This window comes from Sphaerodactylus townsendi, linkage group LG15 (assembly GCF_021028975.2).
Source record: "Sphaerodactylus townsendi isolate TG3544 linkage group LG15, MPM_Stown_v2.3, whole genome shotgun sequence".
In the NCBI taxonomy this organism is placed as follows: Eukaryota; Metazoa; Chordata; class Lepidosauria; order Squamata; family Sphaerodactylidae; genus Sphaerodactylus; species Sphaerodactylus townsendi.
The window spans coordinates 21693670-21828422 of record NC_059439.1 but is presented as its reverse complement, the minus strand read 5'-3'; the positions used below and the strand labels follow the sequence as shown (position 1 = coordinate 21828422).

The window sequence follows — 134753 nt, the reverse complement described above, 5'->3', positions numbered from 1 at the left end:
ATTTTTGTGAAAGAAACGACACCAAATGTTATTATAAGGGTATATTATATGCTGGATGCATTTCTAAGTATGAATGTGGCACCAGAGAATTTTATGAATATATTTTCTATGCTCTTTTAAAGGGATAGTTCTTATTTATATATGATTAAAGTACGGTAAGTTTGTTAGGATATACATGGAGTACTAGTTCATTTTAATCATATGATAGTGTTACAGTTTTTTGATGCTTATAGTTTCTATCATGTACTGTAATCTCATATTGTGCAAAGTAAATGCAGGAAGTGCTTTAAAAAAAAGGCATGTCTCTTCTAAGTGTTTTCAAACATTAGCGGCTCATTGAAAAGACAATGAGCTTTGGATTTTGCTTCCTCCTTTCATGTATCTGGTGATGGACACTGGGGAGGACAGAAAGTGTAAATGGTTCACCCACCAGGACATTCACTTTCCACCACCTTCCTCAAGTTCCATTTTGAAAATTAGATCAGTTACCCAAAGGAAGTGCAACTCATACTTCCTTTTTTTCCCCAAGGTAACTGTGTGAAAGCCTTCTCCTGTGGTTCTGTGGCATGCCTTTGGATTATTTTTGCGTTGCTGTGTGTGCAGGGATGCCAGACTTTTGCTTTAGGAAGAGCACTTCCTGGAGTGGGGGCAGAGCACAGTGACAGGAACAGTTAATCTGCCTTGGGAATGGGAATATGCCGAGATGCTGACACTCCTGTTTATGTAACTCTCAAGGGGGCTGAGGTGCCATGCATAGATTTCACCCACGCTTCCATGCTTGGGCCTGGATGAGAGCGGCCAGGTGAACACATACCAGCAGACCTGTAAATCACAGTTGGCTTTAGCATCCACCTGGGAATGTTCTGCTCTTGGAGGTGAGAAAGTGATGCCACCAGCCAAAGTTCGACGAGCCACGTAACATATTCTTCTGCTCCCTACCCAGTTCCCCAGTATCTGTTTTCAGTTTCTTGGAAATATGATTGTGGTCATGTGTAGCACACATGTCCTTCATCACTGAAGAACCACAAACAGTCAAGATCTGCCCAAGTAAACAGCATCATGGTCCAAACCTGCTGCACTTATAGGCCCATTAGGCATGGAATGTTTACCTCAGGGTTCTTAGCTGTGCAGTGGGGCATCAATTCAACACAGAACTTTTTTAAAAGGGAGGGATCACACGTAATGGCGGCCAGGAATCATTTTGAGGGAATGAGTGCAGACATACATCATTGTATGTGGGGTGGGAGATTGAAAATGTTTTAGAAATGTTTTAGGGGATTTTGCAGTAAGGGCCAATGATGAACAGTACGCTTCCAAAATTCCTCCATCAACAGGATCTGCATCATCTTTTGGATCGGGTCATTCCGAGGCACGATGTCCAGTTGATGGTTCCCAATACTAACATCCAACTCCTGTTCACATCTGGGCTTCTCAGCAGTGGAAATTTTCCTGGGTCTATTTCTAGAGGCTGTGTGATCTGTCACAGGCTTTTTGGCAGCACACAAAGTTTGTGTCCTGCCAGGAGAGTATTATTGTATTGAACAGAGTGGTTTAATGTTCAAACAGAAGGCACCTAGTTGCTATGGCCAAGCCCTCCCTAATTATAGATATTGGGAGCTTTAAGGAGGGCCCCCTAGGGTGTGAAGGAGGGTGATACAGTGAGTGGGCAGGAATCTGGAAGATTTATGGTATGTAGTGGCAATCCTTGGATCTTGCAGAGGTATGTAGAAGAGGGGATTTTGTCACAAAAAGATGAGACAAATTGCTGTTGTGGCTGTTTCTTCTCTTGTGGCTGTTTCTTCTTCTCCTCTGCAACTGTTGGACAAACAGCCCAGTCTTCATCTGGAAAAGCAGGAAAGAATGAGTTGGATCTCCAGGAATTTCTCAATCCAGAACTGCCCACCCTAATCCCAAGGCACAAGGAGGAGGAAGTGCCACACACAAAATGGAGCACAAAATGGCCAACATAAGAGATGGCTGCAGGTTAAAATTTCCCTCCCCTCCAAGAAAGTTTGTGTAATAAGCCAAGATCAGTTCCAGGGCTATGGCTGGTTGGGAGAAATGCTGTTTCCAGAGGGATTTGGGGGGGGGGGGTTAATTGGTAGGGAGGCTCCATTATCTTCCTGTGAGTTAGGGCTGTCACAGATGTTTTGAACAAGCACTAGAGCTTCCTAGCACAGTGTCAACACTTCCAGATCACACCAGAAATGATGTCATTGCTCAGTAGCAAAGATCATCATTCCCACCTCCCCAAGGGTTGCCAGACCCCTGCTGAGGGCAGGGGATCCCCCACTTTGTGCTTCCTACCCCGGTACCCTCCAGCTGGTTGGCAGAGGTCTTGTTAGTGGTCAGATTCATCTCATGATCCTAAGGGGCCGTTATGAGAATGTTAGCATCCCTTTATGGCCGATTCCGCACGGGCCAAAAATAGCGGTGTGAAAATGGTGTAAATCCCTTTACACCATTTTAAACCATTTTATACCAATGTTTTGGCCCATGTGGAATCCGCTATGTGTTTGTACAGTGAAGGTTTCTTTCAACATGGCTCCAGGAGGGATAAAATGAGTCCAGGCAGAAGACAACTGGCATCTAAGGAGGGCTGACTCAAACACTAACCTCAACATTCCTCCCCACACCTTTAATGTAATGCAAGCTGTAGAACAATGGGTCTCCTGCCATCAGAGGCATATCGATTCAGAAGTCTCTGGGACCATGCAGCAAACTCTGTTAACCTCACTGACGCAATGTTCTCATGAGGCACACTCCTCATCATTACCTCAGGATACATTTCACCCGATAAGTTAGGAAGTAAACTGCTCCCACGTGTAGGTTGGTCTTATCCATGCAGTCAATGTTGTCCTTTTCTCCAAGTCAGTATGCACTGGCTGTGCATTGCTCTCTGCCTCTTGGTCTTCTGGACAGGTAATGTATCACCCTGAACCAATTCCTTCCCTGTAACTCTCACTTAATTCTTTATTTCCATAGGCTCTGTATGTTCGCAGTGCTCTTGTCTGTTTGTAATATCTCTTTGTTTTCAGTAAAACCTCTTTTCTTTAGTTATAGTTTTCCTCAGTATTTTGGGTCTAATCTTTTAAAGGAGGAGCCTGGAATACACTAGTAGAGAATTGCCCATCTCTTGCTAAGCCACCTTCTATACTCGAATTTTTGCCAAATTGGCTATTAGAAGGCAGACCACCTATTTGAGTAACAGTCTTACAAGGTGTAAAATGAGGCCTAGGCCTCGATGTTGTCAAGACTTTTACTAGACAGACTATGTTTACGGGGTGGTTTGCCACTGCCTTCAATTGTCTATATAACCCTCAGTAAGTTGGGTACTCATTTTACCAACCTTGGAAGGAGCTTTGAGCCTGCTACCTGGAAAATGTGAGGGAAGATGTTAAAATACCCCATCACGATCATTTTGTTCATAGTTCAGCATGAAAAAGAGAGGCAAGGAGAGGGGAAAGTCCTATTTATCTCTTCTAGGTCTCCAGCACTTGTTGGATGTGCAGTTCCAAAGTTGGAATCTCCACTTGGCTTTGTTTTAACCCTGTAATGAAGAAAATACAGTAACATGGACTTTCCTTATCAGCACCAGGCCTTTCCAGCAAGTCACTCATGATACTCTGGTCTTGTTGGTTTTATTTAGATTGATGACTGTCTGCTTTCATATTTTATTGCTCCAGATAGTATTGCTCTATGTTTAATCTGTTTTAAATAAACATATTGCATAGCTGGCCTACCCCCCGTTGATGTGCAAATCTTAGATTATTTTATAGAAAAACGGTTGGGAAAATTACAGATAAAGTTTGGCAAAAGATCTGGAGAACTGCGTGATCAAGAGTACTTCATACAATATGTACCCTGGCCAGAGTTTATGTGCGCTGAACTATAAAGCCTTGTGATTTGTACAGTAAACAAGGGCTATTGAGTAGTAAACAAGGGCTGTTGAGGAGGAGGCATAGTTGTACGAAATTCTGTAGGCTTAGATTCCTGTAGTGTTCCAAGAGGCCAGACAATCCACCTGCCTCGTTTGTACTGGACATTTCTGCAATAGCTAGATCCCTCTCGAAGAATCCATAACTGTTCATTTTAACTCATTAGCTTGACTTGAAACCCCAGCAAGTGCCCTCCTCCAGCAAAACAGCACTTCACTGTTTTTCAAGCTGAGCAAAGTGTTAAAGCATAGAGGCCGATTACCCATGGGACAGCTGCAGTGCAATGGGAGCAAAAGTACAACGGAGCAAAAAATCTTGTCCCGATGTACTTCGTCCCTGCAGCTCGCTGAGAGACGAAGCATGTCCCAACATGATTCCTTTCACCCCACCTGTGCTTCTTGCTTTCCCCATGGAAAGCAAGAACACTTCTGGTCTGATTTTTGGGCCGGAGAAAGGCAGAGCCAGCCGTGGAGAATCAACCAGAGAAGACTTTTATGCCTCTGTTCTACTAACAATTAGTTTGTGCTTTCTCATTCTCTCCTTTAAATTTTCTTTAAATGCAATAGAGGAGGAATCCCCCAAATTCCCCAGATGGGAAAAACAAATTCTAGGGGTCCAGGGGCTTTCAGCACTCCTAGAGACAACTTGTGATACTTGGTAGAGTGAAAATTACACTCAGCACATGCTCTAGAAAGCTCTTTTCGAATATGAATAAATATATATGTGGTCCAAAGTTTATTAATGACACTGAAAATAGATTCCAGTGCTGATCTCTGTTTTCCTGAGTACCTTGAACATGATGGGAATGCTGTTGACCAAGGGTAAGTTTGGACTACCTATTCAACCTTGGTGGCTATTGCTGCTCCTGGTGTTGTTTCACTGTCAGGTTATGGTGGCCCCACAGGATTTTCAATGCAAGGAAGATTCAGATGTAGTTTGCCATTGCCTGGCTCTGCATAATGACCCAGATGCCCCTTGTCGATCTCCCATCCACATAGTAACTTTGTTGATCTCCCATCCACACAGTGACCCTGATTAGATTCTGTCATCTGACAAGTTAGGGCTAGCCTGGGCTAGCCAGGTCCTATAGCGTTACCTAATTTGCCTCATCTATACATTTGCTTGCCTTTTAATTCACTACACCCTTAAAAACATACTTCAAACTGCAGAACCTGCCCTCCCAAAGGACGTTTTCATTCCCTCTGGAAAGAGAGAACCGAACCCCGCTGGCCTCTTTGGAAGGTAATTAATACTTGACACCACATTAGCAGCACCTGGGTTTGATGGAGGAAAAGGTCAGGCATGCGGCCGTTTACCGCAGAGACTTCCGAGCAGCCGTTTGCCTCTGCTTGCCAGGTTAATTTGTTTACTCACTATGAAAAGACTGATGGTTGGAAACAGATTGGAGGAAGACGCCTTGCCGAAGAGGCAAAGCATTCTGCATGCCCATTTGCGCGCTCTGAGCACAATGTTTTCCCGTGGAAAGAAAGATGAGGAAAAAAACACTGTGTCTCTGCTCATGTGCAGTGTGTTTCTTTCAGCCACTGGTGAGCTATAGCTCACGCCACCCAGTAGGATTATGGGAAAGGCTACAGAACCATGATTTTCCAAGCTGAATTGAGAACCAATGTTAATCTTTTTACAGTGTGACCAACTGCCTCTAACCCTTATATTAAATGCCAGGTCAAGGAAACCAGGAAACACTCCCGGCCATGAATGATTTTTTAAAATATACACTAATTAATATACACTAATATACACTAAAAAATATACACTAATTAATAACGTAAGAAGAGACCTGCTATATCAGACCAGTGGTCCATCTAGTCCAGCATCTTGTATCACACAATGGCCAACCAGTTCCTCTGGAGGTCCAACAACTGGGCAGAGAGGATGAAGCTTTCCCCTGATGGTTGCCTCCTGGCACTGATATTCAGAGGTTTACTGGACACGGAGGTTCCCTTCAGTCACTATGGCTGCCACTGATGAACCACAAATCTGCATGGATCTCCATGAATCTGCCAAACCCTGTTTTAAAGCCATCTATAACTGTGGCCATCACTACATCTCTGGCAATGAATGCCACTTTTTATTCACACACTGCATAAAAAAGCATTTCCTCACAGTACAATGTAGGAAGAATAAATGCATAAAATATGACATTAAAATACACTGAATGAATGAGTTCCACAGATAAGTGGCTGTGTGTCCACACAACAACTCATACAGCCACTCTTATTTCCATTTTACAGATGGGAAACTAAGAAAGAGAATCTGGTCCCGAAATATGGCTACTCATAGTTAAGAGTGAGGCATGAACCTAGATTTTCTTAACCTTATTTCACGATCCACTTGACCACGCCTAAATTTTGGGGAAAGAGAAGTAAGGGATGTGCCAATTTATCCAGTAGATATGCAGATTACAACTGGAGATTTGTGGGTGGAACCTGGGGAAAGCGGGGTTTGAAGAAGGGCAGGACCTCAGACCATAGAATCCATCCCCCAAAACAGCCATTTTCTCCAGGGGAACTGATCTTGGTCATTTGGAGATCAATTATAATAGGGGAAGATCTCCAGATGCCACCTGGAGAGTGGTGACCTAGTTGACTAAGACTTCTGGGTTCTCTTCCAGGAAAATTAGAAGGACAAAAGTAAGCTTAATATTTAGGGGTATGGAGGAAAACCTGGATTTGGTCTAGGTGGGACTATGAGTCAGCTTACTCTTAAAATTTTGCCCAGTGTAGCATCAGTGGTATGTTTACCAAAGTTTTATGCTGCAATAAATCAGTTACGGGGGGTGGGAAACAAAGTGGCATTTTGCAGCACGTTGAAGCCTGGCAGTCTATGTCTCTGAATAGTGTGACTGTAAAATAAGAAAAAGAAAGATCCTTTGACTATCAGTTGTGATGGGGGACAATAGGTCCTTGCAGGCTCCACAAACACAACAGTCCCTCATCATCATCTGGTTAAGGCCTTAATCCCTGATGTTAATGGTTGGTTCCTGTTGGTCCCTGTTGGGGTGAGCCAGCCTTACCCAGCAGAGCTTCAGACAGAGCACTGTTGCCCTCTGGGCAGGTGAGCTCCCCTGTCACAAGACCCCCATGACTCACGGTCATGGGTTGCCCTGGACAAAGGGACAAAAGGTGCATACCCCCAGGTATGGATTAGGCCCACACAGGAACGCTTCCTCCCGCACGTACGCAGCCCCTATGACACATGTATCGCCCAGGATTCTCCCGCTCTCCCGCCTCCGAACCCACCACCCGTAAACCCTAATAAAAGGTGCCAGGGACCGCTAGCTCGGCAGATTAGCCGCTGGCTTCTCTCCACCGGATCCTGATATCACTGCGTCTCGCCTATTCCTTGCGACCCACGTGGGCTGACTTCAGGTCCCTAAACTGAGGATGGCTGGTTACCCAAGTAAGTGTCGCGGCAATTTCGCTGGCTGGCTGTTCTCTCTGGGCTTTGCAGTATAGACATGTTTCGCCTTGTAAGGCCCTAGTTGCCTGCACGGAACCATGTGTGATGGTGACCCTGCCCCCTTATGGAGGAGATAGCAGCAGGAGCTGTGAGAAAGAATGAAACGGTCAAGGGGCAGCGCAAAGCAACACCGCCGGAGTGGTAGGAGGCTAAAAATAAAAGCGTTGGGCTGTAAATAGCCCCCTGTGTGGCCACGCCAAGTGAAAGCCTGTTGACAGAAGGACGTTCCATGGCACACCAGGAGTAGGCCCAAGCAGCTGCTTGCACAGGCAATAGCTTTGGGGACGGCAGAGCAGGCAAGACGTTTATAACCTCCAGCTGTAGCTGTTTCGCTGGGATTCTTGTTTGCTCACACTGTGTATCAGTTCCCACCTTGTACCTCATTCCAATGTAATACTGGAGCATGGCCTTTGAGTGTGTTCAATTAGAGCTGGTAGGATTGGTCCTGGATGTGGCTCACAGGAGGTGCCGTTAGCACATTATTGGCCCCAGAAAGGTACTATGCCTGTGTCCTTGACGAAGGAAGCACTTGAGAATTGCTTAGCAACCGCCATGTATACTCCCCAACAGAGCTTGGATTTCTAAAATGAGAGGCACTAGAGCTGAAAAACGTATATTCTGTTTTGGAAGCCCTCCTCTTTTTAAAAGGCAAAGCATAGAAACAGCCCTGTTCATTAAGCTCCTGTGGACTTTTCATTACGTTTCTATGGGCTTTTCATGAAGTTCGGAGATGTTCTCTTGATTATTTCTTCACCTACTTAAGTTCAGGGCTTAATAACAGGTTCTTTGGAAAGGCGCACTAGGGCCTGTCATCTGGTTTGACAGTCTACAGCGGCGATATGAGAGGTCAGTAATGACGAAATTAGTGACAGGGATAGATAGGAAACTGCAGGGAGTGAATAATTACTATGATAGGAAATTCAACAATGTGTGGATCCAGCCTAGAAAGGAACTGAGGAAGGGGAAGAAGGGGAGCCATCTCAGAGAACAAAGCAGAGGGGTTTCAGGACGAACCATTGGGAGAAGATAAAATGGTGAAGCGGTGGGGGGGGGGTGCTGAAATGGAGTTGGCGAAGGCAAATGGCATAGCTTATGGGTTGGATCCAGCTAGATTTTTCACTCAATCTCACCCAGTTCATTTAGTAGACTTTAAGATCACCCTTTCCCACAAGGAAGTCTCAAGGCAACTTGCAATAAAAATTACAATGTAAAATCCTGGTGCCTTAGTTAACTAAGGGGGACAGGTGGTGTAGTAAAGAATGGTGGACTCTAATCAGGGGAACTGGGTTTGATTCCCCGCTCCGCCACATGAGCAGCAGACTCCCATCTGGCGAACCGGATTTGTTTCCCCGCTCCTCCATGTGAAGTCTGCTGGGTGACCTTGGGCTAGTCACAGTTCTCGCAACAACTCTCTCAGTCCCAGCTACCTCACAAGGTACCTATTGTGGGAAGAGAAGAAATCTGTAAGTCACTTTCAGATTGCTTATGGTTGAGAAAAGTAAGGTACAAATCCAAACTATTCCTCTTCTGCTTCTTCCTACCTAATAATAATAACCTTCCTAATAATAACAACCTTCCTGCCTCACGTTGGAGGGAAAAGCAGGATATAAATGAGCCAAGTTAATTAAAACCATGACTGGGATTGAAGAAGAAGGCTGCTATACAGACTTGAGTCCCAGACCCATTCTTTTTATTAAAAAGGTAGTAGCTCTGTGTTGTCCCAGAGACCCCTGCATATTTACGACCGTGTTGTATAGAAACTTCAAATCCAGGAGCAAGTCTGTTTGTTCCTTGACATCGGGAGTCATGTTTGAAGCTTACCAGGAAGGTGATTGTAGGCCACTTTGAGACTCCTGATAGTTGAGAAAGGTGGGGTATAAATACAAACTCTTCTCTTCTTCTTCTTCTTCTTCTCTGATTGCCTACTTCAGGAGAGGCGTGATACATTCGCAAGAGGGAGAGAACTGAAGAAGAGGCCTTCGGAAGAACATGGCCGATTCCCCGGCGGCAGCGGCGCCACACATGCCCTTGCACTGTGTAATGTTATGAGCTGTTGTGCCGCAACATGCGCCTCTGGTCCCCTCAAGGCTGAGACAGGTGGTGGGATTAGTTGCTAGTGAGTCATTGCATAACAGGGTCAGGTGTGAGGCCCCAGTGGGGACTCCAGCGCATTGGAACAGCATCTCTGCCCTTATCAGGACCTCTGGAGGCACCTGGGCTACCACTCCCAACCCATGTCTGAGCGAATTAGCACCTCTCTTCTCCCCCCACCCCACCCCTGGGCAGCAGCTGCACCCGACACGCCTCTCATTCTCTAATCACTGTGCTAAATATAATGCAGCTGGCTGAGTCCTCAGTGAGGGGTCAGTGGGATGTGTTCAGACCCCACGAGCTATCCTGACCCACAGTTCCGCTTTACATCATTCCTTCAAATCTGTTGCAGGTGTGCACACACAGAAAGAGAGAGACAGATTCTAGCACAAACTTTTCACGGGCCCTACTCCTTGCCAAATGCATTAAGTGGATCTTAACTAGACGAGAAAATGCATGTATCTATATATCTGTATATAGTAGCTAGAAAGATCGATAGACTTCTATTGACACTGAGGTAATTTGGGGAAAAGTAAGATCGTAACACAGGAATTTTGGTTGATAGTTTACTGATTTTGGCTTAAATTGTATTAACAAGTTACTGGAAGCAGTCTCGTTTACCTACTGTAGACATCTGAATTTATAGAGTCTAAAATACTATGTTAATGAATATATTCAGATGCATTAAATCTGTGGCAGAAGGGAAATTTAGAGTGAATGAGAAATATATTGAGCTATGGTTTCCCTTTATGTACTGTTAATGTCATTCTGGGAGAATAGAAGGCCAGAAGAATTATCTTTAGTTTGATTGGTTTGGATTCTTTTTTGGGGGGTGGGGGGATGATTCCTAGATTGGTGATGATAACACTAGCTTTGTTACATATGCTATATGTAATATAAATTTCAATTTTTTAAAAAGTTGATAATTTTATTTTGTTACATAGAGAAAAAACATTATATTAATCCAGACTGAACTGTATAAAGTAACTGAATCTTTAAAAAATATCTGCCAAAAGACAAGAATAAAGGTTAAAGACATTTCATGGTGCAATCCTACACAGCATTCTACTGTCCACCGACTTCAAAGCATTTAGAAAGGTATAACTCTGTTTAGGATTGCAATCAGAACTGAAAACAAGAAGAATGACTATATAGCAGAATAAATGTATGAAAACAGACAAGTCTCTCTCTCTCTCTGCCTCTCTCTCTACCTTGTTTTTTAAAAAATCATAGTCAACATTTTTATTTCTGGAGCTTGCCAAAAATTGCTGAACTTTATCCTCAGGACCTCCAGAAGCCATGGGGTTCCGTTTTATTGCTCCTGTCTTACAACAGTATTTAAGAATTGTGACCTCCAAGTGGAAACAGAAGCATTCAAGTTTACGAAGTGTTCAAGGCACCTGGTGGGCCACTGCGAGTAGCAGAGAGCTGGACTAGATGGACTTTGGTCTGATCCAGCTGGCTTGTTCTTATGTTCTTATGTTCTAAGGCAGGCTTGCCACGGAATGCAAAAATTATGAACTTTGAACTGAAAATGCAACTTCTTGAACGAAACTCCAAAAAGGATGTTTGTGGCTGTTTTCATTCTAAGATAGTGCAACCCACACTCTCAGCAAAGAGGTTGCCTTCGAGGGTAATCTCTTGAATAGAGGAACTGACTCTAGAAAGGCTACCAACTTGAATCAAAACAAAAGATAAGGTATAAATATTTAAACAAATAAACTTTACTCAGTGGAGTGATTGGACGGGGCTGTAGTCTACCCCACTGCCTCTGGATGGGGACACTCCAGCTATCAGCCTTGAATTCTGCCGATCTATTTTTAAAACTATCTATACCAGCACTCATCACCTACTGAAATTGCTGTTCTTGACTGTTTTCGTAGCTCCATTAATGCACATGGTGCTTCATGGAAAGGAACAGTTCCCCAACCCTAGGAGCATATAAACTCCAACACCATTCCAAAAATGAAATTAGTGTGCATCTTTGGCAAATCCAAGTTCAAAGTGAGCCTTTGAATCCACTTTATCATGATTCAATCTTCATTTCCACTGAGGTCATAGTAAAAAATTGAGCTAATTTTAATGGACTGTCAGTGCAATCTTACATAGCTCAGTCTCAATACACAGGCGGAGACTAGAATAACCCTGTGCATGATTTGATTTTCATAATTGCATCTATTCTCATCATCAAGGTGAATGGCATCTCTCATACTAATTTCTCTTTTATTATGATCAACTCTTGGCAAACAAGGATTCAGATACTAGTAAAATGTATGACATTTTCTCAGCTAAAAATCATCCTTCAGTGATGTCTTACAGACAGAAAACCTTTATTGGCATATAAAACATACCAAATAGTTATAATTGAACTATAAACAAAATTAAGGGTAAGCCATAATTACAAATGGCAGATAGAATAAAAATTAAAAAAAACCAATTTATCTCCTAGTCTTTACAGCATCTTGTAAAAACTTTGCTATTTTCTCGCTTATTTCAAGATTGGAATTATTCAAGAGAAGGAACCACTTTGCAGAATCTGAAATTCCTGTCCTATTTACTAGAACAGGGCTTAAATACTGTGTTTGGATTTCCAGAGAAAAGGGACAATAAAACAAAGCATGAAGTCTGTCTTACAAAGACAATACCTATCTGAATATGCTACATTTTTAAATCTTCCATGGAAAATTTCAGATGGCTTACATTGAATCTGGCCAAAGAAAAAACTCTACATTGGTTCAGATTTTGGAAAAGGTAAAGATATGTGGCAGTATGCCCTACATTATGAGGAAAATGAGTACAAATACAAATACAAAACCTTTAATGGCATATAAAAAGTATAAAATAGGAAAATGAGTTACACTGTTGTTGTTAATCCTGTTAAGGATAGGTTTAATTGATCACAGAGGTTGCGGGAAAAGGATCTCTCTTTTTTTGACTGTGGGGGGATTAGTTTGGCGACACTGCTTCGGTTGTGTGTGTCCATTATGTCTGGGTGCCACCTTGCGGCCAGTTGGGGAAATTGGTTTCCTGACCATGAAGCAACCTGGACAGGGTTTAATTGAGCGCTATCAACCTTTCCAGTGGATCCATACCTACCAGTTTTTGAAAACCCCAAAAGGACATTGCATGTGGCTAATATTCCATGTTCAATTCCTTGAAATTCCAGAATCAGTTAGGTAGGATTTCTGTGCAAGGATTGAGCAGTTGTTCCTCAGCAGCTACTGATTTATTTCCCCATTTGGAGAGGGAAGCTTACATTCCCTGATAGTAAATGACTTGGGTGAGTTATCTAGCACTGGTTCTGGTGGGTTTTCCGGGCTGTGAGGACGTGGTCTGGTGGATTTTGTTCCTAACGTTTCGCCTGCACCTGTGGCTGGCATCTTCAGAGGAGTATCACAGAGAAAAGTCTGAAATGTTAGGAACAAAATCCACCAGACCACGGCCACACAGCCCGGAAAACCCACCAGAACCAGTTGAATCCGGCCGTGAAAGCCTTCGACAATACATTATCTAGCACTGTTTGCTCTGTAGGAGTCAGCGTGGTTTAGCGGTTAAGACCAGTGGATTCTGATCTGGAGAACTGGGTTTGATTCTCCACTCCTTCACAGGCCAGTCACAGTTCTTTCAGAACTCCCTGATGGCAAAGTACTTCAAACATCTCTTGCCAAGGAAATCCTGCAGGGTCACCATAAGTCAGCTGTGATTTGATGGTGTGCACACACACAAATACACATTTGCTTTGTCGGTAGTATTATTATTCTTTGGATTGCCAGCTCTGGGTTGGGAAATACCTGGGTTATTGTTGATTACCTAGGGCTTGGGTCCTTCTGAATTTATGGCTTGGGTCCTATTTCTTTTATCCGTTTGCGTTTCTGCTGGTGTTAGGCATTTCCATTAATACGTAACCAAAGACTTTTGTGGTTCTGAAAAGAGACTGGCACAAGAGAAACACGCTCTGCAAAAGAAGACTGCCTCCACAGGGAACAAAGCATTTTCAGCTCTGTCGGCCCAGAAGCCAAAGCCAAAACACACAGAATGCAATCATGTAATACTTTTTTTTATTTAGACCAACTCAATGACACACAACAGTGTGCAAGTTTTCAAAGTCACCAGAACTCATTATCAGGCCAGATATGATAAAATAAAAAAGAAGAAAACAGATTTTTCCAGGTCATAGTTTTATGACTTTGTCATGCCAGTATAGGGTAGGTTCCTCTAGCAGGCAAAGAAGAATCAGGTCTCCATGGTGGATAAATAGGAGTGCTAGCTGAAAGGAGATAGAGGATCCACAGTCGGTATGGTATGAGGAGCAACTTCCTTGACATACAGGAAGTGCTGTATCATTTTAAGGGCAGCTGGTTTTGTATCTCACCCTTATCCTGCATACAGGGAGCTGGAGAGGGTGGTGTTGGAGCTGGCTTCATCAGGGCAGGCAGTACTGCTATCAACTGGTGTACAGAAGTTGCCAGATGAGCCAGACTTTGGGCCACAGCCTCCAGCTGAGAGCCTTGTTGCCGGATGGCTGTGGAGAGGGAGCCCAGGTCCCCACGAAGACCATCCATCGCGTGGGCCATATTCTCCATGGAATCTGGTGAACAGCAGCAGTCTCGAACCTCTTTCCTCAACTCCTGCCTAACAGGGCAGCCAGGAGGTGTTTCATTGAGCTGAGCCGTGAGGGTGACCAGATCAGCAGATGGTTCACTTGTCCCCGGTGCCTTGGTCTGACCTGTTGTGGAGATAGTATCTGCAGGAGACAAAAAAAAATAGCACAGAGAGGATGACCAAATTGTGGCCTCTGATCTTAAACACACAGCAGTCCCAAAGGAATAGCTTCATTAAGAAAGATTAGTATGATGCAAACAAATCGGCAAAAGCTCCACAGCTGTATTGCCCAAAAACCTACAGGACCAAACTGAGGCTGGCTTTGGGTATGGCTAAAGAACACACTGTAATAAGAAATATCAAATGGGGAAACTCATCTGTGGGAACAGATAGGCCAAGCAGGGGTTTGGACAAAAGAGACAGCGAGTTCCATTCTGGAAGTCTTTTTGGCACCACCTTCAAGTTAAGACCTGGAACAGTGATGGCTAAGGTGATTATTTCTATATATTTGTTTACAATATTGATACAGATTATCCCAGTTACAAACAAGCGAGCTGGGATAAAGCCACAAGAGCAGTGTTTAAGCAAAGTGAGCTTTTAAAAGTATATCTTACAAGGTTTATAGTCCACTATGACTTGAAACTTATTATCAACAGGCGCTCAAGATTACATCGTCGCAGAAGCTTAACAGAGGGAAGTTTTATGAGCTATTCGGTGCAGGCTCATTTTGTGTAGTACACACTTCCTCAGAAATCTTCTGTAGTGCTTTTGGAATAGCTTATGGTTTAAACACCATGCATAATTTTAATCTGGCCCAAAGGCTCCCCATGATCCAAAAAGGTCTGTATCAGGTCTCAACTGGCGAAGAGCAACTGTATACATTTTGTAAACAAATACATAGAAACAAATATATAGAAGCAATCACTCGGAGCTGGTAATCCTATGCCTCCACCAGCCAACTCACATACTTCTCTGCCTCCCATCTCTCTCTCTACACCAGCATGGTATAGTGGTTAAGAGCAGGTAGACTCTAATCTGGAGAACTGGGTTTGATTTCCTACTCCTCCACATGAGTGGCAGACTTATCCGGTGAAGTGGATTTGTTTCCCCACTCCTACATTCCTGCTGGGTGACCTTGGGCTAGTCACAGTTCTTCAGAACTCTCTTGGCCCCATCCACCTCACAAGGTGTCTGTTGTGGAGAGAGGAACAGAAAGGAGTTTAAGCCACCTTGAGTCTCCTTACAGGAGAGAGGTGGGGTGTAAAATCCAACCTCCGCCTCCTCTATTTCTCAAGGGAGAAGATAGACAAAATAGAGAGTGAGTATCTGTTGTTGCTCTTCATTCTCTCCCTCCTTGGCTGCATCTTCCCATACTTAAGTAGAAGGAACAGGAGCAACAACAGCTCCCACCGGCTCTACTGTCGAGGGCCCCCACCAAAGGTTTCTTCCCCAGGAGCTCACAAAATCCTAAACTCAATGGATTTCCTCACCAATGGACCTCACAGTGTGAGGATCTTTATCCATGCTCTCTTTTTGCTCTGGATCTGCATCAGCTTTGGAATTTGAGGAGTCTGGGGCTTCAAGACTGATGTTTTCCCTGTTGTTCATGTGTTGTGCATTCTGTGTGGCTGTTGGCGTTTCCATCTCACTAGTAGCCTTCAAGTTCTCTGAGTATGAGAATGATTCCATTCCTCCATGAATGGCTAACTCCATTTCTCTCTCAGATTCCCAGACCCCCATGGTGGAGGCTGGTGGAGTTTCAGTGGAGGGCTTGGCGGGTTCCTGTGTGACTGGCACCCCAGGGATGTCATTCCAGTGGACCTGCGTCACCGTCTCCGTTGCGCTGTTGAGGTCTTGTGTGACTGGATGAAATTCTATTCCTGAAAAGCTGGTTGGTTCAATTTCTCTCTCCGATTCTGCCACCCAAATTGCAGAGCCGGGATGTATTTTAGGAGAAGAACTACTTAGTTCTGCTTGTTTTGTGACTGGTGGTTCTCTGGACATGTTGTCCCACTGGATGGAAGGTTCCGTATCCACTGCATCCTTCAGGCCTTGTTCGAGCATGACTGTTCTTGGAGGTCTTGATGGCTCAGCTTCTCTCTCAGATTCCAGATCCCACAGGGCTGAAAGTGACTGAGCTGTGACAGAGGAGTCAGTGAGCTCCAGTCCACTGCGGTGTGTGGATGACCTTGCTTTTGGGGGACTGGTTAACTCTGTGTGATGAACATCTTGTGGAATTTCTTCATCGGAGGTTGTCTGCTGAACGTTCCAAAGACTTGTTGGCTCTTCATTCTCATCTTCTAGCTCCATCCCATCTGTGGGAGGCAGGAATAGCTCATCGGGGTGCTGTGGACTAGGAAATAGCATCTCCCAAGCAGGAGGTACACCCTGCGTAGGAGCCTCAGCTGTATCCAAAATGTTATACAGCCCTGACTTGTCTGAAGAACTTGGTGCCTGTGTGTGGGGAATCAGTTCAGCTGTATTTGAATCCATGATGGCAGGTTCTGTAAAAGACAGGGGCTTCCACATGCCTGGAAAACACAAGAGACACATCATTGCTGAGTTCAGGAAACAACTGTGCCAAGAAAGACTCGAAGAAAAAAAGAGTAGATCTGCAAAGCCTAAAGGATATTTGCGCAGGAAAGAGAAGTGTTAAAATTGAGTTATGTTCAGTTTTTTTAAAAAATATATACAGCAAGTGGCGTAGTTGTTAAGAGCAAGTCCACTCTAATCTGGAGAACCAGATTTGATTCTCTGCTCTGCCACTTGAGCTGTGGAGGCTTATCTGGGGGACTGGTTTAGCCTGTGAACTCCAACACTGGGTGACCTTGGGCGAGTCACAGCTCTTCGGAGCTCACTCAACCCCACCTATCTCACAGGGAGTTTGTTGTTGGCGGGGAGGAGGGAAAGAAGATTGTAAGCCCCTTTGAGCCTCCTTGCAGGAGAGAAAGGTGGGGGGGGTATAAATCCAAACTCTTCTTCTTCAAGTTGAGGTTATTATTCTAAACATTAATTAATGATATTATATTGTTTTTGTGCTGACATTTTATTGTACTGCTGTTATCTGCACTGGCCAGGAAAGGGCAGGATAGAAATAAAATAAAAACACAGCAAACACTAGAACACATGGGCTGATAACAATGTCATTTGGAATCTGGGGAGGGGGACCCAGAATAATTCTCCATTGCAGCCCAAACACCTGGTACAAAGGCATCATGTCTTGTCGAGGGCTTTCATGGCCAGAATTTACTGGCTTTTGTGGGTTTACTGAACTTTGTGGCTGGGGTCAGGTAGTTTTTGCTCCTAACATTTTGCCGGCATCTATGGCGGACATCTTCAGAGGCATGTCACAGTAAGAAACAGAGAAGAGAAACTCATCCTACCATGATGTTCCTCTGAAGATGTCAGTCATAGATGTGGGTGAAATGTTAGGAGCAAAAACTACCAGAGCACAGCTACACAGTCTGGAAAATGCACAACAGCCAACATGTGTCTCCTTAAAAGAAAGTTTTCAACTCTCTTTAAACCATTTATAATCCCTTCCTGAATTTTCTGTTATTGTCTAACTACATAAGTTCAGACGGGAGAAAGTAATCATGGACCAGGCTTTTGACTCTTCTTCCTGCTAAGTTTAAGGAATACTCTGTTGCTGGGAAGGTTGCATTCCTACTAAACAACTCTTCTTCTGTGATTTTAAATTCTGTAGCTAGGTTCCTTTTAGGAACTTTGGAATAATACCTGTGATGGTTTTATGTATGGAACATTTGCCTGGATAATGGTGGTTGTTATATTGGTATTATGCCTAATAAAGGTTTTATGTATGTATGTAAGTAATCATGATGATCTTCCTAGACTGTAAATCTCTCTGCCTCTCTGTTTTTGGATTTTTTGGAGCAAGGCCTACATGCCTGGAACCAAGCACTAAATACAACTAAATAGCAACTGAGTAGCTCCCCTGACCTGTGCAGATGACAGAAGCGTCCTCATTATGGTTGCAGTTGTGTTGCCCCCAGGGCTGGGATTGGCAGTGTTGCAGTGTGGACTCTTTCCCAGTGCAGTTGACATCATCTAACCAGATGGGTCCAGTTCCTGGCCCATATAGTGCATTTCCGGGGCTGAGAAGTGGGGACCCGCAGCCCAGCTCACGACACACCACCGTAGCATCCAACACGTCCCAGCCATCATCACACACAGTACCCCAGGTGTCTTTATGCAGAACCTCCACCCTTCCAGCACAGGATCCGGAGCCTCCCACCAGCTTTACCTGCCACTGTCCTGAGATAAAGAAAGCAGGAAAGAGAAATGGTTACATCACAAGACTTCACAGCTCCTACATTTCATGTCATACTTCACCTTTGGCTATCCACCTACTCAAAAACTTCTAATTCTCATACTCAGAAATATGGTGTGCTGAACAAAAAATGTAGATATCACAGCTATGCAGACTTCCACCTATGGAAGTAAGTAAAGACACATTATTTGATTACTTAGAAGAAGAAAAAGGAGAGTTTGGATTTATACCTTCTTTTCTATCTTATAGGGAATAGAGTAGAAAGATAATAGAAAGTCAGTTTCACTGGAAATGTCCAAATTTTAATTCTTGTTGTAGGTTTCTATTAGAAAGACTATAAATGAACTTGGGAGCAGTACCTCCATTCAAGATTCAGCTTTGGGGTCTCCTGAGATCATACAATAAATTCAACAGTTTTGGACATTATATTTGTGTCATTTTTTCCAACAGTTGTCTTCCTTTCGAGTAAGTATGGTAGTTAAAGCGTGGTCTGTCAAACATGGTATTTTTGTTGTAGCCTGAACTCATCAGATCTCAGAATGTAAGCAGGGTTGGTCCTAGTTAGTATTTGGATGGGAGACCTCCAAGGAATACCAGGGCCATAGACTGCCTGTTTCCATCTTTTCTATTCCGATTGGGCCTGATCTATTGATTCCATCGCGGGCCCTGCCTACTCCCTCCCTTTCTTTTGGCCTTAGATCGGGCGCCTGTTTTAAACAACTTTTGTTTTAAAAAACTTTTGTTGTTTTAATCTATATTTGTTGTTTATAATTGCTGCATAGGTTTTAAGGGGTTTAAGTTTTATGTTGCTGATTTGCTGTTCGCTAGAACAGCCATACTGTGAGCCGCATCGAGCCCTTCGGGGATGAGGCGGCCTTTAAGTTTAATTTATAAATAAATAAATAGATGATGGATGGAAGAAGGACAGACAGACAGACAGCCTGGAGGCAGGCAATGGCAAACCTTTTCCCAGTGTCTCTTGCCTTGAAAACCTGACAGGGCCACCATTATCAGCTTTGATTTGATAGCAAAAAAAAAAAAAAAGACAGTGCCTGAGCAATTGTTTGGAAGTGCATAATAAAGGCATCCACCTGTTTTTACCCTACTCACCAACCAGTGTTGCCTTCAAATGTCCTTCTGTTGAGCTCTTCCCTACATGCCGTGATGCTTCATGAGCTACATATTCCACCTGATCGCTTGTTGGCTGAGTAGGACGTGGAGATCTCCTGTGGGGTATAGGCTGGGGTCTCTGAGGTGCCAAGGTGTTTACAAGTGTGGCCAGGTGTTCTTCCACCATGGTCAGGGGCATCTCATCTATGGGGAGAAGATGTATTAAGAAAGCAGGAGTTACACAATAATTCAGAATATATATGGATCTCTGTCAGCTAAAGTCAATAGTGGGAGATCCCCAGGTGGCCCCTGGAGGTTGGCAACACTAACAGTGGAGAGGTAACTACCTAACTATACATCCCCTGCCAGGCCAATCTTACCTGAACACACAGCCCCAGCAGCTTCATTGTGTCGGCAGTTGTGCGTCCCCCATGGACTGGCAAGGCACTCTGTCAATTTTGACTCTCCACCTTGGCACTGCACATCATCCAGCCAAATCACCTTGTTGCCCTCGCCAAAAATGGCACCGCCTGGAGCGGCCAGGGCCTCTCCACAGCCCAGCTCACGGCAGATGACAGTGACATCTGGAAGTCCCCACATGTCATCACACACGGTCCCCCATTGGCCCTGATGAAGAACTTCCACCCGGCCAGAGCAGCGACTTCTGCCACCTACGAGGCGCAGGGCAAGAGGAGTTCCTGTAATAAGGGAAAGAAAGGGATATAGCAACCAAAGGTCATGTTCTTCGCAGTTTTTGCTGAGTAAGTCTTGTGAAACAACCTCATGAAACAAAGGATGGGATCCAGCTGGCTTTTCCCCTCAGTCTTGTTCAGCGTTCCTCCTCACTATAGCCTCCTCACACAGTGGTGGTCCCATAATTCCCAGCATAGTTTTTTATGAGGTGAAAGGGGACCCCTCTTCCTTTTTTCACCAGATGAAGAGTTGCATGGATCCAACCCAAGGAATGGAAATAATTGCTCTGGCAGACACCTTAACATGACCAGCTTGGTCTACATCTTCTCAGTTTCGTAGCACATTGTAAGATAGGGGAGAGTAATGTGGTTGCCCTTTGATAAACGTTGTGTCTTCAACAAAAAGTCCAAGCCCCACCAAATCAGAAGCTTCTCCTGCTGAATTTTGCTGTATCAATTTATAGTTAAAGATAGAAGAGAGACATCATTAAGAAGGTGCACCCCTTTCCTCCACTCACCCAATTCAAGCCAAACCACAGAACACCATTATCAAAATAGACAAAACAAACTGCAACAAGGTGCCCACCAGAAAACATAGATCCAAATACCCTGAAAAACACTTGGTAACTTGTCTTCTTACAACAAGTGCCATGTTTACCACATGGAACCGGAGCAGAAAAGTCTCCTCTGCAGTGGTTCTTCCAAGTCAACACCAAACAAAACAGTCAGTCGGAGAGGGCACTGTCAGATGAGAACCCCGCCTGGGCTTAGTGTAGTATCTCTGCCCCAGTGTAGGGTTACCAACGTCTAGAAGGGTTCCACAATTCTCCAAGAATCTCCAGACTACAGAGGTCAGTTTCTCTGAAGGAGATAGCACTGAAGGGTAAATTCTATGCGCAGTGCTGGCGAACCTTTGGCACTCCAGATGTTATGGACTATAATTCCCATCAGCCCCTGCTAGCATGCCCAATTGGCCTTGCTGGCAGGGGCTGATGGGAATTGTAGTCCATAACATCTGGAGTGCCAAAGGTTCGCCCCCACGGTTCTATGGTATACCATAAAATCTGAGACAAATGGAAATTCTAGGATTACCCAATCCTGAATAGAAAATGCTGGGAGATTTTGGAGGGTGGGGTAGGGTACAGCCTGGAGGGTGAGGTATGGGGAAGGAAGGGCCCTCAATAGGATATAATGCCAAACAATTCACCCTCCAAATCAGCCATTTTAGGGGAACTGAGTTCTATAGCCTGGATACCAGCTGTCATGGTGCTCTTCAGGCCCCTCCTGGAGGGTGACAAGCCTAAATCACATCTCCACTAGGCTTTCTATCCTCTCTCAACTATGCTCCCCCAACTTCCCCAAACCAAAATTGGAGACCCAACCTGGTATCTTTTAATACAACTCTAGAAATGGATACTTGGCAGGTGAACCAGGGAAGTGGTAGGTTGCCTGCACACTCACCCTCTGAAGGTACAGAAGTTGCTGGTCTTGCAGGCATTACTGCCTCCAGTTTGTCATCTCTGACAGTTGGAGGAGGAGAAGAGGCAGTGAAAGGAGAAAAGTGTTGACCTGTGAAGGGAGAAAGGGGGAGAGTTCAGTCAGGCTTGTGGACCAGAGAGCTTAAGCAAGCTACAGAACTCTTTTTATTAGGGAAGAGTCAACAGTTGCTGATGGCATAGTTTTATACCCAGCTTCTACTCATCAAGCACAAATCTCACAAGCAACCCTACTGCTAACAAGCAGTCAACCAGCTGGATACGTTTCTCCATCAGGGTGAGGATGTAACACTCTCCACTAAGGAGGAGCACAGGGCAGGGCTATGCAGAACAGCCAAACTTCATCTTTTATTATTATTATTATTATTATTATTATTATTATTATTATTATTATTATTATTATTATTATTGACCAACCCCCCCACTCCCCCTTCGGGGAGGGCGGTTTATAAATATAAATAATAACAACAACAACAACAACAACAACAACAACAACTATTATTATTATTACTATTATTATTATTATTATTATTATTATTATTATTATTATTATTATTATTATTATTATTATTAACAATAACAATAACAATAACAATAACAATAACAATAACAGTAAATTAATTATTATTATTATTATTATTATTATTATTATTATTATTATTATTATTATTATTATTATTATTATTATTATTATTATTATTATTATTATTATTTAGTATACCGCCCTATCCCTGAAGGGTATAGTTTCTGGCTTCTTCAAACCAGATTGTGTTAAGACTTCCTCCGTGTAGAAATCCCTTTGCTCACAATGTCCTCCTAGGTCCGTGGTGGCAAACCTTTGGCACTCCAGATGTTGTGGACTACAATTCCCATCAGCCCCTGCCAGCATGGCCAATTGGCCTGTCTTTCCCTCAGCCAATGGGCCTGTCTTTCCCTCAGCTTAACCAAACATCACAGTTTTGTTGTGAGGGAAAACTTGAGAGGAGACTGTGTATGCTGAGCTCTTTGGAGGAAGGGTATGATAATTTAATAAATCAGGCTTTGGCAGAGTAGCAAGATGTTTCTTTCTCCTTTCTCCTCCTGTGGAACCAAAATAGCAGTGAGGTTTTCTCTCATGACAGCCCCACCTGAGCAGATGGCGCTGGCGTCCTCTTCATGGGTGCAGACGTGCCTGCGAAAGCCTTTATGGCGGCAGCCGTGGAGGTGCTGCTCAGTGCCCTTGCAACGCACCTCATTTAGCCAGATGGGACCACTGCCTTCACCGAACCAGGCACCATGGGGTGCAGAAAGAGCCTCCCCACAGTCCAGTTCTCGGCACACCACAGCAGCATCTAGTGCGTCCCACTCATCATCACAGACTGTCCCCCATTTGCCTCGGTGAAAGACTTCCACCCGTCCTATGCAGAGATTTGGACTTCCTGACAGACGTACTGAGAATGAATCTGCTGAGATAAGGGGAGGTTACCAATTCACAGAGAGATCAGTCTGTTCTCTTCCTCTTTGAGGAGAGTATATTCATTTTAAAAAGCTCATATCCCACCATGAAAGCCGTTCCATCCTTATTCTAGTCTACTTTGACTTTCCTTTGAATTTTCTAAACAATATTGTTTCTTACAATAAGTTTCCCTTGGGCAAAAACTTGTTAGGTCAAAGAAACTGACTTAGAGGTCAAAGAAACTGACAACCCTTCTCTTATCTTCAAAAGGAGTGAAGGCTTAGGACCAAAATATCTGACATGTTTCTTCACTAGATCAGTGGATCGCAGCGTGGAGTTTGCATACCCCCAGGAGTATGCAACAGAGCAGTTGGGGGTTATGTCAAGAAATTACGTAATGGGTTTGATAATATGGGGATACAATTTTAGGGAAATGGGTTGCCAAGGGGTACATGGGTGGGAAAAGGTTGGGAACTACTGCACTAAAGGGTTTTGGGGCTGGGGCAAAACATGGAGTTTTCCAAGCATATTTCTCCAAATTTATGCAAATAATTCTGGGCATGGGTGTGGGGAGCAGGCAGGTACCTTTCCTCCCTCCAAACAGCTGTTCAAACAGAATACATCTGCCTCTGATCTTTAAAATGATATTCCTATACCAGGTGTGTGAGTACATGGAAAATGTCAAGTTCAGGAAACCCAGAGTCATCTAGTGAACAAACGTGCTATGTATTTTGGCCTCAACCAAAGCCCTTACTGAAAGTAGAAGCATCATCCTCCCATGAGGCTTCAGTGAGATCCAGAGCAGCATCATAGAGCCCAGAACAGTTCACAAAGGAAGCAAATGCATGCAAGATGTGAGTGGCATGGGTTTGGGAGGCAATGATGAGCACAGACCATGGCCATGGTAGGGCTGCCAGATCCAGGTTGGGAAACTCCTTAACTCTATGACATCACTTTATCACTTTCCTGCTGAAGCCCCTCCCCACTTCAAATTCTGCCCTCCACAGACTCCAATTGACCAGGAATTTCCCAACCCAGAATGGGCAATCCTAAGCTTACCACCTCCTCCTAGTCTACTGCCATACACCAATTTATCACCCCACATGGTTGTGTGGGTCACCTGATCATTTATGTTCGTTCTATGATTTATATTTTATGGGTGGTTAGCAAAATCCTTAGTCCCCTGATAATGGACAACACCAGCCCTCCATTTTCACAGATCAGCTGTTCTACAGATGTCCCTGTCTACAGCTCACTAGACAGTGTTGTATCCCTCACTAGCAGCAGAAAGGAATTTTTAGCTGTTTTACCTGTAGTACAGAATTGGAGAAAAGCAGCTGAAAAACAAAGGAAAGGATTACAAATCAGGACAAGACTAAACAGAAGGCCCATCCTATCTGCATAAGCATTCAGAGACACATTCTCAACCATAATTTTGTAAATGATAACACTACTTATCGCACTAACAAATGATAACACTACTTATCATACCAACAAAAACACAGATGTCTTGAGATGTGGTTGGCTGGATGGCAACAAATAGGGTTGGGTTTAGGGTTGCCAGGATCCCATGGTCAATGGCAGGTGATGAGGGATAAGGGCTGCCTGATCCAGACTGGGAAATTCCAGGAGGTTTGGGGATGGAGGCCTCGGGGGGCCAAGGACCTCAGTGAGATATAAAGCCCCTGAGTCCACCCTCTAAAGTAGCCATTTTCTCCAGTGGAACTGATCTCTGTAGTTCTGGATAAAAGCTGTAATTCTGGGGGATCTTTAGGTCTCCTACCTGGAGGCTGGCATTCCCAATTGGGTTCAGGATGGAAGGGGTTGGTTGGATGTGGCTTTGGGGTTGCCAGTTCTGTGTTGGAAAATACCTGGATTTTGGGTATATAGAGCCTGAGGATGACAAGGTTTGGTGAAGGGAGGGACCTCAGCAGAGTATAATGTCCAAGAGTCCACCCTACAAGGCAGCCATTTTCTCCACGAGAACTTGGTGGCCTGGAGATCAATTGTCTCAGTGGGATTTCTGGTAATCCCTGGAAATCAATTGTAATAGTGGGAGATTGCCAGGTGCCACCTGGAGGGAGGGAACCCCGTGTGGCTTCAGCCTTCCCCCTCCCCTCCCATGTCAGCCCCAATCATGGCAGGGAATTCTCTGCATTGCAGGATACACTAGGATTCACCTGAAACTTCATGGTAGAAACCTTAACAGTTTTGGATGAATTCAAGAGCAAGAGAATCTTACTTATGGTTGCACAAGAGCTAATGTCACAGATCACAAACTCCGTTTCCATTTCACCCTCCCAATTCCCTCTGTCATTCCACTGAATGCTGGTGGGACATACACACCAGTTACCAGTGGTTTGCTTCCATTGTTGGCCAGCTACATGGTACCAGCAGCTCAAAGCTGTGGAAGATGTCCAAGTGACCTGCTTCCCACTCTCCACATACCTGCTTTTAACCCAAACCTCTATGTTCAATACTGCTGGTGAAGGCTCAGAGTAAGCCCACCATTGCCCCAAGAAGACTGGCTGCTCGCTAGGAGAATCACAGCATCACCCAGGAACTCACCTAGAAAGAACAGAAGGCACGGCATAGTGTCCAAGTCAGGACCAGCGTCCTGACTGAGTCAGTGTGAAGGAAGCACTGGAGAGCAGAAGCCCTTTTTGACACAAGACCAAGGACCCAGGCAGTGAGTCAGCCAGGCAGAAAGGGAAGTGGGAACACCCCTGCTTGCTGTGGGCCGGGTGGCCTCCAGTCTGTAGCCTGGGAAGAAGAGATTCTGTCTCGGAGTATTTGATAGGAGGGCTTCCCACCAGCTCCAGCCGAGAACTATGTTTCTGTGAGGCTTTGGGGAATGGACCACATTAGCAGCACTTTATGAAGCTGTGGATGGTCCTGCAACGTAAGACTTTAAGATGCTCCTATTTGTTTCTGATACAATTCTTCTATACTTGTGTCGATTCAAAACTGCCTTTGAAAACCCACCACGCATGTGTGCATTCCTTCCATTTTCTTCTGCCTCCTACTACATCTCTATGTTCTCCGCCTCCCCCACACATTTTTCTCCCTTTTTGTGGGTGTCTTCATAACTCCGCACATCATCTATTGAATTTCTGCCTGCCATGCAACTGTGAAAGGCACAGAATGCATTCAAATATGAGGGCCAAACTCTGTGTATTGATCTTCAGGTGTATTTTTTTTGAGGGGGGGATATAAATGAAAGAGAAAAACATGTTATATAAAAATAATCCTAAACAACAAGATTAGCCTTCCGCACTCTCCAGAATCTGCAAAGGATTCTGTACTTCAGAAAAGCTTGCATTTCATTTTTCACACCCACGTGAGGATCAAATGTAGCCCAATGCTGGCTAGTAACGGAGCAGCAGAAGAAAAGCAGGAGCCAAAACCCATCAACAGGGAAAGCAACTCACAGGAAATATGAGTCACACGCTCTGTCCCAGCCAGGACAGCCTGAGAACTGGTGCCTTGCAGTGTTTAGGAAAGACAGAACAGACAACCTCCAGACCCAGCTTCAGTGCGGGAGGTTTCATAATGGAACTGCCTGGCAGACGATGCCACGGCCCATCAGAAAACGGCTCCTCTGTGGCAATGTGGAGAAACAAATGCTGAATATCCCGAGTCACATCTGTGGCTTAAACACCTGCACACAAATGGCTTTGCGCAGCCAGAGCAGTTTTTATCGTTCCTGGCACGCTAAGGAGTAACCATAACAATTCAGCAAAATACAGCGAAACATGCAAGCTAATTTCCGTCAACGTCTGACTGCTATTGTTTTGGATGAAGTAATGAGCAGGAAAATTAAAGCAACCCAACTGCTGTGGTGGTGATAGCATCTGTGTATAGGCGTCAATTTTTCAAAGCATTTGTTTGGTTTTGGAAACTGTTTTGAAAGGCCAGTGCTCAGTCCTAGAATATGTGAGGTAATGGGACAGTTCTTCTGAGACTGTGAAGAGTGCCTCCTCAGCCCCATTTGCCCTGCATAACCACAAATGAAGTCCTACAAAGTTTGGAATCAATGGGAATAACTTTCAGCCATCCTCTTAACGCTCTTTGTAGCTGGAATTCAGCCTCATTCCCTGCAGACTTCAGACTTATTGAGTGCAAGGGTAGTCTGCCTTGAGACCAATGTGGAGCTGTCCTTGGTGACTTTTCAAAGCTTGATTCCTACCACAGAAGAAACAGAGGCCACCTGATTTCCATCCCAGTCATCAATTCATCATTTATTGTGTGCACAGAATCTTCATTTGCTTTTCGATCAAAACGGAAACCATGCTGAGAAAGTTTTACATGAAACACAACTAAAATTTCCAAGTGATGTAAATAAAACATGCAATTAAAACCAACACAATTCCTCCCATTTAAGAAAAGGTAATTCTTTTCCCATGGCTTGATATCTTTATTATTTATTAGGTATCAGCTCCCCTCCCTCCACACAAGCAGTCCGGTGATAGAAAGGAACCCCTCTTTACATTGGAAAACATATATATTTCCTTGTAATGAACTCCAGAGCACATTAAAACATCCTATCATCGTCAGAATAACCACCATATACTGCAAGCCTACTTTTACAAGTTAGGAGGTCTAGGTTACAATCAGGGAGACGAGTTCAAATCCAGCCACAGTTGTGAAGTTCAACAGTGACACTAATTCTAAATCTACCTCACAATGTTGCTTCCACAAAGGAACTGATATTTCCTGAGTCAAATACCTTCTCCTGTGTTACGAAAAGAAGAATTGGATTTATATTCCCCCTTTCTCTCCTGTAAGGAGACTCAAAGGGGCTGACAATCTCCTTTCCCTTCCCCCTCACAACAAACACCCTGTGAGGTAGGTGGGGCTGAGAATGCTCAGAAGAAGTGGGACTAGCCCAGGGGTAGGGAACCTGCGGCTCTCCAGATGTTCAGGAACTACAATTCCCATCAGCCTCTGTCAGAATGACCAATTGGCCATGCTGGTAGGGGCTGATGGGAATTGTAGTTCCTGAACATCTGGAGAGCCGCAGGTTCCCTACCCCTGGACTAGCCCAAGGTAACCCAGCTGGCATGTGTTGGAGTGCGGAGGCTAATCTGTATCCCCCAGATAAGCCTCCACAGCTCAAGCGGCAAGGCAGGGAATCAAACCCAGTTCCTCCAGATTAGAATGCACCTGCTCTTAACCATTATATCACTGCTGCTCCCTTTGTTGGTTTGCAAAGAGACTGAAAGCCCCCTTGTTAATTTCACAAGCCAAAGTTCGGTAGCAAAAAACTTGGTCTTTCTTCAAACTCCTCAGAAACACATGCAAACCTGGGCGTTGCTAACATCTGGCATCTGTATCCGGCTTCAGCGCAAGTGCCCAGTGGTTGGGACAAACCTGGAGAGCCATGAGTGGCATGCTTTGGCTGGGGCTTGGCAAGGCCATTTTCACGTGCTCATCGGTTCCTTGGGGCAGAGAACTGGGGCTGATACTTTCCCCTCATCTGGGAGAGTAAATGAGAGTCCTCATCCCTCCCATCCATATGTATTTTCCTTTGCACACCAAAATGGCAGCAAATAAGGCTATGCTTCCGCATTTAAATAAATAAATAACGCAGGTCTCTAGACATTTTCCCTGCTTCTTTCTTCTTAACAAACACTGCTCACAAATCCTGCAAAAAAACTCAAGTACCCAAATCAAACACAATTATATATGTTCAAACAAGCAAGGAAGCTGTTCCCAAGAGGCAGCTGTACACAACTTCTCAACAACTGAGAAGATGCCTCTCCAGCAGACTTGCCACTGAAATTATGCCTGTATGTATACAGCCTGACAAAACCTCAAATAAGCAGCTGATTGAAAAAGCAAGGAAGAGGGTTGCTTTCAGACTCCTAAAAAAATACAAAAACAAGGATAGGCCTGTCACCAGTCTCCAGAATTTTAACATCCTCAAATCTTAGGCTCATTCCGCACATGCAGAATAATGCACTTTCAAACTGCTTTCAGTGCTCTTTGAAGCTGTGCGGAATGGCAAAATCCACTTGCAAACAGTTGTGAAAGTGGTTTGAAAATGCATTATTTTGCCTGTGCGGAAGGGGCCTTAGCTTTAATTACGTTACCAGAGGAGGGAGCAGGGAGTGAGAGTGTGCTTCTTGGGGTTGCAAACGTTGTTGTTGCAATTGTGTTGGGAAGTAACTTGCTGGTCAGGTTGAAGTACTACGTGTAATGTTTTCTGTATGAGGATAAATTATGAAAAGCAACTGTGCCAGCTAGTTTGATATGTGTAAGTGACTCTGATCATAGGACTTGAGGCCATCCTGCAAAAGAACTGGATGTTCCCAGCAGACTATACACAGCCTGAAACAAATGACAAGGTTACAGATGGTGTCTATTCCAGTTCCCCAAAATGAGGGAGAAATATTTGGGATGGCTGTCCTTGCAACTCCTCACGGACAGGCCATGGCATGCAATGATCGGCTGTGGGCTCAAACAACAGTCCTTTATCCAGAGCGATGTCTGATGGTGTGCAGCACTGTAGCATCCCAGGCAGAAAAAAGCCACCATGCTTGAAGCCTAGAGATGGCTTGCCCAGCACAGCCTGTTTTGGGAACTTTGTGCTTTCCCCCAAATCAACACCAAACACTGTCCCTGGAGCAGCTCGGACACTTAATCCATAGGTGCGGATGCTACAGCTCCTTGCTGAACACCTGCTGAACAGTGTACCCCAGCCACCGGCGCCCACTCCTCACGCTGTAGCCACTGCTTTCAAAGAGCCCAATGGCCGCCTTGGTGACAACGGACACCTGGGCCACCAGGAACTTGAACCCCTGAGCACGAGCCTGAGTTTCTAGGAACCTGAGGAGGTGGCGGCCCACACCAGAACGCCGGTACCAGCGATTAACGGCCAAGCGTTTGAGTTCGGCAGTGTGGGGTTCCTCATCCCGGGGCTCCAGAGCCACACAGCCGCACACATCGTCTTCATCATACACAGCCACCCAGAGCCCACGGTGGCCAGCGCTGTAATAGGCATACAGTTGCTTCAGGTCCGGCGAACGCCACAGCAGGAGTTTCAGAGCCACGACGGTGACCAGCACCGGCACCACGAGCGCTACCACAAAAGAGTTCAGGAAGAAGCGTAGGCCGCTGCTCACCACGGCCATCAACAGCAGAGCTAATGGCCGCGTCAGCACATACAATATCAAACGGTTTTCTGTGTCCTTGAATCCATCCTGGTGGGAGGAGAAACAAACAGAAAGACAAGTGAGGTAAAGATTGTACTGGGTTTTTTTAAGGGGAGGGGAGCTTGACAAGAAAAAAACACAGCAGATGGAAAAACCCTTATTTGACTTTAGAAAGAAGCGATTAAGGGATGGATAGCCAAGGATGCTCTCTGTCTCACCTTCAAAAGCTCCAAAACAATTGACGCCTCATCCTCTCTCATTTCCCTGATGGACAGCTGCTCAGGTTCCAGATTGGGCATGGCGGCAGAAGGTAAGCCCAGCACCTGAAAGGAAGGAAAACTTGAGAATTTGCTGACTCTCCCTAGTTATGGGGCAGGGAGAAGGACGGGTCTTCACTTAGCACCTTAGTCCTGCAGGGCTTAACCAGACTCATCATTTGGTGCACAACTCATTTAGCCAAAAAAGACAAGAAATGTTAAGGAATACTTCTTTACATCCTCCTGAAGGGGGAAAAAATATAGAAGTGGGATGGGACCCTAAAGCCCAGTTCTCCCAGCTTCTACTACAAAGGGTGTCCCTCAAAGCACTGAGGCAGAGGTTAAGCTAATATCAGGGCTGTCTGTCTACTTAGAAAGGGCAAAACACTAAGTTCTGGCAATTAATGATAGTATTGCTTTACTTATATTACCTTGGTAAAGGGGGAGTGCCACCATTTGGATTGCAAGTCTTGGGCCCTCTTTAACTAGCATAAACAAAACTATCTCCAAGTTAAAAATAAGCCATCAGGGCCAGCGTATGCGGATGCTGGATTTCCACTTTCTGCTCAGTACAAAAGGAAAATGTTGGCAATTATTAAAGCAACTGAGATACACAGGGTTATTGTGTATCCAATTGTGTGGCTATTACAGAGATATATTTGGATTTTTATGCATTCAGTAGTTCAGTTGCAGCCAGGCTCACTGAATACCTTTGAGCAAAACCATCATTTCTCTGCCTGTTTCCCAATCCGCAACATAGGGACATTTTTCCGCAAGAGCTTTGGAAAACCAGTAAAAACCAGGTTGTGAAATATGATTATTTCTATGCATTTATTAGCTTGTAGGGTGGCCATTTTATCAACAGTTGCGAACCCTTAGTCTGAGATCCCTGATTCTCCTCCCTGGACTCAATTCATACATGCAAATCCTCACTACCTGCCTGACCTACGCTAAGTGAAATAGTTAACAACCATAGTTGTAACCTCTCGTATTGAAACTGCAACTACCCACTCACTCGCCAAGACCCCCCCCCCCAGTTTGCAAGGCACAACCCCCTCCCCACGAAATAATAACCAAGGCAGCCACACCCCTGTGCAAAAATAGAAATGCAAAAATAGAAATGTTCCACTTCCAGCCTTGCACATTCGCAATTTCTCTATCCAGACAGTAGACTCACCCAGCTTGTCGGATATAGCCGCTTGCACCCCTGCGTAGACGAACATGGAATCTTCCAGTGCTTCTTACACAGCCTCCCCCTGCTGGAAGAAATGGCTTCGCCCCCGAAGTAAAAACCCTGCTCTCTTGCAATCGCTCTACCCCAGTGCGCACGCGCTGTTTCTCTCCCTCTTGGTCCCTTAATCTATGCAGCCCTTAGCAACAGTTGCTAAGGGAGGAAAAGGAGGCCTTGCGAGCTGCCGTAAAGCCTGCTCTGTAGTTGGTGCACAACGAACAACCCATTTTGCTCTTCTTGTTTTACCTTTTTTTTAGGTCAAAGAGGAATGCATGAACGACTTCCCTTTCTACAATTCAGAAAAAAAAGCTCTCCTGCTCTTCCTTCCCCCAGTTCTTGGGTTGCATGGCCAAGCGGGAATTGTATAGACGAAGCTTTTACTAATACGGTAAGCTGTAAGTCAGCGATGGCGAACCTTTTCGAGACCGAGTGCCCAAATTGCAACCCAAAACCCATTTATTTATCGCAAAGTGCCAACACAGCAATTTAACCTGAATACTGAGGTTTTAGTTTAGGAAAAACGGTTGGCTCCGAGGCGAGCATTACTCAGGAGTAAGCTTGGTGGTAGTCAGTGGCTTTGCTTTGAAGCAACCGTGCAACTCTTCCAACGGGTGAATCACAACCCTAGGAGGGTTTACTCAGAAGCAAGCCCCATTGCCAGCAACCGAGCTTATTCCCAGGTAAAGGATCGCGCTTTAGTTCTTCGCATGAAAATCAGTGAGGTTTAATGGCGCTTAACAGGGTTACCTACACTGCTTCCCCAAAACTAGGTCTTAGGTTTAATGCTAATAATTGAGCCGGGGGGGGGGGGTGACTCTGTTTGCGCATGCCCACAGAGAGGGCTCTGAGTGCCACCTCTGGCACCCGTGCCATAGGCTCGCCATCACTGCTGTAAGTGCAGTGCTGGGAGAAGCTGCACGTTGACAACTGTATAAGGGACAGAAGTTGATTCAATTTCTTGAAAAGGTGGCTTCCTTTGGTCTTATAAAGTAGGGTTGCTACTTGCCAGGTCCTTCCTGGCCACTGGCAGGGGAAGCAGATATGGTTGCAAGATCAAAGTGGGGAGATTCCTGGACATTTGGTGATGGAACTTGGGGAATCAGATGCACTTTAGGAGGGATGTCATGCCATAGAGTGCATTTTCCAGGGGAAGTGATCTCTATAGTCTAGAGATGAGCTGTAAATTTGCAGCATCCCCAAGTCCCATTTGGAAGACCAACATCCCTGACTGTAAACCAATGCAATGCGTCCCATGCATTACGACAAGAGGAAACCGAGAAAGGTACCTCTCAGCCATGGGGAAAAATCCTGGCCTGGCTGTTGTTTGTTCACTGGATCCAGCTAAAAAACAAAATTACATCTCAAGCGCATAGACAGCTTTTGCACAAATACTGTCCCTAGGTGCATCAAAACTCACTAAGCTTCCTCCATCCCCAGACTAACTCAAACCCTCCAGGCTCCATGGCTTGGCTTAATGCTTAGATTCATAGGACTCTGTCTCTTGGTCAAGAAGACTGCACTCCCAGGCAAATATAATTTTAAAGATTATGTTGTAGATAAGAACCATGGTCTTCATCTTGAATCCTCTCTTGCTCCCTAAATAATAAACATTTTCACAGAGTACCTCCAAGCCATACATCAAAACCTGGGTAATGAAAAACAGCACTCCAAACAAGTCAGCTTTATTTTGATAAGAAAAACAAATTCCCAAGAAAATATTTTTTTTAGGCCGACACCTTTTAAAAGAGAAGTTATGTTCCCCATTTTTTGTGTTCCCCTCCTGATCTTTTCTTTTGAAAGTTCATATATCACTTGGTTTCAGAGATGGTAGTGCATTACTTCTATAGCTTTTCTCCCCAATGAAATTTCTGTGGGATTTGTTTAAAATTCTGCAGTGGATCTTGGATGTATCCTCAGGGTATTGTGAGCTGGCTGTTGAAAGTTATTCTAAGTCGGTAGAAGGAGCTTCATAAAATCCCAAATATCCATTTACCCCAACAATTTGGAACCTCCTCCCCCCACCATTTGTAAATTACCCTCTGGGGACCCTACGTCCCCAGTTAAAATCACTGGTCAAGAATAATTGAATCAAGCAAACAAGATTTAAAAAAAAACACCGTCAGTTATGGCTGCTTGTAACCCTAGTTTCAGTTCCCAGTCTCAGAGCTAAACAAGGAATTAAGACAAAGAGTTTACAGGGAGACTGAATTACTGAGTTATGTGCCAAAGTTGGTGGGAAGGCAGGCCCGTATATTTAAGGGATGTCCACAGTATGTGAGCCAGAGTACAGCAGAACCTTCTCATCAAAGTTTGGACTTGATCTTGGAACATGTTGTAGATTCATAATAAAGGCAAAATCCAGGCTCATCTCTCCTTTCCATATTTTTTACAAGCCTTGCCCAAGGTCATATTTGGGAGTGACTTGCTCTGGAAAATCCTGAAAAGTTTTTATTTACAAGGTACTCTCAACAGTGGTTTGGGGAAGGTCAGACCCACTCATCAACTGTGTGGCACACGCAGAACTTAGGACCTCTAAGGATCTGCACACCTTGGAAGTGTTGTTCTGTAAGGGTATTCTTTTGTTGGCTAGGGAATAACTTCCCTTTTTCAGATTTCAAGGCAATTCAGTCTCATTTTGAATGGCTATTGTACACAGCAGTGTTCCAAGGTCCCCTGGTTATTGAATGTCCCATTTTGTTGATTATACTAATTCACTATGCGTAATCTTCCTTGAGTCCCTGGGAGAAAGGTGGACTATAAATAATGTAAGTAAATAAATAAAGAGATGGGATGTGGAATGGTATGATACAGCCCGGCTTGGTCAGATTTTGGAAAATAAGCAAGGTAAGTACTTCAACCCAGGATTTTTGAAAAGACTCGCTAGTAGCTCGATTCTCAAAAAACCCAGTTTGGGAGAAATAACACGCAGCAGACTCATTTTAGAGGTGAGATCTGTGCCAAGTTCCTTCCCTAAATTTTTTTTTTAACCGTCCTACTCCCGTGTTTCTTGGCCCGTGCAGAATGGGCCTGATGTTTTCCCAACATGGTTTGGGGCTGCTCCAGAAAAAAAAGTCTTACAATCTCCTCTAGGTCAGACCCTTTTCTCTTTTCCTCTCGAGGCTTTCTATGACTCCCACCCCAAAGGAATCAGGCTTCCCAGGTTACTAAACAAAATAAAATAAATCAATGCTTGGGGGTTCTGTCATAAAATACATAAACAAAAGATATTCCAAGACAATAAAATCTCAAAAGGTTAAATAAGCTAGGTGGATGAAGCCACATAGCATGCAGCGGGAAAACTGCAACTGGGGTAGGCTTTGTTAGTTGCTGTTGGGTTCTGTTCTCAGTTTGGATGCTTCTGGCATGTTGTCTACGCAACATATAGTAAAACACGGGAGTTCGAAGGAAAAAAGGCAAAGGTTCTCCAAAGCAGTTTTTATTTTCATTCCAGCCGTTAAGAGTCTGACCCTCTTTTATGTGTGTTAGCACCAGGAATTTGTGGTACACTCTGGAAGAAATATGATTCTGTGGAACAAGAAATTGGAGAGGTTTGACCAGATGGGGGTGGGAAAGCACAGGCTGAGAGATGCAATCTATAACCACTTGCAAGATGGCCTCAAAGAGCATCCCTGCTCCATAGTGCCGAGAACCAAAGGAAGACCTGAAGTTCGCTGATTTTTGTTACACAAAGAAAAGCTCACGCTGCGTCAGAGAGACCCTCATCCAAAGCTATAATGTGGAATGGAAAGGGAGAGAAGCTGGGCATTCGCTGGCTACCCATCAATCACACTCTCTGTCTGAGGTGGGAAGAAGACCCAGGAGTCCTGGCTGCCAAACTATTTGTTTTAACCATCAGGCAGCACAAACTTTGGGTCCTTGCCAAAAAAAAAATTATCTCAAGCCCAGAAAAAAACAGGAGTGGAGCCTGGACAGAGCAAAGGGCTAGACAAGCTAGCTCCTCTTCACATGCAAGGACATATAAGTGCTCTTGGAGGTCGTGGGATGATCACCATGGCTGCAGGGTCAAAAGCAGCAGCAGCAGCCTATATGTGAGCAAGAAAGGGGGGGGGGGAGAGCCAAAAGTGTGCTTTGGACCTGCAGGCACGGGTGTGCTGCCACACCAAGACATCATCCTGGGACGCCCACAGCTCTAGGGGACAATGCCATCCACAAGTCTTGAAGTCACCCAGACTGGACCAATCCTGCCTGGCAACTCCAGCGACAACTGGTGAGTTTCCACTAGTCCCACAGCGTGGGGCCCCACGTCGCATCTGTACCACCGGTGCAAACAACTGAGTCTCGACTAACATCCTCACTCTGTTGGGGAGATGGCGGCTTTCAGAAAGTGTGGACCAGCTGCATGTTTGGTACCGTCTGGACAATCTGGATGGAGGGCAGGCCCTGCGAAGCCACCGGGCTTTGCAAAAGCTGCACCATCTGAGGGGTGCTGCTGCCGTCGCCGGCCGACTGAGTGCTCTCCGGGCTGTTCACCTGAAGTGTCGGCACGCTCTCCAGCACTTGGAGGGTCTGTTCCCCTTGGGCGCTGCGGATGATCAGCAGGTTCTGCCCGGTGCCAGAGCCTCCCTCAGCACCCTGCAGCTGGAGGCCGGGGAGTTCCTGCACCGTCTGGATGTTCTCCACCTCCTGCACACACAGGCGGGTCTGCTCCCCGCCGGCACTCCTCAGCACCAGCACGTTCTGCACACCCTCCTCTGTTTGCAGTGTCTCAAAGTGCACATCTTGCACCCCTTCTAGGCCCTCCACCTCCCCCCCAGGCCCCAGCAGTTCATCCCCAGGGGAATTCTGCACGACAATCAAGTTCTGGCTTTCCTCCTCTGCACTAACTCCCTGCTGGAGATCTACCCCAGAGAGCTCATGGGAGCTGGCCATAGCCGATTCCACCTCGCTCATTTCCTGAGGTTGGCCCAGAGGCTGAAGCTGGATGCTGGCGATCTCCTCAGAAGGCTGAAGCCGCTGCTCTTCCTGGGAAGACACCAAGCCCTGGAGCTGAATGGTGCCATCCAGCTGCTGGGAAGGCGAGAGCCCCTGGATTTCCACACCAGTCACGGACTGGTTTGCGGGGCACAGGTTCTGGATATGCAGAGGGCCGGTCTGCTGAGGGGACGGCAAGGCCTGCAGTTGAAGGGGCCCTGTTTGCTGCGAAGGCTTGAGGGTTTGGATCTGCAGGGTCCCCATTTGTTGGGGCGATGACACGGCCTGAAATTGCACAGTGTTCACCTTCTGGGAAGGCTGAAGAGTTTGGAACTGCATCGTGCCTGCCGATGGGCAAGCAGACAGGTTCTGGATCTGCACAGTGCCCGTCGGCTGGGAGGTGGGCAGACGTTGGATCTGGACAGTGTTCTGGGGGAGTGGCAGGCTTTGGATCTGCACGATGCCAGTCTGTTGAGAATGTGGGAGGGCTTGGATCTGGATAGTACTGGTCTGCTGGGAAGCAGGCAGGGCCTGGATTTGCAGAGTGCCACCCTGAGGGACAGCAGGCAGGCTCTGGAGCGGCTGACATTGCGGCAGGGTTTGAATCTGGAGGGTGCCTGTTGCCGGCGCAACAGCCGGCACAGCTTGGATCTGCACTGTACCGGTTTGCTGTTCCGGCAAGCTCTGGAGGACGATAACATTTTGTCCACCAGCCTGCAGCCCCGAGGTCCTCTGGATCTGCACGTTAGAGAGAGGCTGCAAGCTGGGCCCAGTGGCACTGGGCATCAAAATGATGTTCTGGCTGCCAGACACTGGTGGTGGCGGTGGTGGCAGAGCCAAGGGCTTCTTGCCCTTGCCTTGCCGGAGTGGAACAGGCTTGTTTGGGGTGATGGGGGTGTTTGGCAATAGGGTAAAGCTGACCGGAGCAGCAGGTGCTGCGGGCGTCACTTGGGGACTGGGCAACAAGATAAGTTTGGGGGGTGAACTCTGGGGAGGCGGGGACTGCTGCTGCTGCTGCACGCTAGGGATGAGTTGCAAGCCCTGCGCCGTCTGAACCAGCAGGAACGTTTGCGTGTTAGATGGGCCGGCTGGGGCAGGGCTGCTGCTCAACTCCACATTCAGGGTGGCCTGCAGGTTAGCACGATTTGCACCTCCTGAGTGGCAGCAGGCGACGGGGCGGCTGAACGGCTGGGCGTCTCGGCGCTGTTGTGGGTGCGCAAGTGGCGCTGCAAGTATGAGGCCATGACGAAGGCCTTGGAGCACACCGGACACTGGAAAGGACGCTCCCTGGAGTGGGTCCGTCGGTGCAACGCCAGGTTGGAAGAGTGGGTGAAAGCCTTCCCACAGTCCCGGCAACAATAGGGTCTTTCACCAGTGTGTACTCGCTGGTGCTGCCGAAGGTTGGATGTCTGGGTGAACGCCTTGCCGCAGGTCTGGCAGGCGAAGGGACGCTCCCCGGTATGCAGCTGCTGGTGCCGGCGGAGGCACGAGGTGTTCTTAAAGGCTTTCCCGCAGTCCTGGCAGGCGTACGGACGTTCCCCGGTGTGCTGCCGCAAATGGTACTGGTAGTGAGAGGCCCACTTGAACGCCAGTCCACAAGTGGGGCAGGTGAAGGCACGCAGCCCTGTATGAACCCGCTGGTGGATCCGTAGCAAGGAGGAGCGCTTGAAGGCCTTCCCGCACTCCCCGCAGGCATAGGGACGCTCCCCCGTGTGGTCACGAAGGTGGTAACGCAGCCCCGAGGAGCCCTTGAACGCCTTCCCGCATTCCCCGCAGACATAGGGGCGCTCGGGGGGTGGAGGCGTGGCCACTGTGGCAGTAGCTACTGGCTCAGCCTGTGCTGGGCACGTCACCTCAGCCTCTTCCAGCCGCTGCTCTGCTGGGGGGTGGGAATGCTGGTGCCCCAACAGACTGGCCAGTGCCAGGAAAGAGCGCTCGCACACCGCGCAGGTGTACGTGCGATCTGAAGAGTGCTGGCTCTGCTGGTGTCGCGCTAAGCCCACTGGGCTCTTGAAAGTCTTGCTGCACACTGAGCAAGCTAAGGAGGGCACAGGGGATGGTGCTGAGGCACCCGTCTCCTCCTGAACGGGTGGGGGCCGTGGGGGCATGGGCGGTGGCTCTGCTGGGGCCAGGTGCACTTCCTGGTGCGTCAGCAGCTGCTCCTGGAGGGGGAAGGTGAGGTGACAGACACTACACCGAAAGAGCATCTCTACAGTGGTGGTCGATTCCTCTAGAAAAAGCTGTGCTGGAGGGGCTACATCAGCATGAGTCTCCAAGTGCCGCTGCAGGTAGGCGTCCGAGGCAAAGGCTTTGCCGCAGATTACACAGGTGTGGGCAGGGCGGGCAGCATGTGCCGATCGGCAGTGTAGCGCTAAGTTAGAGGAGTGGGTAAAGGCCTTTCCACAGTCCTGGCATCGGTAGGGCCTCTCACCGGTGTGCACTCGCTGGTGCTGCCGCAGATTGGTGGACTGCGTGAAGGCCTTGCCGCAGATGGGGCAGACGTAAGGACGCTCACCTGTATGGGTATGGCGGTGTCGCCGGAGGCTGGAGGAGTTCTTAAAGGCCTTGTCGCACGCCGGGCAGGGGTAGGGGCGCTCGCCCGTGTGCTGGCGCAGATGGTACTGGTAATGGGAGGACCACTTAAAGGCCAAGCCGCACTGAGCGCACTTGAAGGCACGCAGGCCAGTGTGCACACTCTGGTGGATCTGAAGCAAAGAGGAGCGTTTGAACGCCTTGCCGCACTCGCCGCACTTGTAAGGTCGCTCGCCCGTGTGCCCGCGCTGGTGGTACAGCAACGCCGACGACCCTTTAAAGGCCTTGGGGCACTCGGAGCACTTGTAAGGGCGCTCACCCGTATGAGTCCTTTGGTGGTGGATGAGCCGAGAAGACCACTTGAACACCTTGCCACATTCCAGGCATTCGTACTGGTGATCGCCGCTGCTCCCACCAGAACCGCCGCCAGCCGGGACCACCGCCGGCACCGCTGCTGCCTGCATCTCTAGCTGCTGGGCTCCCACCATGGTACCTGCGTTCACCTGCTGAAAACATCAATAGTGGCCAGATCAAAACATTTTCACTGCTTTTCTTTTTAGAAAGTTTATTTCACAGACAGGATTTGAGGCCCAATCCCCTCATTTGTTACAGAGCTGGGGGGGGGGGGGGGGGCTACTGCCTTATTTTCACATGGGAAGGTGACTTAACAAAACAGTGTTTATATTTATAAACTCAAAGCATTAGCATCTTTAAAAAGTTGTTTTTCGCACCAGGAACATTTGTCACAAATATATCCACACATAGAAATCAGCTGGTCAAGATCCCCATTTGCAACCTTGTAAGTCTGCATGTGCTATCAAGTCACAGCTGATCTATGGCAAACCTGAAGGCTTTTCAAGGCAAGAGAGTTTTGGAGATGGTTTGCCACTGCCTGTCTCCACATTGGCTGAGAGTTCTGAGAGAACTGTGAGCGGCCCAAGGTCACCCAGCAGGCTTCATGTGGAGGACTGGGAAATCAAACCCAGTTCTCCAGATTAGAGTTCAGTGTTCTTAACCACTATAAAAAGGTTTACAATATTACTACTTTATCAAAAAAAGTGGTGCATCGTTGCTCCTCGCATACATGAACAAGGGCAACTTGTCACTCAGTGACTTGTAGATGAATATCTTAATTGACTCCACTGTTGTTTGTATTGTAGTGCAAGAGTATTCCAAATCTTCCCACAGCAATGGCTGTTTCACACATGGAAAGCATGGATCATTCAGTCCATATGCCTCTGCTGACTTCATGCTGGGAACAAAAAGTTGCAGTTTGGCCAACCCTCTGGCATGGTCTTGGCCAAGTTATGTTCTCTCAGCTTCAATTCCCTTTCTAGAAATGGGAACAGTGGTAGCCAGTGCTGATGTGAAATACATAAAGTACTGCAATCAGCAATGACAAGCATTATGTCAAGAAAATATTCATAAACTAAATCGCATTTAGGAAGTGGAGAAACGCCACATCTCAAACATTTATCCTGTCTTAACCGGAGAAAATGCAAGGCTAACTCCATTTAAATGTTGTGCTATTCTGCAAATTCTCAGTTTAAATATCATGCCATGCTACAACCCAGATGTCGGCTGGCGTTTTAAAACTATTATTTTGCTTGTTCATATGAACCAAGTGGCCTTTATTTGAACTATGTGGCCATATGTATTGTCAAAGGCTTTCACAGCCGGAATCACTTGGGTGCTGTGTGGTTTCCGGGCTGTATGGCCGTGTTCTTTGCTAGAACACGGCCATACAGCCCGGAAACCACGCAGCACCTATGTGGCCATAGTGGATGGGAGACTATCAAGGAATACTCGGGTGGCTATGGCCTTCCAGGGGTCCCAAGCCCCTAAACTGGGAACCACTGTTCTAAATGTTATCTTGCCCTTTATTGCATTTTCATGTGTCCATTTAATTCTAATTATTTCACTGCATACTGTATTGCCTTGCTATGCAGAGGCAAGCAATGGGCAACCACTTCTGAATGCCCCTTGCCTTGCAAACCCTATGGGGTGGCCGTAAGTTGGCAGCAACTTGATGGCAAAACAAACAAAAACTGACACTAGCAGCAGGTGTAGAGATTGTTATGGCCATAGAATTCCCCTGGCAACAGGTGGCATTGAACAGAGCAATTGCATTTATTCTACACCCTGGAATGAACTGACTTCCCTGATGCAAGCTCAGCACTCTAACCACTATACACACTGCCCTTGCCCTGCTTCCCTTCTGCATAGTGGGAGGTGGGGGAGGATACGCTTCCTTTTTGAGAAATCCTGCTGAACAGCTCAGCCGAACTCAACCCCAGGGCGCACGACAAGAGTTATCCGACCCACGTGCAGAGTTCATTGCCCTGACCACTTCCGCTTCTCTCCCACGTGACTGTGGGCATGCAACTTCCTGCCCTCTCACGACCGAGTGTTGCACTATTAAAAAGACTTCGCTGCTTTCCCACCCACCCACACTCAACGCTGAAAAACCGGTATATTCTACCGGCGGACAAAAAAACCACACAGGCGCGGACTTGCCCCTTTAAGAGTGGTCCTGCCCCTTTAAGGCTCCGAGCTTCCCCGCCCCTCCCCCGTCTCCGCCGCTCGGCCCCGCGCGACGTCTCTTTTCCCTCTCTCTTCTCCCGTCTCGTTCTCTCACCTGGCCTGAAGGCCCTTCCCGCCGCTTCGCCCCAGCAGGGGTTAATGGGAGGGGGGGGGGGCTGTGGGGGAGGGGCCCCGCGCTAGCCTCCCAACGGCCGGCGTTGCGAGACACCTAATCTTTACCCCGCTCACACTAACCGCCTGGTCCAACCAGCCAGCCCCACCCCTTTGCGCTTCTCCCATTGGTCGCGCGGAGGATCTTGGGAGTTGTAGTTTGGTGGCGTGGGAGTCTCCCCACGTGACTTTCCTCTTTGAACAGGAAGAGGGGGGAAGATTTCTTTTCCTCTGAAGTTGTTGCCTTTATTGCCTGTGTATGTGATTGTTGCGCAGGGGTGTTGCCAGACGGTGTTTGAGGAGCGTGAGGGACGGAGGCTCGTTGGCAAGATGACGTCATCGCCTAAAAACTCTGAAGCAGTCGGAATGTATGACGTCATTGTGTATGACGTCATTAATTCAGATATCATTATCCCACACAGTGTAATAATAGAACAAGCCATCTCATGTTGCATCTGCTTCTTTTCCTGCTGCCTTCAACTTTTCCTAGCATTATTGTCTTCTCGCAGTGTGACCAAAATTTGAGCGCCTCAGTTTAGTCATTTTAGCTTCTAGGGATAGTTCAGGGATCTAGAACCCACTTATTGGCCTTTTGGGCTGTCTACAATATCCATAAAATTCTCCTTCATCACTGCATTTCAGATGAATCAACATTCTTCCCATGCACCAACATCATTGTCCAATTTTCACACCCATATAGTAATGGGGAATATTGTAGTATGAATTATCTTGATTTTGGTCACAGCGACACATCCAACATTTAAGCTTCTTCATGGCTGCCTTTCCCAGTTCTGTTCTCTGTATAATTCTGTGCATGGCTATGAGTTGACAGCCAAAGAAGAAGAAAACCCTGAGTAAGAAAGCACTGGACATGATCTAAGAATACAGTATTTTGATGGAAGAGTCATTTCAGGAGTGTATGAATGAGAGAAGGAATTGGATTATACTTGTATGGACACTACAAAAGAGTCTTTTGAGTATCCCCCCAGATGATTGTTAGATCAAAGTATTAATAAAAATAATTGTGGAATTCTAGGTTTGCCTTGCTCTGTGGTTTAATTGTTTGCATGTAATTTACAGCTGCTGGCTTTAAGGCCCTCGTTTGCAAGTGTGGATTGGAAAGGTTGGCTTGTGGAGGATGCTGGATTTGGGTTTCGGTCCTTTCTGATGCTGTGACTGTGTGTTCATTCCTGCCAACAGGGGTCAACAGTCCCCGGCTTCTGCCCTATGTAAGGAATCCTGACAAAACAGTCCTGGTGTCAGTCAGAGTGAAAAGGACCCAGATGACCTGCAAAGTTGTCCCAACTGATTGGCATCTTGGGGACAAGCCTAGCCTCCTGGACTGAGTCCAGCGGGCCATAGGGTTGAGGTGCGAGAGCAGATTCCCAGCATTGGTGACAAGAGATTACACAAACACTTTGACTGTTACACAACAGTCCTTTGGCTGCTCTCCTAAACTGCCAACTAGGGAGGCACAGCATCAACCCTGGACAGTTTAGGAAAGACAGAAGTCCTTTTCTCCTTTTTAGTAAAAGAGCAGATATTTTCATTTGAGGGCTGGTCATGTGGCAGAGATTAACTCGCTGGAGCCACCCTTGCAGTTATACTGGCAGGATGAAGGAAGGGATTTGTGTACAGTTCTGTTGTTGTTGTCAAGAACAACAGCAAGGCTTTTTTCTTTTAATCTGTGTCTACATGATGGTTCTAGTATTGTCAATCGAGGGGGTGGCAGTTATCCTAGATGCTTATAATCAACATGATGAAGTGTGTGCCCGCTCTTTCTCCTTGCAGTGACACAAAGAAACTATAGAGGCAATGGCAAATGATAGTAAATCTTCGCTGTTGCGTCCTGCAGATTCTAATCTAGGCAAACCTCTTTTTCAGGGGCAGAATGCATTAAAATGTTGCTTTTCAACTTTTTCCTTTTAAGTCGGGGCCACCTGCACATTAATAAACAGAATCTCCTAACAACAGCTTTTTACTACAACAGATATATTGGCCTAAACAACCCCAGAAATCTATTGATTTTGCTCTCATGGTACTTTTGGACCTCATGGATACAAAAATAATGAGGGTGTCCTCTCCACCTTCTCCCGGGAAAGCATTTTAAGTATTCAGATGAGATACAGTCCCTCCTGATAACCCTGAGAACATTTAGCTCACCACAAAGCGAGATGTTTTTGAGGCCGAAAACTCCAAATACAAATAGTGGCAGCAGTTAATAGTGTTGGATGTTATCCTTCTCATGTGAAACTTGGAACTACGTTTTCAGACTCTAGGTGTTTTCGGTTTTGTGAAATGCCATGGGATGATTCCAGTCAACTTTTTTGCTTGATCTTACTAGAGACCCCAGAATAGCTTTCGGTGGTGGACAAAAAGAGTCTTTTTGATATATAGAAAAACTGGTGGGATCAACTCACTGTCTTATGCTACCACAAACTTTTAAAAATTCAGCTCCAGTTTCCATTGGAAGTTGATTTGGGGTACACCAGAATATCATCTGTGAAAGTTTTCCCCGAGCACAGTAGCAAGTGCAGCCTTTGTCAAAACCATTATTCTGTGCATATTTAAACATGGTACTTTGATACAAGCGCATTTATAAGTTCTTATGGAAAAGAAGCAAATTGCTGACTGGGTGTTCTCATGGGTCCTTTTTATCCAGCAGCAGCAACAGGAACCTGCGGGGGAGACAAAACCTCAGGCCACCTTGCGATGAGGTAGGAAGCAATAGTGAGGCTCAGCGGCCGGTGGGGGGGGGCAGTAGGGGGGCACACAGGTGGGTGCAGATGGCCAAATTCACCCACAGCCAGCCCCACACTGTGGCAGAGCTAAGCAATGCTCCACTCCCAGCCTCTTAAAGAGGAAGAAAAGATGGCACAGAGTGAATGAAGGGACGGGAGCAGAGCTAGGCAGGCATTGGGACTCAAGTGGAGCATTCTACAAAAAAGAAGGTCCAGCAAGTGGCAGATGAATATACAATTCTACTTGAATCTTTCCATGGGAAAGAGCACAGGCTGTGTCCTGCCAGTCCACTTTGGGCAGGGTAGAAAATGCAGCAAAAGTAGTCCCTCATGAAACAGATCCCGGCAGATCCAGGCTTCAGTACGTGATTTACTGTGTGACGTTCTAATGCTGCCAACGCCTGGTGCTGCTTCTGTGCAGAGGGCCGGGGGTGTAAATCAGAAGCAGGAAGAAATGTCTGGGTTGGTGCCAGGAGCAGAATTAGAAGTATTTTGTGGGCATGCAGTATAGTGAATTGATCCTTTATAGAGCTGGTGGGGACTGAAGACAGGTTCGGCTTCTGCCTCAGTAGATCTGAATCGTACCTACTGCTTTCATTTAGGACGTCCGGGATATCACTGACGTTCCCAAAGAATCTCCCGTACAAATGCTGACCAGGCAGAGACCTGCTTAGCATTAACAGTGTAATTTCAAACCAGGTGCCTTGCGACTCTTTTCACTCTCTGAGCATCTAGGAGCAAAGAGCTTATTCGCTCCCTAAAACCCCTTTCGTTGCGTAAGGGAAAAAAAAAAACAGCAACCCAGAAATATTTTTTTAAAAAAATGCTTTACTGTTTTTTGCATTTTTACTGTTGCAATGTCTGAAAAAGAACTTGAAGAATGGGGGCATGCATGTATGTGCATGCATGTATGTGCATGCATGTATGTGCATGCATGTATGTGCATGCAATTTGAGCATTTTCCTAGCGAGAGGAGGCAGCTGTGATCCTGGTTGCAAGCCACTGGCATAGCCTCCCAAGTCATGCAGAGAAGCATATGTTTTCTGCTTGAAGAACACCAGAGTCTGGGTTTCAAAGGCTGTTCTCAGTGATTACAGGTACTGAGACTCAAGGCTTCTTCAGTGCTGGGGTCTCTAACTCAAAAACCCCTAGGCACAGATGAATTTGTGCATTATTAATTTAGATATTTATACCCCACTTTTCTCCCCAGTGGGGATCCGAAGAAGCTAACAACATCCTCCCTGCCAGTTTGTTTGCTTATTTATTTATTTATTGTCTGTCTGTTTGATTTATATGCTGTTATCTTTACAGCAACAATCCTGTGTGTTAATTTCGGCCCTGTGAGTTTCTATAGAAGAAGAGTTTGGATTTATACCCTCCCTTTTCTCTCCTGTAGAAGACTCAAAGGGGCTTCCAATCTCCTTTCCCTTCCCCCCTCACAACAAACACCCTGTCAGGTGGGTGGAGCTGAGAGAGCTCCGTAGAGCTGTGACTAGTCCAAGGTCACCCAGCTGGCATGGGTCGGAGTGCACAGGCTAATCTAGTTCCCCAGATAAGCCTCCACAGCTCAAGTGGCAGAGCGGGGAATCAAACCCGGTTCTCCAGACTAGAGTGCGCTTGCTCTTAACCACTGCGCCACTGCTGCTCTTTGGGGATTTGGATTTGAGTTTTCAAGGTCCTGCCTAGTCCAGCCGTCAAATCACTACACCACACTAGTTGCACATTACTCTGTTGGAGGAATGAATGGACATCTGCCAGCTTTAACTACCTGCAGCAGTCGATTCTAAAGAACTGCAAGACAGTGCTAGAATTCTGAAGGATGAGGAAAACGAGATCCTAGATACAGCCCCAGAGTTTGGAAATCTTGAACTGCTGAGCAGTGGGAAGAATTTCCCAATCCCTCCCACTGATTCCTTGAGTCTCCCCCACCCCCCAAAGAAATAATTCGCGGCTCATATTTTCTCATACTGCTCTCCCTGCTTTTGTATAAAAGACGACCATTATCTAGATTTTATTAATCCTGGTTTCCTTCATCTTCTGCTAGCAGGAGGATGCCTCCTTCCTATCCCATTTTTCCTGTTTTTATGTCTCATTCCAGATCTGTTCCCTTCATCAGGCGCATGTCCTCAGGTTTCTTCTTGAGGGTGACTTATAAATAAATTTTGGTGATAATGTTCTGGCAAACGGTGGGGCATTGCTGAAACCGGGTGTGGTTGGTACCCCAGTGTGCTAGCGGCGAAGGCATTCATTACCTTCATCTTTTTCTTCTTTAATCACACCCCCAATTAGCGTAGAGTTCTTAGAAGGCCAAGCAGTCATCAGTAAATAGGGAAAGGGCTGGGTCCTTATAAATAGGCTGAGAATTAAGCAGGTCATGGTGGGCTAGGGTTGCTGTCGCAGCAGTTAGGAAAAATAACCTTTTAAAAAGACCTGTTTGTCAAGACCAGCTTGGAAAGACCCATATCTAAAACCCAGTATGTGAAGATATGCTGTGTGGTTTCCACAGGGGGAAATACTCTGATCTTGCTTAGAAGGCTGTGTAATCACATTTGATGCTCAAAAATTAAGAAGAAGAAGAAAAAGAGTTTGGATTTATATCCCCCCTTTCTCTCCTGCAGGAGACTCAAAGGGGTTTACAATCTCCTTGCCCTTCCCCCCTCACAACAAACACCCTGTGAGGTGGGTGGGGCTGAGAGAGCTCCGAGAAGCTGTGACTAGCCCAAGGTCACCCAGCTGGCGTGTGTGGGAGTGTACAGGCTAATCTGAATCCCCCAGATAAGCCTCCACAGCTCAGGCGGCAGAGCTGGGAATCAAACCCGGTTCCTTCAGATTAGATACACGAGCTCTTAACCTCCTACGCCACTGCGTAGTTCTGCACCTATGTTTTGTGTTAGAAACAGCTAGCGTTATCATTAAACATATTAGATCCCGTGTTCCCACATGGGCTTTTGTCCATGCAGATCTCTTGATTTCCACCATAGTCTCATCAGGTGGCCAGAAGGGAACCCCCTTCTCTTTTTCACTGGCAGAAAAGCTGGTCGAATCCTTCCATTTGTCTCAAAATAAATCCCGGGGGGTTTGTAATAGCTTCTGCCGTCAATCTCTTGCATATTGTCCAGAGGTGCCATTAGAGACAAGCTGGTATGTGTGAGCGCCAGTTGGTGCCAACATTTTTACACTGGAAAATTAGTGATAATGTGTGATAACTGTGGGACGGCGGAAGCGGAGACCTTTGAAACTAGCACGTCCTCGGCACAGCAATTTGTGTCAGCTGTGGAGCTGTATCGTGCAGCCGGTTAAGAGTGTGAGATGTTGTGTATCATGCAGAGTTCTTTTTCCTCCAAGTGGGTAGTTTTTTTCTATTTAAAAAAATTCTAAAAATTGTAATGCTTTCTAGATCTCTAATCCCCAAGTTTGGCAGCTAGCCAAGAGGGGAACATTCTAAGCCAAGAAAATATTCTGTCTGGCTAGCCACCCTAGAGAGGGTGAATGTGATGCACGGGTTAAGAGAGCAGACTAATCTGGAGGTGCAGGTTCGACTCCTCCACATAAAGCCTGCTAGGTGACCTTGGACCAGTCACAGTTCTCTCAAAACTCTCTCAGCCCACACCAAGGTAGGCAATGGCCAACCATGTCCAAAAGTCACTTGCCTTGAAAACCCTACAGCACAGGTGTCAAACTCGCGGCCCTCCAGATGTTATGGACTACAGTTCCCATCATCCCCTGCCAGCCTCATGCTGGCAGGGGATGATGGGAGCTGTAGTCCATAACATCTGGAGGGCCGTGAGTTTGACACCTATGCCCTACAGGATTGCCACAAGTCAGCTATGGCTTGAAAGCTCACACAACCATGAAACCATCCTCAAATGTTGTCACTGTGATGACTATATGGCTTTGGTTCGTTTTTCCTCCTGGACTCTGTTCCTGTTCTCCTGTTCGAAAACATGTTGCAGCAGCTGGTTAATAGCAGATGAAGGTATCGGGGACGGTCGGTGGCTAAGTGGTAAAGGGTCAGCACCTCCAGTTAAGAAGGTAACTGGTGATGTGACAGACCTGTACAGTGGTGGGATCCAAAAATTTTAGTAACAGGTTCCCATGGTGGTGGGATTCAAACTGTGGCATAGCGCCAATGGGGCTGGCCGGGACACGACGGGGCGTGGCCGGGCATTCCGGGGGCGGGGCATTCCTGGGTGGGGCTGTGGCAAGGACGCGAAAGTCACCGCTGGGCGCCGGGTCCTGCCTTGGAAATCGAATGGCATGCCAGGCGCAGGCTGCTTACACGCGACGCTGGTGCACCCTCCTGCTGGGGACTGCTTCAAGTTCTGGCGCTGGCTACTGCTGAGAGGAGGGGCGTGAATTCAAGGCAAAAAAATCACGTGGCAAAATCACCAATTAGTAACCCCTTCTCGGCACACACAAATAATTAGTAACCTACTCTCGGGAACCTGTGAGAGAATCTCTGCTGGATCCCACCTCTGCCTGTGTAGGAAGCTGTGGAGAGCTGCTGCCAGGGAGGACAGACAATACTGGCCTTGATAGATCAATATTCTGACTTACTAGAAGGCAGCTTCGTGTGCAAACTAAGAAGGGGTGAAATTCTGCAGAGTGGCAGGGTAGGGGTGGCCTGCAACTAAATTATGTGTGAGGTATATCTAGCCCTGCCTCCTGTAGAGCAAGAGGCCCTCTTGCCACAACTATCAGATGTCCCCATGAGGCAAGGAGAATGGCAGGCTGCCAGTTACGTAAGGGTGTTTATCATGACTTTGTGAACATGTTGACAATGTTTGACACAGGTCAGCTAATAGTCTGTCGTTAGAAATGGTGAATTGATGGGTTTCCCTGGCTCTGGTCTTAAGCCCTTTGTGCGCTTACTGTTTGTGGGGCAGCCGTGTGCTTCTCAGTGGAATCTCCCCGTATTGTTTTTAAAATGAGGAGGTTCCCCACTGCTTCTCAGTGTGATATAGTTGTTAAGAGCAGGTGGATTCTAATCTGGAGAACCAGGTTTGATTCCCCACTCCTCCACCTGAGTGGCAGAGGCTTATTTGGTGAACCAGGTGTGTTTCCGCACTCCTGCAGGGTGACCTTGGACTAGTCACAGTTCTTCAGCACTCTCTCAACCCCACCTACCTCACAAGGTATCTGTTGTGGGGAGAGGAAGGGAAAGGAGCTTGTAAGCCACCTTACAGGAGAGAAAGGTGGGGTATAAATCCAAACTCTTTTTCTTTTTCTTCTTCAAGCATAGCCACCATTTTGCCTGCCCCCTGCTTCTGGGCTGGGAGATCGTTTGCTGCTCGAGGGTGGATCACTTCTTGTGCGAGGCCCCTCTATAATGATACACATCACACCATTGCTGGGGTAATAAATTGGCCATAGCCATTTTATTGAGCAGAAGCGTGAGGCTAAGCATGGGTCTGGATCTGGTCATGCGGGTACATGCTACAGCTCAGTAGGGCGGGTGCCCGGTCCCGAGCTTCGATCTACTGTGGGGCTCTGCCGGGCGGCCGCTCCTGGCCAGAGATGTTCCCCCTTTCGGCCCGGTTCGACAGGGCGGTCGCCTCTTGTCGCTGTTGCCGTTCCCAAGGGGAAAGTAGCGGCTACCCTAGCCCCCCCCTTCCCCTTGCTCCTTTCCAGATCAATACCCATGAGCCAAACCACCACGAACTAGGCTATGACATAACAGCATGCATTAACATATAAAAGTAGGGTGAGGTGGGTGGGCAAATCGTTGGCCGGCAAGCACATGGCCTGAACAAAGGAGGGCAAGTCCCTTTAAAGCCTCGTGACTCGCTTCCTCGCTTTCCATCTCGGGTGACGGCTGCCCTCTTCCCATGGTGGCTCCCTTTCCAGCAGTTCACTTTCAGCTGCGGGGCAGTGCCAGCTGGGCTCATTCCAATCCCCCACCCCGATCAGCAACTCCGCCTCGTGGTAATTCACATGCGCCTTTTGCTACCTGTTTTTGTTTGCAAAATCCGTTTTCACTATCTACCACGCCTGCAGTAGATCAAAAGTATGTTATTTAAAAAAGAAGCCCGATCGATTCCGCAGAAATGCTGGCAAGGGAGAGGACAGAACTGTTCCTGTGTGGGCAGGGGGAGGCGGGAGGAGCAGAAAACTGGAAGTAAGCAAAACGCACCCTGGTCTGCTTTGTTTTCCCTGTGCAGGCATCGGAAAAGTCACACTTTGCCCACTTTCACAAGCCACAGGGCAGTTTTGTTCTGCAACACTGTGAATTCTGAAGAGGGAAAAACATGTGCATATCTGGAAATCAAACCTAAAGAGAATGTTCACTCCATGCAAAGGAGCCCACGAGTGTGGAAATGGTCTTGGTGTCCATCAGTGTCCTCCAAGAAGAGAAGAGGGAAGAATCATGCGGAGGCATTTGTCAAGTTTTGGGGAAGAGACAGTGAAGATTCTTCTGGCTTCTGCTCCTCCTCTTCTGGTTGAGGTGGCTATGGTACCATCTGGCCTCCCCTTTCCTTTCCCACCTGGTTGTATATTGTGTCTGCTGCCAACCCTCACAGGACTGATTGTATTTTTTCACCCTCTCAGATAATTGGTAATGGTAAATTATTGGACTGTGTTTAATGTTTCATTAGTTTTTTATGTTTTTAGATATCTGTTGTGAGCCGCCCTGAGCCCGAAAGGGTAGGGGCAGCATATTAAATCTAATAAAAAGAAACAATAAAAATAAAATTAGAGCTCAGCTATGACACCTCACACTGGGAGGGATCCAAGTAGATTTGTTAACCTGCTGTGGGCACTTGCACGGACGGAAATACTACCAGAAGAGGAAGCGTGCACTCCGTGTCAGAAACCGGCGTGTACTAAACTCGTTCATAGGATACAAGCTTTTAAATCTTTGATTAAATCTTCGAGAGAAGTTGTTTGTGCTTGTAACTGCACCCTTTTGAAGCAGCGTGGATTATCAGCTTGGCTACGTCTTCATCATTCTTCCGATCTTTACACCTGAACTATCAGTTTCCATGGGTCCCTGGAGAACAGGCGGAGGGGTTAGAGTTCCCAACCATCTGTTCAAAGGTCAAACAGCAAAGCACATCCAGTACTCTCCAACAAAATGTGTTTGTTTTTTTACTCCAAAAGCACGGACCCCTACAAAGGGGTGCCATGTTTGGATCCCATGCCAGTATGGGCTTATTGGGTGTTATTTTTTTTATGTCATGATTTTTATGTGTTATATTTGATATAATATCATGTATTTTGTATGATGCCCTAACCTGGATGGTCAAGGCTAGCTGGATCTCAGCAGATCTCAGAAGCTAAGTAAACCCTGGCTAGTATTCGGATGGGAGACCTCCAAGGAACACCAGGGTTGTGACACAGAGGAAGGCAATAGCAAACACTTCCCAAGAACTATTACCTTGAAAACCCTTCTACAGGCTGTTGTTATAGTTTGAAAGCGACCTTTACTCTTCGATACAGGGATTGCTGGTTTCTTTATCAGTTCTGTGTTGAACATCTGATGTTATGGACTACAATTCCCATCAGCCCCTTCCAGCATGGCCAATTGACCATGCTGGAAGGGGCTGATGGGAATTGTAGTCCATAACATCTGGAGTGCCAAAGGTTCGCCACCACTGCAAGTTGTTTGCGGCTTGACTGCACTTCACATGCATAACTGTTCGTGAAGTGACAGAAAGCCAATGTGAAAATATTGGAAATAAGGTCAAACGATCTTTGGCCGAGGTTACCCTTCCTTACGTCTCTTCTTCCCCAGCCTACCCAAATTGGCAACCCATTCTCGGGATCAAATTGGGTGAATTTTTACAGGGAGTAAATTCCACAACTGTAGGGGGCAGCCGCTGAAGACGGACACTTTGTTAAACAATCATGCTCCTAGAGATGTTGTGTTGCTGGTCCTGTTGATCAAAACTTTCAAAATCATGACGGGCCAAAGAGAGAATAGGGGTTGCAATTATTTTATCGCTCAGATCTAACCGTTGCCGTTGGGGCTGCTGACTTGCCCATCCTTGTTATCATTAGCCGTTTCCCCACTTTGAAAAGAAACGCGAGGGTTACCGGGCTTCGTTAACCGCGGGTGTTTCTGAGCGCGCAGTCATGCTCTCCACTGCAAAAGGTTTTGCAAAAGGCACCATTCTGAACAGGGGCAGAAATGACGCGCGCTGAGGGGTTGCGAGGGCGGCAGAACCGGGGCGGCTGTGTTGTCGCCGCTCTGGTAGTGGGGAGTGCCTCTGGACCCCACGTTATTTGGAGTGAGTAGCACGCAACAAAAGGCGAGTGGGGAAACGGCCATTGATTATTGTGCCCCATTTAAAATTGATGCTGAGTCTAGTGGGAAGGTGGGGGGCAACCACCGTCACCCTCGGAGTGTCAGAAAAACTATCCAGGTCCACTTAAAACCAGCCAGGTGGCAACTTTACTTAGTTTATGATGTTTTGAACATAACTCTAATGGGTCTGCCAGTGCCTGTAATTCATTGCTGGGACTGACAGTTTCATGATTCTCTCATGTCACTCTTCCCTTCCAGGGGCTGCCAGCCAAAGGTAGCCAAGAATATCTTACAGGGTAACTGAAGGAGAAACAAATGGTGGAGAGGTTGAATGAGTTTTCATAGCAGATCTTTAACTTAAAGTATCCTCAGCTTCTAGGGCTGAGTAAAGCATGGGGCTATTAACATATGGAAAACAGGGTATCATTGGAGGCAACCCATCTACACAACATAGTAATGCAACCCTTGCAAAGATATTCTTGGTACAAGACTAGGGGTGTTTACAAACATATGCTAGGTCTTGCGGGGAGGGGGGGTTAATGTGTATAAATGCTGCTTTATTTTGGTATGTATGTTTGGAGGGTCTTGATCACTGTTGCTACTTTCTATGGGTTTCGCTTGAGCTGGACTGGTTGTTCCTTTCTAATTGCAGTTTGTTTTTCTCGATCTTGTGATTCCCATTTGTTTATTGAAAATTTTATTTTGAATGTAACTCTTGGCAATATTTTTTTAATTTACTGTAAGCCACTGAAGGTGCTTTTCAAGCAGAAGGGATGGGGCAGGAATCAATTCAATTCAATAACCTTGATTAGGCATAATTTAAAATAAAGTCAATGCATGTCCCTGAGGGGTCACAACAAGTTCAGATATGACTAGATGGCAAAAAAAAAAGGAGAAAGAAATTGCAGCTGTGAAATGTTGGGGAGGGCTGTGTATAACCTGCCTTGAGTTTCAATGAGAAAGTTAGGCTAAAAATTTTAATGAACAGATGCTCAAGGGAGTATGATATTTGATCAATGTAATCACTGATCTATCGATGGGAGTACCAAAAGGGAACGTTCCCTTGGATAGAAGTTAAACGTGTCCTACATGCACTTGGGTGCCTATGTCATGGGACAGGGTGTGGGGAAGAGAGGCATCTCAGCAGTAATATGATTCCACCAAGTCAACTCTCTGAAGGTGCCGTTTTCTGTAGGGAACTGATCCCTTTAGCCTGCAGATCAATTGTAATTCTGAGAGAACTCCAGTCCTTACCTGGAAATTGGTAACCCTATCTAATTCTTTTGAAGGAAATTTAAGGCCACTTTAGACCTTGTTTTTTTCTTCTTTCACACACTGATGCCAGTGACTTTTCCCCCCCTACCCTGAGCTGAGTTACTGGGCCTTTGAAACAATAATGAAAACAAGCTTTCCACATCAAGCCACAAGGAAGGGGGACTCTGTGTCCTGGCTCAGTTATACAAATAAAACACTTTTGCATGCATGTTATTGTATATCATCCCTTGCCAGCCATTGCAGAGAGATGCATTGAATCCCACCTTGTGGCTTTAGATATGCAGCCCCACTGGTTACTGATGGTTCTCCATGTGCAGCCAATGAATTGTTGCAATAACTATATGGGCCAGGAACTCATGTGTGTGCTCTGATTTCAACATTGTGATTTGTAAAGATCTTAGTTCTGTAGCAGATATCAAATTCTATAGATGTGTATTAGATGTAAGAAAAAACAGTCCAGGGTTGCTAACCTGCCCAGGGGAGGGGGGGGGGCAGGAATTATTCCAGTGTTACACATGAGCTCCTGACTATAGAGAGGAAACCGCAGCTTCAGAGGGCAGACTCTATGGTATACCATAGATTTCAGGTGAAATGCTTCCTTGAATTCCCTTCTACATAGGCACTGCTCCCAAACCGCTAGGGATTTCCCAGGTCAGAGTTGCCAATCCTAAAAACCACTCACTCCTGAACATAATCCTCCCCTCACCTTCGTAACCCTAACTCCCAGCTGCCTTCTGAGGAGAGTCAACAAAGGAAGCGAAAGAGGAGAGATCATTTTTCCTCTCACCCACCTGCTGTGGCCGTCTTCTGCATCGGGCTATATTTAGCAGGTGCGTGACAGAGGCCAAGCAAAATTGGCCACTTGTTAATCGTTTCCGGTTACAGCAGTTCTTGGACATTCGTGTCTCGTAGCGAAAGGAGTCTCATGCTGGACACGACTGGAGAACTCAGACTGCCTCCAAGGCATGGAATAAACATACGTTTCTCATGCTGCGGAAGCAACTTTCTTATAACAACACCCATGCCAGCTCAAAAAGGGTTTGTCACACATCCACGCTTTTTAGCAGCCAACTTTCATAAAATGCTTACAGAAACTATTTGGAAGAGCGAGAGGCTCTTTTCCCTTCCCTGTTTCCCATGAAGTGTTTTATTTGATTTTGATTTTCAGCTTCTTTAATGCAAAATGCAGTTGGGCTCTCTTGTCCATGTTACCTGGAACAGTTAACTGTGTGATTCACTGTTGAATGGGTGCACATTTTTTGCAGGGCTCATGATGCCAGCTGCTAACTGATTATCCCTTCGGGTTCTAGGGTTGTTCATCCCTAAGACTCAGATTCGGGTTCTAGGACTGCTCATCTCTAAGACTCAAATTTGGATACCAGTTCTCAGGAGGGTATTTTGAAATCTCAGGTGGGGGATAGGGGTGATTTTCATGTGTTGGTAGGAAGTGCCCTTCATATTGCAGCCGACTTATAGTGACCCAGTACCGTTTTCAAGGCAAGAAGCGAACAGAGGTCATTTTTTACTTCCTGCCTCCATGTAGCAACCCTGGTTTTCCTTCGTGGTCTCCCAATTAAGGCAGTTAAGAGCCAGTGTGATGTAGCGGTTAAGAGCAGGTGGATTCTAATCTGGAGAACCAGGTTTGATTCCCCACTCCTCCACCTGAATGGCAGAGGCTTATCTGGTGAACCAGATGTGTTCCCACACTCCTACATTCCTGCTGGGTGACCTTGGGCTAGTCACAGTTCTCTCAGGACTCTCTCAGCCTCACCTATCTCACAAGGTGTCTGTTGTGGGGAGAGGAAGGGAAAGGAGATTGTCCTTGAGTCTCTTTACATGAGAGAAAAGTGGAATATAAATCCAAACTCTTCTTCTAATCAGGGCTGACCCGATTGACCTTTCAAGGGCTGACAAGATCGGGGTAGCCTGGGCCAATCAGACCAGGGACAGGGTCGCAGATTGAAATCTCAGGATATCGACTCAGCTAACCTACATATCTGAGGGCTTCTTCTGCTTGCTTGGTTTTGTAAAGGGAGTAAGCTAGTATTTAGAAGTTGGGGGAAGTGATAGTTGTGATCATTTGTGTCTGATTCTTGAGATTCAGGAAGCACAATGGAGATAACGGCTCGAGAACGGGCTGGTTGAAAGAAAAGGGGAAATGACTTGGGACAGAGAAACAGGATGGAGAAACAAGGACTTGGGTCCAGGTAGGACGAAGAGCAAGAGTGCTATTAGGAAGACCTCACTTTGGGTTTAGAGAGAGAGTTGTATGCTATGATTGAGAGGGATTTGGGGTCAAATTCACACATGTTAAAGTCCTCAGGGCTTCCCCAGGGGCTTTCTGTCTGGAGTGTGCCTGGGTTTTCTGGCTGGGAACACAATTTTCAAGTCTCATTGGGCTAAATAGGATTGGAACTGCAGCAAACAGGGTGAAGGGACTTCACCCTTCCCTCCTTCCATGGCATTTTCTGGCATGAAACTATCCCAGGGAATCAATATTTGCCTTATGGAGAAAATTCAGACATCCTCGTGGCTGCTCCTAATTGGGCAGATAGAAGCGCAGCTGTTTCAGGTGGGATAAATGGTTCAAGGGATACCGTTCTCTCTGCGCACCGTATCCCATTTGGAAGTGGGATCATGGGCCCATGGGAGTTAGGGTCCCCGCGGTGAACTCTCTATTCGAGTTTGATGGAAACCTGCCTAGAGGACACAAAGAATTTATAACGTGTGAATTGTTCTTGAGAAACTGATTGGGAGGAGACAACTAAAGGAAGGAAGAGCTGTTCGAAGGAAGCTGATAATAAAGACCTGATTTCAAGCCTGTGAAGTAGCCTGTGAAGTAGCCTGTGAGCACGCAGAAGGGAAAGTGCAAAACATGTTTAAAATATGAACATTGAAAACAATTCTGTTTTCAATGTTCATATTTTAAACATGTTTTGCACTTTCCCTTCTGCAAGTGGTTGAGGACAGTGGGGTTTAGATCCAAACTCTTCTTCAATTGGTGTGTGTGGGGTGGTGGTGGTGGTATTAGCAATAGAGGATCTTTTTTCCTTTAGGACAGAGAGCGTGTGCGATTGATAAGAATTTTAATTTCACAATAATTATTTATTTACAAATGTACAAATGGAGCAGGTAATACAGGCAGCCTGGGCTAGAGCTCCGGAGACGTCAATCCCAAAGCTCTCGGCAGCTCTGTCCGAGCCAAACTGCTCCCGGTTAGCCCTCCACACACACACCCCTTCTGAGTCCAGGCAAACCATTTTTGCAGTCATCTTCTCTCACTCGAGATAAAATGTCTTGTGGCATTCCAAGGCAGCTGAGGTTCAGAGCCATTTGAATGCCCATCAGTGTCCACGGCCAAAGTTGAAGCAAGACTGACTGTGGATATGGGTTCATGCAGCAGTGTGGAAGAGGCTTAATCATTCTGACTGTCGTTGCAGAGGCAAAGCTATTCATTTCCATCCCGTTCATCTGAAAGCAGGTTGATGGAAATTCAGTCCATCTGACCCAGCAGGAAGTGTCAAGGTGTTTGGGTCCACTAAATGCAGCCCCACTTGATTCCTTTCCATTAGGTTTTTTTTTCAAGGATAATATAGTCATCTGCTGACCAAGGAGAGGCTGAAATCTAGAATCTCTGACAGACTTAGGATGAGGAATTGGGTCGATGGGGAGGCTGTCCTGATAAGACGAAGTCACATCGGAGAGAATGGTCCACGGAGCCCGTTTCTCCTTTCCTGTCCTTCTGGCAGTTTGCATAGCTTTCTGAGGATGACATAGCCTTTTCTTTGTTTTCAAGGCTGGATTGAGGGTGCCTCTTCATTGCCAGGGTGGAGGAGGTGTCCAATTTGGTGATGGGTCTCTTTGGTCCCTCAGTGATTACAGCAAAGAAATAATTGCCAACCTTTCCCTTCTCTGTCCATTTGGCCTTGTCTCTCAGCACCGCCGACTGGTGCCCAAAAGGTGGTCCCTGCTGAGCCTGGGCCGGCTTGGGGTCTCTGGCAACAACCAAGGAGCTTTGATGTAATTCATTACCTCCTTGGCCGGGCTACGGTGCGCGGGGTTGGGCATCAACAGCCCCTTCAGCATCTCCAGTGCCACAGGTGTGAAACACTCCCAGTGGGGTGGCCGTGGGGAAAAGCGAGGGCTGCGGTGCCAGCAGGCAAAACTGCGGTAGTGCCGGTCAGCAGGCACGGCAGTGAGCCAGGGGAAGTAGCCTGTGAGCACGCAGAACAGAAGCACCCCCAGGGCCCACGTGTCAAGGCTGGGCTTGGCCTCCAGACGAGCCTCGGGGCCCAGGACGCACAACTCAGGGGCGGTGTAGGGCAAACTCTCCGGCAAAGCCTCTATGGGGTGGCCCTGTGGGCAGCTCAGCCCAAAGTCAGTCAGCTTGATGCGACGACACTCGGGATCACACAACAGCACATTCTCTGGCTTGACATCACGGTGGACCAACCCCTTGGTCTCCATGTACTCCAAGGCACTTGCCAGCTGAAGAGCACAGCGTTTCACCCGCCGCTCAGGCACACCAACCTGGGGGCGGGGGGGGGGGGATAAAAAACATATTACAATTATGTACAATTCTCTGTCTCTCTGTCTCTCTGTCTCTCTGTCTCTCTGTCTCTCTGTCTCTCTGTCTGTCTGTCTGTCTGTCTGTCTGTCTGTCTGTCTGTCTGTCTGTCTGTCTGTCTGTCTGTCTGTCTATCTATCTATCTATCTATCTATCTATCTATCTATCTATCTATCTATCTATCTACCCTGTTTCCCCGAATATAAGACATCCCCTGAAAATAAGACATAGCAAAGTTTTGATTTGGAAGCATGCCACCCGAACAGAACACAGAAAAAATAAGACATCCCCTGAAAATAAGACATAGTGCATCTCTGGGAGCAAAAATTAATATAAGACACTGTCTTATTTTCGGGGAAACACGGTATCTATCTATCATCTATCTATCTATCTATCTATCTATCTATCTATCTATCTATCTATCTATCTATCTATCTATCTATCTATCTATCTATCTATCTATCTATCTATCTATCTATCTATCTATCTATCTATCTATCTATCTATCTATCTATCTATCTACCCTGTTTCCCCGAATATAAGACATCCCCTGAAAATAAGACATAGCAAAGTTTTGGTTTGGAAGCATGCCACCCGAACAGAACACAGAAAAAATAAGACATCCCCTGAAAATAAGACATAGTGCATCTCTGGGAGCAAAAATTAATATAAGACACTGTCTTATTTTCGGGGAAACACGGTATCTATCTATCATCTATCTATCTATCTATCTATCTATCTATCTATCTATCTATCTATCTATCTATCTATCTATCTATCTATCTATCTATCTATCTATCTATCTATCTATCTATCTATCTATCTATCTATCTATCTATCTTTCTTTCTTTCTTTATGGAGATTCAGTCCATCTGATCTAGTAGGAAATGTCTATCTATTATATTTATATTGAAGGAATTCAGAATGGATTGCATGACTTTCACATTTTATCACAAGTCTGAGACCTTTCATAGAATGGCCATGTGTCAGGAGTGCTTTGATCATGTGCTTCTTTATGGCAGGGGTTTGGATTGGATGGTCCTTGTAGTCTCTTCCAGCTCTATGATGCTATAGGAACAATTCCCCCAGGGGCTGCTAGTTGCTAACCCACCATCAATTGAATATGTGTTGGAGCTCTGGCTCCTTGGCTTTCATTACCTGTGGCACCATGAGTGAGAAGAGGTCATTGGCCAAGGCCAGCTCCTGTGCAAAAACATAGTGCTGTGGGGTCTGGAAGGCGATGCCGAGGGCCATGGCAATGCATGGGTGAGCCCCCAGGGTCAGTGCAATGCAGTATTCACTCAGGAAATCTTGCAGCTCCGTGTCTTTTTTATGCACAAATTTCAATGCCATGGGGGTCCCTGCAAGACAGAAGCGGGTAAAAGGTTGGGTACTCCCAAAGCTTGGATTACAGTCACTAGGTCCACCCACACCCACAATTTGACATAGGAAAACCATATAAAACTACTTTAACAGATGGAAATGGTTTCCCCAGTTAACAGATGTGGTAGTATATGTAGTGGTTGGAGCACTAGGATCTTAAAGACTCAAGTTCAGATCCCCACCATGGCCCATGGAAGTAGTAATCATTCACTCTTATTGCGGTTGTGGTGAAAATAAAATGGGGAAGAGGAAATGCCACACACCATCCCGAGCTCCTGGGAGGACAGGTCACCCAGCAGGAATGTAGGAGTGCAGAAACACAATATGGTTCACCAGATAAGCCTCTGCTACTCATGTGTAGGAGTGAGGAATCAAACTCGGTTCTCCAGATTAGAATCCACCTGCTCTTAACCACTACACCACGCTGGCTTGAATGGTCTTCCTGCTCCACCCCAGCCTTTTCCCTCCTCCTGGCTCCTTACTCACCTCGGCACTGGTGGACTGCCATCAGGACGTGTCCGTAAGAGCCGCTGCCCAGTTCCCGAAGGATGGTGTAACTACTGGCCACTTCCACCTGGGGCAGATTCTGAGCCGTCAACAGCACCATCTCCTCCAGCCGTTTTGCGATGTCACCAGGGACTAGCTTCATGGCTGCCCAGAGAGAAAAAGAAGATAGTTGGCAGCGGTGTGTGTGTGTGTGTGGGGGGGGGGGGGTGATGAAAGAGGGCTGTTGATGAAAGAGCCGTTTGCCACCCACTTGTTCCAAATGTCCAAACAAAATAAGTAAATTAAGTAAGGATTTCAGTGGTATGCTGCCTTCCAGCAAAACGTATGTATAAACATTTATTTGCAAATCACGGCTTTATCCTTCTCTTGCTAAAAAGAGCTCGGGGGGGGGGGGGGTACATGATTTCCCCCTTCCCCATTTTATCCGTACAATGTGAGGCAGCTTAGGCTGACTGTCGGCCTGAGATCTCCCAATGAGCTTCATGGTGGTGGAGTGTGTTTCCAGATTTCTCAGCACCAAGTCCAGTACTTTAGACACTATGGCTCATTCCGCACATGTAGAATAATGCACTTTCAAACTGCTTTCAGTGCTCTTGGAAGCTGTGCGGAACAGCAAAATCCACTTTCAAACAGTTGTGAAAGTGGTTTGAAAACACATTATTTTGCATGTGCGGAAGGGGGCTAGGACACCCTAGTTGAACAAAGGTGATGCCAGGGGAACTAGGCTGTCTCACTGTTTCCAGACACAACTTGCCTCAACCCCAGTACATGGAGAAAGCCTCCAAAGAAGATTGTAAACAAGCTATAGATCTATATCGGAATATCCTCTGTCCTTCTCACAGCTCCAAACAGCATGAATTCCCATGTGAGAGAAAATATTCCCTTCGAGATAGCATCAGAAATGACTACACCAGCGTGTGAGTAGATGGCACAGGGATTGGACTGTGGACCAGATGCTGTGGACCATTTGCCTCGATTTGGTGGCTCGAGACACAAGGCGCAGAACGCTGAATTCAAGGTCAGATGGGTGGGGCTCAGACTTGGTAAGTGTTCAGTAAGAGCCAACGGAGGGCTCTGATCATGTGCAGAGTGCCATTCCTTCATAGAACAATCAAAAGCAATGCTCATTTATAATCTGGAAGCAGGAAGGTTACAGGATCTACCCAAGCAGATCTTGTCTTGTTGTTGTGGGCTTTCTGTGCTGCGTGGCCGGGGTCTGGTAGATCTTGTTCCTAACGTTTCGCCTGCGTCTGTGGCTGGCATCTTCAGAGGTGTATCACAGAGAGAAGTGTATCCAGTGTGAAACGTTAGGAACAAGATCTACCAGACCACAGCCACACAGTCCGGAAAACCCACAACAAACAGTTGAGTCCGACCGTGAAAGCCTTCGACAATACATCAAGAAGACCTTTTTTTAAAAAAAAAAAAAAACCTCAAACCCTGTGGGTAATTTTAAGATGTTTCCCAAAGTGCAAAAATTTGCCATTGCAGACATTTTTTAAAGCAAATGCAATTGATACAAGACATAAGCCAAGAGTTCCGCATAAAGCCAAAACCACTTTCTAACCTGCTAGCTTACTTATTTTATCTATGGAGCCCATTTTTTACCCCAACCTTCCTCCTAGGTCGGGGCGGTACACATAGTTCTCCCTTCCCTCCTTCAACTTCACAACAACCCTGTGGGGTAGGTTAGACTGACAGACACTGATAGTCCCGAAGTCACCCAGTGAGCTTCCGTAGCAGAGTAGGGAATTGATCCTGACTCTCCCATATCCTAAAATCACACTGGAGCTATTATACCACACTGGTCTGGCATTCCAGGTATAGACGCAGGATGTGCAAACATCTCTTGCCTGAGACAGTTGCTCACCTGTCAGCATGGAGATGAAGCCCTCACGTCCCTCTAGAGAGGTATCCTGACAATGGGGAAGAGGTATCCTGACAATTCACTCTGCGATTCTCTCCCCAGGTCCTCAGTCCTGCCTGCCTGCCTGGTACCTGCCACATGTAGGTCCCCGTGGAGCCTTTTATAGCAACCGCGTCCCATCTGGTTCAGTCTGGCCACATGCGGAGGGAAGCCTGCCAAACCACCCCTCTCATCTCATCCCTCCGCCCCAAAAGGTCAGGCCTCTGGAGTCCCAGCCGTTCCAGAGGGCAGGATTAGCAGCCAGTTATCAGGGTTATTTTTACTGCTGCCTGCCCAGCTGCTCTTATGCTCTGGCATATCTGCCCCAGATGTTCCTGGAAAGAAGGATTCCTGCTGTTTTCTTCTTCTTGCTCAAGGCACCAGGAGCTAATTTCTTGGCAGGAGAAGGCTTAAGAGACAGCGGCTTTCTATGCACTGGTGGTCTACCTTGCATTAAGTGCACCGTCCCTTTGGGTTGGATTCTTGATTATGCATTCATGCTGGCCTCGTTGCAGGGAAGAAAAAGGGAATTAGAGTGTGTGCTGTTTCCTTTGGGTTTTACTGCTGCTCCCAGTCTTGTCCTGCTCATACAACAGCTTTTGCAAACTGAATCGAAAGGGCTGAGTTTGTTTGTTTTTTTAGCATATTTTCATGCTGCAGATCTATTGGTGGAGTAATAGACCCATGAAATTGACATGCACAGACATGATCTATTGCGTTATTGGTAGACCCAAGCTGGCAACGCATGAAATTGATATGGACATGATCTATTGCGTTATTGGTAGACCCAAGCCGGCATCACTAGACAGACAGAGTAGATGGAGGGAGGCTGCACGGAAATGAAAAGGAAGTCAGCAGGCGGGCAAAATGGCAGATCAGATAGGTGTGGCAGGGGATGCTTCGCAGAAGGAGACTTGCCCTGCATACAGACACGGCAAAACCAGTAAGTGCACAAAAGGCCAGAGAAAGACTACAGTACTTCTCTGCAGCCTCATCGTTTCATATGTGGCCAAGGCAGTAGCACATTGTACCTACTTCATCTCACAACTTGCACCAGAGAACCTAATTCTTTATTTGAAACTTGTTTCAATGCCACTTATTTCCCTACAGGAGTAGAGCTTTCTTTGCTTTAGTTCCCTTCGGCCCCTTCCGCACAGGCAAAATAATGCGTTTTCAAACCACTTTCACAACTGTTTGTAAGTGGAATTTGCTATTCCGCACTGCTTCAAAGAGCACTGAAAGCAGTTTGAAAGTGCATTATTCTGCATGTGCGGAATGAGCCTTCCACACATGCAAAATAATGCACTTTCAATCCACTTTCACAATTAGATGGACAGACAGTGGATTTGCTATTTCACACAGTAAAACTGAATTGCAAAGTGCATTGAAAGTGGATTGAAAGTGCATTATTCTGCATGTGTGGAAGGGACCTCAGAGAGATGTGGGTTTTTTCCCCTGTCAAAAGGCCAAGTACTGAAGACTTGAATTGTAATCTGTAATTCCTGTTTATTTGTAGATAGCCACACTGAGCAGGTAATGCACAAATAGAAATGGAAGCCGGACTCCTTTCTGGAGCTAATTTCAGTGTGTGAGTGACTGGGGAGGAATAAAATTGTTGTCATTCTATAACAATGTAATAATATCAAAATGTCAATTACTATTTTTAAAAAGATCATGAAAAGTCTCCCACTGTGGAGGGTGATATAGCTGTCACAGAGACTGTGCCATTAAAAATGTGGGGAAACCCCCATGTGCAATTTGTGCAAAGCTGCATTGCATCAGCAACCACAGCAACAAGGGGGGGGAAACCACGGCAAAGTGTCCCCATGTGGAAAGGGCCACAGTCTTTTCCCTTTGAAGCCAGTTGTGAGAAGGTTAACAATGGCTAAGCTTCTAGTTCTCATGGATCTAGATTATTACCCCCAAAACATCTGGGCTAGGGTTAGGTGCAACTGTATGGTGTGGCAGGAAGAAAGAAACCAAATTGGTTTTTTATTATTTGGCACAGAATCAAATTTTTAAATATAAAATATGATACATAAAACAAACGTAGAACTTCCTATAAAAGATAGGTATCGTCTCCAATCTGTCTAATCTGCATGGTAGGATACCTATTGCTGTATCATTTTGCTTTTAACTTGCTAAACAGATCTATTTTTATTGCAATTTTATATTGGATTGTATTTTTGCATTGATGTGTAGGGGTATTTGTTGTTGTTTGCTCTGGCTGTTTCTTTTTTTTAAAAGGAATCTGAAGTGATTTGAGCCCCTTGGGGTCAACCGTCAGGTTATGTGATCTGTTTTCTTGCTGCTGAACTATACTTGAGACTGAAGAATGTGTCTGTGTAAATCTTGATCTATTTATGCCTATTAAAGGTTAAAATAAATAAATAAATAAATAAATAAAAGGAAGAAAGAAACACTATCCCTTTTCATCCAAATTCTGTTGCCAAAGGCCAAGATACGTATTTCACAATTTAAAAATATGTTACTTGAGAGGTTCATTCCTCTAATACAATATGCTGGTGTTACTCTAACACAATATGCTGGTGTTAATAACTACCAATCCCTGGTTTCATCCATACAATCTTTAATATGGTAGTGAGAGCCAGTATGGTGTAGTGGTTAAGTACGGTGGATTCTAATCTGGAGAACTGGGTGTGATTCCCCATTCCTCCGCATGAGCGGCGGGCTCTTATCTGGAGAACTGGGTTTTCCCGCTACTACACATGAATCCTGCAGGGTGATCCTGGGCTAGTTTCAGTTCTCTCAGAACTCTCTCAGCCCCATCTCCCTCACAAGGGCCCCTCCTGCACCTGCAGAATAATGCACTTTCAATCCACTTTCACCATTGTTTGCAAGTGGGTTTTGCTCTTCCGCACAATAAAAACCAGCTGCAAAGGGCATTGAAAGTGGATTGACAGTGCATTATTCTGCATGTGCGGAAGGGGGCTTAGTTCAAGGTAAGGCTGGCCTGTTCCAGTAGATTTACAAGATTCATGTAGCTGACTGTAGTTCTCTTCACTGGATTGCTGGGAGTATCCCAGGGGAGACATTCTTCCCAGGATACTTCTTTAGTGCAGTGCCAAAGGGGCTTGTAAACCATGTCCTCGGGAGGATATCAGAGCCAGTGCTCCCTTTCCTTATTCTTCTTCAAACACTCCAAACCATTTCAGTGAGTGCCTCTCCATGGAAACCCAAAGCCAGGGTATAACAAACAGTGAGATACCCATCTGCCTGTTTCTAGCTCATCCAAGCCCTTCCCCAAAGGCAGATTTCTATGCTGTAAATCAACATGTCCCCATTGGCAAAGGACCTGCTGCAGCTAGGCGTAGACTGCCAAGGCATAAGGAAAGGTCAGGGCATATCTGTCCTCGGCTGGGGGACAGAACTGACATGCCCAGTGCAGAAAGATCCCTGGCAAAACAGTTGTCTTTCCCCCAAAGGGTTGCAATTAGTGGGCAAAAGGAAAAGGAACCTGATCTAAGGAAGGGCTAGTCTGTTGCAAGCTGTTAGATCCCTTAACAGTGAAGTATTTTCCCCTTAATATCCTATAATCAGTCTCCCATGTTATCTGATAGAGTCTGGACTTTTCCTGCACCCTCTTGAAAGTGTATGCATGCCTGATATGGAGATTTTCATCCGTACTGAGGAAGAAGAGATTTGTACCCTACTTTTCTCTGCTGTAAGGAACGTCAAAGCGGCTTACAACTCCTTCCCCTCCCCACTCGATGGTTCTTTATGCTCACACAACATTTGTCAGGTTCTGGGCTTTACAAACTCCTGGGCTTTCTCAGGATGCCAAACCACTTCCTCCTTTTAATAGCAATGGGACAGACGTAACAATAAATAAGACATCTGAGCAATATCTAATTTTGCCCTGTGTATCATTATAAAGTGGGCTCCAAGAAGGATAGCCACCTCCTGCCAAGGAAACTCCTTGAGTTTCAAGAGTGGTGCCTGTGGAAATGGTCAACTTGGGAAGGAATTTCATCTCAAATCTATGGTACACCATAGAGTTTGCCCCCTGATGCTGTCCTTTTCTCCATGGGAACTGATTGTGGTTGTCTGGAAATGAACCGTAGTTCCGGGACAACTCCAGAACTCACTTAACTCCAATCCAAAAGATGGCTTGTATCAGTATGTTTTTTTTTTGCTTTAATTCCAGACAGAAAAATATTATCGAAGTGGTGGTGGTTATGAATTTTTACAGAATCAAGAGGTTAAGCATTCCCTTGATGGTACTGCTTCAGTTTGCAGGAGATGGTGTTCATCCTTTTGAAATTTAAACGTAAGAACATAAGAACAAGCTAGCTGGATCAGACCAGAGTCCATCTAGTCCAGCTCTCTGCTACTCAGAGTGGCCCACCAGGTGCCTTTGGGAGCTCACATGCAGGATGTGAAAGCAATGGCCTTCTGCGGCTGTTGCTCCCAATTACCTGGACTGTTAAATAAATTTGCAGCACTGAGCTTTCCCTGTTGGTATGAGGTGGGTCCAACACCCACCCACCCCCACCTGACACACATACCAGATCCATTTGCAACTTCTTTTAATAGTACTTATGGGTTCCTTCTTTAGCTTCCAAACCTGTTTCATGCAAATTACACCTTCTCAAACAGGAAGCAGTCATTGACCTACGAACCATCCAAGACTTTTCGCTCCTGGTGCCAGCAGCAACCATGGCAACGCTTGCCGGATCAACACCCATTTCTGCTGCTCTAAACTCGAGATTTTTTCCGATGTCATGGCCACAGATTGGTCACGAGGCTGATGTCTGTAGGTCCAAGAAGGCTGGGTAGAGATCTGGGCACAGACTGCCTCTTTCGCTGCCCATTGTTCCAGTCCAGGGCAGTGATCCTCTTGAGCAATCAGATCTGCTGTCCTGGAACCCATCCAGTTAGCAGGCGGCACATTCCAGCTTAATGAAGCTCCAGGCAACAGCTGCCGCCGTGGGGCCTGTTTACTTTGGCAATGGGGTGTTCTGCTGGTCATTACCCTAGCACCATAATGAAGGGATCAACACTCAAATGGCATTTGCACCAGAGTTTAACTTCTCATTGAAAACAGCAACGTCGAATGCCGTATACGCCAAGGCGCTCTTTCGTACACGATCGGGAAGAACAATTTAGCGATTCGCCACCTGTGGCTTTTCTGCAGCAATAGTTATTCAGAACATGAGATGCCCCATTCAGACCTCAATTTAGTCTCCACTTTGCTTGGCAGCCTCTTCAACTGCAATATGAGGTTAATGATACTGGCCTGCATTATTAAGTGGTTAGAAGGATACTTGGGAATTTGCACTTGTAGCTGGTTGAGTCTCATTAGATCTCAGAAGCTAAGTCGGGTCGGCCCTGGTTAGCATTTATATGGGAGACCACCAAGAAAGCTTAGGGTCGCAACACAGAGACAGGCAATGGCAAAACCAACCCTGAACATCTTTTGCCTAGAAGATCTCATGGGATTGCCATAAGTTGGCTGCGACTTGATAGAACATAAAATAAGATGGGAGGAAGCTGGGCTTTCATACTGTTAGGGCTTTGGCTGTGTTATAGCTACTATCCAAAAGTATAAGATGGTCAACTATGGCTCCTTCCGCACATGCAGAATAATGCACTTTCAAACTGCTTTCAATGCTCTTTGAAGCTGTGCGGAATAGCAAAATCCACTTGCAAAGTGGTTTGAAAATGCATTATTCTGCGTGTGCTGAAGGGGCCTATGTATGGTCAACTATAAATGACAACACAAATAACTCAGCACAAGGCAGAAGAAATTCCTGACTCGTATCACACTGGCCATTTTGTGTGTGTATAAAGGGCCATTAACTCACAGCCGACTCTTGGCAGCTCCAGCAAGTAGCTTCCAAGGCAAAGTGATTTAGCAGAGGTGGTTTGTGGCTTTCCCTGCCCTGCACAGTCTTCCTTGGAGGTCTCCCATCCAATTGCTGACCCTGTTTATCTTCCAAGACCTGATGAGATCCGGCTATTCCATGCTGCCTTTCCTTCTTGGCCATTTTAGGAAGCCCTTGTTTATTTTATCTGCAGTTTTATTTTTTTTAAGCCACCAGTTTTACTTTTTCAGATAAAAATCATTATGACATTTTATCATTTTTTTGAATTCTAAGCTATTGTGAACACAGTTACAAGTTGGTTTGAAGACATCCTCAAAATGTGGATTCTGAAAGCGGAAATAAATAACAGGGAGAGTGGCGAGATCCCTGAAACACATTCGGGAAGCCCTCCTCCCTCCCCAACTAGCAAAGGAATCTCTTTGCACGTCTGTGGCCCGCTAGGCTGCATCTTAGCTTTGAGGTTACCGAGCTGTTGCCAAGTCTGGAAGGGTCTGCAGTGATCCCTGCTGAGTCTGAGGTCCTTGTGCACAACACATGGGCCGCCTCGCCCAATGTGTGGACCGTGATAGACAGCTGCAAGGGCAACATCTGTCAAGTGGACCCAAGAGAAAAAGAGGGCGCCATTTACCAGAGCTGCAGTGCCACCACGTGGTCTTCCAAGGAACTGAAGCTTCATCAAGCAGGCAAGGACTAAATTCCACTTTGCAAGCAGGCGCACCAAAAACACGCTTCCTTCATGCTGTGTCAGCAAAATAAAGCTGGACGTCAAGACACCAAACCATCTTCTTTGTTGGGAAAATTGTACTTTTAATCAATTGTAGTACAAAAATCTGGCAACCTATCGCCTTCTAACAAGGACACCCATTCCCAATGGTTCCAACCTCCTTCCCCAAATATTGCTGGGATCTCAGCCCTATCCAATTCATCAACCTGTCTCCATTTCCACACAAGTACTTCTAGGGCAGCAACCAGCTATTTACAAGGCATCCCTTCGCCATTAGATAGCTTTGGCCATGCGTGGCTGTTGGCTTCCTGAACCTCCACACAAGCCAATAGGGGACTGCAGCATCTCGTCTTTCCTGTGGGAAGCCACGTTACTGAAAGAACACAGGAAGTTCCAGAAACCACCAACATCTAATGCGTGGTTTTCCGCCACCTCTGCTTAACTTCTAACAGAGGGTCAAGCACATCTGGAAACCTCAGCAAAGAAGGTCCACCTTAAATGGGGAGAAGGTTTTTGATTATTTAGCCCATCAGTTCATCAAGCCCCCCTCCCCCCTTGGTTAACTCCTGGCATGATCTACCTGGGGCACCCTGTCTCAAATTAAGTCCTGAGTATTCATCAGCAATGTTAACCGTTTCATAGTTTTCTGGGAAGAACATCAGAAGTGAGATTCAGTGAGGTTCAGTGGTGGCGAACCTTTGGCACTCCAGATGTTATGGACTGCAATTCCCATCAGCCCCTGCCATGCTGGAAGGGGCTGATGGGAATTGCAGTCCATGACATCTGGAGTGCCAAAGGTTCACCACCACGGTTCTAGGAAGAGCATGTATGCAGCAGATACACCCAATCTGGAGGGTCTCAATTCAACCCCCCCCCCCCCACATTCCCCAACTTTTGTGCTAGAGGAAGAAAAATGTAACAGCCAGTCTACACTAAAATATCTCCATCATGCCAATAACATATTTTTGACCAGAGTGTCTTCGTGACACTGACATATTGTGGGTGAGAAGCTATCTCATCCAGCTGGTTCAGTTCTCAACCAGGTTCCTGATCCAATATTCTAAGATGCCAAACAATGTTTGGACAACAGGGGATGGGCACAAAAGGGAAATCTCTCTTGCTCTCTTCAAATATCTATGCTCTGGATGCAAACCCCCAAAGGGCTGCACTTTGTGTATGTTTATGAATTTGCTATTGGGTGGAGTCTCTGGTGTTTGACAAGAGTCTGTCTCTGCCGGAACCTCCTTCCGCACTCAGCACAACGATAGGGCTTCTCTCCGGTGTGGATTCTCTGGTGGATGATGAGGTCAGCCAACCGGATGAACCTTCTCTCACACTCATCGCAGGGGTAAGGTTTCTCTCCTGTGTGGATTTTCTGGTGCCTGGTGAGAGAGGACAGCTGGTTGAACCTTTTCCCACACTCGGTGCAGCTGTGAGGCTTCTCCCCAGAATGGGTCCGTCGATGCCTGTGGAGATGCGAGAGCTGGTTGAACCTCCGGCCGCACTCGTCACACGTGTGAGGTCTTTCCTCCGAGTGCGTCCGCTGGTGCCTGGTTAGAGCCGACGAGGCGATGAACCTTTTCCCGCACTCCGGGCAGCCGTAGGGCCTTTGGCCCATATGGATCCTCTTGTGAACCGTCAGGGCTGAGAGGTGGCTGAAACATTTTTGGCAATAAGTGCATCGATAAGGCCTTTCTCCCGTATGGATCCTCTGATGGCTGATGAGGTGCGCTCGCTGGCTAAAGGTTTCCCCACACTCGGTGCAGGCATGGGGCTTCTCTCCCGTATGGATCCTCTGATGCCTCGTGAGGTGTGAGAACTGGTTAAACCTCGCCCCGCACTCGGCACAACGGAAAGGTTTCTCCCCCGTGTGAATGTGCTGGTGTTTGGCCAAGTCCGACGGGCAGTTGAAACGCTTCCCGCATTCAGCGCAGGGGTGGGGCTTTTCCCCCGTATGAATCCGTTGATGTCTGGTGAGGTGGGACATCTGAATGAAGCTTTTGAGGCACTGGCTGCAGTGGTAGGGCTTTTCTCCCGAGTGGGTTTTCAGATGTTTGGCCAGGCCTGACGGGCGGGTGAATCTTTTCCCACACTGGGCGCAGGCATGAGGCCTGTCCTTCCTGTGGATGCCGCTGTGAGCTCGGAGCTCCTCCTCCCCCCTGAATCTTTTCCCACAGTCTGGACACTGGAAGCACTGCCCGGCTCTCCCTAAAAACTTGGCACCTGTGGAGCGGGAAAGAAAAGTCAAATGTGACTGGGGGGAAGTGCACAGCAGAAGGAAATAAAATAGGATATGACTATGAGGTCGTGGTGACAAAAATGGTGGAGCCTGAGGAGGCCAGGTTTGGGAGGGGAGGGAGAAGGAAGTCCCATGTTAGCAGAGGTGGGATCCAGCAGGTTCTCACCAATTCCCGAGAGTGGGTTACTAATTATTTGTGTGTGCCGAGAGGGGGTTACCAATTGGGTCTGCTTTTCCGTTAGAAATTCCATTAGGTCCAAAAATCATAAAGTCCTGTTGTTTCCTATGTGGCTGGTTAGCGAAGGTAGAAAACGGGATAATTCTCCCCGTTGGGCTGTTTTAAAAACATGTTTTAGAAATATGGTAAAGTTCCTTGTTTAAGGAAAGTATCCTTCTTTTGATTTCTAGAAACAAAATGAAGTATTTGAAAGTATTAAGTATTTGACAGGCAGTCAATTAGAGGAGAAGTGGTTGTTTCTGTTGGCAGGAGACGATAGGACTTGCTATAATGAGTTTAAATTATGGGCAGAAAGATACCAGCTGGAAATTAGGAACTTTTTTTTACTGTAAGAGTTTTTTACAGTAACAGAGAAATTATTAATGCCCTGCCCCCAGAATGCCCGGCCACGCCCCTGTCGTGCCCTGCCAAGCCCCATTGGCGCTACGCCACTGTTTGAATCCCACCACCATGGGAACCTGTTACTAAAATTTTTGGATCCCACCACTGCATGTTAGTCAATGGGGCCAACTCCCACTAACTGCAAACTGTACAATGCCATAGAGTCCACTTTAATGGGGTATAATGCCATCGAGTCCACTTTAATGGGGTATAATGCCATCGAGTCCACTTTAATGGGGTATAATGCCATAGAGTCCACTTTAATGGGGTATAATGCCATAGAGTCCACTTTAATGGGGTATAATGCCATAGAGTCCACTTTCCAGACCATTTTCTCCAGGTGAACTGACCCCTGTTTCCTGGAGATCAGTTATAATAGTGGGAGCCACCCCCTGGAGATTGGCAACCCTATGGAGACTAGATGGAGAAAGAAACAGACAGACTGACAGTGTAGGGTCTGGTACAAGGTGTGAAACCCCCATCCTTACCCAGCGGGCTCGCGTTTCCATTGTCTTGCTGTCTGACTTCTTTGTAGCTGTGCCTCGGCCGGACATTTGCTGGAGGACGCGCCGACTCAGAGCAGTTCGTGGTCCCGCCTCGCAGCGACGTCGTGACCTGAAACAGCCGCAGCAATTCCAGTGAGACTGAGGAGGGGGGATCTTATGGCTGCTTGGCCTCATCTTGCCGTCTTGCGCGACTCAGCCAACATCCCACTGCAGTTAACGGAGCAGCAGGCAACTGTGCTCGTAATGTTTATCTATTGGTGAAAGCAGTAGAATAGTCTCATTCAGCGGAAGCCCCATAAAAGTTTGCTGCTTCTTTCTCCCAGTTGGGCCAGTGACAGTGAGCTTCTAACCATTATCCAAGACATATGTGGCAAATCGTAATCTGCCTCAAGTCTCAGCCAGAAAGGTGGACAATTAATCAAGTGAAATAAATTACCTCCCATACATTTGTGGGGAACTAATGTAAATGAATGAATGAATGAATGAATGAATGAATGAATGAATGTGAAGCAGTTGCGTAGTGGTTAAGAGCAGGTGCATTCTAATCTGAAGGAACCAGGTTTGATTCCCCGCTCTGCCCCTTGAGCTGTGGAGGCTTATCTGGGGAATTCAGATTAGCCTGTGCACTCCCACACACGCCAGCTGGATGACCTTGGGCTAGTCACAGTTCTTCTGAGCTCTCTCAGCCCCACCTACCTCGCAGGGTGTTTGTTGAGGGGGAGGAAAGGGAAGGAGATTGTAAACCTCTTTGAGTCTCCTACAGGAGAGAAAGGGGGGAATATAAATCCAAACTCCAACTCCTACTCCTTCTTCTTCTATTTAACGCTCCAGTGGCTAGCTGCACATTTGGGACTAGGGCACAAACTAGCTACATCAGAGGAATAACTCTTGGATCAATGAAAATTCCTCCCACTTGGGACCCCTTCCCCTTCGAGAATAAAGGACTTTACCTGCTGTTCCTGTTTCCCCGCTTCTCGCTGCCTCAATAGAAACCCCTCTGCCAGGGCCACCGCCTGAGCACAGGTTTCTGGACCACGTTCTCGGACTTGGGTCTGGATTTCCTTCGGCAGGATCGTCAAGAATTGTTCCAGGATCAACATCTCTAGGATCTGCTCCTTGGTGCGCGTCTCTGGCTCCAACCAGCGATGGCAGAGCTCCCGCAACCGGCTACACACCTCCCGGGGCCCCTCGGTTTCCTGGTAGCGGAACTGGCGGAAGCATTGGCGCTGTGTCTCAGCACTCATGCCATCCCCTTGGAGGGCGGTGGCCTTCATCTTCCCGTAGTCTCCCCTGTCTCTGGCCTCCAGGCTGGTAAAGTGGCCTTCTCCACTGAGATTCGGCACAAGTCTGGCCATGCCTTCTCCTCGGGACCACTGGCAGGCATCAGCCGCCCTCTCAAACGTTGAGAGGTCATCCCATGGAGGCAGATCTGGCAACTGAGAACTTGTCCATCCCGAATGAGAAGACTGGACTGTCTTCAGGATTTCCTGCCACTGGGCCTCACCGTGTGATGGAATTCCCTCCTGTCTCTCAGGCCTACCTTGGTGCGGTGTGACCCACCTCAGAAACTCACCGATGGTTCCAGCCTGAATGGCCCGTGGAGATTTTCCTGCTCCGGTCACCAAACCTTGCCCTGGTTCAGAATGTGGTATATTGGGCTCCTCCATTTTTCTCTCCAGGTTGCTCACAAGGGCAGCTGGGACTGGAGAGAGAGCACCCTTACTTCTCCAGAATTGCCACCATTTTGTCTCCGTGGATTTTGCTTCAACTCCAGTCAGGCGCACATCTTCCAGCCATAACTGGGGGACACATTCAGTGGGTCTAGTGTAGGTCAGGCCTTTCCGACGATGTTGCCCACAAGACATTCAAAGTCCGAGAAGTAACACTGGACAGTAAAATTCCAATCTAGGGAGTGTTCTCGGCTCCTGAAATAAAAGGTGAAGGGGGGAATTATATCTTTATACACAATTAGCTAAAATCTGGGTTTCTCTCTATAAGTCACCACCACGCTGATGCAGACAGAGCTGCTGTGATGCCACAATCTTTTTGAGGGTGAAGAAATTGCTAGGTACACTCATAATCAGCTGAGTTTTGTTTTGAACCAATTTGAGGGGGGGGGGGAGCCGGCCAATAGCACGCTAGCATCAGGGTTATGATGTCATGTCACCTCCTCCCTTATTACACCTCCATGAGCAATATAGTCTAGTTGTGCCCTTGATTACATGTGTTCAAATGTTCCCACAAACTGTGGGGATCAGCCAAAATAGTTAAAAAAAAAAGAACTGGCAGCCAGCGTGTACAAGCAATTAAAAAATGTGAGAAAATTCTTCAGGAGACCCTCAAAACGGATATAGGGCCACTGCTTTCTAGTACCTGGTGTACCAGGGTCAGGCTTTCAGCTGTAGCGGGGTGAAAGATTGAAATACCAGAGGGGGCCTAAAGTACCTGAAAGCAGAGGTAGGATCCAGCAGGTTCTCACAGGTTCCCAAGAGTAGGTTACTAATTATTTGTGTGTGCCGAGAGGGGGTTACTAATTGGTGATTTTGCCACGTGATTTTTGCCTTAGTTACGCCCCTCCTCTCAGCAGTAGCGCGCAGAACTTGAAGCAGTCTAGCAGGAGGTGCACCGGCGTGCGTGGCAGCCTGCGCCTGCGTGCATTCGTTTCCCACCCAAGGACCGACGCAGCGGCTGCGTCCTTGCCACAGCTCCGCCCCCAGAATGCCCGACCACGCCCCCATCTTGTCCCACCCAGCCCCATTGGTGCTTCGCCACAGTTTGAATCCCACCACCATGGGAACCTGTCACTAAAATGTTTGGATCCCACCACTGCCTGAAAGCCCATGGGTTAATCTGGCACTGCTCATGGGGCACTGCCTGGTGATGTCCCATTGAACAGTAGCACTAATGCCTGTTTGATGACATGTGATGCACACAGGCACACGTGGAAGCAGCTCTCTTAATCATTTAAAGAATATTAAATATGAAAAGGCAAACACATCCTCTGAGCTGCCCACCTGAAAAATGGGGACCGCTATCACCCGTCTCACAAGGGCACTACGAAGAGGAATGTGGCAAAGAAGAGGTTTGGCATGGCATGGCGTTGGAAGTGCCACCGCCTCTTGTAAGGAGTGACCACCAATCTATAGAACATAACAGACCTCCCTTCATACAGAATCTCTCTCTCTCTGTGTCTCTCTTTCTATGGGTCAAAGAGATGTTGTCAGTCACCAGAACACCCCTGAAATTGCAAGCTCTGCACCTTGCAAAATTGGCGTCTACTCACCTCTGCAGCTTTCGCCAGCTCCTGGGCCTCTGCCATCTCCAGATCGATCAGCAGCTGATGGGAGGAAAAAAAATAGAGCTCAGAAAGGAAGCTCTCTCCTGTATTCCTTCCCCTGCGCCTGAGAGATGGGTGCCTCTAGGACCCAGAATGCTCCAACATACTTAACCCTCCGTGATCTGATCAAGGCTGCTGGTGGCTCAGATTTCTGTCTGAGCAGATCACCGCAATCTGGTCTGTTTTGGCCAAGCTGGAGTCAACAAAACGGCTCCTGGATACTGCCAGTTTGCTTAACTCCAGCACGCCCCCTGGAAGGACTCCTTGCATATTTGCCGGGAAGTAAATTGTATTAATTTCCATGAGCTTATTCCAAATTAGAGTCTATAGGATGCAGACTCAGACATACAGTTCAATACTCCCCCCCACATTGTCAGTTCTGTGCCTATAAAGAGGTTCTGATAATGCTCAGCCACCTTATAGGATTGTGATGAAGTTTTAGGGTGGGAAAATCAGGCACAGGTCTATACTGGGCAACTTGTTAAGGGCTTTGAAAGCTATTTCCCCCCCTTACATAATTTTTTGCAGATTAGAGTCTACCTCAGTGGTTGGCTCTTAAAGAGCCACAGGGTTTCTTTTTGGACATGGGTTTCTGTTCAGCCTGTTTCTAAAAGGGTACCCCAGGGCTTGAAGCGGTGCAAATCCCTTGCTATGAAAACTTTGGAGCTTTTAAACAGTTTCCAGCATCATAGCAGCTTCTGCAACTGTGAATGGCACGGAGAAGATGACTGGTGAGCTTTTTTTCCCTCTCGTGCAAGCACGCTGGGTGACCGTGGGCTAGTCAGTCTAAGCCAACCCACCTCGCAGGGTTGTTGTGAGGATGAAATGGAGGAGAAGAGAATGACGTAAGCTGCTCGGGGTGCCCCTGGGGAGAAAGGTGGGGTGGAAACGAAGTAAATAAATCAGTACTGGAACTGAATGAAGTGGGTTGATAATAAAAACAGGGAACACACAACACTTCATCTATTCACATATGCAACTGAATGCCACATGTTTAGTACCACTATAGACAGACTTTAAAAACCCAATGTGGTGTAGTGCTTAGCCTTAGAGTGATGACCTGGGAGACCTGGGTTCAAATTCCTGCCTTGCCTATGGAATTTTATTTTTCTCTTTTTATTTAAATGCCCTCACAGGGCTCTGGTGAGCATAAAATTAAGAAGATAAGAGAATTGCAACCCTGCACTCGTTAAGAGAAAGGAAGAGGTAGCGATGTACTGAATAAACAAACAAACTGGTAAATTACCAGGCTGGGACAAGGAGGAAGGCACTCATTGAAACTTAGCTATTAAAGCAACAGTAGCCATTCAACAGGTAAAGTCTTCCCTCAGCTGCTGTTGTCATTGTCATTCTCTTGTCTGTCATTGTCTTAGGTTCGTTTTGGTTGATTTATCGAATGGCTTGACTACTGCTTTGATAGTTTTGTTTTGTTTCCATTTTTATTGGTATCTTTGTAAGCTGCCTTCGTGAGGGTAGACAAATAAATACAGCCACCTCTCAGGACTAGGAAAACGCAGCCCCTGCTGGATGCCAGCCTGTTCAAACCAAAAGCATCTCCATCAGCTGTTGTGGGCAAAAGGTGATGCCACCCGACAGGTGGCTATCCAACCGGCACAGCCCTTTCCCTTTTGCTCCGCCTGGCAGCGAATTGGCAGCGCGCTCCGCTCTTGGACAAGCCAAGAGTTAAATCTAGCATTGAGCTCTCCGCCCTAGAGAGACTCAGGAAGCCGGGCGGAGAGAGCGAGAGCGGGGGATCCATTATCCCCGAGCACCTTCCTGCTCCTCCTCTTCCCGGGATCAAAAACTTGGGATTTGAATTTTAATCAGGGGGGGATTTGCCTTTGCAGGGCTGCAGATCTTCCGCAGCGGGGCTTTGTGCAAGCGGAGGGGCGCCCGCCCCGGGAGATCCAGCTGCAAACGGGCCAGGGCTGCAACAGCTGGAGGAGGCAAGATTCCACCTGGGAGGAGGGGGAGGAAAGTGAGAGAGAGGGGGGAGGGGATCTTTGCAAAAGAGGGGGGAGTTGGAGGGGGGGTCTTTGCAAGGGGGAGGGGGAGTTGATCCCTGCGTGTTTCCTAAAAGGGCTCTATAGCGTTGAGAAATCAGCCGGATCGCAAGAGCTGCAGAGTTTGCATTGCGTTCAGCTGCCAAATCGAGGTAGTTTTCTGGCTTGTTTGGCTCCCTTGGGATCTATCCCCCTCCCCCCACTTTGCAGCAAAGAGCTTGAGATGTGGTAGGTGGGAAAGTGGGGTTCGGGTGCAACGGTACAACAGCCCTGCGGTGTTCGCTTAGGTCGAGGCAGAGATGCCGGGACAGTCGCCAAAAGGATCAGGAGGAATAACGATTTACGTCCAGGCCTCTGAGCGTCTCTTGCATTCTCCGTCTTTGCAACGGGCAGAGTTAATCTGGCAGGTAGGGAATCGGAAAGGCGAGGCTGTGAATTGCCCAGGACTTCCTGGAGATTGGGATCTGAATACAGGTCACTCTCTGAATGGCCTCCTTCCTGGACATCCAAATTACATTTTTTTCCCCGCCTGTTCCTCTCCAGGTTCATCATCAAGACCTTTCATAACAGAACATCTCAGCCAGCTTGTAGAACCCATAATCGGAGAGGTGAAATGCAGGTTTCCAAAGCACCGTTTCCATCCACGTTTATAGGAAGTGGCAGGTTTCAAACTTGGGGAGTGCGGGGGTGTGCTTTTTGCTTCTTTCTTTTGGATGGAACTGATTTGCAACGAATATCAAAGGGTGGCTTTCCGAACATGGCGTTAGGCTCTCGCACCGGAAGGATTGGGATTATCGGGTTATCTGGCACTCTTGAGAAGGGCTGGCAAGGGTAGAAGTGGGGTGGAAGCCAGGACTCCTGGAATCTATGTGAAAAGAGTTTGGATCTAGTACAGGCCACGGTTAGGCTAAAGAGAGGCGATGATCATTGAGTTCTCTCACTCTTCTGATGTGTGTTTCGGGATTTCTATAAAATTATGCATCAGGTAGAAAATGTTGACAGAGAGAAATTTTTTCTCTCTTTCTCACAATACTAGAACCAGGGGGCATACATTGAAAATGCTGGGGGGAAGAATTAGGACTAATAAAAGGAAACACTTCTTCACGCAACATGTGATTGGTGTTTGGAATATGCTGCCACAGGAGGTGGTGATGGCCACTAACCTGGATAGCTTTAAAGGGGGCTTGGACAGATTTATAGAGGAGAAGTCGATTTATGGCTCCCAATCTTGATCCTCTTTGATCTCTGATTGCAAATGCCTTAACAGTCCAGGTGCTCGGGAGCAACAGCCGCAGAAGGCCATTGCTTTCACCTGCAGGCGAGCTCCCAAAGGCACCTGGTGGGCCACTGCAAGTAGCAGAGTGCTGGACTAGATGGACTCTGGTCTGATCGAGCTGGCTTGTTCTTATAGGGTTCTGCCCTGAGCTTGCAATTGTTAGTACTGACTTGAGTAGTGTAGTAGCTGCATTAACTTGGGCAGTAGTAGTACCAACTGAATGAACAAGGAAAGAGCAGTGTTCACAAAGGCTTCCATCATCTGTCTCCGTGGTCCACCGGTCTGTCTTGGTGACCCATGTTTTTTCATACCTTGCCTTTGATTCCCAAGGGCAGTCCCAACCCCCCCCCCCCCCCACGAATGCAGTGGGGTACCAAAGGGGGAATGAGATCACCCCTCGAATCTAAAACAGCCCAGAGAAAAGCGGAGATTTCCTTAGGAGCTCTGTGGAGCTTTTCCATTTTGCTTGAATCTGAGGATTTAGGGATGGCAGCGGGAGGGGGGGGATTAAGAGACCCCCAATGAGTGGAGGCATAGGGGGGGAAGGGCAGGCAGGCAGGCAGGCGCTGGGGATGCTGATTCTCTGCAGAATGTGTTTAACTCCTGAGCCGATTAAAGGCTCGGCTTATCCCCCTCTGGACCCCACACAACAACATCTCTGTTTTCTTTCCAGAGAGGCACACTCGTTGCTCGCTGTCTCGGTTCCCTGCACCAGCCATGTTTGGATTTCAAATAAAGAGCCCTTGGAAAATTTCCCTCCACCTAACCAGCTTTTCTTCTTCACTTCCTACTTTGCTTGCACGACCGTAGTTAAGAGTGCAGCTGGAAGTTTTCTGTTATTGAAGTGGGCTTGCCGAATTCTATCTTTGTAATTTACAACTGGTGGGAGAAATAACCCATCCCCCCCTCCTCCTACTAACGACTTAGCTATCAGTCCTCAAATAGGGGCAACCAGCATCATCTGAGCTTTTTATTGTCTCCTAGTGGGTGACAACCTTTTGAAGAAGATAAAGAAAACCGTATTTTTTTGTTTGAAGAGGTCTCCTGTATAAATATGCCGGTTTAGTGGTTAAGAGTCGTGGATTCTGATCTGGACCCCACTGGGTTTGATTCCCCGCTCTTCCACATGAAGCCTGCCGGGCGATTTTGGGTCAGTCACAGTTCTCTCAGAACTCTCTCAGATCATGCAGAGGCAGACTATGGCATCTGTGAACACCTATTGACTTGAAAACCCTGAGGATTTGCCAAAAGTCAGCTGTGGTTTGACAGTACGCGTGTTGACACACAACTTACGGTATATGCTTTGTATACAGTTGCTTTTTGAAGTTACCAGATAGGGAATGTCTGGTTGTTGTTCTAAGGCTGTGGCTATCAGGCTGTCTTCTGGGGATCATCAGAGGTGTATTGGGAGAGTTCCTTCCCCTGAAGGCCATGAACAGTGGGAAACTTTCTCAGAAAGGCAGATGGTTCCCAGTTGGGGTGCTGTCTGGTTTCCGGGCTGTATGGCCGTGTTCTAGCAGCATTCTCTCCTGACGTTTTGCCTGCATCTGCGGCTGGCATCTTCAAAGGTTCCCAGTTTCTTATTCTCTTCTGAAAGCCCTGACATGATATTTGGCATATTCAAGTAAGCAAAATGAGGAACTCTGAAGGCCTGGCTAGGATGCTGTTTAAACCAAAGAGCTATGCACCCAGGGAAGTTTTTTGGATTTTTGCAGCTGTGGGATTTTGGGGCAGCTAAATGACTGCCTGAAGGTACAGAGTTTGAAAAATGGCTGGCTAGGGGGATGCATCCCTCCCCTTTCGAATTTGAAGTTGTCTGTTTTCTCCATGGTAGCAGAAATTAAAGAAGAAGAAGAGGTGTTTTTGGCACCCAGCTTTTCTCTGCTTTTAATGAGTCTCCAAGTGGTTTACAAACTCTTTCCCTTTCTCTCCCCACAACAGACACCTTGTGAGGCAGGTGGGGCTGAGAAAGTTCTGAGAGAACTGTGATTAGCCCATGGTCACCCAATCCTAGCCAGGCTTTATGCAGGGGAGTGGAGAGTCGAACCCAGTTCTGCAGATTAGAGTCTGCTGCTCTTAACCGCTATTCCACACTTTCTGGACAAGTTTTGGTTTTTATATGCAAAGGTGGGATAGACATTCAGAGCACAGAGACTCCCAGAGTTCAGCTCAGGTTGCCATTTTGTTTGTTTGTTTCTGAGGGCTAATGGACCCCCTGTAGTTTCTAGCGCCCTTCCTATTGATTATCCAGTCACTTTATCAAGCGGGCTGGTTGTAGAATTTGAAGGTCTTGCTTTGACCATATCTCGCCTGTGCTGTGCCGCCTGCACTTGTTACCGATTGAATTCCGAATCGTTTTCAAGGTGTTGGTTTTGACCTTTAAGGCCTTGCGCGGCCTGGGACCCTCGTACCTACAGGACCGTCTTGCCCCATATGTCTCAAATCGGCCTCTGCGCTCAGCAGAGGCAAATTTACTGGTGATCCCTGGCCCCTCCATGATGCGGCTGGCCTCCACCCGGGCCAGAGCCTTTACAGCTCTGGCCCCTGCCTGGTGGAACGCTCTACCTCCAGCTACGCGGGCCCTGCGGGATCTTAATTAATTTCGCAGGGCCTGCAAGACGGAGCTGTTCCACCGGGCCTTTGGGGAGCCCGGCCGCTGATGCCCCCCCCCTTTCTAAAATCTGTGAACCCTGCCGTTCCCCCTTCCTCTTCTTTCCTCCCTCCCTCTTTTCTTAGGGCACTACGAGTAGGACGCCATCGGTAATTTTGATAGATGCTGCATTTTAATGGGGGTTGATTTTAACATATAGAGCCATATTTAATAACTATTTAAAAAATTGATTTTATTTGTGCTCTATCTATCTGTTTGTTCGCCGCCCTGAGCTCTTCGGGGGAGGGCGGTTTATAAATATAATAAATAATAATAATAATAATAATAATAATAATAATAATAATAATTTTCTCTGTTCTCTGTTCCCCTCAGGAAAAACCCATGTCCTTCTACAAAGGAAATCGCTTGTGATTTCTTAGTAAGCTGTGATTGTTTGGTTATGGGGGACAAGGGGTAATCCAGCCCACCTTATGGTACTATTTGGGGCCAGAAGAAGACTCATCTCTCATTGTTGTTCACGGGTCAAAGACTGGGACTCAGATGGAAAGACCAGATCTGAATACTTGAGCTAAGCGCCAATCACAGAAAACCAAAATGGCAGAATAGAAGGAAGAGGCCTTTGTGGAACGTTTTTTTTAACCAGGGAAGCTGTGTGAAAGCAAATAACAGCCTCTAGTGGAAATGGAGGAGCATGCCCGAACAGTTCCTGAGGCTGGGGAGGGATCCACAGGGTCAGGAAGAGACCCATTTTCAGGTCAGTCTGGAACCACTCGGGACGTATCCCAATGGGCAGCGACACGACAAGAAGGGGTACCTCAACGCTTGGAAACTCCATGGCAAGAGTACTTGAAAACAGTCCAATATCCCACTTCAGGATGGGCAACGTCCCAACTTCCGGACTTGGCTTCCTGGGATGACGTTGCTGCATTTGACCGTGTGGTAAATGCATGCCAATGGCCCAGAGAAGGGATGAGCCGCCTCATGCCTGCTCTTAGCACCGATGCTCAGCAGGCCTTAAGCAGCCTGAATGCCAGAGACAAAGGAGACCACGGGAAGGCCAAACACGCCTCCCTGCGAGGGAACCCCAGCAGCGCCGAGGTGCAACGCCAGCGTTTCCGCCAGTTCCGCTACCAGGAAGCAGAGGGGCCTCGCGAGGTTTGCAGCCGGTTGCGGGAACTCTGCCATTCCTGGCTGGAGCCGGAGAGCCGCACGAAGGAGCAGATCTTGGAGCTGTTGATCCTAGAGCAGTTTCTGACAATCCTACCAAAGGACATCCAGAGTCGAGTTCGAGAACGTGGCCCTGAGACTTGTGCCCAAGCGGTAGCCTTGGCAGAGGGGTTCCTTCTGAGGCGGCAAGAGAGTTTGCAAAATGAACCACAGGTGAGACAGCTGTGATGGGTGGCACCATACTACATTTGTGTGGCATAGGAATTAGTGTTAGGCTACAGTTATGGAGACCCTGGTTCAAATCCCCATTTGGCCATACATTTATTGGTTGTCCTTTGGGCCAGTTGTTCTATCTGGACCTCGCTTTTCTTATGGGATGGTTGTGAGGATGATGAACCTCCTGAGCTCCCTGGAAAAAAGGTGGAGTCAAAACTTGCTAAACAGATAGCCAGGTGAAGAGAGAACTTATCCAGGAGCAGCAGTGGCGTAGTGGCTAAGAGCAGATGTACTCTTATCTGGAGGGACCGGGTTTGATTCCCAGCTCTGCCGCTTGAGTTGTGGAGGCTTATCTGGGGAATTCAGATTAGCCTGTGCACTCCCACACACGCCAGCTGGGTGACCTTGGGCTGGTCACAGCTTCTCAGAGCTCTCTCAGCCCCACCCACCTCACAGGTTGTTTGTTGTGAGGGGGGAAGGGCAAGGAGATTGTAAGCCCCTTTGAGTCTCCTACAGGAGAGAAAAGGGGGATATAAATCCAAACTCTTCTTCTTCTTCTTCTTCTTCTTCTTTATATTTTTGATGATGTAAATCCAGAAGTTATTGGTTTCCGACAGGACTGACAAAAGCTGCCCGTATTCAGTGAGAAAATTTAAATTCCTGTCGAAGGCATTTGCAGTTAGAATAAATTATACACATTTAAATGTTTGTTTCCTTTTGTTTTTAAGCTGCTTTCCCTTACAATGTGGAAAAGACACATTAAGCGGAAGCTCCACCTACTGACCAATGGAAAAAAAACATTAACCCTAACTCTGACTTAGTGATCAGCCCTAAACTACCTTATACAGGCCTATGATTGCAATAAAGGTTGACTGACTGACTGACTGACTGACTGAAAGTTGATGTATCAATAATTTTTTGAGGAGGGTGTGTCTCCAGTCAGGAGATTTGAATGTTCCACTCTTCAGAAAACCAACCCAACCCTTGTATGTTAAAACCTATCCTGACACTTTAAGAGAGGCACTTACAGCCCTGATATCTGGTATGCAGGAATTTTCATTCGTGCATCCCCCCCCCCTCCCTTGCATACAGCGGAAGTGGTACAGTCCAGGAATACTGTTTACTCATGGCCTTCCATTTGCACATAGTGTGGTGTAATGGTTACAGCCTCAGACTGGGATCTGGGAGATTCAGCTTTATGTTCTACCATGTTACTAGGTGACCTAGTCAATTTCTCAGCCTAATTTACCTCATGAGCTGTTATATGAAGGCAAAATGGAGGATGGGATAGCAATAGGTTAAACCAGGTTAGATCCCCATTGTGGGGGAAACAGCATATAAATATTTAAGTGAATTGTGCGTCCCCACATAGTTTTGGAACCTTTGTGGTCTTTTTCTGGCTGTAACTGTCCATATGTACTTTTTCTGCCTATTGGGATGTTGAGATGGGCATATCCAGGTTTTTATAGACCAAAAATATGTACCTGCAGGAAAAAAAGTTACAAACAGAGCTCTGGCCCCTTCCGCACACGCAAAATAATGCGTTTTCAAACCACTTTCACAACTGTTTGCAAGTGGATTTTGCCATTCTGCACAGCTTCAAAGAGCACTGAAAGCAGTTTGAAAGTGCATTATTCTGCTTGTGCGGAATGAGCCTCTGAGTCATGGATGTTTTGGTTGAGGACTCCATCTCTGAACTTCTTTTACCTTCCAGCTTTTGCCCTGACCACCAACCAGCATTATTAGGTTTTAGAAAATATTTGAGAACAGCAGCAAAGGGGGAGTGGCTGCATTTCAGGTTGCCTTCCAGTCTCCTTTCAGAACTCTGCTTCATTACAGACAGCAGCCCTGAATCTATCTGACGGCCAGCGGACTGCGTCGGACGTCCGACAGAGGCAGCTCAACAGGGAAGCCCGGCTGCCTGGGAACCGGAGGACCCGAGTGTTGGGTATACCTTTTACTTGTGTCTTCTATTAGATGCCAACAGATTGATTAGTGAGAGGTTTCCATCTCTTCTAAAGCAAGGCAGCAGAACTCCGGGGTTCAGTGAGTCGCTTGCCTACTCGCCTGAACTTTAACCTGTAGCAGTCTGCAGCTATTGCACTGCAAGGAACGGCTTTCCTGCTTTTGTATCTGAGCAGTGCAATCTATGGAGGGGTAAGTCTTGGAGTGTGCCACTTCACACAACCTGCACAATGCAGTCAACGGCTGGGGACCTTAGCTGACCAACCTCTCCCCCCACCCGGCACGATTTGCATGTGCAAGCTGAACTTTAGCCATAGTTGGTTATCAAAAACTATTTCCCCCCTTATTTATTTATTTATTTATTTATTTATTTATTTATTTATTTATTTATTTTTTCAATTTATATACCGCCCGATCCCCGGGGGGCTCCTTCTTTTGGAACATCAGGGGTTGCAACTGCTAAAGACAGGCTGTCTAGTGGCATCATCACTCTTCTTTCAGGTTTCTCTGGAAGATTCAGTCGACTGATGGGCTTTGGGCTGGAAGGTGGTGGCTTCCTTTCCAGTATGTGGCTTGGCTTACTTGTCTGAACCATTTGAAACTGTTGTGCTCTGCGGATATCTTCTCTGTTGTATGTGTTCTCCTTTGCTAGTGTAGGTTGCCTGGTTTGGTGGTGCTGGGGAGGAACGATCTTGGGGTGTGGGTGGCTCTTGCTTTGGGTGAGCTGTCCAAATTAGATTACTGTAACCAGCCCTCTGCGAGGCTGCTCTTGAAATTGGGAAATCTCAGTTGATTAAAATGTGTCTGTGGAGATTTTTTTCCTGGGATGTACTTTACTGTTTCAGCCTCACTGGCTCCCAGTTCATTTCTAGGCACAGTTCTATGTGCTTTTGAAGCTCTAAATAAGAACATAAGAACAAGCCAGCTGGATCAGACCAAAGTCCATCTAGTCCAGCTCTCTGCTACTCGCAGTGGCCCACCAGGTGCCTTTGGGAGCTCACATGTAGGATGTGAACGCAATGGCCTTCTGCGGCTGTTGCTCCCGATCACCTGGTCTGTTAAGGCATTTGCAATCTCAGATCAAGGAGGATCAAGATTGGTAGCCATAAATCAACTTCTCCTCCATAAATCTGTATCCCGAAGCTCCCTTTTAAAGCTATCCAGGTTGAGTGCGGCCATCACCACCTCCTGTGGCAGCATATTCCAAACACTCAAATCACACATCGTTATGTGAAGAAGTGTTTCCTTTTATTAGTCCTAATTCTTCCCCCCAGCATTTTCAATGAATGTCCCCTGGTTCTAGTATTGTGAGAAAGAGAGAAAAATGTCTCTCTGTCAACATTTTCTACCCCATGCATAATTTTGTAGACTTCAATCATATCCCCCCTCAGCCGCCTCCTCTCCAAACTAAAGAGTCCCAAACGCTGCAGCCTCTCCTCATAGGGAAGGTGCTCCAGTCCCTCAATCATCAATCATGACTTCGGTCTAGAGTAGAATTGGCATTGTCAGTATCAACTGATCTGCATTTTGAGTTCCATGTATGGAAATTAGCTTTAGCTAAGATTAGATTGTTGGGGGTCTCACAGTTACCACCCTTGGATTTCTTCCTCCAAGAGAGATTCATGCTGCCTTATAGATTTGGACAAAATTACTGTAAGATTTTTTTTGTCTGGAAGGAACTGGATTGAAATGGGGGAGTGGCGCTTGTTTTATATTATTGCGCTTGTTAGATGTTTTTGTTGGTGGTGCTTGAATTGAATTTTAACTTGTGAGCCATTGTGTAGCTTACAGATAATTCTAGTTTGTTTAAAGTTTATCTCTTCTTGTTATACTGTTCTGGTAACTGTGCAAGAACACTGTAAGTCGTGCTGGTGGGTGTACAGTGCACTAACCCCACCCCCCACCCCTGGATTCTCTGAGGCCCCTTCCCCACATGCAGAATAATGCACTTTCAATCCACTTTCGCAGTTGTTTGCAAGTGGATTTTGCTATTCCGCACAGGAAAATCCAGCTGCAAAGTGCATTGAAAGTGCATTATTCTGCATGTGCAGTAGGGCCTGATTTCTGTAGGGAAGTACACATTGCCCAAGGACCTGCAGCTGTGTCCAGAGGCACTGAAACAATCCCTGAGGCCCCTTCCCTGAGGGATTTTGGTGGGCTATAAAACCCTCCAGTTCATTAGGGTGGGTAAAGAGGTACCACAAACAATTTCCATTTCCAATCTTGATGTGGACTTAAGAACAGCAGTTGCCAGCATTGTTGTTGGATTGGAAATTGGAAGGTGGAGGTACCGTAAACACCTAACTTATTTTATTGGGCTGGATTCATCAAGCTTTTCTTAGGGGGAGGGAGGGAGTTGTGGAACCTGCATGGTCAAAAGCCACAGGAGGTGAAGTACAGAGGATAATTGGGTAAGACTGAGTGAAAAACTAGGCTGGATCCAATCCATTGCAAATAAAAGCAGTATAGAAGTATAGTAAGGATGTCTTTTGAAATTTCCCCTTTGGTTTTGATTGACTAGTCCAGTGGTGGCGAACCTTTGGCACTCCAGATGTTATGGACTACAATTCCCATCAGCCATGCTGGCAGGGGCTGATGGGAATTGTAGTCCATAACATCTGGAGTGCCAAAGGTTCACCACCACTGGACTAGGGCATAGATGTCAAACTTGCGCCCCTCCAGATGTTATGGATTACAGTTCCCATCATTCCCTGCCAGCATCATGCTGGCAGAGGATGATGGGAATTGTAGTCCATAACATCTGGAGGGCCGTGAGTTTGACACCTGTGGACTAGGGAATGGTTTTTAAAAGTTGCCCTCACATCTTCACAGCCATGAGATCTAACGTTGATACAGAAAATAAGCACATTCTCTGTTGCTTCTGTACAACCCCGGTGTTGCCCACCAATGGGGTAAACTGTCCCAGTAACACAGATATTGTTTCACTGTTTCATCTCTAATACATATTAGTCTTGAGTAATGAGGATCTGAATGTTGATTTGTTTTCCATATCCCTTAGGTGCCAAGATCTCAAACCGAGTTGGCGGGCAAGTACAGAATCCAAGTGCCAGGGAAGAGGGAGCCCGCTCGGATTCTGGGAAGCCCAAGAAGAACAAACCCCACGTCTGTATTGATTGTGGCAAATGTTTTGCGCGCCCGTCGGAGCTGGCGAAGCACGACAATACTCACACTGGCGCAAAACCCTTTCGCTGCTCGGAATGCGGGTCACGGTTCAGCCAGCTGTCCCACCTGACGAGACATCACAGAATCCACACGGGGGAGAAGCCGCACTCCTGCTCCGAATGCGGGGCGGCTTTCGCCCAGCGGTCTTCTCTCATTAGCCACCAAAGAGTCCATTCCGGAGAGCAGCCCTACCGCTGCACTCACTGCCAGCAGTGTTTCAGCCACCATTCGGCACTTAAGATTCACGAGCACATCCACACGGGTCAGAAACCGTACATTTGCCTGGAGTGTGGGAAGCGCTTTGTCTCCTCCTCCACCCTTAAAATCCACAAGAGGATCCACACAGGGGAGAAGCCCTTTTCTTGTGCCGAGTGCGGGAAACGCTTCATCCAGCGCTCCAATCTGATCTCTCACCAGCGGACACACTCTGGAGAGAAGCCCTTTTGCTGTGGCGTATGCGGGAAGAGGTTCAGCTACCCGTCGGATCTGACCAGGCACCAGAAAATCCATACGGGAGAGAAACCGTTCCCCTGCGATGAATGCGAGAGGAGATTTACCCGGTTCTCCGATCTGGTCATTCACCGGAGGATCCACACCGGGGAGCGGCCGTATCGCTGTCTCGAGTGCGGAAGGAGGTTCAGGCAGAAGAGCGCTTTGGTGACGCACCAGAGGATCCACACGAAAGAGAAGACGGTGGAAAAAACCAAGCCGGTGGCATCCGCAGAACCACAGGCAAACAGTGAACAGAACAGTGAACCAAAAAACACTGAAACGGACGAGAAGGCGGACATTTTGGAAGAAAAGGAGAAAGATACGTCGAGTACCTAGAGACAGTCGGCCTTGTCCTGTCTCTCGGCACCTGACCAATCCCTTCCTTACTGGCAAGGAAATCTCAAGTAGGAGTGAAGCAGTCTCGTTTCCTCGATAGCTTCCATTCTTCCTCCGACACTTACCATTCCCTCTGCTGAACATAACTGGGTTTGGGATCTGGACTGAGGACTATGCAGTGTCAACCCCTCTGCCTCGTACTCACCCCGGTGCAGTCTGCTGTGTGAAAATGACTTACGGTGGGGACCTCTAGAGGTGGTACCTTCCACACTTCGGTGTCTGTGGCAGAAATCCAAGCCTCAGCTCCCGGCGTGTTTCCCATTTTCAGCCTGAAGGGGGAAAACACCATTTTCTGGAAAAGAAGTTGCCGGCTCCACTGACGGAATGAGGAAGGAACTGACTGCGGGAGGTGGCTCTGTCTTTAGCCTACCTTTATCTGGAGGGAAACTCTCTTGGGGATGGGAATCGTGTGGCTCCTTAATGACATCACATTTCTCGAAGCAAAGCTTTGTGAGCTGTTGAGATGGAGTCCCTCTCCCAAGTTTTCAGAAGGTCCACTTAAGTCCTCAGTTGAATATGGAGGAAATAGACTATGGAAACTTTTATTTAGACAGTGGACAATTATCCCCACAACCTCCTTGGAAGCTCTCTAGGGACATCCTGTTGTCCATTGTTGAATGCAAAGTAATTAACAAGATGAATTTTCGTCTGATGCAGCAAGGCACTTCTTCTGTTCAAGGGATAGTAGGTTGAACAGTTTTGTATCTCCTTCCATTGTGGGGACTGCATCAACTATCATTCCTAAGATTTTTCTGGGCCCCCAGAGTGCTGTGGGGTTTGGTACAGGGTGAAGTTGAGAGTGCTGTGTGGGTTCTGAAGGATCTGTATGCCAGATGACAGGGTTTGTATGGCCCCAGGCATCTGGGCACAACGGATCTTGCTTAGCTGTGAGTTTTGGTGTATGGGAAAACTGCTTTTCCGCAGCCCAAGTTCTCTGTCTGTACGAAGGGGGAATAACAAGACCCTACCTCACCAAACTGTAGTGACAACAAACAGTGTAAAGATTGGCTGTTGCATCCTGTATTGACCATGCTGCATAATCAATATACTAGTAGGTTAAGTCTTGACCCATGGGGTTCTGCCCTGACAGCAGCCAGCGCGTTCTCCTGTGTGATTCGCTAGAGTGCAGCCAATGGTAACGGCCTATTTCGGATCCCTGCTGTTGTCCTTTGTGGTGTCTCCCACGTAGCAGGACATTTTTGGAGATTCAGTTGTCCATGATGCTTTGAAGTGCCAATATATGTACTTGGTTGGGTTCCTCTTGCCGCCTCCCTAAATGACAAAGGCCTTCAAGGGGCAATTTGCACAATGTTTCCCTGCCGCCTCCCCAAATCTTGGGGAAAATGTTATATGCAGAATACCGAGTCACCACCTTGAGTGGGTGCTACTAAAAGCTATTCCCATTCCGCACGAGCGACTCCCGTTTCTGAAAAAGAACTCTAGAATGAAAGGATCATGTGAACTGGCCTCTGAGGAAACAGGTGCCCAGGTGGTTTGTGTAGTGGGGTCAACACACCCTGTGAAGCAGATGTTCACTGCATGGACTGTCTTAAGGACATGGTTTTGCTGATATTAACCAAAAAACACCTGCCAGGATTAGCCAAGCAGCCCTTGGCTCCAGGGTGAGCTGATTGATTGTGTTGCCGGAATGAGGGAAGCAGGGTGCTTTTTACCCGCTCAGAGGTACCATTTTTTTTCCTCAAGAGGAACCATACACAGTGCACAGAATGTTCCGTTTTCTAGGCATCGACACAATGAAATGAAGCTGTAAGCAGTGGGACCCCACTAAAGGTCACCTCTCTTCTTTTCTCCCCTTGGTGTTTGAACAAGCGGAGAATAGTTAACATTCAATATGGTGTACGGGTGTGAGGGACGGGAAATAAAATGGACTCGACTTTCTAGGAGGAGTTCCTGGACTTCCCGAGCTGCAATTTTCTCAGTATGTGAGAAAGGGGTAGATGAATCTCTTTTTTTCTGATTAATGTTGCTAGTCGTCTTTTTTTTTCATTGTATGTAAAAAAATGGTCATTTTAACACAAAATGGCAAGGCTGTTACTGTGTGTATGTATATTAGTTTGGATGGGGGAGAAAACTGATTAGTCATCTAATGATCTTGGGGGGGCGGGAGAATCATGGTCACAAAAGGTAGGGTAGGAATGGGGGAGAATGTAGGCTTAAGAGGATGGGACAGAAGAAAAGATATAAAGGCTGAAGGTTTTAAGCCAAAATATTTTTAGAAAAAGAGATAGTCACTGATCAGCAAAGGCTATATGCAAGGATTCCTTCTACGTTCACATTGGGCCAAATGGATCATTTGAACTGATCTGTTTAAGAGGCACAAGTGGCAAGATCCATTACTTTCTTTTGAATAATGCAGTCAGCGTGTGCCGTTTCCTTGGTGTATGTTGAGGGAGTAATAGTGCACAACCTTACAAACTGGGCATAACCCCTTTCTTATTCCACACCGTGTTGCAAATCTAGGAAAGAAGATCCATATGCGGAGATTTATTTGGATGCATGTGTTTGTTTTTGCTGGATGAAGATGCGTGAATCTTGTCCACAGATGATTGATATAACCATCAGTTTTTTTCTTCTGGCCGGTGTCAGAAACCTCCTCAAAAGGGTCTGATCTGTCGGTTTCTTGGCTCTTGCCCTAAATCTGCAAATGGCTGTTTAAAAAAACTGAACGTGAAAAGTGGTTTACAAATCTATTCAACAGGCCCCAGGTTCCAAAGTGCACTCCCCCCATTCCACGCACACATTATACATATGTATCTGGCACATGTGTTCCACCAGAACACAATTTAGATTCGCCTTCCGAACATATGCAACCCCCTCTTGCCAGCCATTCTGTCTCAGTCTGTGTCGCTGTTCTTTGTTTTAGAAAGACCAACAGATGAGCTTCCATAATATGAACTCTCCAGAGTCATCATTTTTCGGCTTTGAAAGGTTTTGAAGTCTGGCTTAAAGAATATCACTATAGCTTCTGGTTCGTAATGAAATACTGGCAGCTTTACACCCACCCCACCCTGTGTAAATAAACATCCTGTGATAGTTATCCAACTGGAGTTCTTATGTCCTCTTTTTGTACTATTACCTGATGGGAAATTTGCATGGATTTATGCATTGCAAACTAGAATAAAAAGATAGGCGACTTATTGCTTCATGCTGTGTACCACTGGTTCCCAGTGACAGCGGGGGGTGGGGGAACTGTGAGGGGGCTGCTGATCCCCCACAGGAGTTTAGTATACTCCTGATCTTCAGAACTGTGTCAGGCAATTGGTATTCCCCTTGGAACAGCAATGCCAGGTTGAAGACAAGCTGTCTTCTATCCCGTGCAGTGTTACAGAAGAGAAACACATGCTTGTATCTCTTCTTTTGAAAGCACTGGGATTTAACATGCTTAGTATTGTGTCCATAGTTGTCGTCAGAAGCAGGCTTGGTCAATACCCTCGAAATTCAGTGAAATTTGGATTCGGATTTATTTGAGCATAAAATTATCTGTATGCCCGAATAAGACAACTATCATATTCAGATATACCTGAATATTCAGGTCTGATTTTGGGGGGTATTGTTGGTGGTTTTTGTGTTTTGGCCTGCAGAGGGCAAATTTTAAAACTAGTGGCACCAAGATTTCAGAGTATCATCCAGAGACTGTCCTGATGATACCACCCAAGTTTGGTTCAGTTTGGTTCAGAGGGGCCAAAGTTATGGACCCCCAAAGGGGGTACCACATACACCATTGTTTCCAATGGGAGCTAACAGGACATGGGGTCTATCCTTTTGAGGGCCCATAACTTTGCCCCCAGACTAAACTTCTACCTAAACTCAGGTGGTAATCATCCAGGACAGTCTTCGAAGATGATACTCTGAGAACCCCAGTGCCAAGTTAACAAAAATTAAAAACAGTGCCAAAATGCAAAAAAACACCTTGCATTCGGATTTGTTCATATTCGGGCAGGAGATATTATGCCGATTTTGGCCCGAATTCGCCCAGATTGCCCCCAAATCTCCAAGCCTAATCAGCTGTACACCAGAATCTGGGGACATAAATTGAAATTCCTAAGTACCAGCCTAATTTCTCTAGAGCACAGCGTTGGACTTTCCAGCCTCGCCCTTTCCATGATGATGGGATGAAAAAAATATCGGGATCCTGTTTTAAATGAAACATTTCCTGGACATCATCCAAAATGATAGCACAACCTGATGACAACAGTGCTACAATATTTGTATCACTTCAGCTTTTAGTGTTATTTGGTTTACACGGGTCTGTGTTGCTGAACAGAGGTTCCAAACTAGGATGGTGCGGATTCTGTCATCTCTGCTGCAGGCTCCCTGTTTGCACAACCCCGTGAATGCACCCTTTCTGGGCACCAGCGGCCCCTTCAATTTAGCACAATCTGCAAAAGCTTTGGGCTTCAGCCATGCTAAGAAATCACTGGATTGACGTATTAGAACTAATCTGGATGCATTAACCAGAAGAACTTAAAAATAAAAGCTTTCATTTTGGCATATGGAACAAAGTAAGTGGACTGCATTCCATGTGTTTGGATAGTGAGAAAAACCTGTCATACGCTCTAGGATAGCTGCAGGCTAGCCTGATCCTGTAGATCTCAGAAGCTAAGCAGGGTTGGCCCTGGTTAGAATTTGGATGGGGGACCTCCAAAAATGCCAGGTCTGTTATGTGGAGCCACGCAATGGCAAATCACCTCCGAATGTCTCTTGCCTTGAAAACTCGATAGTGTTGCCATGAGTCGACTGTCACTTGATCGTGCATGCGCGTACTCCAGGACTCTCCCATTGGCAGGAAATGGTACAACCACATTCTGATAACTCTATAAAGGAAAGCCCCTATGCTTAGGGCCAGCATGGTGTAGTGGTTAAGAGCAGTGGACTCTGATCTGCAGAACCGGGTTTGATTCCCTACTCTTCCACATGAGTGGCAGACTCCTATTGGGCGAACTGGATTCGTTTCTTTGCTCCTACACATGAAACCTGCTGGGATAGTCCTAGTTCTCTCCACACTCTCTCAGCCCCACCTACCTCACAAGGTGTCTGTTGTGGAGAGAGGGTTACCTGCAATATATTTTTTGTTATATTTACTGTGTAGAAAATACAATTTTAAAGGGAGAAATGTGGCACTTAAAACTGACAAGGAAATTGACATCTCAAAGCCAAGCTAGACATTAAAGTAACCATAGACCCGACCTGTGTATTCTTGTAAATACTTTGAAAATCAAAAGGGGATCCTTTCAGCTCCTCCCTCTGCATCCCCTCTCTTTTCTTACTGTTTTAAAAATGAGTAAAACATGGAACCAGTCTTTCAAGCACAAATCTTTCCAAATGTATTTGGAGATTTATATTAGAAAGCAAAACAAACTGCGGGAGACAGATTATTAACATTAAACATTATATTTCTCTATTTTATATATATGTGAATTCAAAGGTTGGCATACCCTGGCAGGAGACCAGGAGACCGATCTAAACTTGGCTGGACAGGATGCTGGTTGTATACTGTGTAACTTTCTGGTGGTGTATGGGGAGGATGGTGTATGGGCAGGAATCAGCCTGGTGTTGGGTTCTTGCTGAGTATTGGCAGCCCTACCACCGTCCCCTGGACTAACTCGCCTTGTTTCTGGATTTGCTCTGAAGTGACACACATGAAAAACCACTTTTTAAGGCGCGATGATTACTTAAATCATTAAACATCAAGCAGAGTCAGACATATTTTAATAGTCATGATTTGAAAGCAGAAGCCAGCAAGCTCTCTTTTTCAGAATAGCTTTGCTGCTTTCCCTACTTGTACATCTCAAGGGTCCCCAACCTTGTTGGTCTTGTGGCACATTTGACATTCTGAGAGCATAATACTAGGCACTGCAACAAAATGGCTACTGTGAGCTGGGTGGGAACTTCCAGAAAATGGCTGCCATGGGAGCTGTGCCCATCCCAAGATGTTGTGACCTTCCTAGAATGTTAGGAGGTTGCAACCCAAGCATCTCCCTACCACAAAGATAGCTGCTGCTGAGTGGGCGCTCTGATGACATACAGGTGATGCCTCCTGAGCTTTTCTGAAGCATCTGCTGCTCTAGTGAGGTGGAGGAAAGACAGAATGGGCTCTCAGCTTTGATGAAGAAAACTTTGGGGGAAGCCAAAAGGGCACCATGAAACATACTGGCAGGTGCCAGGTATTCTCGGGCACCACTTTGGGGATCACTTATTTGTGATGGCAGTCTTCCTGTGTTCTGGGTGCTGGGTGCTGGGTTGGGGTTGTTGCCATCTTTTAAGGTTTTACTCTGAGCCCACTTATCTATAAAAGCTTATAGGGTGATCTTAGTGCAGTCGCTGTTTTTCAATCTAATGGTCTGGATGTATTCTTGTCAGGATAAACAGGCGGGGGGAGGGGTGGATTCTGTATGTTGTTCTGAGACCTATAGAAGAAAGGCCTCATGAAAATGGAAAATATGCCTATTTCCGAAGACTTCTGTCCCCATTGAATGGTTCTAATTTATTTTGTTTTCTCCTGGGGCATCTGCATATCCCTAACATAAGAGTTGATGACATGGGTATGGCCTCCCACTGAGAGTGGATGCAGAAGGACCTATCACCTTGTTTCTCACCTGTATATGCGCCCCTGGCCCTATGCTTAGCTCCCAGGCTCTCAATTACCCTGGTCTGTGGGAGATGCAGAGATGCTTTCCATCAAGCAGACGGTGTCAGAGGCTATCTCATGTACAGCTCCTTCCTGGACATATGAGTCTGGAGTGCCATTCACCATATCAGACTGACAAGTGATGTCTTTCATAGATGCCTCTGCAAGGAAAAGAGAGAGTTTTCAGCTCAACTCCACAATCTAGGATAAATTCAACTGCCTTGCTGGCTTAGCTCCATTCTTCCCATGCCTCAAGCCCCCCATTGCACCCTCTGCCACCTCAAGTCTCCAACTACACCATCCCTTCACCCCAAAGCCTCCCAATTCCACCCTCCCCCTTCCTCAAGCCTCCCCATTGACCCCACCCCAAGCTGCCCCATTCCACCTCCCCCTGCCCCAAACAGCAAGTCAGACCTGCCCACCAGATAAGGAGTGTGTAAGATAATTTCTGCCAACGTTTGGCTGGCACATCCAATCAAGTGTTAACGGCTTACAAAGCGGCTTGCGCTCCTTACTTTGTGTCCGAGTGAACAGATTCACCCACAATGGCTTCCCACTCCTCCGTTTCCGCAAGTACAGCAACGTCCCACCGAGAAGGGCAGCAATTGCCAGCACTACAACCACTGTAACAGCTACAGAAGACCCTGTGGGGCAGGAGAAAAAGAAATGTTTTGACCAAGGGAGAGGCAGCTGTCCTACATATTCCAGCAGCCTCCTTTTGTTACTGTCTTTAGAAAACGGTAGGGCAGGCAAATGAGCCGAGATCAGACACCAAGGCCTGTGAATTTCATTCAGCCTCCATATCTCCCTTCTTACTCTGAGGAGGGAGACAGACGCATACCAGCAGCCTGGTCAAGTTTATTTTGATACATGTCCCCTCTTCCCTGTTTCAGTTAGTCTTGCAACGTACCAGCACCCCTCGGCCATTTCTCCAGTCGCCTTATATTTCCTCATCCTCTCATTTAATTGCCATCACGCCGCTCTTAAACTCTGGGTTAGCCCCCCAAATAACTCCAGTGGGGGTAACCAAACAGGAATCATACTAAAATGAGCATTCATCTGGAAGAAGAGTTTTGATTTATACCCTGCTTCTCTGAACTGTAAGGAATCTAAGTAGCTTACAAACCCCTTCCTTTCCTCTCCCCACAACAGACACCTTGTAAAGTAGGTGGGACACACAGAACTGTGACTAGCCCAAGGTCACCCAGCAGGCATCATGCGTCGATCTATGGCTCCCAATCTTGATCCTCCTTGATCTCAGGTTGCAAATGCCTTAGCAGACCAGGTGCTCAGGAGCAGCAGCAGCAGCAGAAGGCCACTGCTTTCACCTCCTGCACGTGAGCTCCCAAAGGCACCTGGTGGGCCACTGCGAGTAGCAGAGAGCTGGACTAGAGGGACTCTGGTCTGATCCAGCAGGCTAGTTCTTATGTTCTTATGTTCTTAGGAGCGGGAAAACAAATCCACTTCACCAGATAAGAGTCCACAGCTCATGCGAAGGAGTGGGGAATCAAACCCAGTTCTCCAGATTAGAGTCCACTGCTCTTAAACACTTACACCACACTGACTCTCTGGACTCAAGGTGGCACTGGACTTTGGTTTCCTTTTGCTGCCCAACCCCTACGTGGTCCATAAAATGAGTGGAATCGTTGAAGTACCTGTGCTCCCCTCGCACACAGCTTCTGCATATACACCACAGAGGCATTTATGGCGACCTGCACTTTTCGCCTGGCACTGAGTGAGGGTTGTCTCTTCTCCGGTGCATTTCACCTCATGTAGCAATGCTGGGCCATGAGCGATACCATATTGATTGCCCACTGATGCGGACACTGCTGCACCGCAACCCAGTTGCCGGCAGACCACTGTGGCCTCTGTAAGACTCCAGCCGGTTTCACCGATGGAGACCCAAGAGTTGTTATGTTCTATCTCCACCCGCCCAGCACAGGAATTGGGTCCATTGGCCAATCGCACCTGGAAAAGACCTGGAAAACAAAGGAGTGAAGCTCACATGAGGTTCCTTAATCCCATCTTAACCACGTTGACAATTCAAGCAGGAAATCACTAACCAGTTGGCCCTAGACCAGGGGTCTTCAAACTATGGCCCTCCAGATGTTCATGGATTACAATTCCCATCAGCCCCTGCCAGCATGGTCAAGTGGTAGGGCTCATGGGAATTGTAGCCTGTAAACATCTGGAGGGCCATAGTTTGAAGACCCCTGCCCTAGACCTTTCATTAGAAGAACATCAGAATGCAAATGCTTGTCCAGTGGGCATTTAAAGTGCTGTTAAGTCACAGCTGACTTATGAGAACCCCACAGGAGTTTCAAGGCAGGAGATTGTTGGAGGTGGCTTGCCATTGCCTGCCCTCATGTCACAACCCGGGTGTTTCTTAGAGGTTCCCCCTTCCAAATCCTAACCAGGGCTGACGCTGCTTAGCTTCTGAGATCTATGAGAGCAGGCTAGTCTGAGGCTGTCCAGGTCCGGGTCAAGTGGAATCGTCATCCTAATAAATAATACAATGCTTTTCAAAGTGGTCCATATAAATTATCTCAGGCATGGGAATCAGGCTGTGGTCAGGGTGTAACCACCAGCTTGAAGTCGGATCCAAGCCACTGTCTTAAAACATTCACTGCTGGCACTTTTCCTTATAGTCTAGTTTCGTGATCATTAAATACACAATTGTAGCACAGCATTGGGTTAATTGAGAACAATCATTTGTCAAGCACACATCTAATTGGATTTTGGTAGAAGGGATAGAAAACAGCACTTCATTCTCTCTCACGTGTTCCCATTATGTTGGGCCCCTTCCACACATGCACAATAATAAGGAAGGGAAGGAGTTTGTAAGTCGCTTGGAGACTCCATACATTGCAAAAAGCAGTTATAAATCCAAACTCCTCCTCTTCTTCTTCTTCCAGACCCTAGTCCAGTCCTTTAACCTGATTCTACAGGCATCTCTGCTCTTCTCCTTCAAGTTGCAAAAGCCCTATAGTACTTTACATTAAAAAAGAGGTTCCATTATACACTATATGTACAATGTGACAGAAAGTTACCTGAGCATATGACACTTGCATCCTCTCCGTGGTTACAATTATGCTCTCCCGGGCCCTGTCCTTTGCAGTCTTTGAGGGACTCTTCAGACCCTGTGCAGTTCACATCATCCAACAAGATGGGTCCAGCCCCTTCTCCAAAGTGTGCTGAATGAGGGGCTTCCAAAGCAAAGCCGCAGCCCAATTGCTTGCACACGACGCTGGCATCCTCCATGTCCCATCCATCGTCACACACTGTTCCCCACTGCTGCTGATGTGAGACCTCGACCCTTCCAGCACAACTGTGCGCAGGACCATTCACCAGTCTGAGGCCACCCACCCTTATGAAGGACGTTTCTGCAAAGAGCCCAGCATGAACATTATTGGATGAAAGTACAATCCTTTTTTTAAAAAAAAAAATGAATTGCATTGTAATAAAATCAAACAGTTATTTTGGGAAACTTGCATATATTGGCTATTTGTCCGGTTTTACAATATCATTGTGTTCCAGCTCAAATTGTTGAACTTCTGATAATTAATATAAAGCTCAGTAATTTATCAATGTTGCCCTTAACACCTTTAGTTGCCTAGATCATAGTTGATATCATCATCATCAAATCCATCATGCTAAGTAGCATATCAGACAACCTCTCCAACCTTGAGTGAGTGTTTCAGCCTCTTCCTGTGCAATATTCAATGCCTTCAGGTCTTGCTTGAATGTGTTTCGGGGGCATCCTCGCTATCGTTTGGCATCAGGAGGTATCCACCTCATTGCCATCTTTGGTATCCAACCGTTCTCCACGCCAGTCGTTCATCCAGCCAGTCAAAGTCTTCTGGGTTGAACTGTGCTATGGAATTTGCACATACCGCTCCTTTGGAGGACCTCTTCGTTAATGATGTCACAATATCGGACTTTTGGGATTCAGCATAGGTACTTCTGTTGTTGATCCTTCCAGGACTCACTAGCACAAATGACCATCGGGATCACAATGGAGGTGAATGGGCAGAGCTTGATCTTTGGGGCAATGATTGGCGATGTGGTCATTCAATTCATTGTTCACTGATTTATATAGTCTAAGAAAACTTGCCATTGTCTCTTGTACTCTACAGGGTGTCCACTAGGTATCAAAGATGTTAATTTTGCAATTGTTGAATATTTGGTGAGCTTATTCATCTATCCCCTAAGATCTGGGTAAGGCTCAGCTGTCCACCTTGTTGCAAATACAATTCTGGCTGCGGTCAACCATATATTTAAATGATTCCGTACACTTTGGGTATATTGTTTGGCACAGTACTTAATACCATACATTTAGGATCTAACACAGCCCCTTCCACACATGCAGAATAATGCACTTTCAATCCACTTTGCAGCGGGATGCAATGCAAGTGTCAGTTTGTGGGGGGCGGGGGAGCTTTGCGCTTCACGTTCCCCAATGGCTCAAAAGGATTTTCTGATCCTATCACCCCCTGCCTTGGTACAATATACCTTAGCTCCATTTTTCAAAAATGCCACTTCTGTCATTCATTACCTGAACAAATAACTGCTGCATCTTGTTCATGGTTGCAATTATTGTTCCCTTGAGTATTTGCACTGCATTCTGCGAGGGCTTCTTCGGTGCCTTTGCAGTTTATATCATCCATCCAGATGGAACCCGATCCTGTTCCAAAATGAGCTCCGTGGGGAGCTGATCTAGCCTTTCCGCAGCCCAGCTGCCTGCATACAACATCAGCATCATTCATGTCCCAGGTACGATCGCAGACAGTTCCCCACTGGTCATTGTGGGGTGGACGAATTTCAACTCTTCCAGTGCAGCGGTTTGAGCCATTTACCAGTTTCAGATCATCTGAGAATAAAGCAGTAGAGGGATTAATATCATAGAGAACCTATCCAGATGGCTCTCAACAGAAATATCCAAAGGCAGCATGACTCAAAACAACTGTTCTTCTATTGATCCTCAAAACTGGGAAAGACCTTGCAGGGGTAAACGTGTGATGTTCCTCAAATTATGGGGAGAATGGCCAATTATTTGCTGCAAGTCATGTCCTTAAGAGGTATGTAAAATACGCAAGTATAAAATTATATTTAAATGTGAAATACTCTATACCTCTGGTACTCCTGGGTTATTATAGAAGGTGTATACAAGGAGCTCATTGTTATTTATTGCATTTTAATGGAAATTTAATTAATTTATAGCATTAATTAGTATATACCATTTATAGATCCTGGGGAAGGTTACACCTTTGTAGTAAATAGGCTGTGAATAACAAGTGGCTAGAAATATCTTAATCCTGCCTTTTAAGTGTAGTTGTACTATATCTGTTCACAATTCCGTGTACAATGGAATGGTCAAATTTTTTTAATCTATGTTATATTTTTATAAATGAAGTGGGATCTTAGAATGTAAAACTACTCACAGACGGCATGTACAACTCTTTTAAATTTAATAACGGTCTATATTCACGCTTGTATACCTTATGCCAATAAAGGTCTATTGTGATTGTGATTGTGATTGTAAGTAACAGAATATCAGTGGGCCTCTCTGTGTTGGCCCCTCACTTTATTTTATTTATTTAAACATTCGTACCTCGCCTTTTCTGTTGATTCAAGGCAGCTTAACAATGGTTGGTAAAACGTGCCCAGCTAAATCCAAAAATTGCATAACAAGCTGCAAATCCCTCCCCTGTCCTCCCCATAGAAGATGCTATTCAAGTCCCCTCAACAGCCCTGGCAAAGCAGCAGGCCTTCCAGCATCCCCCAAAGGCCTCCCAGAATGCCCCTCTCTCATCTCTTCAGGAAGCCCATTCCAAAGAGCTGAAGCCAAGACAGAAAAGCCCCAGGCTCTGGCCAGTGTCAGATGGGCCACCCTAACCAGTGGGATAGCCAGCAAGCTGATGGGCCACCCTGATGACCTTCACTAGTTCATAGGGACACGTGGAAGGAGGACAGATTGTATTATTGTGCTATTGCCATGAGCACCCATGTCCTCTTTACTTAGACTGGCTGATGAGGCAGACTAAATCAGTGGTGGCGAACCTATGGCACGGGTGCCAGAGGTGGCACTCAGAGCCCTCTCTGTGGACACACGCACACAGAGTTCGTCATGTGAAGGGGGGAAACGCCCTCCCCCCACACACACATCTAGGCTGGCCTGGGCCACTGGACTTGATGTGTGTGCACCTCAGTGAGCAGGGAGGACTTGGTGGGGGCTTGTGCTCCATGTGGCTGCTACCCGGGGGAGGGGGGGGCAGAGGCAGCAGACATGCTAAAGAGGCACAGAGTGGCGCATGTGGAACTTGCTGGAAGCTACAGCAGGCAGGCCCCTGCTCGAGGGGGTTATTCGGGTTAAATTGCCGCATTGGCACTTTGCGATAAATAAGTGGGTTTTGGGTTGTAATTTGGGCACTCGGTCTCGAAAAGGTTCCCCATCACTGGACTAAATGCTTGCATTGGGCAAGGAGGAGGTACTTATGACGTGTGTGTTGAAGGTGACATGTCATGACATTTTGGGTGACACACCAATGTTCCCCAACGTCTGTCAACAACTATTCTCCCTGTTTGAGTCTGAGTCATTTTTGTATTTATTTGCCGTTTCTTTATATAATAGATAGCGCCATGTACAAATGAACTGTAGTTTTTATTAAACAAGATAAACTAGGTAAAGAATGATTTATCTTTTGTTTGGGGGGGGAGTGACATACCATCAGAGTCAAATGGTGCATTTTCTGAATTTTTGACATGCCAAGCACAAAAGAGTTGCCATCACTGGATTAGATGGTTTTCATGGCCCCTTCCAACTCCATGATTGCATGATTTTGTGAAATATTGGAGAAATCTGTTTAAATACTTGCCTTTCTGGGGTTTTTTTTGGTGGGGGGAGTGTAGTGTAGGACATTGTGTGTGAATAGGCTTACCTGAACATATAACACCAGCATCTTCTCCATGGCCACAGTCGCTGGTTCCCCAAGGTCTCGCTTTGCATTCAGTCAGGGCAAGTTCTGTTCCAGAACATTCTAAATCATCCAACCAGATGGGATCTTCCCCTGGCCCAAACCGAGCTCCATGTGGGGCAGCTATGGCCGTTCCACAGTCAAGATTCCTGCATACGACTCGGGCTTCATTAATGTCCCAGTTGTCATCGCATACAGTTCCATATTGTCCCAAATGAAACACTTCCACCCTTCCGGAACACCGACTCGAGCCATTGATCAGCCTCATCTCTTTTGGGTCTAAAATGGGAGAAGAGATGCTGTAGAAACATCCCACGGCACCAGACATTGAAAGAAGGGTGTCAAAGAATGAGGTAAAAACGTCTTCTCACTCACATTGGTATTAGTTATTATGACCCTTTGCAGAACTGGCATTTCCAGACTGAGGCCTAACCTATTTATAATTCTGCCAAACATGGGTTATAAATAAGCTGAAACGGTGACACACAAAACAGAAAATGAAGCGACGAGTCTCAAAAACGTTACCTGCTTCAGGATGGCGGGGGTTGCAGTCCCAAATGTACGGAGAGGCAGAACCTCTGGACCAGTGTAATTGCTAGAACCACCCCTTACTCCCTTGTTTTTTTTGGACTGGGAGTTTGTTGCCTCTGGAGGACACAGCTCATCAGAAAACAAAGCTAGGCATTTCAAAGCGGGCCACCCAAGTTTAGGATGGTGATTGGAGTGACATCACCAAAAAAAGAAGGGAAATGAGAGATCTGGCCCAGGTGACATTCGGAAGCCCCCCAGTGCTGTTTGCAGTAAGCCCACGGCAGGCATAATATCATAACATAAAGGTAGGAGCCTCAACATGAGGTAATGGGAATTGTACTGCCACACATGGAGGGAATTGGAGCATCTTGGCCCACACATGAACCTCCCCCCTCACATTTTCACATTAGAAGCTGTGGTTGTCTGTGGCAGGCATAACTCATCTGAAGCTAAAACAAGGCGCCTCAAAATTGCCCTTTAGCTTCAGAAGGAGGATGGGTTATTGTAGTAAAATGAAGGGGATTGGAACGTCCAGTTCATTTCCAGACAAGCCCACCACAGGCATTGACATCCATAGTTGGCTGTGGAAGGTGTAGCTCATCCCAAAATAAAGCTAGAGGCCTCAAATTTGACCATGGGCTACTGAATGGTCATGGGAGTTGAAGTGCCAAATGTGAAAGGAATGAGAATACCCTGGCATGCACAAACCCCTCAGACCCTCCCCCTGCCACATTTTTGCCTTTGAAGCTATAACTGAGTATGGGCAGGCATAACTCATCTGGAAATAAAGTTAAAGGGTAAAAAATGGGCAACCAGCTTCAGCATGGTGGTGTGACTTGAGGTGCCATACTTAAAGGAAACAGTAAACCCGTGACATAAATTATCTCAGAACCAAACCTTCTGGTATTTGCAATGGAAGCCGAGGTTTGTCCATGAGAAGCCAGCATGGGCAGTTAAATGGGAGGGGGGGAAAATATCCCCTTCCTGACAAAACAAAGGGGGTTGAACAGTTTTCCTGGCCTATCAGAACCTATGTGATATAGTGGTTAGAATGTCAGACCAGGAACAGAGACCCAGGTTGGAACTTCTGCTCTTCCACACAAGGTTACTGGATGACATTGGGCTAGTCACATCACATAGCCAGGCCTACTGGATTGGACTCCCCACTCTTCCACATGAGTGGCAGTGGGAAGAGTTAAGCAAACAACACTTAGGGGAAGGATGTGTTTGGCATGTGTAATGGACTGCACAGGGAATGAGAGTTTCAAAAGGTGCAGGATCTGTCTAAACGCCAGGCTGTTTATGATCAGAGTGGGGAATAAGTCTTTTCGAGCCTCCCAAACACCACCAGGAAACCTCTTTGGGGATGGTGGCCAGGTGGGGCCACAGCATCATGATCGGGTGCCCAGCTCTTAGATGGGCCTGCCCATGTGTTGAGAAGGTAAGGGGGGGGGGGGGCAGTCTTAGCATGAACATGCAGTTGCATCCTCAAACTGACAAACTGCTGTCTCATCTATCCTGAAATTGGTGTCCTCAATATTTCATTGAGCCAGCATGGTGTAGTGGTTAAAGTGTCGAACTAGCACCTGGAAAACCAGGTTCAAATCTCCACTGGTGCTATGGAACCTTGCTGGGTGACCTTGGCCCTGATCTCAGCCCTGGCCCTGGCTAGTATTCAGATGGGAGATCTCCAAAGAACACAAGAGACATGATGCAGAGGCAGGCAATGGCAAACCATCTCTGAATACCTCTTGCCTTGAAAACTCTACAAGGTCTCCATAAGTCAACTGTGACTTTATGGCAATATATATATGTGTAGTTGTATATCTAAGTTATATATCTAAGGTTGAATTAAAGGACATTTTCATGAGAATCTGCTTTCAGTAGTAAAATGTTAACACTGCAGCAATGCAGCTATTAACTGGGACATTTATCATCATCATCAACAACAACAACAACAACAACAACAACAACAACAACAACAACAATAATAATAATAATAATAATAATAATAATAATAATAATAATAATAATAATAATAATAATAATAATAATAATTGTATAATGCCCTCCCCGGAGGGCTCTGGGTGGTGAACAACAAAATACACAGATAGAGCACAAAATAAATCAATGGATACCAGAATTAATCAAATAAATAAATATGGCTCTATGCATATTAAAACCAAACCCCATTAAAACACAGCGTTCTAATATCAAAACACAACAGATGGCAACCTACTATCAGATTCCCTAAGAGAGGGGGGGATGGCAGGATCCACCGATGTTATAAAAGGAGGGGGGCCATCAGCGGCCAGCCTCCCCAAAGGCCCGGTGGAACAGCTCAGTCTTGCAGGCCCTGCGGAACTCAGTAAGATCCCGCAGGGCCCTGATAGCTGGAGGGAGAGCGTTCCACCAGGCAGGGGCCAGAGCTGTAAAAGCTCTGGCCCAGGTAGAGGCCAGCCGCATCATTGAGGGGCCAGGGATCACCAGCATCACACAAGGCATCAGGTGGCATTGCTACTGTTGGTTGAAGAAGGGTTTATTCCCTTTTGAAGAAAACATCACTTCCCCACAATGACCTTATGATGACATTAGGCAGCTATATGAAATAGAAAGAGATGTAATTGACCCCAGGCAACTTCAGACCACTAATGAGGAAGAAGATCAGTCACATGGTGTAGTGATTAAGAGTGATCAACTCTAATCTGGTGAACTGGATTTGTTTCTCTGCTCCTCCGCATGAAGCCTGCTGGGGGGCTTTGGGTTGGTCACAGCTCTCTCAGAACTCTCTCAGCCCCACTTACTTCACAAGGTTGGAAAGGTGGTTGTAAGCTGCTTTGAGACTCCATAAAGGCTGAGAAAAGCAGGGAATAAAACCCAACTCTTCTTCTTCTCCATCTCTCAAAGGCTCATTCCTCACATGCAAAATAATGCACTTTCAAACTGTCTTCAGTGCTCTTTGAAACTTTGCGGAATAGCAAAATCCACTTGCAAACAGTTGTGAAAGTGGTTTGAAAATGCATTATTTTGCGTGTGGGAAAGGGGCCATAGATTAGATAAAAAGGTATCATTTTTTGGACAGACAAGGATCTATTTTTGTGGAAGTGAATAACAAAACATAGGTTACCTGCACACTCAACGCCAGCATCTTCTCTGTGTTTACAGTTGTTAATGCCCCACGAGCTCGATGTGCACTCACTGAAGGAAGTTTCTGTCCCAACACAGTTGACATCATCCTTCCAGATGGGTCCTGATCCCTGTCCAAAAAAGGCCTGTGTAGGGGCTTTTAAAGCAACACCACAGCCCAGCTCTCTGCAAATGACTTCAGCCTGCTTCATGCCCCAGCGGTCATCACATATGGTCCCCCACTGCTGGTCATGGAATATCTCAACTCTCCCAGAGCAACGACTTGAGCCATTCACCAGTCTGAGTTCTAAAAGGAGGGAAAAGGCTGAATGTCAGGGGGTGCTATCTAGGTGATTGAGATACATTCCCGGAACTTTGCAACTGCTTAAAATGACAAATTGCGGTTTCTAGAAAGATATATGTAACCAGCCTGCTTTATGTATCCACTGCCATCTATGCATTCTTTCCTTGGTCTTTACTTTATGGTTTCACTCACTTTGTAGACAACTGGGCTTCTCCTGGTACTCTTGTCCTATGGGAACTTTGGTATATCTGTAGCCTCTTAGGGTTGGAAGCCAAGTGGCTTTCTTTCACTATCTGCCATTGACCTTGGGGAGCCTTAGCTCCAAAGACTGTTTTTCACAAACTCTTGGGAAAACGGGAGGGATATGGGGGATAAAGGAGACTGTGAATGCCAGCTTTGTCAAAACTAGATTTGCCAAGCATGGTGCTTCGGTGCCTATTCAACAAATGCTACTGATCAATACTTCACAGTTTGTTTATTGACTTAAGGGGGAAAGACCTAACAGTGAGAGAGGCAGGGTTGAAGAATAACAACGTATCAGGGAAAGAAGTCACTGGCAAGAGGTTTTAACGAGTTGGTTCTGTGGCTAAAGAGACACGACCACTTCACTCCATGAGCAGATGAACAGAACATGAGTTGGGCCTATCATGTTTCTTGTAGCATTTCAGTCACTAATGATACACTGGAGATTCAGCTGCCTCTTCCTATTATGGTTATCATCTCAAACACAGTGGTGGGATCCAAAAATTTTAGTAACAGGTTCCCATGGTGGTGGGATTCAAACAGTGGCATAGCGCTGGGCTGGGCGGGGCACGACGGGGCGGGGCGGGCATTCCGGGGGCTGGGCATTGCTGAGCGGGGCTGTGGCGAGGACGCAGCCGCTGCGCTGGTCCTTGGGCGGGAAACGAATCCACGCAGGCGCAGGCTGCCATGCATGCCGGTGCACCTCCTGCTAGACTGCTTCAAGTTCTGCGCTCTACTGCTGAGGAGCGGAGAAGGGGCGTAACAAAGGCAAAAATCACGTGGCAAAATCACCAATTTGTAACCCCCTCTCGGCACACACAAATAATTAGTAACCTACTCTCGGGAACCTGTGAGAACCTGCTGGATCCCACCTCTGCTCAAACTTCTTGGAAAAGTTGCGGTTGACAAACAGGCATGGCCACTGGCATTGTAACCAGTCACCAGCCATCACAGTCAGGACCCTCTGGTATCAGCCCACCTATTACCTGAGCATACCACACTAGCGTCTTCTCCGTGGTTGCAGTTGTGTTCTCCCCAGCCTTTTAGATGGCAGTCTCTGAGGAAAGCTTCGTTCCCTTCACATTTGACATCATCCAGCCAGATGTGCTCTGTTCCTTGTCCGAAATGAGCACCACGTGGGGCTGATAGGGCAACTCCACAGCCAAGTTCCCTGCACACAACACGGGCGTTGTTTATATTCCAGTCATCATCACACACAGTCCCCCACTGCTGATTGTGGAGTACTTCCACTCTGCCAGAGCACCGGTTTGAACCATTCACCAATCTGATTATGTTTGGGTCTGGAATGGTTAAAAGAATTATTAGTTCTCTGTGCGTACCCACTGCTCCTCAGCCTCTCTTGTTGTCCCTCCCATTGGTGTGAATTTAATGGTACTGTTCGGCCATCTTCATTTTGAATTTTCTACTTAACGCTTTGCACATTTCATATTTGAATTTGCATTTTGTTAAAAAGATAGAAAGCATCTGTGCTCATCCCAGACTAGATTGGTTCGACCACTGTTGGAATATTCTGTTGGCTCATGTGGTCTTTTTCTTGAGGAGCTGATTTAAAATAATAACAACCCACAATTTTGGCAACTGAGGAGTAACTCTGAATGAAATGCCCATAAAGAGAGAGAGAAAAAGTTTTGGATTGATACCCCACCTTTCTCTCCTGTAAGGAGACTCAAGGTGACCTACAAGCTCCTCTCCCTTCCTCTCCCCACAACAGATGCCTTGTGAGATAGGTTGAGGCTGAGAGAGTTCCAAAGAACTGTGACTAGCCCAAGGTCACCCAGCTGTAATGTAGGAGTGTGGAAACACATCTTTTTCACCCGATAAGCCTCTGCCACTCAGGTGGAGGAGTGGGGAATCCAATCTGGTCCTCCAGATTAGAATCCACCTGCTCTTAACCACCACATCACACTTGCTCTCATAAAATGCCCACAGTCATAACAGTATTTCCCTCCTTCACAACTCTTTGACCCCTTCCACGCGTGCAGAATAATGCACTTTCAATCCACTTTCACAGTTGTTTGCAAGTGGATTTTGCTATTCCGCACAGTGAAATCCAGCTGCACAGTGCACTGAAAGTGGATATTGCCTTCAGAATCATAGAGTTGGAAGAGACCCCAAAGGCTATCAACTACAACAATGCAGGAACACATAAATGAAGCACTCCCAACAGATGGCCATCCAGCCTCTGTTTAAAAACCTCCAAAGAAGCAGACTCCACCCACCTCCGAGGCACTGAATTCCATTGTCACACAGCCTTTACTGTCAATAAGTTCTTCCTAATGTATAGGTGGAATCTCTGTTCCTGTATCTGGAATCCATTACCCTTGTCCTAGTCTCTGAAGCGGCAGAAAACAAACTTGGTCTCTCTTCAACATGATATCCCTTCAAATATTTAAACATGGCTATCATGTCACCCCTTAGCCCAGGGGTCGGGAACCTTTTCCCCTCAAAGAGCCATTTGGCTCCCCCTCCCCTGCCCCCCCCCCCCCCCCACCCCCCCCCCCCCCCCCCCCCGCCTCACGACACTTGCTAGCTTCCACCTCACACACCCCATGCCTGCAGGGCAGGCATAGATGGGCCCGGCGGCTCGGCCTGGCCGGCCGCCGGGGGATTGATGCGCCCGCCCTGCTCCGCGCAGGGCGGGTGAAGAGGGGGCCCGCGGCTCGGCTCCTGGAGCCGCATGCGGCTCGCGAGCCGCGGGTTCCCGACCCCTGCCTTAGCCCTTTCTTCTCCAGACTAAGCATACCTAGTTCCTTAAGTTTCTTCTCATAGGGCCGTGGTGGCGAACCTTTGGCACCCCAGATGTTATGGACTACAATTCCCATCAGCCCCTGCCAATTGGCCGTGCTGGCAGGGGCTGATGGGAATTGTAGTCCATAACATCTGGAGTGCCAAAGGTTCGCCACCACTGTCATGGGGTATAGATTCCAGACCTTTAACCATTCTGGCCACCCTTCTTTGGAAATGCTTCAGCTTGTCAATATCTTTTTTGAATTGTGGTGCCCAGAACTGGACATAATATTCCAGATAAGGTTTCACCAGATAAGGTTTCACCAGGAGTAAGACACACAATTCTTACTGAATGCGAGTCAACTTCATTTCACAAACATTTTCCTCAGAAAATATTTAAGCCCATATCAAATGTGTATTTTCTGAGGAAGAAATACCGAATTGTTTTCCTTGGCAGTCAAACTAAAGAAATATAAATTTGACCTTGATCTCAGGTCTCTTGAAAATCTGGTCCTATAACAATTAAATCCTGTCATGCAAAATTACCTGAACACTCCACACTAGCATCCTTTCTGTGGTCACAGCTGTGTTCTCCCCAAGGACTTTTGGGGCAATCTCTGAGGGATTTTTCTTTTCCTGTGCAGTTAACTTTGTCCAGCCAGATGGTACCAGATCCTTGGCTGTAGCGTGCTCCTCCAACTGCTGATAAGGCATTCCCACAGTCTAGCTCTCGGCACACAACTTGGGCATCATATATATCCCAGCCGTTGTCACAAATGGTCCCCCACTGCTCGTTGTGGTAAACTTCAACCCTCCCTGAACAGCGATTTGAACCACTCACCAAGCGGACATCTGATGAGACAGAAGAAGTTAAACACAGAATATACATGAATTAAAACTAGAAGGAATTCCACACATGGGGTAAACCTAGGAAGAGTTCCCCTGAGCAGCCCATTTTAAGTAGGGAATTAGGAATTCATGCAGTTTCTTGGGGCAGGGGCCATTCACAGATTGATTGATTGATTGATTGATTGATTGATTGATTGATTGATTGATTGATTGGTTAGATTTATATACCGCCCTCCCCCGAAGGGCTCAGGGCGGTGAACAGCAAAAAGGCAGAGCACATATATCAAACTAAAATCCATTAAATAATAAATATAGGCTCTACTAAAAATAAACCCACCCCTTAAAATGCAGCAGTATTAAAATCAACATAAAAGATGGCACCTACTATCAATACCCTTGAACAACCAGAGGGAAGGGGTGGTAGATCTACTTGGTATTAAAGAGGGAAGGAGGAGGGCCCATCAGCGGCCAGTCTCCCCAAAGGCCCGGCGGAACAGCTCAGTCTTACAGGCCCTGCGGAACTCAGTAAGATCCCGCAGGGCCCGGACAGTAGGAGGAAGAGCGTTCCACCAGGCCGGGGCCAGAGCTGTAAAGGCTCTGGCCTGGGTGGAGGCCAGCTGTATCATTGAAGGGCCAGGGATCACCAGTAAATTGGCCTCTGCCAAGCGCAGAGACCGGTTCGGGACATATGGGGTAAGACAGTCCATTGCAGAGAGAAATCTTGAATAGTCATGGGCCAAAATGAGAAAAAAGGCAGTTTTTGCTTTTTATCATCCTTATATCTAATAGCCCTGGTCTGTTCTCTGTGGGTATCACAGGATATGCAAAACAGGGGCAGCCACAGCTAAAATTTAGATTTTTGCAAAGTTGAGAACCCCTTGGTTTGCAGGTATTTTTTTTTTCAAAAGTAAAATACAAATGATTTAGGATCACTCAGTCACTCTTCACTAGTTTTTTTTCCTGTAACCGATTATAAGCACTTACCACTAGTTCACAGACTTACTGGGGTAGTACTAACCTCATCCTGTTATCAAGGGCATTTAGAAAGCAGCGAATGGTATCAGGAAGGGCTATTGTAGCAGGGAAAGTTTGTGTTCATTCGTACCAAAAATGAAGACACCTACAATATATTTCATCTGGTACCTTCCCAGGCTATTAGGGTTATTGGGTCCAGGGCAAATTATTCAAACATTATTCAGTACAGGACACCTGAAGTTGTTCCAGTTCACCATCAAGCTTTTGGGGAGAAAGGTGGGGTACAAATCTAAAATTATGTACAGTGTAGCAAATAGTTTGGATATGTCTAATGCCTCTTTAAATTATTATTTTGTTGGTGAGCTTGACTCATTATCATATTTAGGCAATTGTTTCCCAGGTGAGTGTGTGCCCATGGCAGAATTAATCTGGTTTAGCAGTTGTTCACTTTCTCCAAGATGAAGGAAGGTACCTGTACATATAACACCAGCATCTTCGTCATGGGTACAATCATGTGCCCCCCACTCTTTAGCAGGGCATTTGCTGATCGCATTCTCCTTCCCCGTGCAATTGATTCCATCAAGCCAGATGGGTCCAAAGCCTCCTCCAAAACGGGAACCTCTTGGAGCTGATAAAGCAGCTCCACACCCAAGGTAATGACACACAACTTTGACGTCTTCAAGATCCCAATCATTGTCGCATATTGTTCCCCAGAGCTCTTCGTGGAATATTTCAACTCTCCCAGAACATTGGTGATCACCCTGTGCAAGTCTAATTTCCGGTGGCTCTGGGAAGGAGAAAAACACAGACAAGCAGAGAACACTTATGGATTTGTTTTACTGTGTACACACTTTTCTGCATTGCCTCTGTGTTTTGATACTTGCACACTCAGTTGTGAAGGGAAAGCGTTCAGTATATAGAATTTGAGCAGTGGAGCCACTGTAGTAAAGCACTTACTGTGCTTTTGTTTAAAGATCTAGCTCAGACTCAGGAATCTTATTTTGTACACTTACAGCAAAAGTTGACTACCAAGAGCTCTAACTGACTGGAACCCATCCCCATCAAAAAATATCAAATCTGGACATCCCGTAGGTATATATACTCCACACACTTTGTTATCATCAATTCCTCTGAAGATACCAGACACAGATGCAGGCAAAATGTCAGGAGAAAATGCTATTGGAACACAGCCATACAACCCGGAACACCCACGACATCCTAATATCACATCTGCTTTACGACTGTATGTATGTATGTATGTATGTATGTATGTATGTATGTATGTATGTATGTATGTATGTATGTATGTATGTATGTACCCTGTTTCCCCGAATATAAGACATCCCCAGAAAATAAGACGTAGTAGAGGTTTTGCTGAAGTGTGAAATATAAGACATCCCCCCGAAAGTAAGACATAGCAAAGTTTTTGTTTGGAAGCATGCCCGACGAACAGAACACAGAAAAATAAGACATCCCCTGAAAATAAGACATAGTGCATCTTTGGGAGCAAAAATTAATATAAGACACTGTCTTATTTTCGGGGAAACACGGTATGTGTGTATGTGTGTATGTGTGTGTGTATGTATGTATGTATATTTGTGAATATAAACAATATCTACACAGGCTTATTGTTTATGTTACACAGTATAAAAGCTTATTGAGAATTACGTAAGTGTATATTATATATTGAATACTAGAGACATTGGTCTCTACCCCACTTTCATTATGGTTGATTCACAACCTGGAAATGAACCGTTCCAACTGGACTTCAGGATCTTTTTAATTTATGTGGATCTTTGACAATTACCTGCACACTCTACACCAGCATGCATGCTGTGATCGCAGCTGTATTCTGCCAAGGGCTTTCCTGGACATTTGTGAAGACTCTCCTCTTCCCCAGTGCAGTTGATTCCATCCATCCAAGTGGGACCAGAGCCTTGCCCAAACTTATCTCCAATGGGCGCTGTTAAAGCTTTCCCACAACCCATTTCCCGGCACATGACGCGAGCATTGTTTAAATTCCAGCCATTTCCACACACTGTCCCCCACCGTTGGTTGTGGAGGATTTCAACTCGTCCAGCACACCGAGTTGAACCACCAGCCAGCCGCAGCTCTATGTAGAAAGAAAACAGAATCACACCAATGCTGATGCTACTGCCACAGAAGGCCTCCATAACAACCTATCCTGAATTCAAAAGGGAGGGGGAACCATATTTATAAGATACAAATATCAGCATTCATATGTTCAGTGAAATTAATGGTCTCACCATTTTGTGCTGGACAATTGCCAAAGTGATTCTTCATTCATATTCAAAACTGGGATACAGTGATGGTATCTATTCTCTTTTGTTTTGTTACTAGAATGGGGACTTGAGAGTATTGTCTTCACACAACTGGCTTTTTTTTGGTCTGACTGGAGTATCTGTCAGCTTTAATAGCTGATAGTTAACCCCTATTCTATTATGTTCTTGTTCTTGCCAATTAGCATCAAAACATTTTATGGCCATATGCCAGTGATGGCGGACCTTTTCGAGACCGAGTGCCCAAATTGTAACCCAAAACCCACTTATTTATCGCAAAGCGCCAACATGGCAATTTAACCTGAATACTGAGGTTTTAGTTTAGAAAAAGTGGTTGGCTCCAAGGCGTGCGTTACTTGGGAGTAAGCTTGGTGGTAGTTGGTGGCTTTGCTTTGAAGCAACCGTGCAACTCTTCCAACGGGTGAATCTTGACCCTAGGAGGGTTTGCTCACAAGCAACTGAGCTAACTCCCAGGTAAAGGATTGTGCTTTAGTTCTTCGCATGAAAATCAGTGGAGTTTAACAGCGCTTAACAGGGTTACCTACACTGCTTCCCCAAAACTAGGTGTTAGGTTTAATGCTAATAATCGAGCCCAGTGGCCCAGGCAGGCCAGCCTAGATGTGTGTGGGGGGGAAGGCTCTGTTTGCACGTGCCCACAGAGAGGGCTCTGAGCGCCACGTCTAGCACCCGTGCCATAGGTTCGCCACCACTGCCATATGCTGTATATATTGATGGTGTGCTATGTTTATTACTGTTGTCTATCAGTTTAAATGAAAGGGAATGGGGTTTGGAGGTAATGGAGTTCATAAGATGAGAAGGAATTGACCACAAACAGGAACAAGGGTCAGGAGGAGTGCCTAGTTGCCCCAGGTAGAAAACTGAAATGCTGCTCTTGTAGGTACTGTGGCAGTGAAACTCTAATTTCTTCACCCAACCTGGACACTCCAACAGGTATATATATAGTCCACTTGCTTTCCCAACATCAGATCCTCTGAAGATGCTAGCCACAGATGCAGGCGAAACGTCAGGAGGGAATGCTGCTAGAACACGGCCATACAGCCCGGAAACCACATAGCACCCAAGTGATTCCGGCCGTGAAAGACCTTCGACAATACATTAAACTCTAATTTGTTTCCATTACTAACTGGGATTCTTTGGGTGCTGAGGATGTAAAGAATCACTGCCCCTCATTGGGTTTTTTGCAATCTATCCCTTCACACACAGAGTTAAGTATTTTCTGGAATTTTCACAGCTTTGTGGACATATAAAATTGTACTCAGGCATGCTTATCTATAATAATAATCATTTATAATAATGATCACGTGTGTGTGTGTTCAAGCATCCCAAATATTGCTGCTGATGGCTGTGGGGTTGCCAACATGACTGGACAAGAAATTGCTGGTCCTTTAGTAGAGGTTTACTATAAGGATAGTTTCAGGTGGGTAGCTATGATGATCTGCAACAGAAGAGCAAGATTCAAGTCTAATAGACCAAGAAAAATGTTGGATTATTAGCTTTTGAGTTTCCACACTTCGATGAAGGAGAGAGCGTTAGCTTTCATAAGATTATACCCTCCCCACCCCCAAGGGGCGGAACATTTTTCTTTCCAGGCCTGTTGATAATCCGTGACGACTGCTTCACTAGTTTCAGGTGCAAAAAATGGCAGGAGGAGACAAATTGTGTGGAATGGTTCTTCTGAATAGATATTGGTTGATGCCACAAGAGGGAGCACGCTCTTAAGAAATGACCGCCCCACAGAGTTTGAGCAGTCAATCCGAGTCCACTTGTTGTAGCAGAAGTAAACAGGAGTCTAGCAGCACTTTAAAGATTTTATTCGATCCGTAGCTTTCATAAATGAGTGCCCGTTTTGTCAGATGCAGCGTTGGTCCCCCCAGCCCCCAGGAAAGGAAAGCTCACGTCCTTTTTGTTCTACAAGGAGAAACTGACATGGCAGTCCTGCCACTTGGAGGACAACCCCAAGGGACAACCCCAGTCCTGCCACTTGGAGGACAACCCCAAGGACAGATGGGGTGCTGCATCTGAAGAAGTCCACGCTAGTCCACAAAGAACAGGAATAAACTTGTGTTAGCATTTAAGGTTCCATTAGGCACCTGTTTATTGTTATTGAGTAAATGAAGCCCTGACCAGGGTAGCCCAGGATAGCCCAATTTAGTCAGATCTCAGAGCTCAGTAGGGTTGTCCCTGGTTAGTACATGAATGGGAGACCAAGAAGGAAGTCCATGGTCTCAACGCAGAGGCAGGCAAACCACCTCTGAATGTTTCCTGCCTTGAAGACCCTATGGGGTCATCACCAGTCAGCAGTGAGGACAAATTTGAAAAAGCAAATTAATCTCGGGATGATTTGCCATCATGTTTGCCAAGAGTTTTTGACCTGTGCTTTTAACAGCAGCCTGATTTTCACAAGAAAATGCTTCTCCCCATCTCAAAGATATGAATTCTGGTTGCTGCATACTGAGCTATGGGTAAAGAGACAGAAGCAGTACAGAATAGCTGGCCAGTGGCCACCACACACGTCAAAAATGTGACTCAGCCAGAGGCAAAGCCAGGGGAGAAAGCACCCGGTACACTGGTGCGTCCTTCGCCCCGTCCTGCCCTGGAACACCTCACCCCCACACCCCCACAGGGGCGCACGCCCGGTGCGTTGCGCACCTTTCTGTCCCCATGGAGCTTCACCTCTGGACTCCGCATACTGGTTCTTGAACGTACCTGAACACACAACTCCAGCATCTTCTCCATGATGGCAGTTATTATCTCCCCATGGTCTTGATTGGCACTGACTGAGAGCCAGTTCTGTGCCTTTGCATTCCGTGTCATCCAGCCAGATGCTGCCAGTTCCTTGGCCAAAATGTGCTCCACCTGGGGCTAATACCGCAGTCGAACATCCCAGCTGCCGGCACACAACTCTGGCTTCTTCCATGCCCCAGTTATCATCACAAATGGTGCCCCAGTGTCCATTATGGAGCAACTCCACTCTCCCACTGCAGCGACTGGAACCGTTCACCAATCTGACCTCAGGTGTGTCAGAGACTAAAGTATCGGAGCCCCAAACTACACCTAGGAAGATTAAGAGTGAGACAGCAATAGTGACTGAGGTAAAGAGACATAAGCATCACTGCTTTGTCAAGCTAGCTGAGAAATGCTTCTAGAGATTTGAAGAAGAAGAAGAGTTTGGATTTATATCCCCCCTTTCTCTCCTGTAAGGAGATTCAAAGGGGCTTACAATCTCCTTGCCCTTCCCCCCTCACAACAAACACCCTGTGAGGTAGGTGGCTGAGAGAGCTCCCAGAAGCTGTGACTAGCCCAAGGTCACCCAGCTGGCATGTGTGGGAGCATACAGGCTAATCTGAATTCCCCAGATAAGCCTCCACAGCTCAGGCGGCAGAGCTGGGAATCAAACCCGGTTCCTCCAGATTAGATACACGAGCTCTTAACCTCCTACGCCACTGCTGCTCTCATCCCAGCTCTCATCCCATTTGGATGATTGGAGGGATGGAGTCAGTGTAAAATTCAAAATTTGAACTTGGAGTGGGGAATAAATGAGTTAACCTTTGCCATTTTATTAGTAAGCCCTATGTACTTTATCAGCTGTTTGCTCTTTCTCTTCTCCCCACCCCCTCCACCCCCAACTGAGATCCTGACATGGTTGGGCATTGGGAATCTATCTTTAAACAGGCAAGGCAAAGGGCATTCATTACAAACTCTATACACACATAATCCCCCTGTTTGCAGTTCATTTATTTTTACATATTTCCTCTAGTCTGTGCCTGTCAACTGACATACCACCATACTTTGAGGAAATGGGATTTACTTCAGGAAAAAAACTTCTTGAAACAATTAAATACCTAGCAGGAGGCGACTTTTACTTCCCTTTACTTGCACGCTCCCTTTTTATAGACAAAACAAAGAAGTACCCCCAACCCTTGCTTTACACATGCACGTGCAGATCTGACCCTCTCTCACACAGGGACCTTCTCTCGTGCCCCTCCCTTACAGTTCTGAAATATATAATAACGGAAACCACAAATCTCTTCCGCACCCACAAGGATGCATAAAATAGCAAGTTATATATTCTGTACAGAAGCCTCTCAATTAAAAGAAGAAGGGTTGGTGCTTATACCCCATTTCTCTCTACCTTTTAGGAGTCTCAAAGTGGCTTGCAATTCCCTTCCCTTCCACTCCCCACAACAGACACCATGTGAGGTAAGTGGGGTTGAGAGAGTTCTGAGAGAACTGTCACTAGCCCAAGGTGCCCAAGCAGGGTTCATGTGGCGGAGTGGGGAAACAAACCCAGTTCTCCTGATTAGAGCCACAGCTCATAACCACTACACCATATGACTGATCTTCTTCTTCAGTAGTGAGGGAAATATATAGTTTGAAGCTGTCTGGGGACAATTTCATCTCTTTCTACTTCATATAGCTGCCTGTCATCATAACTATAATGATAAAGGATATTTTGAAGCATTGGACAGCTAGATCATTTATTCGTTGTTCTTCAATAAAAGCAGTAAGAAGTTTTGTGTTTATTTTTTATAATATGAGCAATTAATATGGATTGGATATTCTAAGGAAATGTAATTGTTAGGTTCCAGACTGGAGTCTGCTGCTCATGCAGAGGAGTGGGGAATCAAACCTGGGTCTCCAGCAGGGCCTCTTAATTCCCAGATTTTAACAGTAAGACTCTGTCATGGAGATGCACCTTTCCCCTTATATCTCCACAAGAGAAGGAGTTAGATACTTACCTTGAAAAAGTTAAAACTGGGAATTCAGACAACCTGCTAAGCCCATTGTTACAACACTTTAGTGGTATTTCAGTGTTTTAGTGCTATTAGAAAATAAAAGAAAACCTCCCAATGTTCCATGTAATGGCTACTCCACAACAGAAATCAGAAGAGCTTTAAGACCAAGAGAAACTCAGAAGACTGAGGAGAAACAGCCCACCACAGGAAAAATATGTCTGCCATACATTAAGGGAATCACAGAGCCCTTTGGGGGTTGGGCGGTATATAAGTTAAATGAATGAATGAATGAATGAATGAATGAATGAATGAATGAATGAATGAATGAATGAATGAATGAATGAATGAATGAATGAATGAAATAGGGAAACTGATGAAAAAACACAACCTGCAAACCATCTTCAAACCTACCAGGAAAATACAGCAGATGCTACGCTTAGCAAAGAATAAGAGAGACCCCCTCACTTCTGCAGGAGTCTATCACATACCCTGAAGCTGTGGAAAGGTCTATGTAGAACCCACAAAACGCAGCATTCAGACTAGCATTAAGGAGCACGAAAGACACTGTCGGCTTAACCATTCTGAAAAATCTGCAGTTGCAGAACATGTGTTAAACAAAACTGGACATAACATTTCATTTGAAAACACTGAAATTCTGGTCAATTCAGAAGGTTACTATGTCAGACTGCACAGGGAGGCCATTGAAATTCACAAACACCAAGACAACTTCAACATGAAGAAGAGACTCTGAAAATTAGCAAAGCTTGGCTACCAGTACTTAAAAAATGGACTGATAATCCCACCCGCAATACAATGCACTCAACCACACCTTTGCATAGCAACTTCCACCCAAACACTTACTGATTGGTTCCCCACCCTGGAACATGGAGAATATACCCCACTAAACTTTCCCTTCCCACTAGACACAGTGTGAAACAGACTTTTCTCTGTGATACACCTCTGAAGATGCCAGTCACAGATGCAGGCAAAACGTTAGGAACAAGATCTACCAGACCATGGCCACACAGCCTGGAAAACCCATCAGAACCAAAACCTCTCAACTTCACGGAAGCAGGGGGGAGCAGTTTGATCACCATCTTCCAGTTGTGGAAAGTGGGCTAGAAGTGGGTGGGAGTAGGCGGGACAACAAAAACCAACAGTAACATTTAACTCAAGGAAAAAGGCATGTCAAAATTGGCTTCCAGAAAAAGCTCAGTGGGAAAGTGGTCTCAAAGAACCAGGGGGGGAAAGGGAGGACACACAAACAAGTCAACAAAAACAAGTGAAAATGAAAGGCATAAAAATGTGTGCAGAAATTGGGAGAAACCAAAACAGTATGGGTCCAAAAGCAATGAAAAAATCCAAGTGGTAGAAGTAATTAAGAAGTGATAATGTTTAGTAAGGATGAGAACTTAAAAAAAACCCATAGTATTTTTTTGGTTCCAAATAACAAGGAGCCAAAGAACATTGGTTTCTTGGTTCTAAATTTAGTATTTAGATCCAGTTTAGTATTCAGATACAGACCGCTTAGTATTTGTGTCTGTATCTGTTTGTATTCAGATCCAGGTTTTTTGGGATTTTTTAATATTATTATTCTCCATTATTTCCTATGGGGAATATCACCAGGAGGCTGTAGGGACTATTTTTAAAGCTGATGGCATCAAATGATGGTGCCAGTTTTCTGTAAATGCCCCCCCCCCCATCCATTGTCAAGTACCTTAGGTCAAGGGATCCAGTTCTATGAACCTCTGAACAAGATACCCCACCACCCTCCATCTGTTTACAATGGGGGGGATTTTGATATTATCTCCAGTGCAAAAGTCAATACGAAACATACTGAGCAATTTAGGAATTTCAAATTTACTTGAAAAATTAAAATTCTACACCAAAGGTTAAGGTCAGACTGTACAGGAGGCCATTGAAATTCACAACACCAAGACAACTTCAACATGAAGAAGAGGACTTGAAAATTGTGCAAGCTTGGCTACCTGTACTCAAAAATGGACTGATAATCCCACCCGCAATACAATGCACTCAACCACACCTTTGCATAGCAACTTCCACCCAATCTGAATCTGTGCGAATTCAGGCATATTCGGGCCCAAATCAGCCGAATATGTCCTGCCCAAATATGAACGAAATTCGGTCGCAAAGGCATTCGGCTTTGGTATTTTTTGGTGAGTCTTTGCATTGTAAAATCGGCGTGTTTTTTAAAGTTAGTGGCATTGTTCAGTAATAATTCAGAGACTGTCCTTGATGATACCAAATTCCAGGTTTAGGTTTGGTTTGTGGGAGCCAGCATGGATCCCCAAAGGTTGCCCCCCCATTCCCACTGTTTCGTAAATGGAGCAACAGGAGATGGGTCACCCCTTTGAGGGTTCATAAATTTAACCCCCCTGAATCAAACTTCACTAAACCTGGGTGGTATTATCAAGACAGTCTCTGAATGATATCCTGATATTTTGGTGCCACTAGCTTTAAAAATGTGCCCCCTGTAGGCCGAAACACAAAAGAAACACCAAACATACAAATAAAATCAGACGGACCTGAATTTTCATAAAATTCCAAAATATTCGGAATATCCGGAATGTAAAATATTTGTTTATTTGGGCCTACAGATAATTTTATGCCCAAATAAATCTGAATTTTACTGAATTTCTAAGGTATTGGCCAAGCCTACAGAGCATGCTGCAACAACCGCTGATCAAATGCCTCTCACGTTACAAAACCAATAAGCCCCAAAGAAGCAATACAGAACCAAAGAATCCCTGCAAAACACCAGCCCAATGGTGGCAACCCCAATTGCAGCAATGTCAAACCAGAGACTGGTGAAATCCTATTTTTGGAGGCAGGACACTTTTGCAAAGCTCCAACAGAACCAGTTCCACCACCGAAGCCCAGGAGAACCCAGGGCCAGTGAGGTAGTGCAAGCCCCCCAAAAATCAATGGCAATCCATGGTAGCCCAACAGAACTAGAGGTGGAATCAACAGAACCAGAGAAAGCCAGGTAGAGCTATAAGATACTGACCAGACACACACTAACACAGAGATTGCTTGATCTCATTTCCCTGTGACAACTGCCTCCTTTTCCTCTTTGTCCTGTCACCTGGGAAACCTGCAAAGTCTACACAATTCTGCTGCATAGGATGTAGAAGAAAAGCCTTAATATCAAGGCTGATGTCCTGTTCACCCTCCCCAAAAGCATCCAGATCTCTATGAAAGTTCCAGGAGTTCCAAAGAGCACACATCGTAAGTCAGGTGTCAATTTGTCAGTTTACATAAAGAATTGCATTGGTTTTTGGATTTTGCTTCAGACCAGTACCACTACCTGGAATCGAGATGAGCTATAGAAATCAATCCTGAACAGGCACACTACAGGTAGATCCCATTTCATCCAATTCAGATTACTCCCAGGAAATTGCTCTTAAGATAGCGCTGATAATTTAACAGTAAGGAACATTTGCGTGAATGGAATTCTGGGCTACTTTGGTCTGATCCAGCATGGCTTTTCCATTTCTGCACATACCTCAGACACCTACCCTCTCTGTATTATTTCACGCAATCTTGGCTGGTTCCCAGTGGACTCAATACAGGAATGTATTATTTATTTGTTACTATTTATTTGTTACTAGAATTTATTACTTTGGTTTACAAATGTGCTTTATAAAACAAGCATATGCTCAGGAACTGTTAATAGTGAAGGCCCAAATTTATTTATTTATTTATTTATTTATTTATTTATTTATTTATTTATTTATTTATTTATACATACTTTAGACTGTTATACCGCCCTGTCCCTGGAGGGCTCTGGGCGGTGTACAACATATAGCGTGGTACAGTCATAAGATAACTAAAACCTTTAAAAGCAGCAATAACAATAAAACTAAGTATACTAATATAATAAATACAGATTTAAAGATAGGTATGTCCAAGTAAATCCTGTTTAAAGTCCCTCCCCAGAGGGGGGGAGGAGCCAGTCCCATTAGATTTATCAAAACGGTCTGGATGTGGGCAGTTTAAGAGCGTCCTTCCCCATTCACCTGCCCGAGGTTACCAAGTGGTACTCCTGGCCTCTGGAGACCACTCGCTTCCGCGCTGGTCGTCAAAGCCTACTTCAAAAAGGCACTATGGAATTCAAGACGCCGAGGGCGGGAGAGTAGCTGCCGCGCTGTGTCACCCCTGAAGTGGAAGGTGCTGGACCCCCGCACTACCTCTGAGGGAGTGGGAAAGGGCTGTGCTGGGTTATAATCCTGAGTACATATTCTCGTTGGAGAATTTGATTCAGATCAAGTTCTACCTAATCCAACATTCTTTTCATTTTTTAAAATGTTTTTACAAGATTTCTGGGTAAGATAAAAATGGACATAAGTATAAAAATAAAAACCAAATAATTAGGGCAGAGTTTCTCACAAAGAAGGTTGGCCACATATTAGTAGTGCTAACAGTAGTGAAGGGGGTCTTTCCTGCACATGCAGACAATGCACTTTCACAATTGTTTGCAAGTGGATTTTGCTATTCCACACTGTCAAATTCAGCTGCAAAGTGGATTGAAAGTGCATTATTCTGCATGTGCAGAAGGGGCCCAGGACTTTCCTCTGTGTAGCACAAGAATATTGCCCATTTTTCAACAAATTAAGTAGGCTACGAATAACCTTTCTGATATCATAAATGAAAACCTAGGTGCTGGCTTCTTCAGCATTCAGCATAAAGGCTAACCTCATTTCCTAGCATTTTGCAAAAAAACCAGAAGATATTAGGTAGACCACTGGAAATTGCCAAGTGGACCAGTGGACCTTCTGTCCACCACTGCTTTAATCTTTGATCTCAAACAAACAAGCAGTTGCAAACAGTGGGGATAGCAGGGAAAATGTGTCCATTTGCTAGATCTGAAGGGGAAAAAACACTCACCCCAAAGACTGGTCAGAAGAAGCAGGGCCATTGCCATTTCTCTGTGTCTCCCTTCTGGATGTCCAGCAGAGAGAATGAAGGCAAACATTGCTCCAGGAACTCCGCTATGTTGGAGCAGATTATCAACTTGGATGGACAGCCCAAGGCCCAGGTGCTTTGCAATGACTTTGACAGATCAATGCCGTGGTCAAAGGTTGGGACTGGGAACAAAATTCCGGGAAGGGACTGGTGGAGGCTGGGAGGGAGGCGTCTGATCAAACTTTGTGGAAGCCCCTCTCTGGTGCAAAAAAAGCGCTGTTTGTGTTTTTAAAAATTGGGTCACAAAGTTGAGTTCTGTCAAGTAATTCTTTTGACCATGGTGCTGTTGGGGAGCACAATGGGGAGAGACTTGTGGTTTGAATCCTCTCCTGAAGACAACTGGTGGTTTGAATCCCCTCCTGAAGACATCCTTGACAGTAGGATTGCTGGGTCCCTCCTGGCAACTGGCAGGAGTTTTGGGAGGGAGGCAGGTAGAAGAGGTGGTGAACCTTCACAAAGACATCACTTCTGGCGCAATGTGGAAGTGCCCACGTTGAAGAAGAAGGGTTAGTTTTTATACTTTTCTCAACCTTTAAGGAGTCTCAGAGAAAGCCCAAATTGCCTCCAGTTCACTCAGCAGAAAAAAACCCTCCTGTGGAAAGACTGTGTCTTCTCTCACACAAAAGTTTGGCAGAAGGTGGGGAAGCATACTCAAAGAAGAAGCTTTTTATGAGACAAGGAGGCTGAAATATTCCCGCCTTGATATAAAAATAGAAAATAAAAAAGGAGATGCATAGGAGATATATGTGGGTGTTGGGGACCTGCTGGGAGATCTTGGTTTATTTGCAGTTCTCTCAGAACTCTCTCAGCCTGACCTACCTTACAAGGGGTTCTGGAAGGAAAGGAGTTTGTAAGCTGCTTTGAGCCTCCTTATGAAAACTGGGGTATAGATCCAAACTCTTCTTCTCTTCTATTACATTTTTTAAAATCCCTTTGGAACAACATATCAAGAACTATTCATTCATTCAATCAGCTATGAATCAGAAATTTCCATTCAGTAAAAGCAGCTTTCTGGTTAATAATTGGTGAATGGAGGCAATGCTCATCAAACAAACTTCTTTTGTCTGCCATGGATAGGTGACCCAGGGCTGGGTGGGGAAATGGACTACTCTGATTCTGTTTTGCAAACTACAACAAACTTCCATTCAAGTGTACACAAACTGAATGGAGAGGATTGCTCAACCGGGTGAGCCTGGCCCTCCAGACCATCATGTGAAAAGAATGTGCATCAACTATTTGGGAAGAGTCTTGCTGTAATCCACAGTTGACCCCTCTCATTTCCAATTCATGTTTAACATTCAGGAGGTCTCATACTCAGAACTTGTTTTCCATCTTCAAAGCTAGGGCCAGCCTGGTTCTATTACAGAGTGAAATACAGACTGAAGTTTCAGTGACACCTGATGACTTGTCTCAGAGACAGAAAGAGTTTTTACAATCTTGAAGGACCGGCTTAAAGACTTGAAGGTCGAGTCCAGTTGTCAATGCACTTTCCTATCCTGTATATTAAATAAAAAAATTAGGCTGTCAAGTGATCCTTATAGGCTAAGTCGTAGTGGTAATCAGAGTGGTTATATGGATTTGCTCACTTTTCCAGTCTATGACGACAGTGCAGTGCAGGCAGGCAGGTAAAAGAAGAAGAAGAAGAAAGAAGAAGAAGAAGAAGAAGAAGAAGAAGAGGAGGAGGAGGAGGAGGAGGAGGAGGAGGAGTTTGGATTTATACCCCCTTTCTCTCCTGTAAGGAGACTCAAATAGGCTTACAAACTCTTTTCTCTTGCTCTCTGCACAACAGACACCTTGTGAGGGAGGTGAGCCTGAAAGAGTTCAGAATGTGACCCCCGCCCGTTGTCACCAACAGGTTTCATGTGGAGGAGCAGGGAAACAAATCCAGTTCACCAGGCTAGAGTTCGCCACCCAGGTGGAGGAGTGGGGAATTAAACCCAGTCCACCAGCTCTTATGCACCAGACCACACTGGCTCTGCATGGCAATTTTTAATGTCTATGTAGTAATATTCAGGAGGAGGTTGGTTTAATACTAACAAGTGCAAATCTTCCGGCAAGTGGTACATAGCTTGTTTGTGGCCAGAGTCATGTGCTCTTGGGCAAAAGTTGAAAGGAAAAAGCCAAAGGGCTCTTGGCTGTTCAGCTCTTAGCCTGTGGCTCACCAAACCTATGGACAAACCAGAGTTCCTGATCCATTCAGGCCAAGTGATTGTTTTTGGTTTGCTTTGGATCATCTAGATCAGGAACTCTTCCAGATACTGTGGAGTCCACAATCAGTTCTTCTGTCAGCATGGCCACCAAGTGCTGGTAGGGCTGATGGAAATTGTAGTTCCTGAACATCTGAGCCGCAGGTTCCCACCTCACTCCAGATGAAAGGTTGTAATAAGCTGCTTTGAGAGAGAAGTGGAATATAAATAAATAAATAAGATAAGATACTTAAAAGTTGAATTGTGGATAATCAGAATGTGTGTAAGGAAATATTATCCCAGTCAACTTTAAGTTAGCAAAATTGTGCTTTTTAATTTTAAAAAATTGCACTGGTCATGGACTGGCCACACAGTACAACACAAAACTATATTGTATGAGCATATACATATTCACCCCATAAATAACAGAGGCCTGTTATATTTAAATTCTGGACTAATACATCTTTTGTCATCTATTGCCTATTAGGTTAAGGAACAACAATTGTAAAAATCAATATTTCAGCAAAACTTCTGTCTCCAAAAAATCCCCAAAAGGCTGCTAAGATTTAAAGAAAAAGGATAGCTTTTGTCTCCCATTTCTCAAATGAACTACTTCCATCAAGCTTTTAGATATGAGCCATACCTCTGTCCCTCCCACTCTCTATTTCCCTGTTTCTCCTAAAAAAAAATTGTAGTGTTAATAATAAACAAACTTATTCTGTTGGATCCACATTCTGATATTCAAATTTTTGGAACTTTTCCCATTCCTAGCTATTAATAGTCTAGCAGCTGTCAAAAAACCTCATGTAATCATATTTCTGCTTACCCTAGAAAACTCTTAATCTACTAAACACAACAGTATAACCTTTGGAACAAAGGATAATTTATAATTAGTGATATTCTTTATCTCTGTTAACTCTCTTTGCCAAAATAATATAATTACAGGAGAAATCCACCAATACGACTCGAGTTTGCTGAGACTGCTGCCCCTTCCCAAGACACGAAAAAATAATGCTTTCAAAACCACCTTTCACAACTGTTTGCAAGTGGATTTCGCCATTCCGCACAGCTCAAAGAGCACTGAAAGCAGTTTGAAAGTGCATTATTCTGCATGTGCGGGATGAGCCTCAGATAAATTTCCAACTTCTTTATTATTTTCACTGAATGTACCTTGTGTAATTTTTGAGGAGTGTCATCAAAAGCGATTTAAAAGGTTATTTGAAATATTAATGCTTCTGGCTTTGGTGGTTCCTCCTGAAAATATTTTACACCATTCTTATTAAGCGATCATAGGAGAGAACAGAGATTCATTGGTTTGCGGTAAGCAATCTTTACAAGTTTTTTTTTTAAAGTTACTTGAATGCCATGGAAGGTAACCTGAAGCAACCTTAAGTATTCCTGTTCTAAGTAATACCAGGGTGATGAGTCTTTGTTAGTATGAAGCCATTTATATCATTTTCAAACATTTTATAATTTTTAAACAATTTATGGCTTTTTCCACATGTCATTTACAACGAATCTCGCCACCAAATTCTACTTTTCCCTCTGAATTCCAGACATTTTCTCTGTAGTTTGGTTCAGGAAACATTTTTCCATCATTTTTCCTCCAATGTTTTTCCGAGCACTGAACTGTGATCCCCCCCCCCCCGCATCTGCCTCTAAGCCAGCTTCATTTGAAGTGTGATCATGTTTAAATGATTATCTCTGCCCCACCAAACACCTGCTCTTTATCTATGTCCCCATTGTAGTTGCCCACCCTCCCCTTCAGCCATTTTTCCTCCCTCTCCTCCTACATTTTCAAAAAGAATTTCATTTTTTTTCTCTTTGTCCTATTGAATTAGTGATGGAAAATAGAGACAGAGGTCTCCCCTTCCGCGACACGCAAAATAATGCGCCAAACCACTTTCACAACTGTTTGCAAGTGATTTGCCATTCCACACAGCTCAGCACTGAAAGCAGTTTCGAGGTGCACATTCTGCATGTGCAGAATGAGCCTGAGATACAAAGAGGCTGGGTTCAATTGATCGTGCCTGACAAATCGGGCCACACAGAAACTGGCAATACAAATGTTGTGGCAGAGAGTGGTTTTCAAGCGAGGCCAATTGAATTGGTAAGTAAATAGAACACTGAGACGCTTGGAAGATTGGAAAGAGTACTCAGGAAGTAAATCACGTAATGTAGTCAGAGTTTGCTGCAAAATGATTGTGTGTCACTGAAGATCAAATTTCTGGCCCAAAATGTGGTTCTCGTGCATTGAGGTGGATGTGGCTGTTTCTGCCCTTTGTAATGGTACCCCTGTTTAGGAGTTGTTTTGGCTTCCATTTTGGGTTGGTATTCTCAATAGTAGAAATGGAGGCTGCAAAAAAAATTAGGAAGGGCTGTTCCTCTCTGTCACAGGCAGCATCCCAACACCATCAGGATAATACATTTTCAGCAGTAGTGGTGGAATAGGATGTAAATTGTCGACACAAGAGTTTGAAAATCCCCCTAAACCAGGGGGCAGGAGGTGTGTGGAATGATTTCATAGAAAATGTTTCGCGACGGGTTTCTAATCACCGGAAAACCCATGCTGCATGGAAAAGGTCGTACTTGCAGCTGAAACCACAAAATCCCTTTGCTGTGGGTCGGAGGTAAAAATGGCTCAGCTCCACAGGCTGTTATCTTGTTTTCGTTTGCTTTTGTCTGTTGAGCTTTGGAAAAGCTCTAAAGAACTCCATCTTCCTGATCAAGGCAAAAAAAATGACTAGGAGATATGAGATGGTCCCACTTCCCAGGCAAATCAGATTTATCTTGTCGAAGGCTTTAATGGTTTGAAATTATTAGGTGGCTGTGGTTCCGGGCCGTATGGTCGCAGTTCTAGCAAGTATTCTTCCTGACGTTTCACCTGCATCTGTGGCTGGCACCTTCAGAGGATCTGATAGTAGGAAAGCAAGAATGCTGCTAGAACACAGCCATACAGCCCAGAAACCACACAGCACCCCAGATTTATCTTGCCTTCTAATCTCAGGAGATATGTGTGTGGCATATATAGAATGACTTCCGGTTTAAAAGGGGAGAAGAATCCTTTCTCTGATGGTTATACCTGGTAATGTCAGAACATCATTGAGAGTAATGATTAGTAAGGAAAATTAACAATCTTCAAACACATTCTCTGGCTCTCCATTCCTCCCCCCACCCCAGGCATCATTGCAAAGGTTTCCACGTACTGATTGTCATGTTTTTGTGCTCCCCAGAAACCAGAACATCCTGGTGAAATTCTGTCGTGAGTTTCTTCGCTCATTCAAGCATATGCAGAATAATGCACTTTTCAAACCGCTTTTCAGTGCCTTTGAAGCAAAGGGATCGGTAAACCACTTGCAAACAAAGTTGTGAAAGTGGTTTGAAAATGCATTATTTTGCGTAAAAGCGGAAGGGGGCCTTCATCTTGAAATACAGTGACTCAAACAACAGCTTTTAGCCTTAGACTGAAAATGCAGATGGAAACTATCCCCTGGGGTATTTTTGCCAACACTGGGTTCCCCTCCCCTGCCCCCTCGTGTTAATGGTCTGGGAAGAGCCGGAGTCTTCACTAAGCAGGTGTCACAGTCCATCTGTGTGCCATTTGTTCTCCCTCCTGTATATTTGAGTGCCATTCACTGTAATGAGACCCGATTGCAATGTCTTGCCTAAATCACCTGCAAGAGCAAAGAGTTTGAGCCACCTAGTCAGTGAAACAAGGTCTCCAAATCACAAACAAATGAAATACATATATATCACCATTTTTTATTGGGGCTGCTGTGCCCCAGGTTGTGAAATACCTCCAAAGATTTTAAGAAGCCCGAGGAGAGGGGTTTGGGATATCATACTGATTGATTGACCACTTCGTCATAACGATAACCATATTGCGAACGCAGCCAGACTCCTCCGGAGCAAAATGCAAGGGATCGGATTTCATCCGTCCCATACCAACGTACTGGTTGCCGATCGAAAATCGGGTCAGCGTTTAAAGCTCTTGTTTTGACCTTTAAAGCCATTCGCGCCTTGGCCCTGCATATCTAAGGACCGCCTCTCCCATATCGCTTCCTTCTAGGCCCTCCTCGCTCAATGGAGGCGGACCTGCTGGTAAATCCCTGGTCTTTAGCGGCGATCCGGTTGGTCTCTACAAGGGCTGCGGGTTTCACGCTCTGGCCCCTACCTGGTGGAAACAGGTCTGTGGTGAGATCAGGCCCCGCGGATTCTACAAAGTTTCCCAGGCCTGTAAAACGGACTCAGTACCCGCCAGGCTTGGCTGTCAATGATATCAACCGCAAATAAAAGTAAAACATCTGGTCTTCGCTGCGGTCTACAAAGGAAACAGAATATTGTGCCATCTCTAGTTTAATATTTTATGTGACGTATGTATTTTAATTAACTTTATATATAAGGATGTTTTAAATTTTTATTTTAGTTGAAACCGCCTCTGAGCCTTCGGGAGGGTTTTGCTACAAATACAAATACAAATACAAATACAAATACAAATACAAATACAAATACAAATACAAATACAATAAATAAATAAATAAATAAATAAATAAATAAATAAATAAATAAATAAATAAATAAATAAATAAATAAATAAAAGACTATTGTGTCCCCCTTCTCAAGGGCCCCTTCTGCACACGCAAAATAATGCATTTTCAAACCACTTTCACAATTGTTTGCAAGTGGATTTTGCTATTCCGCACAGCTTCAAAGAGCACTGAAAGCAGTTTGAAAGTGCATTATTCTGCATGTGTGGAATGAGCCAAGGTGAACTGATCTCTGTCACCCGGAGATCAGTTGTAACAGTGGGAGACCACCAGCCACCACACGGGAATTGACAACTGTATTTGATATTGCTTTCTTTAATTGCCGTTATCAGTTTGGTGAAGTTGGGACAGAAATCTCATTTGAAGATTAAACCCCTGACGTGTAAATACTGACTGCTCATTTCTAACTAGACCTCAGTTATATACTGGGGTTCTTTTCTTACTCTTATTTAAAGGGCCGTTGGAAATGTGTTATGTTTGGCTGCAAGAAACTTTCCATTCCTGCCTAGAGGAAAATGGGTCGTCAAGTGTTTCCCTGGCTGATTCCGCATGGGCCAAAAACAGCAGTGTGAAAATGGTGTGAAAATGGTGTAAAAGGGTTTAAAACAGTGTAAAAGGGTTTATACTGTTTTCACACCGTTTTCACACCGCTGTCTTTGGCCCATGCGGAATCAGCCCCTGTTTCACAGAAACTTAGTGAGCCGGATAGCCTCTGGCCATTCAAGCCATCTTCCCTTGACTTAAAAATAGATAAAGGACCTATTCATCAACCTGTATTCAGAATTTCACTTGTGTGATACTGTGGGGTGAAGCCTACACCATCCAACTACTCCACTGAACAAAGCTCTTTTTTTTGGGGGGGGGGGTCTAAATTAAAATGTTTATATTCCTTCTTTCCTTTTGGCTCAAATGTGAAACTTTCCTCCAATCTTAACAGCCTACACAGAGTTCCCATTGGTGTGAATCTCCATCATAGAGAACCTTCCCTAGTTTCATTAGGAACCTGCGAGCCTTCCAGATACTCAGGGTCCACACTCCCATCAGCCCCACCAGCATGGCCAATTGGCCATGCTGACAGAGGCTGATGGGAATTGTAGTTCCTGAACATCTGGAGAGCCGCAGGTTCCCTACCCCTGCTCTAGCTCAAGTGTTTCTTCCAACAGGACTTGGTGTTAGGGGGCTCTGAAATGGATATTATATAAAAGCAAGAAATTGCAATGTATTGTCAAAGGCTTTCATGGCCGGATTCAACTGGTTGTGGTGGGTTTTCCAGGCTGTGTGGCCGTGGTCTGGTAGATCTTGTTCCTAACGTTTTGCCTGCATCTGTGGCTGGCATCTTCAGAGGGCAACTTGGTCTGCACTCTGGCCTGGCTTTCTCTCCTCTAAAGCTTTAACTACCTGGCAGGAGGTTGGATATCTCTGCCATTGTTTTGGCCAAACAAAATGACTCCCTCCTGCACTCCCAGCTCCTCTAACTCTAAAAACAAAAGATAAATAATTGCAACCTAATATCGAGGTGGGGCACGGTCTTGTGACAGAACAGCATGAACTCCTCTCTAGCAAAAGAAAATAGGAAAGCCCTGGGATATCCAGTCAGGTGGCAATGGGTGCAAAAGCAATTTGATTTCCTTACCCTGTCTCCGAGTGAAGGGAAATGCCATAAATAATCTTCCCTGCCTCTTTTTTCGTAGGTAGTAAAAGGACCCGCCAAGGAGCAGGGCAACAGCTACCAGCACCAGAATTACAACAATAGCTACAGAGGAATCTATGGGGGGAAAGAAGAACATTTATAGAATGACATAGAGCGGGAGAAGTGTTAGTTCCCCTATCCATCTCTCTTCTTCCAGCTGCTCAAGAGACACTTCATTAACATTTTTGTTATTACCTTGTCTTTGTTGTGAATGGGTCGTAAGCTTCCCTAGCTGTGGCCAGAATAGCTGCAACCAAATAGGAGAGTCCCATCCACTACTAAGAGTATTGACTGCAAAGCAACTATCATTTTAAAGCCAAGAATGGGCGTTTCCCCACTTCCCTTTGCTGCCCTTTGCTGCGTGCTACCCTCAGCGTCAAGGCATTTCTCTGGCAGCTACGCTTACAAACCCTCTAATGGTGCAGAGCCTGGGGTCATCAAAGAGCGCCAAGCTTCAAAGAGCGCCAGGGATGCCGCAGCGATGCTGAGGGGTGCGAGAGCTTGGCAGCTGCCGGGCTGGCTTTGTGTTGTCCGCCGCCTGGTAGTGGGGAGTGCCGGGTGACCCAGCACTACTTGAGGAGAGTAGCACAGGGCTTAAGGTAAGTGGGGAAAGGGCCAGCGTCACTAATGCAGAAGCCACAAATGGCTAAGGAACAGCCTGCTTCAGCACATTGTTCAACAAGGTTAAGGTTTGAAAGGGAATTCTGTCACCCACCTTAATCTGGAGACCAGTATTGTGATATACTGTATGTGGAGGAGAAGAAGAGTTTGGGTTTATACTCTGCCTTTCTCTCCTGTAAGGAGACACAAAGCAGGTTACAAACTCCTTCCCTTCCTCCCCTCAATAGACACCTTGGGAGATAGATGGGGCTGCAAGAGTTCTGAGAGAGCTGTGATTAGCCCAAGGTCACCCAGCAGTCTTCATGCACAGAAGCAGGGAAACAAACCCAGTTTATCAGTGTAGAGTCTGCTTTTCTTAAACACTACTCCACGCTGGCTTTCACATTTAGCATATATAGCACCCTATCCATATTAATACTGGGAATTTTGCATTACTGATTTTAACTAGTGGTTTTTATTATTTTACAGTATATTTACAGTGTAAGTAACCTTGAGTATCCATAATGTAGAATAGTGGAAGATACAAAACAGTTCCTTATATCTCTGTCTGCTCTCCCCTCATTGCTGCTGGTATTCCAAATGACCACCAAACCTTCATCAAATCTTCATTCCCATATATTTCCTTGTCCTCACACTTAAAGTGTCAGAACCGCACAGCTGTTAACTGCTCTGGATTTGTTCTCCAGCCCATTTTGTGGTGGAAAGTGCCAACTTTCGGGGCTTTTCCCACCAAATCCACTCCTGACCCTCATGGAATTTGTTACTGTTTATCACCTTCTGAAAAGAGTATAAAATCACTGAAGTGTAATTTATTGCATTGTTTTTGAAATGTTTTAATCAGTGGTGGGATCCAAAAATTTTAGTAACAGGTTCCCATGGTGGTGGGATTCAAACTGTGGTGTAGCGCCAATGGGGCTGGGCGGGGCATGACGGGGGCATGGCCAGGCATTCCAGAGTGGGGCATTCCTGGGCGGTGCTGTGGCAAGGACACAGCCACTGTGCTGGTCCTTGGGCGGGAAGCGAATGCACGCAGGCGCAGGCTGCCACGCATGCCGGTGCACCTCCTGCTAGACTGCTTCAAGTTCTGTGCGCTACTGCTGAGAGGAGGGGCGTCACTAAGGCAAAAATCACATGGCAAAATCACCTAACCCCCTCTTGGCACACACAAATAATTAGTAACCTACTCTCAGGAACCTGTGAGAACCTGCTGGATCCCACCTCTGATTTTAATTATTTTAGTTGTGATTCTGAATTTGGTGAGCTGCTCCGAGTCTAAAAGGTGAGAGGCAGCATACCACGTCTAAATAAATAAATAAAAATTTTTTTAAAAAACCCGATAAGGCATTTAATGCATTAAATGCCTTAATGGCTGCAGGTACAAATTCATGACCTTTGGTGCGAAAATAGCGGCTAATGGCCTTGCAACTAAGTTTGCTTGATTCAATGGCCAATTTCCTTTGGGTAACCCAAGAGGAGTTATAATTAAAGTGGAGACCCAGGTATTTAAAATGTTTGACCTGTTCAAGCTGTTCATTATTTATTGGCCAACTAAATGGTCTCCAAGAACAAGCAAAAACCATTATTTTTGACTTTGCAAAATTAAGCGTCAGGTTATTATGACTACAATATTCAACACAGCGTGCCAGTAAGCGTTTCAAGCCAGCTTTTATGCGGGAGGAGAGTAATATAAGCGTCATCAGCATACAAAGTAAAGGTATGGTCATATGATTCAAAGCAGGGCAGTGCGAGGAATCCTCCATCAAAAAGGAAGCCAGAATCACTTAAAAAAAAGGTCAAATAGGGTTGGGGCCAAAACACACCCCTGTTTGACACCCTGTTAATTGGTATATAGGGACTGGTATACCATCAGGAGAGCATTTGACTTGACAGGTAGTGTGTCATGATGTAAAGGCCATTACTAGGGTAAGTAGCCTTCTGTCCAATTCCTAGATTAACAAGTTTTTCTCCACAGTAGATCTCTGGGGCAAGAGTCAAATGCCCCTTTAAGTCCAAAAGGCCACAAACAGGGATGATTTGCTTCGCTGGTGTATTTTTTGTGACGAGAGTCCTAAGGATCAAACAATGATCTAAAGTAGATTTCCCATGTTGAAATCCTATT

General features: G+C 46.0%; 6 protein-coding genes across 6 annotated transcripts in view; 1 reads left to right on the top strand and 5 right to left on the bottom strand.

Moving 5' to 3' along the window:
* Positions 1-13550: 13550 nt before the first annotated feature.
* Positions 13551-25761, bottom strand: LOC125444925 (soluble scavenger receptor cysteine-rich domain-containing protein SSC5D-like). The gene is made up of 9 exons (XM_048517697.1): positions 25704-25761; positions 24446-24472; positions 22828-23145; positions 21666-21773; positions 19893-20210; positions 19513-19716; positions 18072-18386; positions 15602-16642; positions 13551-14253 (listed from the first exon to the last, which is right to left on the bottom strand). Exons 1-9 carry the CDS (start codon positions 25726-25728, stop codon positions 13850-13852), a joined length of 2760 nt encoding a protein of 919 aa, XP_048373654.1. The 5' UTR covers positions 25729-25761; the 3' UTR covers positions 13551-13849.
* Positions 25762-29210: 3449 nt separating this feature from the next.
* NAT14 (N-acetyltransferase 14 (putative)) lies at positions 29211-32253 on the bottom strand. Its single transcript, XM_048517708.1, has 3 exons — positions 31727-32253; positions 30511-30615; positions 29211-30340 (listed from the first exon to the last, which is right to left on the bottom strand). The coding sequence occupies exons 2-3, from the start codon at positions 30589-30591 to the stop codon at positions 29798-29800; spliced, it is 624 nt and encodes a 207-aa protein (XP_048373665.1). The 5' UTR covers positions 30592-30615; positions 31727-32253; the 3' UTR covers positions 29211-29797.
* Positions 32254-33446: 1193 nt separating this feature from the next.
* On the bottom strand, positions 33447-76322 carry LOC125444938 (zinc finger protein 628-like). The gene is given in 8 exon segments (XM_048517711.1): positions 33447-37851; positions 37854-39636; positions 65274-65285; positions 70331-71361; positions 72485-72611; positions 73453-74427; positions 75786-75839; positions 76256-76322. Coding segments are annotated over 6 exon segments (5601 nt in total). The 5' UTR covers positions 74368-74427; positions 75786-75839; positions 76256-76322; the 3' UTR covers positions 33447-36118.
* LOC125444930 (serine/threonine-protein kinase SBK1-like) lies at positions 57287-62657 on the bottom strand. Its single transcript, XM_048517704.1, has 4 exons — positions 62530-62657; positions 60639-60803; positions 59928-60130; positions 57287-58732 (listed from the first exon to the last, which is right to left on the bottom strand). The coding sequence occupies exons 1-4, from the start codon at positions 62537-62539 to the stop codon at positions 58136-58138; spliced, it is 975 nt and encodes a 324-aa protein (XP_048373661.1). The 5' UTR covers positions 62540-62657; the 3' UTR covers positions 57287-58135.
* Positions 76323-77904: 1582 nt separating the features above from the next.
* On the top strand, positions 77905-92314 carry LOC125444927 (zinc finger protein 397-like). The gene is made up of 4 exons (XM_048517700.1): positions 77905-78249; positions 82102-83109; positions 84952-85060; positions 88097-92314. The coding sequence occupies exons 2-4, from the start codon at positions 82411-82413 to the stop codon at positions 89086-89088; spliced, it is 1800 nt and encodes a 599-aa protein (XP_048373657.1). The 5' UTR covers positions 77905-78249; positions 82102-82410; the 3' UTR covers positions 89089-92314.
* Positions 92315-94481: 2167 nt separating this feature from the next.
* LOC125444054 (deleted in malignant brain tumors 1 protein-like) overlaps positions 94482-134753 on the bottom strand; it is a 109697-nt gene continuing 69425 nt past the window's right edge. The window contains exons 13-26 of the mRNA XM_048516492.1: positions 131957-132088; positions 129358-129450; positions 116542-116922; positions 113355-113660; positions 111996-112334; positions 110270-110575; positions 107962-108276; positions 106421-106735; positions 102736-103050; positions 100353-100667; positions 98848-99180; positions 97453-97776; positions 96313-96441; positions 94482-95958 (exon numbers count right to left, since the gene is read on the bottom strand). Of these exons, the coding sequence (XP_048372449.1) occupies positions 95807-95958; positions 96313-96441; positions 97453-97776; positions 98848-99180; positions 100353-100667; positions 102736-103050; positions 106421-106735; positions 107962-108276; positions 110270-110575; positions 111996-112334; positions 113355-113660; positions 116542-116922; positions 129358-129450; positions 131957-132088 (3755 nt within the window). The 3' untranslated portion in view covers positions 94482-95806. The remainder of the gene's footprint in view (positions 95959-96312; positions 96442-97452; positions 97777-98847; positions 99181-100352; positions 100668-102735; positions 103051-106420; positions 106736-107961; positions 108277-110269; positions 110576-111995; positions 112335-113354; positions 113661-116541; positions 116923-129357; positions 129451-131956; positions 132089-134753) is intronic.

What these genes read in the sequence shown, in the direction of transcription:
- NAT14 (XM_048517708.1), bottom strand. Translation starts at nt 30,591, where the DNA reads ATGCCCAATCTGGAACCTGAGCAGCTGTCCATCAGGGAAATGAGAGAG. An exon ending in TTGTTTTGGAGCTTTTGAAG is followed by an intron (nt 30,341 to 30,510) that starts GTGAGACAGAGA and finishes TCCTCCCACCAG; the next exon opens with GATGGATTCAAGGACACAGA.
- LOC125444925 (XM_048517697.1), bottom strand. Translation starts at nt 25,728, where the DNA reads ATGCCGTGCCTTCTGTTCTTTCTAG. An exon ending in CGCCAGCGCCATCTGCTCAG is followed by an intron (nt 21,774 to 22,827) that starts GTGGGGCTGTCA and finishes CTCCCTTCACAG; the next exon opens with GTCAACACTTTTCTCCTTTC. An exon ending in TCACACTGTGAGGTCCATTG is followed by an intron (nt 14,254 to 15,601) that starts GTGAGGAAATCC and finishes TGTCTCCTGCAG; the next exon opens with ATACTATCTCCACAACAGGT.
- LOC125444930 (XM_048517704.1), bottom strand. An exon ending in GGCAGTCCACCAGTGCCGAG is followed by an intron (nt 60,131 to 60,638) that starts GTGAGTAAGGAG and finishes TCTGTCTTGCAG; the next exon opens with GGACCCCCATGGCATTGAAA. An exon ending in TCTCACTCATGGTGCCACAG is followed by an intron (nt 58,733 to 59,927) that starts GTAATGAAAGCC and finishes CCCCGCCCCCAG; the next exon opens with GTTGGTGTGCCTGAGCGGCG.
- LOC125444927 (XM_048517700.1), top strand. Translation starts at nt 82,411, where the DNA reads ATGGAGGAGCATGCCCGAACAGTTCCTGAGGCTGGGGAGGGATCCACA. An exon ending in GTTTGCAAAATGAACCACAG is followed by an intron (nt 83,110 to 84,951) that starts GTGAGACAGCTG and finishes GCTTCATTACAG; the next exon opens with ACAGCAGCCCTGAATCTATC. An exon ending in CCGGAGGACCCGAGTGTTGG is followed by an intron (nt 85,061 to 88,096) that starts GTATACCTTTTA and finishes CATATCCCTTAG; the next exon opens with GTGCCAAGATCTCAAACCGA.